Consider the following 144,179-nt stretch of genomic DNA (forward strand, 5'->3'; position numbering starts at 1 on the left):
AGCGACCCGCCAGTGCCGGTCCCCAGCAGCTCTCTGCCACCATGGACTGAATCCAGCAAGTTCAGCCAGACATGACTGAGCAGCATGCCAGAAATATCCTGTGGACAGAAGGGATAAGGGCAAGGTTACTGGCTGCGGGGTTTGGACTCATTCCCATCGGCTGTCGAGGTAAACCATCTCCTAACCTTGCAGGAAGTTGCACATCTCCAGCAGAACCAGTGTGAAGTGAAGGGGTTATGTGCAGTTTAGCAGAAAACTGCATAGTGCATGGAAGAAAAATAGCTTTTAATTTTAAACTCGGTTGTAATTGATCACTTCAGCTGATCTCTCATACGATACCTACCTAATGACGGGTTTAGTCAGGTTTTGTTAATGAAGGGCTGAGCCCTGGGTAAATCTCTTACAAATGTGATTAAGGAAATACAAAAATCAAGATGATCACCTAATGCTGCGCTGCTCAGCTGAGAGCAGGAGAGACAAGAAATGTTAAATGCAATTTAATATGCAACAAATCTCCAGTATACGGCATCCCAATACATCAAGAAATTTTTCTTGCTTCTGGCCAGGAAAATGTCCTGTTTGTGTTGCTTGGAAAAAATAATTACACTGCTTGTGCTTATTTACACATTCACAGCTTGCTGGAGAAAGGCTGATTTTCCACCCTCCTTCACATGGTTCTTTGAAGTATTCCTGCTATTTCAGCAGCAGCAACACTACTTGTACCTGCTGGGGGCTCTGGTAACCACGAGAGCACAGCCTGAATGATGGAGGACCAGAAAAAAACCTCGCAGGAATTTACAAACCAAAGCAGGACTTTACAAGGTATGCGGAATGTCGGTGCTGAGGGAAGGGCTGGGACAGCACACACCAGAGAGGAAACTTGCTCTCGTGCGTGTACCCAGTAGTTCTGCATCGTCTTCTCTATCCTGTTCATTTTCACCCCAAAGTTCTCTCAGCGTGTGGATGTTAGGGATGTCCCTTCATGTCAGCAAGAATTCTTAAAGCCCTGGTGCAATGTAGGGAACTTGGGTCAGGAGGGGCCGACCTGCAGTGGTGAGCGCAGGGCTGAGCTTATGGGCATGGTTCTTACTAGGGACTCATTAGCTGAAGCCACCTGCTGGGAAGGGGAGAGCAGCTGGCGGGAGGAAATGTTCTCTTCCAGCAAAGTCATGAAAATGTTCAGCATGGTTTCCTGGTGCTAAAACAGGGACCCTCCCCCCTGTTCTCATGTTAGGTTTAATGCAGCTTGTCACATTTCACACAGGAATATCAAGAAACCAACCAGCCTGCAGCCCGTGGTCAGCAGTAACCCCAGTGAGGCCTCTGGGAAGGGGTAACCCCCAAACAAAGCTCTCCCCATCTCCCCAGCCAGGCCAGCAGGCAGGCCAGCCTTTCCAGTGCTGTGATTGATTATCACAGCAGCTGCCACAGCAAACTGCCCACAGCCGCTTCCTCCAGGTTTACAGGAACTGCTGCTGGGTGGTCACAGGGTCCCTGTGGTGTGGGGAGTGGGAAGCTATCGATCATACAAACAGCACAGGGGTTTACAGTGCCCTGATAAAGATCTTATGTGTCTTCTAAATAGAGCTTCCTCAGCTACACAGCTGGTTCAGTCAGTGAGGGGCAGGACTCTGGCATTTTGCACAATTGATCTTATGCTCAGGAGGTTTTCAGCCCCTGTCCATGAGGCTATTTAAGATCATAAACCAACATAATGGGCTTTGGTGCATTTCATGTCTCAGTTCTGTTCCCACTAGGGTGGAGCTGGACAAACTACAAATTACCATCTGCATTTGCCTTTCCCAGCGTGCACAGCTCAGGACCATGATAAAACCTTAATCCAATCCCTTCTCTGGGATCCCTCTGCCAGACGTGTCTCCAGTGCACCAAACCCTGTAGGACAAGGACACCCATGACTACCGCTGGTGGTGACAGCAGTGCTCATCTTTTGTGATGTGACCCATACGGAAGTGGAGAGGAGTGCTGCTCAGTGTAACATGGCTGATAAGGTTTACTCAGGGAATTGACTGTTCGTGAGTTTTGCTGACAATTACTGGAGTGAGATAAAAGGGTTCCAGGAGGAGATGAGCAGGAGAAAAAACCACAACCAAATAAGCAGAGGCGTATCTTAGTTTTACAGATACACACAGCATCAATCAAACTGCCACCTGCACACCCTGGCTGGTACCCTGAATTATACAGTTTCCCTGAGCTTATAGGATGCATAAAATATATGTTCAATGAAGCAGTCACTAGTCTGTGGATCCAGGAGGCATAAGAAGTGCAGTACAGGATATGTATGTCCAATGCCTGTTCACAACAGATTACTTCAGAGCATGAGGAGAAGGGATTAGTTTCATCCCAGTAATTATCATTAATTTTTACAACTCAGTAGGTGGCATCCCAAACTGTTCAAAGTAAGTTCCGATGCTATCTGGAGTCTGTTGGGGACATGCAGGTCCTTGTAGCATATTTAGTGAAGCTGGGCATGCTAAGTAAAGGTTAATCACTTAGCAGTGTAAACCAAGGTCCTATCCTGCACAATGATATGTCAGGTGCTGAGCTGAGAAGTCATGGCCCACATCCCTTTTAGGGGTGCCTGCATCTCCTCACTGACTACACAGGAGTCACAGGATGCTGTGCTTTGTGCTTAGATGTCCTGGGCAGGATGAGGCCAGTCCTAAGTCCATCTGTGCAACTCAATATCTGACAGGGGGCCTCACACACCAAAGGGGTAAGATGGGTTAAAAAAATGGAAGTAAAGAATAGGCTTTTTTTGACACTATTTTTATTTTAGTGTGCATCAAATCCTGTTTTTATAACTTATTAATGATAAATTGATCCCAGGAGATACTAACTCTGTATTTACAGAGTGTTCAGACATGCTGGGGGCTGTTTTAAATGTACCAGCTGCTCAGTGCTGATTTAAGTACACAGATGTTATTAGCATAACATTCAAATTTGATGCCCTTCTTATCCACATCCTGCAAATGCACAAACACAACAGCACCAGCAGCACAGCAAATTCTTGCAGGAAAAGCCCTTTCTCCCTCTGGGACCTCCCTGTGGGCTGAACTTGCAGCTAAGAGCAGCTCCATCATCCCATTGTCCCTCTCTGTGTCTCCTCTTGTGCACAGCTCACCCCAGGGACAAGTGTGGTTCTAGCATGGAAAGGTGCCTGATGGGGTGATGAGGCTTCTTGTAGATTATACAGTGAAACTGCATGGGCTCAGGGCTGGATATCCCTTGGATTACATATGTCATGGAATGGTTTGAGTTGGAAGGGAGCATCATCAGTCTCCCCTCTGGCAGGTTAAAGCCATTCCCCTTGTCCTGTCCCTACAGGTCCTTGTCCAAAGCCCCTTCCAGCTTTCTTGTTGCCCTTTTAAGTATTGGAATGCTGCTAACAGCTGACAGTGGAGGTGACCCTCTACTTGGTTTTGTACCTGTGCACTCTGTTGTGTCTGTGTGGTTATTGCTGCTGAGCTTGTTTTTCAAGCTTTGTTCTTGCCCTTGCTTTATATTTTTGAGACATGAGCTGTAATGGCAAATAACGTTAGTGATCTTTGAACCAAAGGAGCTGGAGATAGAAACGGCAAATTGATGGCTGGCTCCAGGAATCGCATGTTACACAAAGGTGCCTGAATCACAGTTCAGGACTGGAGCACAACAGAAATGAAACGATAAAATCCAAACCTGGTGTGCCTCTTTCCTGGCAAGTGTTGGTGTTGCTGGGAGCTCTGGCCACTGCTGGTGACAGCAGCAGAAGCCTCATTGCAGCTTCTCTGAATCCTCCAGGAATTCTCCGAGGCCTTTGCAGTGATGTTCAAAATTAAAAAAGTTCATTTAAGTTTTCTTCCCTTATTGGGTATTTTAAAGGCTTCTTTCTATGGCTAATCTTGATGAAAATTACAGCCATTATGATCCACTTCTAAAGCAAATGCTATAGCAGGGGATATAAAGCCCTTTCACAAAGGGACTGCTCTCCCCAGGCAGCAGAGGCGTGAGAGGGACTTTTAGTTCCTCATTTTCAGTTGTTCCTTTCCAGTCCTAAAAAAATAATATCTTTTTATTATTTCTGTCCTGCCCATGGACAGGAAGTTTATGGAATTTCACCAGGAAATCTCCATTCATTTCAGTTCAGTCTCTAAAGCCACCACACTTCCCATGGCTCAGGAGCACATGAGGAACACAGAAAGGGAGGCTCTTTAGTAGCCCCTTGATATCCCCGTAAGGAACATCCAGCTACACAGTAAAATACAAAGTAATGACAACAACAGAACTGACAATAATTTCGAAGTCAAACTGTTGTCTTGTGCAAGATGAGGGAAATGTCACAAAGAAGATATCAAAGGCTCGAGGAGGATTTTCGGAGGCACATTGTTACAGAAGTCTTTACCACCCCCTGCAGAGGCAATCAAGACTAATGGGGACATTAGTACAGCAGAGGACTACATATCAAAAGAGTCCCTGGAGCAAATAACACCCAGTAACTAGAGCATCACTGGCAGTGTGCTCCAAACCACCCCCCTCTGCCACAGAAATGAGTAAAAGGGTTGTAAACAGCAGAGAGAAAATTTTTGCCTAGTGAACGCAAATAAGCACCCAGCAGAGCTGTTAGAAGTTGGTTGCTGGAGAGAAAAATATGATTCTCCCAGTTTTACGGGCAGTGTTCGGATAGCTCTTACTCCTCTCCCATAAATCCAGTTTTCACATAGATTAAAAGGGAAGCCATCAGGGGCTCTGTTGAATGATGCCCTGGATTGTCCTGCCTCTGGTGTGTGATGCACCGCAGCACCCCGCTGCCATGCTCACATAGGGCTTGGCAGGGCAGTGCGATGCTTGCCACTGTGGACACGCAGCTTTACAGCAGTGTTTGCTGCTCTGGGCATGAGAAATACCCCAAATACCCTCACAGATGTCCATGTGGGGCCTCAGCTCTGTATAAACACTCCCTTGATCATTTATTTAAATATTGTAAGTTAATGACAAAGAAAAGAAAGGTTATTGCATTTAAGCTAAAAAGGGGTGGCTTGGGCAATATCTGATTCCTCCAGGAGAATGCTCAGCTGTAGAAGTGGGTGCAGTCAACGCAGTGTCAAGGGTGAGATTGAAAGCAGGTGACTGCATCTCACCGTGTGGCATTTCCCAACAGTTTTGAGAGTGTGTCTTTGTGCTCTGATGGCAGCAGCTCACCAAAGCTTGAGTTCAGCCGCTGTGGTAGAGCTGGAGCTGATAGCTGCACCTTTGGGAACTGCTGCTTGGCAAAAAGCTTTCTCCAGGTGTAGCATCAAATGCTGGTTCCTTTCTCAAATCTCAAAGTGTCCTGACTGGGCTCTCAAATACTCTGATGTTTGCTGATATTACTGTAAGTGTGAATAACAGAGCTGGAATCTTACTGATTTGCAAGAATTTGGGAATACTATGAATACGAAGCGTGCTGTGCAGGGGAACATGGTGCCACATAAACTGTGCTGTGTGCCATGATTAACGCTAAATGAAAAGAAATGCCACTGACTGTATGTGTTTTGAATAAACAACACAAGTGAGCTGATGCATGAGAGGTTCTAGGGTCACTCCTTGCTGTATTTGGAGCATAGGAAAAGATCAAATCTCTAACCAAATCCTACCAGACGTACACAAGGTATCCCAGCGGATGAGGCAGTGCCTCGGCCCATTGGCTGCTGACATTTGTGTGGCTTTCCTAATTTTTTGGCCCTCAAGTTTTTCTGGGGCTCTGGGAAATGGGGAGGGTTCTCCACGTGTGCTCCACTGCGGGCCAGTGTGAGACACGGCCCTGCAGCCTGCTCCGACAGCACTGCCATCACTGTCATTTAATCCTCCCCTGGCTCAGCAGCAACAGGGTTGGATTCATCTGTCGTTCCGCATTCCTGGCACTGTACGCTGTTGGTCTGCATGCTTTCTGTTAATGATGATTGTGTACCAATTTGTTCTGGCACTGACTGCTGATCCTCTCTCATGTTTTGCTGGGTGCAAGTGCACCAGGGAGAATTTGCCTGTGTGCTTGTTTCGCTATTTAAAATGCTTTATGGGAGAGCTCAAAAGTCATCCCTATTTTTAATATTCACATCTACGTGTTGAAATTGATCTTCTCTTACTAATGTGAAGAACGAAATTCCAGGCATGTTAAAGTCACTGGGTTTGAGGGGTTTCCTATGGCTGCAGCTGAGCCAGGCTTTCACCCTTGTACCCTTGTTCCTAAGCCCTTCCTACAGTCGGTGTCCCTGAGGGACTGGTACCTTCTGCAAATGGAACCGGGCAGCCACAGGGCAAGGCCCCTTCTGCAGGGGAGCTCTGCAGAGGGGCCTGCTGGAGAGCCTGCTGCTCTGTGCCCTCCGGTCCAGAGCTGAATACTAAACATGTTTGCTTAAAGCGGGAGTGAGCTTAAATGCTCTGGACTTGAATCTATGTGAAAATGGGGAGCTAAAAATAAACCTATAGAGATTCCTGGAAGCAGCTCCAGGCTGTGGGCGGGAGAGATGGGCAGGATGTTCTGGAGATGTCAGCCCTGTTCTCACTCGGCTGCGCTGAACAATTCAAACTCAGAATTTTCCTGAAGCAGGAACCAGTGTTATGAACGGGAGTTCTCAATCAGAGCATCCCACTTAGGTTTCATCACACCGTGATTTCTTCTGGGTTTTCCTTGGAGCTGCTTTAAACCAGAAGTGAGCAACAGCTTCTAAAATACCATCACTTCAAATCAGATTTTTTTGTTCCCCCCAGAAACTTAGAGATGAGACAGGCTCCTCACAGCTAAACCTCCTCACACTGCTCCCTGCTCTACTGAGCTGAGTTTGCCCAGTAATAACAGGTTTTTCACAGAAGTGAGTGGTGCACAGAATGCATCAGCAGCTACGCAGTGCTGCACATTTCTCATCATTTGCTATACCCCTAGGGAGCACCTGCATCATGGACTAGAAATCTCTGACATCCCTCTTTGGGATAAAGGTGTGGGCACAAGTGATGGTGTTGATGACACAAGCACCTTGATGAGTCCCTTGTAGGGTCCCTGGCTGGCCTGCACTGGGTTCTCAGTGGCTCTGCTCAGGATGACTTTATCCAGGTAATAATTTCAGTCAGATGCTGACAACTGGAATCAAACCTGTGTGTGGACACTTGCAGAAGGGTGTATTTTATCATGGTGCCATAACAAAGGCACGGTGCATCTATAAATGTTTTATGCTGCCCGGATTGCAGTTCAGTGCAGAGATTAAAAGAGCAGTGCAGAGCTAAATCTGCTGTGGCCATGTTGCCGTTCCCCTCGCCTGCTGCTTCCCTTTCCATCCAGCCCCAGAGCTGTCACCAGCCCCTTTCCCTCCTGAGCAGATTTAACCCTGTTTCTCTCTATCATCTTCTCTCTCTCTTGCTTTTAGGACCTCGGCTGCTTCCCTGCTAATTGCACCACCTTACATGACAAAGGTGTCTCCATAACCCCAGCAAAAGCTGCTTATTACTTGACACAGTGATTTCCAATCTGTTGTCAGAATAGTTCCTGGCATCCTGAGCACAAGGCACTGACAGCTGGATAGCTTCATGCAAGTTTAATGAAGCACAAGGTAAGTGGAAATACAATACAGAGAGGGGGTCAGCAAAACCGGTTAATTAAATAAGATGGAATAACTTAAATTTCCAAATGGAGTGTTATCACTCTGGAAACGCACCCAAATGCCAGTTCAACTGAGAAGTGACACCAGAGCTGGCATTTCAGTGCATCTCCAGGAAGATCAAAGTCTCACCTAGCCTGTGACAGGAAACATTCCATTTCAGATGAGGCAGTCCCTGTGTGCTGGGTGGTGCTAGGATGTGTGGATCACAGATAGAGCTGAGGGGTTTGTAGGAAACACCCTCCAGCCTCCCCTGCCTCCATGTTCTGCTGCTTCGATGAAGGGGTTAATTTGTTTTCACACTGTTGTTCTCATGAGTTATGGGCTGACTCCTGCCAGCTGAGTGAAAAAAGGATTTAATTTTGCAGCTAAAGCATGGCAGATGTGTGTGTGGGAGGGCTGGGAGTGGGGAGCAGGGGGAATGTTGTTGTTTTTGAAGTGACCAAAATCTGGTCCACCGGATTGCAGCTAACCTGATTCCAGCCCATGAGCTGGTGAAGGCTGGCACAGAGCTGTGGTTGTGACAGGGACACAGCCTGATGTGCAGCTGGGTGAGGATGCTGGGATCCCACAGCCTTTGGGCTGTATGGGGCAGAGAATCATGGAATCCCAGCCTCGTTTGAGTTGAAGGGACTTTAAAGCTCCTCCAGCTCCAACCCCTGCCATATGCAGGGACCCCTTCCACTGGAGCAGCTTGCTCCAAGCCCCTGTGTCCAATCTGGCCTTGAACACTGCCAGGGATGGGGCAGCCACAGCTTCTCTGGGCACCCTGTGCCAGCGCCTCAGCACCCTCACAGGGAAGAGCTTCTGCCTAAGAGCTCATCTCAGCCTCCCCTCTGGCAGGTTAAAGCCATTCCCCTTGGCCTGTCCCTACAGGCCCTTGCCCAAAGCCCCTCTCCGGGTTTCTTGTAGGGCCCTATACCGTAGTATCTCATGTTAATCAAAAACCTAGGATAACAGAGCAGTGCCATCTGTTATTCATAATTAGTCCTATCTTGAACTGGGGAGGCTGAAGGTGTCCAGAAGAGCAGCTTTAGCTGTGGATGACTGAGACATCCCAATTCACAGCACAGCAGGATCCAGAGCTGATCACTGAGGGCCAGCTCTGTCCTGCTGCTGCATTTCCTACACAAAGCATTACACCAGGTTAATGTGCACTAGCCCCACCTGCACCCATCAGGTTTTTCAAGCAGCCGGTGCTGTCCTTCTCCTCTGGGAATGGCAGGCAGCAGGGAACTCCAAGGAAATGTGGGTCATAATTTCTCTTTGGGTTTGTAACACTCACCCAGGAACCTACATTTCAGTGTTACTGGTAACAGCTGATTAGCAGAAAGAAGAAACCAGTGATCAAGGCTCTGGCAGTGAAAGAAACGTGACGTACTGTGAATTATTCTGCAGAGAACACAGCCTTCAAAAACATCATTTTCTTTTACACTTGGAAATTACAGTGTCTGCTTTTGAGTTAGTGGATGAGGGAACAAGAAGCAGCATTTGTGTGATGACAGAAAGAGCCGTTTCTCTATAACGTACAAATGAAAATTCATTACAAACATAATGCAAGAACAAGGAATGCAAATGTGCAGACATGGGCAAATGACAAATAAATTCAGCAAAGAGAAAGAAAGAGTGTGTAGTTAGGTTTAATACCTGTTTGTACCTGTGAAGCTTTTCAAAGTCTCCATAAGTTTGTCTGGAGTCATGCACTGCAAATACATGGTACCAACCATGTTACCACCCCATGAGTGAGCTGTACCCTCATGCGTCAGTATGTGCTCTGGGAACATCCTGACCATGATGTTCCACACTGGGGCAGTTCTGGTAGGTCCTTTCCATGTGTCTCAGGAATGCCAGGGTTGGAAAGGTACTTTGGTTTTGGCTTTAAATCAGAACAGGAACTGCTTTTGCACCATTGTGATGTAAAAATTTGCCAGTTAGAGGAGATTTTTCTCTCTGCCCCTTTTACCTTCTCTTGTTTTGCAAATCAAAAGAAATTTTCCCATCAGATTCAATTTCTCCTTCAAATAAATAGCGTTTATGCTGGGGAAAAACTCTCCAAACTGCCCAGAAATTGAGCAGTAAATCAATGGCAGCTTCAGTGATGCTGGGAAACTGAAATGAAGTCATGGGCTGATGGGAAGCTTTTTAGAATGACACAAGCTGAACCTTTTCAGTTCAGTCTCCAGATACCTGTCCTGAGGAGCTGATCCTTCCTGGCTGGCTCAGAGACTCCACACACCTCCACGAGAAGGCAGCTCTGCATTGTACACCCACACTACCCAGCACAAGAGGTGTTTAAGCACACTCCAGGTATAATCCCACTGCCGGCTTGTCTCCGTGCCTGATACCGAGCATGTGCTTACCTGCCTGGGTTGAGCTAGGAGAAACCCCTCTTTCTGCTTGTTCATAGGTACTGTATGTAGAAGCAGAACATGTGGAAAACAGCTCTTAGGTGCTCTGAGAGCCAGCTTCTAGCCCCAGGAAAACTAAATGTTTGGGGCTGAGGATACACAAGGAGATCCACTGCTGGTGATGGGGGTAATGAAGCGTTAGGAAGGCTCCAGCTGCTCAGTGAACAGACCTGCATGGTGCTGGAGGAGCAAGGTGTGCCCAAGGCACAGCAGCTTTGCTCTGGCTCTACCTTGCAGCGCCAGTGGGCAAATGAGAGGGGGGAAGTGACAAAGGGATTTGAGTCTCGGTTTGATGGCTGTGGTGTTACGTGTGGGTTTCCCCGTGGAGAAAGCACTGCAATTTATCTCCTGGATTTTTAGGGTAAAAGGACCATTGAGCAAAGATTAACCATTCTGGAGTGCTAACGCTGCATGAAAAGACATAGGTATCCTTGGCAAGTGCTGTTTGCTGTCAAGAGCAACCTGCTATGTGACCGGTTATTTATTTTGGTTAAATGAGGGGTATATTTCCCTGCCATGCATTTTGTAAGTGTTAACCAGAGGAGTGGGATATTTTTCAGGGGCTGTTACCTGGTTTGTCTGTCTCTTTAATATGTACTGCTCATCACTCCACTTTTTCATGTTGAAGCTTCTTTGGAGTGGCTGGCACCCTGTGAGTGTAGGTCAGGCAGCAACAGAAACACAGGTTCCCTTAAGTACCTCACTTAGGAACAGGATATGGAAATGATCCAATTAATCATCTGCGATTTCTTGCAAGCACATTAGAATAAGATCAGTGCTCATGCTTAAAGTTGTTGAATAGTCTCAGTGCTGTCACAGCCTGACTCTCCTGTACCTGGTGGTTCATGCTCAGGCTTCTTTTGTTCCCAGTCCCATCAGCCAATTAATCCTTCTTCCTCACACTACCCTGAAATGTCATCTTCTGCACGGGTTCAACATGTCTGTTTTGTGATTAATCTGCCTCTTGCCTGAGCTCTGAGCCCATTTAAAAAGCCTCAGCAGCCTGGGACTTCCTACAAGGTTTTCCATTTCCTTTTCTTATTTACTGTAGAAAATTGCTGATGGAAGAGAAAAAAGTTCCCCTTTCACTCATGGAAAATACATCAGAAGCCGAATGCAGCTTCAAGGAATAGCTGAGGTCCATCTGGCTAAAACAGGAAGGCAGAAACAAAGCAGAGAAGATGAGAGTAAGAACATCTGGATTCTGGTCCCAAGATATCCATGTAACAGCCTGCAGTACTGAATTGCCTGATCCACCACGATCAGATTCACCCTGGTGCATGTGGGCCCTTGTGGAAAAAGAGGGATGGAGAAAGGGGGTTATGCAGAACACGAGCTGCTGTCAGGTTATCACCAACATACCCGTTTCCCACTGTATCTTCTCTCCTCCCTTCCTGACTCGGGTTATTCTGACCCGCTCGCACTGGTGCCTCACTGCAAAGCTCCGGCACTTCATGATGAAACAGGGTCCGTTCTTTCTGGGGTCAGTGGGTGCTGGAGCGAGTTTCCATGGAGCTCAGCCTGGCTTTGTGACCTTGGCAAACCCCTTCATGTGTCTCTGACCTTCGCCTGCAAGAACCTGGTCCCACCGAGCTCCCTCCTGCTCTGGCTGCTGGAGCCCTCAAGGTGCAGGTGCTGCAGTGATGTATTACAGAAAAGCACAATGATTTATATAAGAGTTTTCTGCACTGAAGTACTTGGAGGTGACTTCAAAAGCAAATGCCTTAATGTTTGTATGGTTGGGTGTGTTTACTGCTGTATCACAGCAGTATCTCATAGAGTGAGTAATGGCCACAGAACCACTGTGACATGTTTTGTGGCTATTCCCTATTTTTCTCTTGTATTTTCAACTCCTGAGCTGCGTCATACTCATTTAGGAGCACCTGAAGCCCAGCATGGTGGGCAGGCCTGTGCCAGGTCAGAGAGACAGGGCAGTGCTGCCCAGAAGGGCTTGTTTCACATTCCATGGCAGAATTCAGTCTGGATGCCTTGTGGGAAGAAAGGTTTCAGGATCAGGTGAAACACAGCAGCTCGCTTTTGAGCCCTGTGAGTTTTCAGGTGGGCAGAGCTGAATGGATTGCCCTTTACCCAAAAGTGTAATTTCTCCATTACAGAAGAGTAGCATTTGTATGAGCTCTAACTTGGGTAGCCCCGTGTGGGCTCTGACCGGTAACAGAGTGTTGTGGGGTATGAAGGCAGCAATAAATTCTGTATTGACACTGAGCAAAATTCAACTTCTGTCGCATTTTCCTCTGTGTAGGAAGGCACTTACTGCAAGGTAATATGCTGGCAATTCTCAATAATTCAAGTAGCCAACAGCACTTCTAGATCTAGGCACACGTACTCAGACCTGCATCCCTTCCTGAGATCCCCTCTTCAGCTCAGGTACCTCTCTCCTCTTCATGAGGATGTGGTGCACATAGATTATGAAGCTTTACCTTCTCCAGCCTGTGATGGGGTTACCTCTGCTTTTACCCCAGAGTGCCAATTAAAGGAGAAGCCCATGCAAGCCTACAAAAGAGCATGAAAGTAAACACTGGAGACTTGTCAGGAGCAGTCCCTTTCTGTGTCACCCCACTCACCGGGCATGACAGTCCCTGTGTGCTGCAGGCAGTTGAAGCAGGTGCCGTATTAATATTTATAAGCCCTCACTAAAATCCTATGTGATCTGCTCATGAGAGATGCTGCATGTGGAGCGCTTTCTGTGGCCTGGCTCTCCAGTGCCCTCCCTTCTCTGTGCTTCTTGCGCACATTATGCACATTGCCAGTGGAATTTCGCATTATTCATAACTTGCTTTTTATATCTCAAAGAGATGTCAATGTCCCTGTTCCCCCTCATTTGGCCAGGGAGCCTCTCAGAAAAGGGGCCTCTGCTCAAACAGGTTGGAAATTAATAACCAGAGCAGCAGGTCTGTGTGCATCAGCCGGGTCTCACATTGTGCCACAGTGCATGTGGGCATCGACACCTGGGTGCCAGGAGGAAGGAAACGCCATTGCCCCTGTGTGTTTCTACCATTCTTAGGGTTTCCATGAGTGACACCAGTGGGAGTGTTTGTGACCAAATCCAGGCAGGGCAAGACCCTCAGCTTGGCACGGCTGCAGCTCCCGCCTCCATCTAACATTCTGCTGCTGTAGCAGCCTGTAAGCAGGCACCAGATCTTTCCAGCATGTCATTACTGGGCTGTTAGCTGCCTATGAACTGTGTAATTGAGACAGAGCAGATTATGTGTGCACATGAGACATTGCCTCATGTCTTTGCCTTCCGCTGGAGCTGCTGGCACGTGTCCTGCTGGCACATGTCCTGTGGCCATGGCCACCTCATCCCACAGCATTGCTTGGTCATTGGCGCTGGCATCACTCAGTATTATTTCTGCAGCTGGGGACAAATGGGCATAAAGACAGGAGAGTAATGAAAGGTGAATATTGTAACGGCTTTTCACATGAATTCCTACCAAACTTTGTGAGGAATGATGGATAACTTTATGAATAGGTGGCAATAAACCAAACACTCATTTAGTAGGAAACAGCAGAGCCGGGTGAGCCTTAATTCCCTGACTCCTTTTCACTGAAATGCCAATGATCCAAGTATTTTTATTGCGTTTTTTCCACTGGCAGCCTCAGAAAAGGAAACAGAAAGGAACTGCTGTGAAGTCTCAGCTGATCTCTTGGGAGCACAGGGACAAAATACTTCCAAGGCAGCCCTGCAGTGTCTCGCACACTGTGCTGCAGGAGTGGGGGTCTGCTCGGAGGGGAGCTGCCATCCCAGAGTACCCGCTCACACCATGGGGTGGGAGCGTTGTTTTCTCATTGCAGTGTCAGTAAAACAAACTAGAACAGGAATGGGAAGCCTGGGGACAGATGGACGGGAGTATTGAGAAGCATCCATTTCAGAGGCTTAGAGAGTAGCACGGATGTGTGACAGTGTCTTGGATATGTGCTGAGACCTTTTCCAATAAATTATTTTGTGGCAGTAGGATTCAAGTGTCTAAACACAGGTGTGCCTGCAGCTCACCACATGCAATGATGCCTTCTGGTCAGCCGTGGGCCAGAAAATGGAGTTAAAATAACAGTGCTTGCAGAGCAGTGCTTTCCAAATGGTTGCTTGGGCATTTACATAATTGGGTCTAGGAATTCCTGCAGGGAATGGCATGTCAGGGTGCCTGGGAAAAGCTGGTCAAAACATTCTTTATGAAAACAGGAGAACTCCATTGCAGTACAAATGGATGTGGTTAATAACCTCCTTTGACATGTCAGCAATGAAATAAGCAATTCCCGTGGAGGAACACGGAGCATTTCACCAGACGGTTGGGTGGGCAAGTAACGCTGATTTGTTTTGTTGGCTCGCTCGGTTTCTGGCCCTTGTTCCATTCCTGTCACTTTGTGGTGACAGTAAACACCCCTGGAGCTGGCTGCAGGCTGCAGGATGAGGCCCCAGGCCCTCCTCTGCTCCTCAGGGCATCATTACTGCGCTGACCAGAGCCCCAGTCCCCCACGGCTTGGGAAGAACGAAGCTTCCCATAGGAGACTTGGCTCCTTAAAGGCTTCTCACACCAGTAGAAACTGGTGTTGGTGGTGAGACCTCACCAGTTCTACATCCCAGGAAAGTCATCGTACGGGCAAAGGGAAACTCTTTCTTGGACATGCTCAGGGAAGTGAATGCAAAAGGTGCAAATTAAGCTAAACTGGCACTAAAATCTATTTTGAGTCTCCTAAATGAAGGTAAATTGAAGCAAGGTCCCTTTGATTCTGAAACCATTTTAGAGCTGTAATGATTCAGCTAATTGTTTTGCCTGATTGATAATGCATAATTCATTGTGAATTTAAACTCCACAGAGCTCAGGTATTTTTTTTGGTGTGACATTTTAGTTCTTTGCACTCAGGGAGGCATCACACGGCTGCAGGGAGGCAGAGAGCCAGAGGGCGAGCAACCTGCTGCAGGGTTTGCCGCAGACCTCGAATCAAGAGTCTCTTCAAATCCATTTTGATTCATTACATTGCGATGCTCTGAGTTCTGGGGAACACTGCAGGGGTTGGCAGCGGGGGGGTTCTCACATGCTGCTGGTGGTGCCCCCTGCAAGGGAGGTGGGTCGGGTCTGTCCGTGCACAGACCACAGCGCAGGGGGGTCAGACCCAGGCTGCTGCTGATGGGGCCCTGGCACAGCATGGGGCAGCTGTGGTGTGTCCTGCCATGACCCTGCTGCTGGGAAGGGAGATGGTGCTGCCAACCTCCTCCTGCTTAGCAACGGGACTGAGGCAAAGGCTCCTGCTATTAAATAACTCTTTATCATGCTCAAATCCATCACATTTAGAAATACCTGTTCTCTGTCCACTTACTTTACTTTCAAAACCTTGGCGAGTTGTTTGCTTATCACAGAGGAGCGCTGTGCTTACAGGAACAGGAGTTTGTCTGCAATTGGTTTACTCTCATAGGCTTTAGTGTGTTCTTGTCCACCTGGCACTGCACACCGTTACTGGCTTACATCAAATACTCCAGAACAGTCTTTGGGATGTAATTGTGCTTTTCTTTTCTCCCACAGATGCCTACTGGCAGCAACAGTAACAAAGATTTCTCCCTACATAAAACCAAAGGAGAGGTGAGCAGATTTGTTCTGCCAGTGTGGTGATAACCCACAAGAAACAGAGCTCCATCTGCCAGCCCCAGCAAGGCAGATCGCCACCAGCTTTCACATCTGAAGCTGAGACCAGCAGCATTGCTGCACTATGTGGGCAGGGATGAGCTAGGGAGACATTTCCCAGCATGGGGAGAGCAATTCTCTTCCTTTCTCAGGCAGTTTTTTAAGTATTAGCAACCATGGTAACTGGAGCAGAAGTGTAACCAGTCCGTGGTGCTTTCGGCTTGACACAATTATCTTTGCAGAACAGTCATGTTAAAAATAAACAGGACTTGCACCAGATTCCTCAGCACCTCGCTCCGTGCCATATGGGAGACCTGCCGAAAGCTGGGTGTAGTTTGGACCAGTGCGTTGCATGCTGAGGCCCATGCAGTGTGTTGGTGTTGATGGCAAGTCTGCCCATTACCATCATTCCTCATTGACCTGCATCTGGGGAAGAAAAAGATGATCTTGGAAGTGCTTCCATGTCCACTGGTGTGGAGGCTGCCAAAGCAGGAGAGGGCTTCGGCATGGATGTGCCCTTCTTCAGTGAGGAGACAGGATCTGGGGGCAATGGGGCAGCAGAAACCTCCATGTGCCTGTGGGGAGGGAAGAGCTGTGTGTGTGTGTGTGTTTGTGAGGTGGACACCCTCCTTTAGGACTGCTTTGTGGCAGCACAAAGTTGGTCAAAGTTAAACCCAGTGTAATGAAGGCTCTGGGCATGGTTTTGTCCACTTCAGCCCTGCAGCCTTGGCTCTGCAGTCCAGCACACACAGGGTATCTTGCTGGTAAGCTCTGTGCAGACTAAAGTACCTCGTGATCTTTTAATGGTTACTTCAGGGTTTATTTCATTCTTATATTATGTAGAGAATTCATTAACATGCACTGAAGTTATTGGTACACCAACACATTTGCCTGAGCACAGCTGGTTTTCCATTCAGGATAGCTTTTGAAGAACTTAAGTACTGTTTTAGCAGGAATTACTGTATTTCATATGGCTTATGTACTGCCATACTAAAACATTTGGGATCAATGTTTGTTCTTATAACTGCTGCCCTACCTCAGTAATAATTCAGATTTGACTGACGAGAGTGCATCATCCCTTAGCAGTAGAGCAAATCATGAATAAACAAGAGTCTTGCTTTGGAAATCCTAGGTAAGAGTAATTGAGGATGCACAGATTGTAAGTTATGCCTTCAAATAATTGCTATAAAAAGTTTAGGGAAATAAAGTATTTGGATATGTCATTTTGTCAATGAATATATTGTGATTAAAAACTCAGAATAGTTTGGGTTTGATATCTCTGCTTCACATCAGTACATATTGTACAAAGAGATGACAAAAAATAGGAAAAAATCATTATCAAATTGGTCTTGTCTGAAACCCACTATTCTTCTTCAGCTTGTGCATTTCAAGCTGCATTCACACTCAGTGCTGCACATGCAATACAAGCCCAACGTGCTTTTCGCAGTTGTAACATCGTGATCATTTCCTCCTCCACCTTCAACGGATGAGTGGGATTGGAAAGATCCATGTCAAATACTCCCCCAGTTTAGTTCACAAGCCCAGCACATTGGGCTCCTGTGCTTTGTCAGGAACAGGTCACTGAGACGTTCAGAAAACACAAAATAACACAACTCAAATAGCGACCAAGGGGCTGCGCTCCATTCTCAAACACACAGAAGCTCCCTGCATTTGCACAGTGGGTGAGGTCACCCCGAGTGCCTGCAGAGGGATGGAGGGAAGTGTCTCTATGTGCCACATCGCTCCTTGTCCGAGTAGCAACTAAATCATCAAGAAAAAGCATGTGGAAAGGGGGAAGAACGTTTGTCCTGGGTTCTATCCCAGCATTACAGGAAATATGACTTTTTCCCTTGCCTTTATGTGGAAAGCAAAGGGCAGGCAGAGATTGCAGGCTCTTAACCAGTAAAGATTTTTGTAAGAGTCATTTCCACAAATGTCTTACATCCCATATATAGATCTTCAGCCTATGCTTTTAATGGCTTGACAAATGTACAATAACCTCAGATGACTGTTACTTCATTGCTTGGCTATACAGATAAGAGGAATGCTTTCCTTTGATTGAGATCTTAAATCAATTGTTCCTTTACCCAGTGTCTAGTGGTTATTATCCACAGAGAAGATAAAGTTCAGATGGTAAATTGTTAATATTGTAAGAAAAATGTCTGTTGTGTCCTGCTTAAAGTTTCCTGTCTGGATGAAATACTTTCTCCTATAATATTTAAGATTGTGTGTAATCCATCAGAGTGCAGACTTGATCAGCAGCTATGTTCATTTGCTCTGTGCGTGCACTGCCAGGTTTTTACAGGGTGGTTCTGTGGAGCCTGCTCACACCCTGCACTCATCAGGAGCAGAGCCTGGATCCCCATGGCTCCCAGCTCTGCTGTGTTGTGTCTGGGGTGGCTGCTGGACCACCGGACCCATTGCTCTTGATCCACCAGCACTTTGAAAGTGAAGTCCTTAAGATGCTTTCCGGGATTATTCATTGCCTTTTCAAGTGCCATGACTACAGTAATAAATGGAAACCGTTTGGATGTTCTTCCTTTATATCCTTATGTTACCAAAGATACCAGATTTCCTCTCGAGCACTCAAGATACGGAGTCTCGCATTCGCTTCCCAAATGAGCAACAACTGTAATTCCTCACCTACTCATCCCTGATTTAGTTTGGGTCATAATATTTCATACCAATTCGCTGTTGAATTTTCACCTTGTGCCATTGAGAGGAGTAGTTCTGCCATTTTCTGATCGTGACTCATGTCGCACCTTATGAACTTTAACTAGTCTCAGGGTCATTCTCGTAGACAAATCACTTTAGGCTGCTCAGCCTTGGGAAGATGTATATACTTTATGGAATGTATCCTAAGAATAAACCAATCTTGCTATTAAAATGTCTGCTCTGTCACTACAAGATTAAATACTTGTCTTTTGACCAGTTCATTCTAGTCCTTGAGAAGCAGTGACCTAGCAAAAAGTATGGAAATTACTCCATGAAAAGCTACCTGTTAGAAAGGTCCATAATTCATGTGAATGTATCGAACTAATTCTGACACACTTCTATTTTCATTTTATTTTTGTGTTTCAGATCTGACAGTGATCACCAAGGAAACAGAAACGCTGGTGGCTTCTCACATCTCCAATAGTTTGAGTTAGGTGCTCTTGGCTGGGGGCAGTGCGCTTCACTTGGCTCAAGGACAAGAAGCATCAAGTGGTCCCAGGTAATGGCTTTCCTACTTGTCTCCCTCTCTTAGGTTTAAAGCCTCTCAAGCCCCCACTGTGCTCTCGGACCACTGTTGTTGAAAGGTGATCTGTACCTCAACCAGCATGGGACTGACGGAGGCAGACCTGGAACCCCAGTGGCTTTTCCTGGTCAAGAGACAGGCACAGGTACAGACTGTACCAAGCACGTGGGACTCCGGACCAGCTGATAACTTTGGGTGCTGCCACAGCAAATGTTGATGGCTGAACCCTGTTGATTTATTTGTGCTCCTACATGCTAAGTCTGAGCCCATAACAGGTACTGTGTGTCCTCTGCTGTGGTAAGCAGCTAGAGCAAGTGCTACACCCTGATCCTAAAATGTGACAGCTAAGCTAATTAAAGCAAGCCATAGTTTCATCAGAATCAATAGGAGAACTGAAGGAAAGCTCACAAACCAGGGTTTGACCCCAAATTTGGTAAGGAAGCAACAAAGTGAAAAAAAATCTGCCTTAGCAGCCCCTGATTACTGCAGTCACGGAGCCCGGTCCCATGGCAAAATGAGACCCACATGTACAGGCTGGATCCCTACCCTTGAGTGCTGCTGTTGGTTCAGACTCCAGGACTTTGCATAAACGAGAAGCCAGGTTTCCACACTGCCCTCACAAGCCCGTTTCATTTCCCATCTCCTTAACCCAGAATTTGTGGCAGTGTCGGCTGCTGCTGTTGTGACAGATGCTGGAAGAGGCTGGCAATATTTCTGGTGCTAAAAGCAGTGCTGCTTTGTTGACAAACTGTTAAGAAGAAGATTTACTGTTATGGGGCTGTTTCCCCTCAGGGTCACTTTCTAGAGGGAATAACTTCAGCTCTGTCAGTTGAGGCCATGTGGGGGCACCGCACAAGGCAACACACAGATATGGGGGCCCTCGGGCAAGGACAGTGTCCTGCACATCACACAAGAAGGTCAAAGCCATAGCTTGTCCAGAGATGAGTATATCATAGAATCATAGAATAGTTAGGACTGGAAAGGACTTTAAGGTCCTCAATCTCCAACCCCCCCGCCACAGGCAGGGACACCTCACACTAAACCATGTCACCCAAATATGAAATGAGGTCTCCTCATTTGTCCTCCACAGAAGCAAAGGGTGGTTTTCCCCCTGGTCTTCTTGATATGCTCATGATGAATCGTGTGTGTTAAATGTGTGGCCAGGGTAAATGTCTGGGTAAGGGGTACTTCATGGACATCATGATGATCTCCTCTTCCCTGCCCCATTCTCCAAGCAGCCTCTGGCTGTATCACTTGCAAAGCTTACCCTGTGTAGTTTGTGCTTTTCTTGCCTTGGGAATAAATAGATGACGGTGTCAATCCAGGACATTCCACCAGCGTTGACTGCAATGGCTTTGCTTCTCCAAAGACACTTTGGGGATTTTGTATGATGTTTTTGACTGTCATCAAGAATCATGGAGCTATGCAGCTCCATTAAAGCTTTGCAAATATTCAGCTACAATAAGCGTCTCCCGCCTCTGCTGCATTCTGTGGGTGTTTTATGCTATTGACAGGAATCAATAGTAGCATATATGAGGAAACAGATAAATATATATCTAGCTAATGAGAGGTAAATGGCTCTTCGGAGCAAGTTGGCCTTATAAATTTCCCCTTGTTCTGCATTTTCTTATTTTCTGAATAGACATTCAGCTCTGCGCATTATCCCACTCACCTTGAGTGTGCCTGAAGCCTCCAGCCTCTCTTCAGTGTGTTTTCAGTGTTCTGCAATGTCAGATGTTGCTTACAGCTGTAATGGGAATTGTCTTTTGTACTTCTTTAAAGTAAAAGCAATTTAGAGCATTTACATCTGCAAAACAGTAGCTCCGTGTGGAGTCCAACACCCAAGAGGTGCTTGTTTTTATACACTGTTGGGCTACATCAAAGGCAGCATTGTTGAGTAGTTAATGATCACCTCTTATGTCAGTTCTTAAACGGTTTGTGTAGTGTCTTTATTATTCATACCAATCTGTCTTTCAGATCATCTTCCATAGGCACTCCAGATTAAATTTTCTTCATTATCATTATAGAACGAGATGAATAAGTGGCACATCTGTTCATGAAGTGGTTTATTATCTGTTCTGATGAGGTTTTGGATGAATAGTGGAATGACTTAAATATGGAGCAGAGAAACACATACAGGTTCATGCATAATCTTGAATTCATAACCAGTAGTGCTAAGTTGAGGCATCTGATTTTTACACAGAGGATGTAATTATTAATTAATGATCTGGGCCAATTTATCACAAGGACCAACTTAATGAAGGGACAAGACGAGACAGAAAACAAACCTGCATGTGAGACACTGCTAATGAAGACCCACGCATTGTTTAACTGGTTCCTGCTCCATCACTGTGAAGGAAAACTCTATAAATATTTTATAAACACGGCATTTTCACCATGTAAAACCAAATTGCACCAATAAATTTATTTATCCAGAAGTTATTTCCTAATTTCTTACAGCTGCATCCTTTACAAAGGAGGATGTGGATCATTTGTCTGTCAGAGACAAAAAGGCCAGATTTTCCACATCCGGGTGGTGGTGGTTTCCATGGACACTCCCAAATGGCAGCCCCCATTGCTGCACCATCCCCCTCACTGTCAGGTCTCATTGCCCCATGGTGAGATAGAGCCCTTGGAGGCAGCCCAGGCAGCCGAACAGGTCAAGGCTCCCTTTTGCAGGGGCTGTTTTTCTCTGCCATGCCTCACATGTTCCTTGAAGCCCCCAGAAAGGTGCCCCAGTCCCTGCTGGGTGGGATGGGAGCAGAGGGGACACTGGAGCAGAACATTCCTGCTCCACTGGGGTGCACTGAGCACTGCTCGATGCCCAGAATGTTGGATGAGGCACTTTATTGCCCCCCTGCAGATGAGGGAAAATGAAGCATCAGATGCATATATGACCTTGATCTCTTTATTTGGGGGATATGAAATGTAAGTGCATTGTGTGTAGAACGTGAGCCCAGGGCAGGCAGCACCGTTGTATCTTGAGCTCCAAGTGAGAGATCGTGGAGCTGCAGGAGCTGTCATCACATGCAAGGGTGCCAGGAGCAGTCAGTGGAATTCCAGCCTTGTTCTGCATGGCTCTTCAGCTGCTGGTGTGGAACCCAGGTACCATCAGAACTGCTGCAAAAACTGAACACTACAACGTGCCCAATGTAGGCAATGGCAGCAACGGTCAATGCTGTCAGTCTGACAGGTCCTGGTAAAAACATAAATCACAAATTGTGCTGTTGTTGCCTGCATGTGGCTGAAAGGATCACAGTGAATGGTGTTAGTCAGCTCCCAGGGAGAAAGACATTGGGAATACTGTGCAGTGCTTCGGGAAGATGAACTCCCCAGAGCACACAGGTAATGGGAGAGACACAAGGATGCTCATTAGAATGGCTTCATCCAAGTACAAGTGGCCACATTTCCCCTTCCACTGGATGTCAGTGAAAATGGAAACATAACGTGCAGCTAATCCCACTTGAAGGTCTTCTGCTTGTCCTGAGCTGTGTGAAAACATTGAACTTCCATCTGAAAATAGGTAAGGAAAGTTAATTTAATATATCAATTAAAAAGCAGATTTTACACTCAAATCTCTGCTGCTGATAAGGCATTAAGAGCTTAATTTTGGGCTTGAGCTTAGACCTGGGAGCAAAGAGGCATTCTCAAGTTAATACATGTAGTACTTTTATTAAGTAATTAAATAATTGCATAGCAATGCTTCCAGACACTGCAGTTTGCTTCAAGGCTGTGCTAGCTCCACACTCCTGCCTACATTTTTGGGGGGATTCTTTGCTTTTCTTATTTATTTCCCAGATTTTACAAGTCAAAAGGTTCTTTCCTGGAGAGGAGCGAGTTCAACCTCAACTGCTCTTGCAGGAGTTGGAAATGTTGTTTGTGAAACGTTTCACACAGATCAGCTTTGGACATTGTTGTTGTGATCCGTCGTGCTGGCAGATACCACACTGAACGTTTCCATCTGCTTCTGAAGATAGCATCAATCACGTCTGTTCCTGACAAGCCCTAAGGTGAAAAACATTTATCAGTATCTATTAGAACAGTCTATAAAAAATTCCAGAAATGACATTTCATAGAGGGGTATGATCCGGTTGGAAAATAGCAGGAGCTTGATGCTTTCCCTCAGAAATTCTGTGCTGCCTCTCTATATAGCTGCTGTCATCACACCATCCCCACACCTCCCTCCTCTTATTTTAGCAGATCCTTTTTATATATTTCCACGTCATTCCCATGGAGGAAGATTCCAAAATGGGTGAGCAGGAGGCCAGACCCTGCTCCACTGCCTCAAAACCCACCCGCAGCACTGAGCCTGCAGTTTTCCATTGGCTCCTGCTCCTAAATCCCCAAAGCCAAGCACTATGCAGGGTTCCAAGGGGGCTGTGTCCGGGAGGGTGTAGGACCCACTGGCATGCAGTAGTTGCAACTCCTGGTAAGAATGGGGTTGAGGTGTGTGTCTGTGGGACATGTGCTGGTCCCATGGGGCACATGAGTGGATTTTGGGGGTCCTGTTGTCTCACATCCCCTCCTGGAGCTACCCATGTGCTGGGGCAGCAGCCCCAGGTGTAGGTCCTGCCCTGCACAGTAGTACCAGGGGATGTGGGGCTCTGCTGTGGCTTTTATTCCCCAGTAACAGCCAGTAAAAGTCCATGGGATCCTTTCTGCTGTTCCTTTAGCACAGGGTGAGCCCTGAGCCCTGCACCTCATTGCACTGGGTCCAGCCCTGGCACGGTGATGTCCTTCCCTCGGCAGCGACCACAGCTACGCATATGCTTCTTCCCAGCAGACAGAGCATTTGCCCAGGAACTGTCGAGAACTTTATATGCTTAAATTTGACACCACATACATTTACCTGTAACAGTAAAATCAGTTGGACCATTAAAGCAGATTATGCACTAATAATTATGCAAATATTCCTTCAGTGAAACTATAAAAATCTCATGAAGATTTAGCACATGGCTATTACAAGGAGAGAAATATGTGGAAAATGAAAATGAAGATCATCATTAACTTTAAGGAGTTGGGGGAATTTTTTTGCTATCATTTCAATACATGATTTGGGATGCCTTTGCAGGTTTAACCTGGAGGAGGTGATTAGTTATAACAGTGCTAAAATACAGCTGCAGGATGAAAATGTGGTCTGCCTGGAGAAATGATGGCTGGAAAAGGAGGTCTCCTGTTCTGTCCTTTCAGAAAGAGCTGGAACAAGATATTAGGGCATTCATTAAGAGTATCTGTATTCCTAGCAGGTAGCTCTAATGGGAATATCCATTTTCCTGTTTCAGGGCATAGATCACTGGTTGGAAGGAACTGCACAGTGGGTTGACCCCTGCCCCTTACAGTGCCCCTGGTTTGAGCTCTGGCTGGAGGAGCAAGGGACCTGCTGCCCTCTGATGCAGGGCAAGGACAGTCACTGCCTGCCCCACAGCAGCTTGATATGGACCACATGATCCTGAGGTTCCTTCTAACCTGGTATTCTGTGTTTCTATGATATTTCACTGTGGTCCATGTTACAAAATGATATAATATTTTGATGAAGAGACCACCCAAAGAAGCAAATTCAGTTTAATTTATTAAAGCTGGGGTCAGCATCCAGGTCCTGATATAACAATACTTAGTTAATTTTTAATACTGCTGGAAGTGTAGGTACCATAGTGATAAGTAAGAAAGAAAAGCTTTGCTTTTTTGTTATACTTGAGTGTTAGCTTGGGTATGTTGAAGTTAGAAACCTAAAGTGTGGTGTGGTACCCAGCAGGGTCCAGCCCCTGCCTGCCCATGTTGTGCCAGGGTAAGAAGCCACCAGTGCATTCAGAAGAGGTGCCTTGGGGGGGTGTTATAAGCACTGTGCCTCACTGGGATGCTCCGGATGTCCAGGGAGATCAGCAGGAGAGGGGAGGGTGCTGCAGATGGGGCTGAATGCATCACTCAGAGTCTAAAGCTCATGAAGAGCTCCCTCCTCCCCACATAAGGTCTGCAGTGCCAGGTACACAGCTGCAGCAGCGATTACCTGGTACCTCGGGGAAGAGGGGCAGGAAGTGCTCTTGGTCCTGTTTTGTTTGCAGGGGGAGCATCTTGTACAACTGCAATTAAACTGCTGGGTTTTGGTTCTGCAGCGTGAGCTGAATTTATTTCCCAGCCCTAGTACTGGAAACACAAACACCTTTGTGAGTTAGAGATTGGTGCTAACATTGTGATGCTGCGCATGGTGTGAGGCGGGAGCAGGGGTAAAGAGCCAGAGAATGTTTTCTGTCTAGTGCAGCTTGCCCCAGCCTGAAAGGGAGGTATCAACTATGGCACAGAGACATGAGTGATCAAAAAGATATGAAATTATGAGGGACAAATCTTCAGTCTTTGGTGCTGGCTGAAAGCTGCAAACGGTACAAAGAGGCTGGTGGAGGCTGGAGTGATTGCTGTAGATAATTGGATCAATACCCGTGTTTGTAGACAGCTTAAAGAGCTGAATTGGAATGTAGAGGCAAACGTGGCAGGAGCTGTGTGGGAATAATCCAGGTGAGAAGAACAGCCTCAAGCAGGACACAAAGCCGGAGGAAAAGGTGGAGACGTTAGGGCAGGGAGGAAAGTGTGGCTGAAGGTATCCAGGTTCTGTATTTTAGGGGGCTTCATCTTCTTGCTGCTGCAGTCAGGGACCAGGTTTCCCTTGAATAACAATTTTACCATGAAAGAAGAGAGGGAGTTGGGTTTGGTTGGGTTTTTTCTTTTTTTCCTGTTATTCTGTTTTGTTTTATTTGTGGTTTCCTGGTGGTTGGGTTGGGGTTGAGTTGGGTTTGGTTTAGTTTGGATTTGGTTTGGTTTGGGTTTGGTTTGGTTTGGGTTGGTTTAGGTTGGGTTGGGTTTGGTTTGGGTGGGGTTTGGTTTGGGTTTGGTTTGTTTGCTTTGGTTTGGGTTTGGTTTGTTTGCTTTGGTTTGGGTTTGGTTTGGTTGGTTTAGTTCACTTGCTTCACTTCGGTTTGTTTGCTTTGGTTTCCTCCTACAAGTCTGCACAGCAGTGACAACCCTCTGATAACCCCACAGGGGTTGTGGGACCCACCATGAGCTCTAATTGCCCAGAGCAGCAGCAGAAGGATCCCACATCTCTCCTGCAAGAGCTGCCAGTGCTCGGGAGATGCAGATGGGTCCCTGGACACAGGAATGGATTTTGGTCCCTGTTATCTCAGGTGGGAGGTGACCCAGTGCTGGAGGCTGCTCCTCTCCTTTCTGCACATGAAGCTGCTCCGTGCCCATGTCCAGCACTGGGGACCCTCACGGCGGGTATGGGAGCACCCAGAGCCTGATGCCCTGCCCTGTCCTGGAGCTCAGGAATGGGCTCAAGGCCAGGCAGCTGGGTTGAATGGATGGGCGGGCACCTCCGGGCTGATAGTACTGTTAATTGAGGGATTATTAGAGACATATTTTAATCCTTCTGCTACTGCATATGTGGGTATTGACCTTCACTGGCACTGCCTCAGGTTGTGCATCACAGTCTAACAGGGTAATTCCATAGCCAGCAGCCTGGCTGCATTAAGTGCTGGCAAGCACGCTTCCATCATCATCGTCATTGTAACTATTATTACTATTATTATTATTACTATTATTATTATTATTGTTATTGTTGTTATTATCTGCAGCCTTGCCTGCAACCTCTGCAGTCATTATCAGCTCTCTTATAGCCATGCTATTTCAGCCTGCGCTCTCTTCAGCTCTCCCAGGTTTTGGTTGGATTAATTCACTAATGCAGAAGGCCAGGGGGAGATGGGATGGCAATAGGAAAAATGTTTCTGTCTCACATGGCTCTGTTGCATGGGTTTATCCCAGCCACACACCACATGTTGCCCCAGCTCACTCACTCACTCACTCACTGACTCAGTCTATCTATCTATCAAATATATATCTATACATCCTCCACCACCGTGAGCACAACATCAGCAAAACACTGTGGTCATTCACAACTCTTACAGTAAGAGAGAGAGCATTTTATGGCAAAGGAGATAAGAGCTAAGATTAAATGATTCTAATGAATAATTCCAGACAGATCAGGACCTGTTCTTTCGGGCTAATGGTGAAAAGAAAAGCTCATAGCTACATGAGTAGCACCATTTCTTTTAGCGCTGGTAATATCACTAAAGCACACACTATTCCCAATGTATTCTGTTAATATTACACATATTAGATGTCTTTATTGGATTTTAAAAAATAATTAGAATAGCTTAATAACAACTGCAAGTAACGCAGGCACGTTTTAGATGTGTCCACAAGTGCCTGTGTCCTTTCAGGGGCCCTGGAGAGGGACTGAGCCAAGGCAGGCTCCTCATTTCATGTCTGTGGCTAAACACAGGGGAAGGAAATGTGGGTTTATCCTTGGAGGTAGACCCAAGGTGATGGCTGTTGCTTGTACAGGCCATTATGCACTGGAACCCTTTATCTGCTACTGCTCATCCGTTATTGTAGCTTATTGTCATTTAATATTGGCTGATAAAGAGGGAAATGGAATGGGTGCAGCAACACCCAGCGCTCCAGCCTCCAGGATTTCAGGCTTACAGATGAGGTCCAGGATGTTGGGGCAAATGCAGAAATAAAATCACAGAAACAGAACCCCAGCCTGGTTTGGGTTGAAGGGACCTCAAAGATCCTCCAGCTCCAACCCCTGCCACAGGCAGGGACACCTTCCACTGGAGCAGCTTGCTCCAAGCCCCTGTGTCAACCTGGCCTTGAGCACTGCCAGGGATGGGGCAGCCACAGCTTCTCTGGGCACCCTGTGTCTGTGCCTCAGCACCTTCAAAGAGCCCCCTCATGTTCTGCTCAGCAGCTCAGCAAGTCCATTGCTGAAAGACATTTACAGTGAAATGCATTCAATAATTTTTGGCAGCCCAGCACTGTCTGGAGGTCTTTAAATACTTCCCAGGTGGTTCAAGGGGTTAAATCCCGAGCAGTTTCTTCCCGCATCCTCTGCTTGCCCAGCTCTATTTCACAGTAAATGGCCACTCTCAGGAATGCAGGCATCGCCTCCCGGATCCACCAGCACTAAATCTTGAAATCAGGAGCGTTTTGCTTCAATAAAGACTAAATAAAATCTGATAAAGGGTTTTCGATTTGGCAGCCTTGAGCAGCACAGGCACGCCTGACTGTGAGCTTGGTAAGATGAGATGGTTTTAGTACCTCTTGTCTACTGTTTGATGTGATCTCTGGGGCAAAATGATCCTGATAGCTGCACCTTACTTTCTCCTCCCATAAAATGGGCATAATAATAAAAATACATCTGGAAAGATGCAGGTTGATGGCACAGAGAGGTGTTTACAGTATTAATGCTTTTAGTGATTTTTAACAAGTCTCTGATGAACCCATTTTTCTCAAGCTCATCTTTGGGAGGCAGCTAATAATTTACATGCAGTCAAATGGCTTCAGGTTGTGCTTGCCTTGTCGTGCTTTAAAAATCCCAGTATTTTGGTATCATTGTCAGCTATTAGTGATATTTCTGTCATCCCCATCCTGCTCCATGACCCAGGGTTACAGCAGCAGCCCCTCTGCAGAGCAGGACTGTCACCACCAGCACAGGGAAGAGCTTCTGCCTAAGAGCTCATCTCAGTCTCCCCTCTGGCAGGTTAAAGCCATTCCCCTTGGCTTGTCCCTACAGGCCCTTGTCCAAAGCCCCTCTCCAGGTTTCTTGTCACCCCTTCAGGCACTGGGAGCCTTCATATATATATATATATATATACGTATATATATATGATTATTTCTTATGTGACAAAATATTCTGGTTTGTCTTGAAATTCAACTTCTGCATCTTATTTTTAATCTTTGAATGGGATATAGAACAACCCCAGCAGAGATGTGGGCTTTCAGGGATAAAAACGGAATACCCCAGTGCCCTTCTTGGACGAAGAGTCTCCTCCCTCCCTGCAGCTCCCCTGTGCTGGTGGGATCAGGGAAAATGAACTGGGATGATCACAAGACATTTCCTGCTTTCAATGCAGAATTGCTCATTGATTCCACAGGCTTTGGCTGGCCAGGTGACAGGGGTGTGTTCAGCTGCTCAGTGCTGTCTGTCCAATGAAAAGCATTGCAAAGACAGCTCCCAAAACGTTAACCTGGACTGTGTGACCCCGGCTGTGTTCAGCAGCCTGGTGCTGGGCCCAGCACTGACCTGGATGCTGTAAGGATCATCCACACAGTGACCGGCACCCGAGGATGAGGTCACCCCTTGTCAGCCCCCAAACCCACACGCAGGGGGTGATGCTGGGTTGGAGCAGGGGCAGGTACCGTCCAGGTACTGTAAGAGCACGCAATGGCCTTGCTGTAGGTCACACAAATGCCAAACACCTTTTTTGTCTTTGGTTGATTTTTATTTATCAATAAAACAATACTACAAAACATGGGAAACATCTGCATTAAATACAGATCTGCTGTTACTCTGCCAGTTTTTAACCTGCTGTATTTACAGAGCTCTCCCTGCAGACGTGGGGTGATGGAGCCTGGGGCTGGTCTCCGCAATGGGGAGAGCAGTGGAGCAGGGAGTGAGGTTCTGTTGCACTCTGCTCATGTTCCAAGACAACCTCCGTGTCTCAGTTTCCTGTAGAAGGCTCCTCCTTGCCCAGCCCCTTCCCTTGATCAGTGGGGAGAGGCGGGAGGTGCAGGGGCTGTGTCCTGAACACAGTGGTCCCACCAACAGTGGAAGGATCTTCCTTCTCCACTGGATGCCGTATTCCCTCTGCTCTGGGGGCACAGCAGTTATGCATTCCCAATCCTGCCAAGCCTAGGAATGATGCATGATGATGCCTCACCCTGCCTGTGGGAACTGCTCTGCTCAGCGAGCAAGACGGGCAGCAGCGTCACCATCCCAGACCTTCTTCTCCATATGGGAAGTGCTTGGGCAGCTGGTCACTGGGGTGTTAGAGCTGGGGAGAGGTGTCCTCTCCTCTGACAGGGTTTGAACAGTGATGAGGTGGTGCCATTCTACCCGCTACCACTTACCTGTGTGGCACAGAGCTGGTCTGGTGCTGCCTGCCCTAGCCACTGCAACTCCATCAGTGAGGGAAAGAAACACTCATATGTGTGTGTATATATATATATATATATATATATGTCTATTTCTCTCTATATAAGCTCCTTTAATTATATAGTTGTAAGGCAGATTAAAGTTATTTTCTCATATGAACTGGCACCAAAAGGAAGCTCTCCTGCTTCCCATGCTCATTGCACAGTGCTGAGTAGGGAAGGTAATTAAATCCTCAGTAATTATCATACAGGTATTGTAACCTGCATTATCTTACAAGTATTCTAACCTGAACAAGCACTGCTCTCACACCAACCCTGATACTACAAGAGGACCAGGCACTAGTCACAAGTGCCAGGACCAGAAGTGTGCAGGCTCCTGTCCTCCTTCAGAGGCGTGCGGGCAGTGCAGTGCTGAGCCCTGCTTGGGACAGAGGCTAGGAGAAACCTGTGTGGAAGGGGGAGATGCAGAAATGTGTGACAATGGCCATATGGCTGCTCCAAAAGTGAAGGCTTGCACTTTAGTTCTCACTTTTCAGTTCAAACCTGAACTAATTTAAACAAAAAAAAAGAGCAAAAAAAAAGGGTATAAGAAATCATTATTCATTTCTTTGTTGTTTGAAGCATTTCTTTCATTTCAGCTTAGACAAAACAATTCTTGTAGTTTCATATTAAAAAAAATGACTTTGTTATTTGTTTGTTCCAAACTGTCATTAAAAAGCCCTGATCAGCCAGCACAGGCAGGATCCAGCAGTCACAAAGGTCTCAGGCACACACAACCTCATCTCATCGGCTCCAGGCACAGGGATTTCCTCTGGGAGCTGCAACAGCAGCATGGGGCTGGCAGGGCCCCACTGCTGGCCCTGCAGGTCCTGGCATGCAGCTGCCAGTGCAGGAGGCAGATGTCTGGGGTGGGAATCGTGTTCTCATGTGGCTCCGGGGCTTCCAGCGCCATCCATCTCCAGGCTGGAGCAGCATGAGCATCCTGCTCGCCATTTGAGGAACCTGAACCTCCAGCAGTGCTTTGCCTTCCATATGCTTGCACAGACACTGTTAATATCCGAATCCCTGCGATGGTGAAGTCCCATATGGGGAGAGCTCTGCAGCATCAGGATCTTTCACCTTCTCCTGGGCAGGGGCCACTGGAAATGTCTTCTCCTGAAGAACAGCCAAGTGCTATAGATTAAAATGAAATTAGTGTCACTTGGGGCACTCAGCCCCCACATGAGCAGCACCTGGTTTCTGGCTCTTTCAGACCCAGCCTGCAGTGATGCTTCCCAATTCAAGTTGAGGATATTGCATATGGGGCCAGAGGAGTGATGTGAGCCAGAACAGCACTAAGCCCTGATCCCTCCCCAATGGCTCTGCAAAAGGGAAGCAGCTGTGACAATAAACCCAGCTGATGAGCCTGTCATCCCAAGGACAGCACTGCTGGGGGAGAGGATGGCAAATGGCTTCCTCCCACCCTCAGCAGCCATTCCCTCTTTTCATCTTTGTAGCAGCCCTGGAGGAATGTCAAGCCTGTTCACCAGGCATCATCTGTGGATGGATGGCATGGGGACAGCTCTCCATCTTCAGAAGAGATACACCAACTTTCCTTCTGTATCCTTCTCCTGCCATGCCCTGCGCTTTCTCCACCTGCAATGAAGCCAGCCCCTTTAGAACAACACAGGATAAAAGTATTTCAAAATATCCTTGGAAATACCCTGGCAGGTGGCCCCTGATGCAGCGATGGCTTTTCCAGAAATATTGCTGCTGGTGACAGTACTCTGAAACCACAGAATCAGAAAATCTCTCTTCAAGTCAGGAAGGCAGAAGAATCTGACCCTGTGACCATCAGCTGGGTGCCAGCCCAGCCCAGAAACAAATGAGACAAAAACAACCCCATCACCTTCTAGGGAGAGTAACCCCCAGCCTACAGGAACTTTACCAGGAACCAGTGCTAGATCACAGTGGGCAAGAAAGCACGTATGTATGTATGTATCTATGTGTGTGTATATGACAGCTGAAGGATACCAAGTTGTCTGTGCTCTTACAGTGCATATGCACTGATTTATGTGGATGCCTGGACACAAATTAGCTGCAGGTTTCAACACCCCCAAACACTAATGGCTGCACTTCTCACCAGCGCGCTATGTAAGTCCTAACTAGCATATGGGGATGAGGAACACCAAGCAGCTGTCTTCACCCATCAGCACTCTGAACACAAGGTCATCTGCTGCCAGCACCTCCCAGCCTCTAGAAATAGGTCTTTTTTAGCAGCTGAATCACAAGTACCTGGCAGGTGCCATTGCAGAAATGACTCCACACAGGTCACTATGACACGGTTGGGTTTTCCAAGCTGTTGTTCTTTCTTTCATGGTGTTATTTGTACCAAGGAAATACAGCAGGCTAAAAGCTACATGATTATTTTCTTTTTTACATACCACAGTAGAAACAGTTACCAAGTTATATTTGTCAGAGTCACAGTAGTTGATGCATATTTGCTATTCACAGACTGCAGAATATTGCCAATAACCTCACTGGTGGGGACTGACAACACAGAGATACATGCATTCATGTGAGACCATTACCAATGATGTCTATACTGTATTAAGCACATTCATTTCTTTAAACACCTTCCAGTAAAATCGATTCCTTGAAATTTGTAGTTAAAACTTTTTGTTTTCTCCACAATTACGCACAAAATAACCTGTAAACAGTTTGACATTACACGTATGTACAAGTGAACCACGTTGGAAAGTAGAGAGGTAATTCAGTGGGTGCCACTTAATCTACGTCAATGTGCAACAGACTGACTCAGCCTCGACAAAGTCATCGAGTGCTTGTATGAGGTCCGAAATGTAACAGAAGCAAGGCCCCGAGTAGGTGAGGACGTCTCCAGCCCCCCCGCTCCGGTGCCGCGGGCCCTGCCGCCTCCTCCGAACCTTCTGCCTGCTCAGCTCCCAGTTCTGCCTTGTCCCATTTGCTTTCGCATTGCTATAGTTTAAAATCTGTAATATCATCCTTATAAACTGATCCTTAGCTAAGTGGTATCGCTGCCAAGAAAAATAAAGAGTGTCTTTTTATAATATAAATAATTTAAATTTAAAAGTGCTTTTTTTTGTTCTTTTAATCTACAAAACCCCGCTGGGGCATAAACTATCCATAAGACTGGACAATTATCTTGTACCATGATACACATGGGGCCTTATGCATAAAGTACTCTGCAAGTCAAGTCCACATTGTACTCGCAATGGTGGGAAGGGCTTCAGGCCAGGGTGAGAACTTGGGGGGTGTTCTCCAGCCTTCCTGGGGCTTGGAGAGCTGTGTGCGGTACAGCTGAAGGGCTCTGCCATGTTATGGTCATTGCCAAGAAAAACCAACCTTGTTTTCTCCTTCAGCCTGCAACTTTGCAAGTAAAATTAATAAATGGACTCACAAAAGTAGAATTAAACCCTCAAAACATTTCCCAGAGTGCTGTGAGGTCTCTGCATGGTGCGTCCATGTGATTTAGGGAAAAATAAAGCAGTTTGGTCCCCACAGGTCTATGTAAATCCCATGTTCTCCCTTGGTCTCTCCCTGATGCTCTGAGCCCTGCTCAGGTCTCCCCCATAAGGCAGTCGCCGACCGTGTGCTCATAAAGGGGTACATCAGCCTCCCCCACTCCTTCAGCTCTCTGCCTTAAGCAAGACTACGAACATACTGTGGCAATGAAGGACTGGCCACACAAGAGCACCCCTAAACACCAGCCCTCTGCCATACACAGAAGTGGTAAGAAGCATAAGTGGATGTGAACTTTATTAGAGCTTAATGGCTTCCCCTCACCCTCACTGGTGTGCCTGTTTTTCTTGAGAAAAGGTGTTTTAGGGGAGTCTCAGTCCCACTGAAGTCAATGTAAGTTTCAAATTAGTTTCAACAGAACCTGTATTTGGTCTTTGTTGTGTGTAGAAAGAAGCTCGAATCCCATTTTGCTCCCCAGCTATTTTAGAAAGAATAAAGTACTCTGTTAACCGAGTTTTGTTCTGGCTTGCTATTGCTAAGTGACCAAAAATGTCCTAGGGACAGACATGGGTTCTCTCACTGAAAGAAAGTAGAATTGAGCTGAATATTCCCAGAGCTCCAAACCCAGCTACCTTATAGACAACCTGTTATTCCAGCTTCAAATCCCTCCACTGCGCTGCATCTGTCTCCCACCTTTCCCTGATCGCCCAATTTCAGCTATAACATTTCCATACCCACCTAGTACAGGAATTTCTCCCACCCCTTCCAACAGCCAATGGTGCCACATCCTGAGACAAGGGAGAACAACCATGCTAGGAAGGCAGGAGCGTGTGCCCTCCTCCCACGGTGCATGTATGTAACTGTAGGTATGGATATGGATTTGTATGTATGTATGTGTGCACAACACTACTTTGGGGGAGAGGTCTTCCAGAGGTAACACCTTTTCACCCTCCTGTGATAAGAAAATCTCTGTGCCTGGGCAGGGAGGGGACCATCAGCACTGGCACAAGGTCTGGTTGCTCTTTCCTGACCTGCTGCCACCCACATGTGAATTAAGGGTCTCTGGAGAGCAGTATTTTCCACAGCCATCGTGCCTGTCTCTGCCCCTCAGCAGGGTCCAGTGCCCAGCTGATGGTGGCAGAACAAGGTGCCCAGAGCATGGCTCTTTGGTGGGGTGCAGTTCTGGCCATGGGGTACTGGTGGTCCAGAGAAAAGCAGCAAGGAAAGGAGGGGGAGAAGGGGACTCGGAGCAGCAGTAACGGATGCTGTGCAGCATCCAGCGGCTGAGCTCCACTGGAAAGGGGGAGAGGGCCCCCCACCATTGCCCAGGGGCTTCTTGGCAGCAGAGACTCTTCCACCTCGAGCCTGCCAGCACAAAAAGCCTCAAAGCTCAGCCCATAGCTCCTGTGAAACAACTGCAACATGACGCTGGACAAGAATGAGATCCCTGCATAACACAGCAGCACGAGAGCGCATAAACACCCATATATACCCCCATGCCCAGGCACCCACTCTCCTCCGGCCCCATCCTGGTTGTGGTTCCTGGCAGATTAGACCTGCCTGTGATTACTGCAGTTTAAGACCTTTATTTCTGTAGCACTGGAGAGTAATAACCATTTCATCTAAAACTGAAGACATGAAGGCCACATAAATCAAGCCCATTCGGGCACGTTTCATTTGGTCTAATTTTTCTACAGTTATTCATCATGGCGCAATCCTGTGCGCCCTGAATGTCACTGGAACACACACACACACACTCACACACACAGTGCCTGCTCTTCCACTGTCACATATTTTAGAGCCCCAGCATTTATGGTATTAAAAAGAGAAGCGGATGATCTGGTGCGGTGGGAAGGACAAGGTTTTAGCTGCAGCCTGCTGCTGAGGGGTGACCTGTCCCGACCCACACACAGCTGGAAACTGAGGGAGAGCCCTGTCTGTTCCCCAGTTTTCTTTGCTTGCTGCTGGGGAGGGGGGGAGAGAGATGTAGGAAATTATGAGTAGGAAAATAAAAACACTATAAACCAACCAACAAATAACTGAGAGCAGCCAAATCCATGGATCTTGTGCAAAGTGTTGATTTCCATGCAAAAAATGAGCAGGTAAGCAGAGGGCTGCTGCATTTCCAGGCCTGAACTGGTTCTAGAGCCTGATCCCAAGAAGTGCTGCATTTTCTCACTGAGCCCTGCATTTCCCAGGTCAGCCCCTGCTTCACAACCACACTCTGTTACCAGTGCTGCATGCTCACGGCAAGAAACAGCACTCTCCTTGCGTGCTGAGAGATGCATACACCAGAGATGATGCCAAGCTGCCATATCCAAGCCCCATGCTCCAAAGGCTGGAAGATGCACTGCTGGGAGGGTTTTCCTCCTCTCCACAGCCAGCTCATGCCATGGATCCCTCTGGACAAGTATTGCTTCCTTTTCCACTGGTAAAAACTGCATCTCACAATGAGCACATCTGCAGCTGCGCGATGGGTATGAACCTCTGCCCGTGCAGACCCAATACCAGGGTCCCTGTAGTGTCCCAGCCAGGCGTGCAGGCACAATGGAACCCTGCAAGGATGAAGACATCACCTTGCATGAAGAGAACAGAAATCATCTGTGCAGACTTGACTTCACCTCCCATAGCAGCTTCTGAAAGTTAAGAGGGGGAAAGCCCTGGAACCTGCAGGACACTAGAGAAGTTAGAGTCAAAGTGCTTTGTGTTACCAGCACTATCACTTCCCATACTTTTACATATATATATAAAATATCTCCCTCTTCCTATGCCTTCAGAAAACAAATAATTTACCTCAAATACCACAGCTGCTTTGTACTGAGTTATAGACAAAGCAGGTAACTGCAGTAATGCATTTTTCCATCACTCTCGGCAGCCTGAGCTCATGACCAGCCTGTACCTGCATCGGGTACATTCACCAGCCCTGTGTCTCAGACCCCTTGCCCAGGCACTACCTGGCACTGACAGCCTGCTGCACCCCATCGCTCCCATTCCCCAAGCTCTGCACCCCGGGCCTGTGGCTGCGGGATCTGATCCGCGCAGGACCAGCCTTGCCCATGGCTTCCCAGCCAACAGGAGCTCATGGCACGGTTTGCTGGCTACCGCCCTGCCACCAGCTGCAGATGGGACCAGCACAGATGGGGGTGTCTGTGGGGGTGGGAACATAGGTACCTCCTCCTGGGGCTTGTGCTGCCTCCTGAAACGTGCATGACTCCTGTCCTGCAGTGAGGATCCCCTGCCAGTCACTGCACTGCACATGGCTCATGTAATCCCTTGGAATGGCTTCTGTGCAGGAGCTGGGGCCAAGCATGCCTGCAGCACTCCACCATCAGCACCAGCAGAATTCCTACAGCTTTCCAACTGGGATCAGCACGCATCCAACCCACTGCTACCAGAGAGCCTTCAGAAACACGACAAGAGGTGCAGGGAGGACACAGAGGGAACAAGATCGTCAAAAACAAATGGAATATTTTGCTGACAGCAACAAAGCCCCACACACTGCTCCCTGGTCTCCACTGAAATGCATTTACAGTGTCTCAGAGAAGGAGAGGGAAGAGGCAGAGAGGAGAGGGCCCGTGGGATGGGTTTTCTACTGTTCAACCCTCAAAGACCTGAAGAAGAAACAGAACATCCACAGACTGCTAAAAAATGCTCTTTTCTGAGAAAGTGCAGTTATAAGGAGAGAGCCAAAAAATCTTTAAGCGATATATATTGATATATATATACATATATATATACACAGATATATATACACACATATATATATGCACATATATATATATACACATGCTTAAGGTAAACTGTCATGGCATAGCTTGTTTCTGTGAGCAGTGTACATCCCTCCAACCAAACTGTGCACTACGAGGAGACGGGGGGAGGCAGCCGCCCTGGACCAGGACACTGCCTGCCCATGGGCCACATCCACCAGCAGCAGCAGCCTCCCCTCCCCACTGAGCATCCCTCGCCCTCGGCATGGATGTGCCCTTAAGGTATTCAGCTTGTGTAAGACTCAGAGTTTACAAAGAAAAAGCGTTTGTCATTGTGCTTCCACGACTGGAAAAATCTCGTTGCCCTAGGACTAGAAATGTTAAGGTGAAAGAGGCAAATTAGGCAGTACAATAGAGATGAATTCTGTTTCGTTTGTGACCTAACAATTATTATTGGGAATTATCTTCGTATCACTTAAAACCTTGCTCTAACAGTGAGCAGGTCGTGTGCTTCCCCCGCCCTGAGCCTATAGGTGGTACTTCCGCAGCAGTTCGGATTGCCAGGGATGTTTCCTCTCTGGAAACCTGTCTGGAATTTTGATTTTGAGGAAATCCTGGATGCATTTTTCCAGCTCCTCCTCAATGGAGAGCTTCTCCTTCACCGCTTTCTTCTTGCTGGAGTTGGACTCGCGGGAGCCGGAGGTGAGAGTCCGGAGCAGGTCGCTCTTCCTGCGGATCTCGGACTGCTGCAGCAGCTGCACCGGCCCCTTCTTAGCCGGCCGGTCCAGAGTCTGTATGTTGGGCTGGCGGGTGACGGGGCCGCAGATGACGGTCTCCTGCGGGGAGCTGGCCTCAGACTGGCTGTCGCAGCTCGACGTGGACAGCTCGTTGCAGGACGTGCCGCTCTCCCCCTCCTTGTCACCTTTGCCGTTCTTGCAGCAGCAGTCGCAGTGGGACGAGGACCACCTGGAGGGTTCGCCTGCAAGAGGAACAGACCCGGGTTAGCGGCGGCTCTGACACCCCGCTGTGCCCCAGGCAGGCTGCTCACTCCACCTCGCGGGGAACGTTCCTCGATGTCCCCACAAACTGACGCCAAAACCTCCTCAGGTGGGAGCTGATCTCCACCTAACTTGGGAGCTCCTTCATCTGCTTCCCCCCTCGGCTTCCATGAACTCAGAGAATCACAGAATAAATCCCAGACTGGTTTGGGTTGAAGGGACCTTAAAGCACCTCCAGCTCCAACCCCTGCCAGAGGCAGGGACCCCTTTCACTGGAGCAGCTTGCTCCAAGCCCCTGTGTCCAACCTGGCCTTGAGCACTGCCAGGGATGGGGCAGCCACAGCTTCTCTGGGCACCCTGTGCCAGCGCCTCAGCACCCTCATTTTCTGCACACATTTGGGTCACAGGCACCCCACCAGCTATCACTTCACAGCTACAGGGAAGAAGAGGGGGTGCAGCCCCTCATGCCGTGCTGGAGGGCCAGATTCTGCTCAGGGGGTGCTCTATGCGCCAGGGGACACCCCAGCTGCCATCAGGCACATCTAGAATGTATACTTCATTACCACAAAACAAGCCTTTCATAAGTTAATTAAGGCCTAATAGATGCTAATTTCACTTAATGAATATTCAGCAAGGATGGGCATACAGCGGTGAGCCGAGAGGCAGAAATGTATCTATTCATGAGGTGAAACAATGAAAACCAGGCAAGATGTGGGTGCCGGAGACAGTGGTGGGTTTGGGAGGTTCCTGGGGTAACCTCAGTGCCACAGGTGGGAGATTTCATTGAGTTGGGGTCTGAGGCAGGGGAGGACCTTTATTCACCATGGGATGAATGGGAAGCCGTCAGCTCCAATCCCCAAGGACCTGCAGATCGTGGGGATCCTCCCAGTTCCCAGTGCAGGACATGGGTCTCTTCATCCCGGCTCTGGGTGCTGTCAGGGGGACAGACAGTGCCCTGTGTTTTGCAGTGAGGGGAAGCGCCTGCAGCAGCACCAACCCATGCAGCACCCGTAGCTGAGCAGGATGGGTGCTGAGCCCCGGCACCAGCCACCATTCCTGCAGCAAACTGAACATTGCACTGATTTAACCACTGAATTCATTAATTAATGTCTAAATGCTTTGAGATTCTGAGATAAAAGGGGCTAATTAATTCTGGCCTGGCTTTCCTGGCTTTCTCCCTGATCTCAGCACATTCGTCTCCCAGTGCCCTAATTATAATTATTATTATTTGAAGCTTCTGAAGATGCAGCAAAGACTCTGATGTATAATTGACACACAAACCATCAGCCTTCCAGTTTCTCTCTTCTCCTCTCCCTCTTCCACAACAAACCCACTGCAAGCAGGGCACAGGAAATCCCTGTGCAGAGGGGCTGCTGGTGTGCAGAAAACCAGGGAGAGAACCGAGACAGAAAATGCAAGTGGCACAGAACCTCCATGCTGAAATCAGTGAAGTCTCCTTGTTGTGAGAAGAGGCACACAGACCCTCACCCTGGCCATCACAGATAACCAGCTTGCTCCAAGCCCCTGTGTCCAACCTGGCCTTGAACACTGCCAGGGATGGGGCAGCCACAGCTTCTCTGGGCACCCTGTGCCAGCGCCTCAGCACCCTCACAGGGAAGAGCTTCTGCCTAAGAGCTCATCTCAGTCTCCCCTCTGGCAGGTTAAAGCCATTCCCCATGTCCCCTGCAGTTTTCACAGCCCTTTCCCTGAGGCCTGGGGTTGAGTTGGTCTGGGGTTACTTTCGCGTTGTCGTTCCCAGGGGGAAAATTCTGTGTGAGCCAGGCACAGGATAACAAACAGAGGGTTTGTTGCTACAGATACCAGCTAGCAACAAACTGCTCACCAAGAGGCTCTGAGACTTCTTACTCAAAGGGAAGGGACAATGCAGGGCACAGAGGTTTGGCACCAAGTGCTCCTTGAGGCAGTGTCCAGACACACATGGGCTGTACCAGCCTTTGTCTGTGAGCATCCTAATTTGAGCCATTCTGTTTCACTGCTCTCAATCCAGTCTCATCCATTTCTGTTGTCCTTGTACTCTTCTTACTGCTTCTTTTCCTTCAGAGCCATTAAGCTGTTAGCTTTAGGTTTCTATTTCTAGTTCATATTCCCTTTCCTCTTCCTTGTCCCTCCACCTTTAACCTCTCAACTGTCCTCAGGCTCTGCTGATTTCTCCACACTTTATCTCTTTTGCTGGGGCTAATGCAGCAAATGACCCCCACCTGGGCAGTACTAACACCACAGCCAGGACTCCTGGCAGGTGGGAATGGGTAGTTCCTGCTCTGAGCCACCCTTGGCCAGCCCCCATCCCCTCCAGCCCATGGGAACCTATCCATGGAGCACTTGAGAGGCTGATGCTCTTGCCTCCGTGCTTCCTTTGTTTGCAACCTGGTGAAGCAAATATTTTCTCTTCCACACCAAAAAATATTGAAGAGTTGAAGCTTTTAAAAATACTGCACATTATTCATATAGTAAACAAAAAATGGATTGCCTCTAGGTCTGAAGATAAGGTGATGGTGGCGAAGTGACAATTTGATTTAGATCACTCATCCATGCGTGCACAACGCCTCGAACAATTTTGTCATCCATGCATGAATTAAAGGTGTTGTGATTGATGAGAGACCAAGGTCTAATTGGTGTTTTAATAAATATATTCTGACTTGGTAATCGAGCCAGATTTATCAGCAGAAAATGCCCCTGTCTAAATAAAATTACCAAGGTAAAGCTTAGGAACAATGACAAATGCCATGGCTCGGGGACGGGTGCTGGCAGCAGGACGGGCACGCGGCAGGTTTATTTGCATTTGGGATCAAGTATCTTCAGTCAAATTTCAGCAAGCAAACAAAGCCAGGGATGGACTTGACAGCAATGTTATTGCTTTGAACTCTGCCATATGTTCAAAGGAGGCAGCAAGAGGGAAGGAGGGGAACTGATGGAGCCAGGACGTGAGCTGCTCTCCTCACATCCCAGCATCCTTCGTAGCCCACTCTACTCATTTAATTCTTCTATGTTAAAGAGTTTTCCATGTATATTTTCTTAACTTGCCAATCCAGTGTAAAAATCAGAATTATTTGCCCGTGGCCTCTCTGTCTGCAGAGGTCTACACCTTGTGCAAGAGAACTTGTCCCCAGCCAGCACATACACTTCTATCAGGAGGCTCTCTCCCAGCACTGTCATTTTACCAGAGCTCCTGTGATTTTTCCTAAAACACTCAAATCTGGAAATGAACTTAGGTAAGAGTATCAGATCTGTTTGAAAATAAAAATAAGTTCCCCAAATGGTGGAGAAAATATGAGACCTGGTGTTAACATACCAGAAGGCATATGAAATGAGCCAAAATATTTATATGTGGATCTTTCTCAAAGTAACATGTGATGAAGTTAGAATTCAGGGTGGGAAGGGAAGCACAAAGTGTGAGCAGCAGTATGGTAAGAAACAGAAAGCATTTGGAGAAATTGCTCAACCGTGGCCATCAGCGTGGTCAGGCACTCTTGACCATCATGATGTACCCCACAGCATGCTGGCTCCTCCTGCACTGCATAGCAAAAGCCTGTTTATTAGAGGGAAACCACTTCCATGGTCAAGTTGGTTTTTTGGGGGTCACTTTTCTATGTAGCAAACACACCTGAGTTCACATTGAGAACAACCAGCCACTGCAATAATCTCCCCAAGGAAGTGGTGGACACCCCAACACAGGACACTGTTAACATTTGGCTGGACAAGGTGCTAGGACATCTAGTCCAGGCCGTGTTTTGCCTAGAATGATTGGAGTAGATGATCCATAAGGTCCCTTCTCAGCTGGGACTCTATGATTCTATGATACCCAGCAAACCCATCCCAGGAGGACTCTTCAGCTTCAGGCATCTCCCACCACAACAAGCTGTCGGTAAGGGTGGCTGTCCCCACAGCAGGATCAGCCTGGCCTGTCCCATCAGCATCCTTCCTAGGACGGGGTGATAGCTCAGCAAATGTCTCCGTCATTAACTCAGGTCATCTATCAGCTTCTAATTGTTTCTGATTATGGTCTCCTCAAATCAATCCTTTTTTGAAACCTCTTTATCAGCCTAACCATAGCTATCTGCTTCACCAAATCCTCCTCTGGAAGGACTGTGGACATCATTCAGGCTTGTACAACCAGATTTATTTGCCTTTCCACCCTGTAGCTCCCATCCACTAAGGAAAACCTTTGGCTGTACAGAAGCAAGAGCATAGCTGAGCAATACCCTTCCAATTCTCACCTGCATTCTTCATTGACAGATTAACAAGCATTTAGCTCAAAGAAGAGAAGGGAAATGAATAGCCTGGTTTATAGGCTGAAGAGGTCTGACTGTTCAGCATTCCCAGTACAAGAAGTAATTCAAGGATTAATCCAGTGCTGCTGGCCTCCTTGCTTTGTACTCCCCTTTCCAAATACTGTGATTAGAGACAATATTTGGCCATCAGGACCATGGCATTTATCTTCCCCTGGGAAAATGACACTGATATAAAAACAGAAGCAGCAGAAGTGTTCTCCTGCCCACAGTGTTTGCTCTTTCTGTCTCTGTGTCAAACATCTCCAGCTTGTTTAAGCTGGGTGCACAGGGAATTAAGAGCTGCCACTACCAGCATCTTCCTCCTTCAAGTCCAGCCTTGGCCCCTCAAATGTAAGACTTTTCTGTATCTTTTTGAACTTATTATTACTGTATTTACACCATATCTTAATACAATCATTCATTGGACCTTCTGTTACTCTAAATTTACACCCAAGAACTTGGAAGTGGTATGACTGAATTAAGCCAGCCTGGGTTGAAGAGCGAGGGTTTTCCTTGTCTTCCCTGAGCAATCCCCTGGCATTACCATGTGAGGAGCTCAGATCTGCATTACCTTCTCAGCAGAAAAAGACACAAACGCCCCTGGTAGGACATTGAATTGACACAAAAACCGGGGAGCAATGCAGGTGATTGCAATTGACACTCCCCTACCCCCCCTCACCCTCCCGGAGCTGTTCTGCACTAATGTATTCTTGATGTTTATTAGGAAAGAAATTCCAATTGCCCATTAATTACAACACAGGTATAAACCAAATCAGCCGGAATCATCAGAAAACACATCCCCTCCCAGTGCCCTAATTTTAGCATTGCCCTCATGAGCATCCCTGCGGGCTCCTCAGCAGCTAAAGCAGAGCAATGCAGAACTAGATGAATGTCAATGAAGCATCAGTGCCTCAAGGCAAAGCCAGGGCAGCTTCCTCAGCTGGGGCAGAAGCGCCCACTGTGCTTTGGATCCACAACTCCACACAGTTCTGGTCTTGTAGGAAAGACCTCAAGATACACACATCTGTACATATTTGCATACCTATAGGTAAACCCCACGGTTTACGTTCCCATTTGAGCCCTGGTTTGGACACCTCTTGTAGTTAGCCAAGCCAAAGTGTGTACTGCTCCTGCTTTGTGAAGATGCGCTCTGTAATGTGCTGGCAGATGGTTATGGAAATATAGAGCCATCACATTTGAAAATTAGAACTCATGAACTCAGAAATGCTCTGGAGATATGAAGCTATCATGTCAGCCTATGTTGTTCCAATTAATTGCAATCAATTGCTAATTGAGAGCTATTTTTAGACTTACCATTACTCTGAGCATAATCTGCGTGCTCTACTTTGTCCCCACCACAAATGACATTGGTGCAAAGAAATCTCAGGGAAGAGAGTGAAGAAGAAGACCAGGAGCCAGATTCCTGATTCTGTTCTGCCTTTTTGGCAGGTACAATGAAATTAGGAGGTGTAGATTTAAAAAATCTACAGGACAGGAACTGAGATGAGGAACTTCAGTCACCTGTTGGGCTTCACCGCTAAAACCTTCCAAAAAAGCAGCTCCGATATTCCTGAGTACATCCATTTGCTTAATCCCTGGATTTACAAACAGTACTGAAGTCTCCTTTGTTGAAATTAATGTCTTCAAAGAACACTGCACCTCAAATCCAAGCTTGGATACAGGCTGGAAGGGGTTTGGAGCAACCTGGTCTAGCGGAAGGTGTCCCTGCCCATGGCAGGGGTTGGGACTGTGTGAGATTTAAGGTCCCTTCCCACAAACACCAGTCTGGGATTCTATGAATAATGGTGAAAAAGTGTCAAAGGCAGAAGGCAAAGTAGACAGACAGGGACACAGGCAGAAAGATCTACACTCATGCCTTGTGTTAGTATGTTCATGTTTTAAAAACAAGGGCACATCCTTAGGGAAAGGAGGAGCTGGTTGGGATGGGTTCATGGGAACAAAGCAGCCTGGGCTGTGTCTTCCCCTGGACTGGCTTTATAGAAAAGGGCCCTAAATCCCAATAGAGTTATTTTGACATAAAAATCCAGTGCCCTAAATAACTGCACAGCATTCAGCAAGAGGCTGGGTGCTTCCTGCCAAAGCTGGTGGAGCAGGGAAATGCAACCGGGATAGAACTTGGAGGCAAGAGGCATTTACAAGCAAGACCAGTGCACTGAGAGGCAGCAGGTCTGTCACTCAACAACTACACTCAGACACGCACCAGCTTGACAAGCTATTTCATGATGTCAAGCAGAAAAATCCCCAGGCAAGGAGATAACTAATTCTTAAATGAGGAGTTTTTGCTAACGGTGCTGCTTTCAACCAACAAGTGAGATTGTATTTTAACCAACTTGCAGCTCTGCTGTCTTTTCATTGTATTTTACTATGGTTCTAGTTGGAGCAAACTCAGCTCTCCTTTTAAAATACCCAAGTTAAAATTGTTCTTCCTGGTTATTTAATCACCTGTTTTCTTCCCTTTTACTTCCCACCTGGTCCTCATATATAAATACCCATCTCCTTGGATGCTGTCTGTGGACATTTACAGTTGCCATCATCATAGGGATAAATTCACCCCTTTCACCTCACATTTATTCTGTTCTTGCAGTCTCTGTTGCTCCAGTTTCTTCTCTCTCATCTCTTACTCTCAGTATCAAGTGATTTGCTATTCTTGGAGCATCCTCCCATTGTCTCTTTGTCTCTGCTCCAGTGCTGTTCCCAAAAGTCACCCTTCCCATGAATTCTTCTGGGGCTCCTCACTCAGATCTCCCCCTGGACTCTGCTGTCCAGTTCTCCTTTTCCTTTGGGTTACCACTTTCTTGCCTCTTTTCTTCACTAGGCTTTTTCTTTCACTTTACTCACTCACTGCATGGGGGTTTAGGATGCTATGAATTGGTAATTGAGCTGTAACAATAGGCAGTGAACTGTTACAGCTCACAACTGAAATCACTCTGTTGAATAAGAGATGATGATGAACCTAAACCCAAGGTTACTACAGGTTCATTAACACACACAGGCTGCTCATGCTTGCAGAGCTGAACGTCCTCCCTGGGAGAAGGGGAGCAGCCACTGGTTCCTGCCATGCCCCAGGGAAGCTGCAGACTCCGGGCAAGACCCTACACCCATGTGGACACCATGCACAGGGTGGGAGGTGGAAGGAAGCAGCTCCTTCATGCTCCTCAAGCCCCTGCCAGCGCTACTATGTTCCTGGCAGGGAGTCAGTATCATTGGGACAGGCTGAAGGCACCTGTTGAGCACTGCTGAGCATCCCCTGCACATGAGACAGCAGCAGCAGCAGCACAGAGGGACCAACAGACAAACAATTAGCCCTGTGGAGCCCCATTTGCCAGCATTCCCCTGTGCATGGGTGGCACTGGCAGAGCTGAGAAGAGCAGCTGCTGCCTGGGTGGTGAACAGTGACATGATGGATGTCATTATTATGGGGTGAAATGAACCATGGCTTGTGCACCTGGGCCAGAGGCAGTGGGAGGGGAGAGGGACAGCTCACACCAGAAATGGTTCTGCTGAGAGATCCAAGTGAAAAAGTTACTTATTGAAAACAGGTACTTTGGACATCACTTTCTTCTTCAATGCTTAAAGCTACCACTAATCTCCTAATTGCCATGAGATGGCTTTTGTCCTACCTTTGGCTCATTTTAAACACTCTAATATCCTTCACTTACTACTCAGTGTTGTGTAAAATGTCCCTGCACACCCGTCGCAGAGACACCAATGGAGCTGCCCAATGGCCACAGCACCTCCTGACCACAGTGGCTTGGGCACCTTTCCTCCATCCTGAAGCTGCATCCCAAATGAAGCTGCAAATTAAATCCAGAGTTACCAGGAATTAATGTAGTAATTAAGTGTCAGGTGCTGTACCTGACCAGTGGTGTTTGCAGCACAGTCCCTGCCTATTTGCTGCTTAGAACAACAGTGGTATTTCACTCACACTAACAAATAACTCGTGTTCTTTGCTATAGCAGCATTGAACCAAACCTCATTTTCCACAAACAGCTTCTTAAGAAGATCACTGCTTGGTGCTGGCAATCAAAAGCACAGACGGGTTAGGGTCTGAATGCGCAGCCTGGGACATGGATGGTACCAGTGCTCTGCATTTCTGGAAGTATCAGATATCCCTTTCCATAGGGGCAGATGCTTGTTTTTTACCAGCTATTGAAGACACTCTCTCTGGAAGTTTTCTGTTATTATTTTTTTTCCTGTCTGAACTTTATAAAACAGCCTTCTGCTCCATAGAGATAAATTTGATTTACGTGAGAGAAGCATTCCCAGCCACAGTGGGCTTTGCCTTAAATCCCGTATCTCGCTGTTCATTGTTGCTGCGGCTTAGCCTGGTTTATTTTCTATCCTTTAAGTGGTGAATTGAACTTTAAGAAATGAATGGTTTGGTTTATCAATTTTACCTTCTAGACCAAAGTACTTCTGCATCAAATAAATGCAGGCAGTGGAGACCCTCCAGATGCTGCTTTATTGCAAACATTTTTAGCACCAGCTCCAAGACCAATTCTGTTACCCATGTCTGGGCAGTCCTAAATGCTCTGGGATCATGAGCTTTGCTCTTCCATGAAGTTGAAAGCCTCAGCAGTGAGCACAGCAGTGGTGCTTGTCCGCCTGTTCAAGGCAGGTCTGTGTAGGTCACTCTGAAGCTCTCTCACACAGCATTAGCATGTATGAAATACCTGACTACTTCTACTTTGCAGCGTGGGCACTAGTGCAGAGGGGCACTAGTAATTCCAGAAAATGCACCAGTAACACTTGTGAACCTGTTCCGTGGGAGTAAATCCACGTGAAATCTGGAATGAGTGGCACTTAGTGATATAAATTGAGCCCCATGCCTGGATGTGGAGGGATGCGCTGGAAGTCACCAACCAGGCAAAGCTCTGACTGGGAAGTGGAGGGGAGATGGGCACAGAGAGAGGCAGGCAGGGATGTAGCATCCCGAGGTGTCCACAGCCCCCCCCAGAGTCCCCAGGGCAGTGACATCCCCTGGCACCAAACCCAGAGCTACCAGGGTTATTTATCCTGCAGGGAGGGTTCCTGCCACATTCCAAAGGTTTGTCCCTAACTCGTCTGGAGGATGCTTTGACTGTTTCAAGGAGGGCACACACTGGGTTGGGTGGGTTTGGGGAAGAGGCACTGAAGTGGGTTTGGATCCCACAGCTCCACCCTGCATTTGCACAAGAAGAAATGACAGGTTTTGATCCTGCTGGATCTATCAGACTATCAGATATTTCCTTCCATACATTTCTAAAGCAGAATGCAAAAAGTCTTTAGAGATGTTAGCGGTTTCTATTAAACTTCTCCATAACAATGCAGAAAGTCTCAAGGATTCTGAGTCCACTACCTCTGTGGATGAAAACCACATTCACAGGAGATCCCAGAGCATTACACAGGTATCCAAAATAATAGTAACATAAGGATTTTTTACATGCTGCAATGTAGAAATTGGTCAAACACAGAAAAAATTGCACTTTCTGTCCTTTGACTTAGAAGAAATGCTGCAAACGTAAGTAAGCTCTCAGCTGTGGGAAGATGTGCTCCTAATCCCTCTGGAAATAATAATGTATTTCAATTGACTGACAAGGATTTCAAAGGAGCACCCCAGCAGCATCTGTAGCACCGTGGTGCACTTCTGTGTTCTTCACCTTACAGAGTCTTTACTTCTTTGGAAACGCCTCCATCCCACAGCTACCCCAAAGCTAACAGGGCAGGTTGTGAGGGCAGGCTGGGCCCAAAGACAGCTTCAGAGGGACAAAGTAAATACACACACAGAGTGAACTGCAGGATTGGTCAGTCAGGCTTCCCAGCCTGGCTTAGGGATGGCTCCTCAACACAGCACCGAGCAGCCTGGTGAGGGACTGTGGTTCCATGATAACCCATGAACACAGCCCTTGTGGAGGCAGACCCAGCCCAGCTGGTCCTGAGTCTGAGAAAGGCCCCGAGCTGGTTTCACCCACTCACACCCATCATGAAGGAGAAACAGGATCTGCAGCAGAGCTCAGGAAACATCCCACAAGGGGAGAAGCAGCCCTACCTCCTGCAGGTCCTGGAGCCCAGGCTGCTTCTGACCAATAGCAAGAGGGGGGGTTGTTTTTCTAATTAAACCCATGGGCCTGATGTCCTGGAAAGCAGCTCTTTAGAAAAGGGAAAGCAGAGGCATGTGTGAAACTGGGCTGCCAGAACTGAGGCTCAATTGTAGACAGGCTTCCCTGACTCCCTTCTATAATGTCCTAGCACCGCTTCCCAGCAGAATAAAAGTAACTGATACAAATACATTTCTTTAAACACAGAATTTTTGGCTTGTTGAACAAACTTTGCATTGATTTTTTTAATTGCATTTCAAAGAAAACAATCACCATAAAATCCAGTTTGGAGGAAAAACCTGATTTTTCACTTAATGCAGGAGTGCCCATTCAAGGCAGAATTAAGAACTCGCTGTTGGCACTGTGACGGGTGGGGACAGCTCCGAGCTGAGGCATCGCCATGCCCAGGTACATGAGGGCTTTCTGCAGTAGTAAACCTCATGTTCCTGCTCAGCTGAAGGGAGAAACGGGCAGCACAGTTATACCTTCAGCTGCCCTGAGAGCTGAGCTGGCTCAGTTGCAGTTCCTGAAAACACCTTGCATTGCCTTTCTAAATAGTTCAGGTTGGAGGAAAACATAACCCCCATCTGCCAGAAAAACTCAGAATAGAACAGGCACAGGAGGGCTGGGTTTGCATCTTTCTTTTTTGTCATGTATTTACCTCTGGCAGTGTGAAATCATTTCACCTCTAGTCAGAGCCTGGAAATGTCACTCACCACCTCAAGTAGTGCACTTCTGCTTCTCTGCTATAGGTGCCACCCCATTCATCCAGCAAGTTGGCTGGAATAAACGCAGGGTTTATGCACTCTCTGGGGCTTAATATTACATTTCACACTCCTGAAGTTCAACCTATTGCCTTCGAAAAAAACAAAACAAACTTGTATTCAACATGGAAGATTAATCTGTAACCAAAATGTTTAATTACTACAGTGAAATTTCATTTCATGGGTACTTGCATTTCTGCTGTGATAAGCATTAGTTAGAGATCAGTGTGTCACCCAACAGTGCCTAAGACAAAAGGATCATTCGTCTGTATCGCAGTCGAGCATAACAAACAACTAAGCAGTGTTTTGGCACAGCTCTGTAATGTTTGCTGTATTAGTCCTTTATGTGAATAATATACAGCTCAAGGTCTGTCTCGTTGCCACCACCAGATCACAGGACACTCACACTGGTTATGATACCACAGTGACATCCTAGCTGCTCCTCCTCCAGCACCACCAAGCCCTGTAGCACCGCTGATCCTCTGAGGAGCGAGCACTGTCCATCACAGCATGCAGCCATCAGGACACCAGGGAGTCTCTGGTGTCCAACTCTAGGGTATCACCACATCCCAGTACTGCTCAACTCAGTCCCCTTTAGTCTCCTGCCTCCCACTACTAACCAGCACTACTGAGCTCAGAGATTCGAGACTGGGCTGTGCCACCGCTCTGAAACACTCCAAACCACAAGAAGACCCCTGCCTTTAACACAGCACCATTGTGCGGGTGATGTTTGAGATTGTTCTATAGAATGGATGCCTGGTCCTCAGTGAGGGGGAAGAAAGCTGTAGGAGCACAGGCTCAAGAACTGTCAAGCCTCAAAACCATCCCAGAGTTTACTCTTTAAGATGTTTGGTCACTTGGAAAGCTCCACAAATCCACCAGCAGCGCAGTCAGGGTCTCACGTTCACATTAAACCTTTTCCTACCTCTCTTACTGCATATGAAGGCCATAAAACAAGCAGCAATACAATTTCCTCATGCTTCAAGGCCCCTTTACAGAGCCAAAATGATTTATGGGGCCTCTGTGCACATGACCAACAGACCCTTAATATTTAACAGCTGTAGAAATACAGTACAAGCGCTTTCTGCATTACTGAGTCAGTTCTGGCCTACACACACATTAGGATAACTCTGCACACATTGCAACTGGGCAAATATTAATCACTGAATAATTTATCCTGTGAAGTGATTTTATTCTAAAAAAATCATTCAGCAGATGTATTTGTCCACCCTAGTGCAAATACATATTTATGATATGGTTATTGCCCTAATATATGTTTGCTGGCATCCTCATTCCAGGATAAACATAATAACAGTTAAATCCACCCCTAGGAACAGAAAGGAGGGACTGTGAGAAGCTTCACACACAGGGCTGCGCTTGGCGAGCTGCTGCTGCCTGCATCCAGGGAGCTCTGGAAATGAGCGCTTGCAGCCTCTTTGAATCTAGATGGCTTCACTGGAGCTGTTATGAAAGCGCTGGAGAGAGGGCTGGAGATGATGCAAAACCCCAGCACATGGGGCAGTGCCCGCAGGAATCCTGGCATGGCTGCATGACAAGAGGGGCCACCAGCACCCAGGACCCTCCTGCTCTGCACCTCCCTTCACCTCTGCAGCCACAGAACAGGAACTGCCCAGAGAAGCTGTGGCTGCCCCATCCCTGGCAGTGTTCAAGGCCACGTTGGACACAGGGGCTTGGAGCAAGCTGCTCCAGTGGAAGGTGTCCCTGCCTGTGGCAGGGGTTGGAGCTGGAGGAGTTTTAAGGTTCCTTCCAGCACAAACCAGTGAGCACTGCTTTATGGTGACTCCAGCCGTGAGCATCAGCCCCTCTCCAGGAGCAGTGATTGAGAACTGCCTCAAGCTGCTGCAGCTCAGTGAGCCCCTGCTCGGCTGCCCTCAAAACCCCCAGACAGGAGGAGCTGGACATTGAGCTATTGAGAAAGAAGTCTGGTTTCTGGCAAAGTGTGTGAGTTTCTCCAGCTCCCGTCACAGCATCACAGCAACGAGCCTGACAGTTTGTAGGAAACATACTCTGAATTGTAAAACATCTGGGAAATTCCGTTAAGTGATTTATCATGCAACTGATGAAACTGCAATTTAACATCAAAGCCCTAAACAGCATTAAAGAAAGCCTCATGTGCTCAAATTAACAGTAAAATATTTGACAGTGAAAATTATTGTAACAGCAAACCACGTTGTTCTCCAATTAGCCTGATGCAGTGCAGACAAGGCTCCGCAGGTGCCCTGCGATGCACACACCGGGCTTAGAGTACGAGGCCGTTCAGTGCAGGCAGAGGAGTGCTACACGTGGTGCTGGGGCACACATCAGCACCTCTGTTCTGCTCCATCCCAGCCAGCTCCCACCTCTTCACCACATCATCCTCTGAGCAGAGAAGCTGTGGCTGCCCCATCCCTGACAGTGCTCAAGGCCAGGTTGGACACAGGGGCTTGGAGCAAGCTGCTCCAGTGGATGGTGTCCCTGCCTGTGGCAGGGGTTGGAGCTGGAGGAGCTTTAAGGTCCCTTCCAATTCAGACCAGTTTGTATTCTATGATCTGCACAGAGAAATGCAGCACCCAGCCTGCTGCAGCTCATCACCTCTGCACCTCACCTCTGCAACACTGCAGGCAGGAGGGGGGGATTTGCAGGAATTTGGGTTGCAAAGAGGAAGGAGCATCCTGCAGGAACCATTTGCTGCAGCCAACAGCACCCATGGCAATTCCCTGTACTGGGACATGAGGGTCTGGGCAGCATCAGCCCTCAGCCAGTGCCTGCCTCATTGCTTGACACTGTCTCCTCCAGTATGTGCCAGTGAGATCCCATTGTTTGGATTAGCAGCAAGAGAAGAAAAATCTCCTTTTTGTTTCTTTTTCTCAGGGCTGCTGGCAGCTCGGTCATGGCTGAAGAGCTCCTTTAGCTCCACACCAGTGTGTGAGGGCAGCAGGAAGGGCAGGAACCAAGCACCTGCATCCCCATCACCTGGTGCTGGGGGGGGGGGTTCAGCATCACACACCGCAAGGGCACACCTGCATGAGCCAAAATAGGACAGCTCTGAGTGAGGCCCATGGAGCCTGCAAGCTGACTTCTGCAGAAAGTGCCTTAAAAAATGGCCTTGGCCTTAATTCCAGCCTGGAAGTGGGCTGAATGGAGCAAGCAGAGTATTTACGCTTACTCTTGTGTTTCTCCGCATCATCCTCAGACAATGCAGAGGGCAGCTCTAGTTTAGGAAACCTGGAGCAATCCTCAGCAGCAGCCCCAAGTGCAGGGAACAGTGGCAGAAGCTGCTGGAACCATCCCACTGCTCCTTTCCTGTGCTGGAGATGCACTGGCTCTGCCACAGGGATTCACATCTGACAAGGAATGCAGAATGAAGGAAGAAGCCCACTGCCTGGAAATATTTAGTTTGGAAAAGGGATGAATGAAGAGGGGGGAAGGGAGAAGAAATCTATTGGTAGATGGTATTTACTTATCCTCTGAAAGGAAACAAAGACTTCCAAGGCTGAATGGCTCAATTAAGCACTTGCTGGAGTGACAGATTTAGTGCTTGCTCAACAAATACATTTCAAACCAGAAGCAAAACCAGGATGAGAGAACTACCCAAGAGGGAAGGAGAGCCTCAGATAACCCAGGCCAGAGCTGTCACGCTGCACAGCCAGCTCAGGTGATTGGTTTTGCAGCTCTTCATCCCTTGGAGGGAGGAATCACCCTGAGGAGATGATGCTGCTCCCCAGCCACAGCTCAGCTGGGCAACCCCAACAGCCACGGAGGCCCAGAAGAGCACCCCAGCCCTTGAGGCCCCATCACAAGGCACTGCAGTCATGGCTTGCTCTATCTAGTTAAGGAATCATTGATGATAAAGCAATGACTTGATGGCTTTGGTTTTACCGGTTACCTGGGACCGGGGCTGTGATGGAGCAGATGGGGCTGTGAACACATCAAACCACCATGACAAGCAATGGGCTCAGGTCCCTGTTTCTCCAGTCACACATGGGCAGAGCAAAGTCCTGCACAGGTCTGCAGCTACATCTGAATGAGTACTCTGGTAGTTACTTAAACCTCAAAAATGAGATGCGAGTCCTTCAGTGTAATAGGAGGTGCTGGATTCTGTGCCCCTCCAGGGGCAGTGAGGAGCGTGCTTCTTATTTTGGGCACTCTGCTGAAGAACAATCTCTAGCTCCACTCAGGAGGTTTTGATTAAAGCAGAGGATCTCCTGCATTAGTTAAGGTAAAGCTGCTTCCAGCCAAGCTCTCTGGCAGGCACTTTTTATTTCAGCAAACCAGCAGCGATGGCAGGAATTCAAGATTTGCAGGTGCCCAGAGAGAAGCTCAAATCCTCCTATTGCTAAACCTCCGTGCAATTATGGCAGACAAATAACTGTCCTGTCCTCATTGCCCAGGCTTAGAAAGGATTCATGGGTTTTCCATTTCAGGCAGACTTTGAAAGGCACAAAGGACTGATGTGTGTAAAACTCCCAGTGACAATCAATGACAGTTGGGTCCTTATCCATCATTATGTTCTCCAAAATCTTCACTTTTGTGATTAACATATTGTTTCTTTGGCTCTCTTCTTGATTAACAAGAACCACAGAGAAACAATTCTGCATCCTATCATTACTTTCTAAGGGAGTTCCACAATTACATGTTCTAATTAATATCCTTGTGCATTTCATAGAAACCTTGGGATAAGTCTACTTTTTTGGCACTCAAACTGCATCCATATGTGGCTTGAGAGCTTTCCCCCCGCAGCCTGGGAGAGGGTGCGAGTGATGAAGACATCCACGACAACTCTTTTGTCCTTTTTCAAATGAAAATTTGGGATTGAACCCAGCACAAACAGGAATCCATTTCTCACACCCTGACTTGCAAAAAGCTCAGGTTTTGCAGTGTAACAAGCCCACATTTGCAGTTTCTGGGGACGTCACCATGACTTCTACGAGAAGTCATTCTTCAAAGACATTTCCAGTCAAAGCACAGACCCACACCACCACCACCACACCATGGAGCGTGTTTTAAGCTGGTTTTCACTTATGCTGCACATGGGTCAAAGTGGATCCCTGTGGACCTGGTTGGTTCTTGGCCAAATGCTGTGTTGCGTTACCCTGGCTGCAGGTGGGTTTCTCAGAACTGGGATGTGAAGCTGAGCATGGCCAGAATGTGGATGATGCCACAGCTCCCACAGGGGCCACCTTCTTTTTCCCAACTTGGACCATTCCCCTTCCCTCTCATCCTTTCCCTTCATCACTCATTTCCATGGCTGGCTTTTCTCATCAGCCTCTCCTTTTGCCTTCCGATGGGATGCAGGGGGATGCGGCTGGAGCTTTGCCCTCAGCCAGCCCCGTGCCGCAGTAACACTGAGCACAGGATCCTCCTCTGAAACACATTACACAGCTCATCTGTATTGCAATCTGCTGTCATAAATTCTCTGCTCGTTCGACACTCTGATTGTACCAGGAGTCCCATGAAAGGAACAATTGCACAAAGCCTGTCGAGTACCAGAGTGTGAATCAGAAATAGGAATTTTCCCTGCAATTAGAAGCAAAATGGTGCTATGACTTGCCTTGCGAGAGGGCATGCATTCAGAAGCAAGGCAAGGAGGAAATTATTTTAGTTTTAAAATAGGGGAACATTTCTGTAGGGAAATAGAAAATGGTTTCAATTCTGAAATGTCATTTTTTTGCCAAGTCTTTCTATGTGAAAAATTATGGTTATCTCTGTTCTGCCTCCTTGTACCAGCAAAAATGACCTGATGCCTATCGCCAAATTCCAAGCTGAAGGCTGTCAGTGCTTGGATTTAGGATCCAATTTGTCCTCCTGGAAAGTGTGGCTCACGGAACTTGCATTTTGGGCATCCCCAAGATTCAGAGAGAGATTTTCATCCTACTTGAGAAATAAGCCAAGCAACCACTGAAGCTACAAGCTATGTTCCATACAGGCATCCATTTCACCCTCAGCCTGCAGGCGCTGTCCCCTAACCCTGTGCCTTTACCTTGGAAAACCAGGTCAGGGGCTGAGGGAAGCACTGCTGCCCTCCTCTTCCTCGCAGCATCAGGGTGCCCATGTCCCCTCCAAGCCCTGCTCCCAGCCCATGGCACCCATGCTACTGCTGTTCACAACCAGTCGCAACGAGCAGTTGCTGATTGCTTTGATCTGTGCTCTGCCGAGACCCACAGAGTGTAATCATATTCTTGCTTTAAAAAGAGCGCAGAAGAAAGGCAGGCTTTATTTTGATGTTTTAGTGTTTGCTTCTCTGCAATATGTGCTTAAAGGGAACTGGGGTAATTTATCTTTCCAATGCTTGTGTTCTGCATTGGGAGGAAAAAAAAGCAATAGCTGCTGTACATTTGCATTTTTAGCTCGAGCAACTTGACAAGGATTCAGTTAAATGAATCGGCACAGTTTGCAACGAAAGCAGCTGAAGTAAATAAAACCTCCAGGGATGCTGACAAAAACAGGCATTAAAACCAGGACCTGCTCTTTCACAATGAAAGAAATCCAGCAGTTGGGGTATGATCGGATGTTCACTGAGCCTCCCATCAGCTCCAGCAGGCTGGGATGACCACAGCTCCCTGCTGCTGAGGCCACAGTTCTGGGACCAAACCAACGCTGGGATCCACTGCTGGGGATATGGAGATAAGGAGCAAGCGCTGCCGACATTTCAGGGGAGAGCCTGAAGAACCAGAGGAGGGGAGGGAGCCCCGCAGCATCCCCCACCAGTAGATGGGAGGCAAAGGCTGCAGGACCCACTGATGGGTGTCTTGGACCAGCACCGCTCCCACCGAACCCCAGTTTTGTTCAGAGTTTCATCAGAGAGCATGAAAAACACCTTCATTTCCCATTCACTCAGGAAAGAGGGAAAAATATTGGCCAGCTGCACTTTTTATGGGCAAGTTATGAGCTCTGATCTTTGAGGGCTGAGAAATATGGTACTGCTTTTGCATAACAACGTTCTGTGTTTCAAGAGCCTGCTCCCTTGGCTGCCTTCTCACTCCAGGCCATGCTGCTTTCTGCTTTCTCCCTGTCTCCACCTCTGCAGCTCTGCTGCCTCCAGCCACACTCCAGCAATTTCCCCAGTCTGAGGCTTTTCCCCTTTGTTTTAACCCTGTCTTTGTGTGAAGGTCATGGGGCTCGCAGGGAGCGGGTTCAGAAGCATGGTGAATGTGGCTGGTGCTAATCCCTGTCTCCCAGGGAAGCGGATGCTGCATGCTCTCACAAACCCTTCCCGAGTCTGTATTATCTTGAAGTGCAGTGCGTTGGAGAGGCTGAAAGCAGAGGTGGGGCTGATCCGGCTGCCCCTGTGGGAGCTGAGCTGAGCGGTTTCATTAGTGAGGCTGAGCTGAGAGAGAAAGCTTTCATCCTTTGATGCAGCAAAGAGGATGCAGCAGAGCAAATGGTTTAAAGGGTGCCCACTGCCCTGGGCGGGCTTTCACCGGGTACCGTTCCCTTTGTTACTTGGGTCCTTTTGGTCCAGTGAATCCGGTCACTCCAACGGTTTGCTTATTTTGTTTGAAAGAGCAGGAGGAAAATCCACTCTTGCTACAGGCTTGTGGCCGGTTGGATCAGACCCAGCAGCAGCTCCCAGTCTCTCAAAGGCTCTTTCCATCACAGCTGCCCAAGGCTCCCATCTTGCCCAGCACATACGCAAGCAGCAGCCACGGTCAGGTAAAGGCTCACGGGGAAAAGTTGTCACCACTGGGTTTATTCCAGAACAAAACAGCAACAGGCATCACCTCAGACGTGTCCATTTACCCCCTGTGTATCTAGGTCATGGACAGTGTTACTGCAGCTGAGTATCCCCAGAACCCACTGCAGCAGCGCTCGCTGTCCCAGCTGGCTCTCACGGGCTCAGGCTCTAATGTTCATTCCACAAAGTGTACGGGCTCACACAAACTCAGCTGCTTTTGAGCTGTGGGCAGTGAAGCCTGAGCACTCTGAGCACAGGGCTGTCATCTCCGTGGCATTCCCAAGCACCCACTTCTTCCTCAGATCTCATCTGAACCTCTCCTCTGGCAGGTTAAAGCCATTCCCCCTTGTCCTGTCCCTACATGCCCTTGTCCAAAGCCCCTCTCCATTTACATCAAGATTCCATTGCAGTCCCGTTAGACACAGTACAACACAAAATGTAGAGCTCATCTCAGGATGGTGGTTGGTACAGGTCACAATGTGCACAGTTCATCCGGGCACAGCTGTGTGTCAGCATCAACCAGCATTCACACTCCTGGCCACCCAGTGTCAGCATCCTCTGGTCACAATAAACCTTCCATGGCTGCTGGATACTGCACACCTCCACTTTCGGTGCAGCACTCGCGCACATCCACATTAGCAAGAATCTCAGCAAAATGCTGCAATTTTTTGAACAGGAAGAGACAACATCCCAGCATTTTGTTTTACTAAGAAAAGCTTCACACAGGAGGAAGAAAACCCAAACCTATTTTTGCTTGGCAGTTGTTTCCCCAGAGCCAGATGAGGTGACACAAGAAGCTATAAGTACTTTTTCTCAGAGAGCACCTGTATGGACATTTTCATGTGAGACATAAGGAAGTAAAGGCCTTGGACATAGTGTTTGCAGTGAAATATCTCAAGAGTACTTTGAGCTAGAAATGAATACACAAGCTTCCCTCCAGCAACAGATTGCTTTCTAATTCACAGAATGCAAATGCAGATGCTGTTCTTGGCGCTTAACCAAATTATTGCACAACACATTTGTTTCTAGAGTAGTAGCATTTAATACAGCACCAATCAAGGGAAAATAATACCTGGCATGCCCTGTATTTGCCTGTATTACCTGTGTTTTGGTGGGGATGCAGGGGAAGCATCTCCTTCCCCAGGCAGAAGCCTCCACCTCGGGCAGCTGGCTATAACCCTCTTTTTTCACAGGGTAAATAAAGCCTCCTACAGCTCCTTACACTCCAAAGCAGTTAAGTGTAGCAGGTTTTACATGCAAGGATCACCTTAATTAGGCTGCAAGTAACATTTTCCCCCTCAAAACAAGCTCATTTCTCCCTACCAGGTTTCAGCCAACAGCCTCCATCAGTAGAAACATTCCCTCTAAAATGATTTGGGAATGGGAGGAATTACCGACTTGCTATCAGCTCACACAAATTACATCTTATCAAAGAGGCACTGAAGTACATAATGCAATTACTCAAAGAACAATTCGCTGGTGCCAGACAGCATTTTACATGTGCCTCTGAAGGTAGGGTGTAAGATTAAGTACTGTCAATGAGCACCGATCCAATGCACTTCCCTCCTCTGGCTTATTCCTTGCTTCCTCTTACTTCTTGTAGCCCAAGTCACTCGCTCACATACAACTGGAATGACTGACAGGCTCCAGAGAGATAGATTCCCACACAGGAGCTGGTACAGCCCCACTGCCTGTCAAAAGCCATTGGTGCCCCACCAGTGCAGGAGATGGGGCAGCGTGGTCCATACACTGGATCTCATGGTCTTTCCCACTATTGAGCAACTCAGCTGCTCAGTGTACTCCTTGTACAGTTCTACCTATTTATCTGGATTTATACACATACAACAACCTTATTCACCTAGACAGGATGCTCTGTAGCATGTAAGCAAATATTTGATGAGCATTATCCGAACTTTAAATGTTCTTACTAATAAAAATGTCAGCTTGAAAATCAATTAAGTCCCATGGAACCAGATTCTCAACAGAGATGAATCAGTTTGCTTCTGCGGAAGTCAATGGAGTTAAACTAATTTACACAGCTGCTAATGCCATCCAGATTTCTGAACAACAATAAATAGTCTGTTCCTCCCTGCATTTAAACAAAAAAAGTGATGCTTGTTTTAAAAGAAAAAAGCCTTGCTGTGAGAGTTGCTGAGCTTTTCACCCCTAAGAGATTTGCCTTTTCCTTTAAGTCAGAGAGCCAAAACTGTCACCTGGGTTCTTTGCTGTATATAATATCAACTTCACTTGACACAACCTTGATGAAATCAATGTCAGAGGCGAAAATGCATCCTGCTTCGGTCTCAGATGCTTTGTCCTCAGAAGCTCCCACCTATGTCTTTGAGCCTCTTCTGTAAGGACTGCATGGGTTTGCCAGCACAGCCGGGGTTCTGCAAGGCAAGAGCCTCACAAAGACTATTTCATGTCACTAATTAAATGGAACAAAACCTCCCTCATTTTATGGCCCTGTGAGGTACCACACAAGCATTTCATGCCTAGTTTACTAGCTTGAATTATGGACACTGACAACATGATTTAAGTGGACAAACGCTAAGCACTGCCCTGCTTGTGGTGAAGCAGCGCACATTCTGACAGAAGACATTGAATTAAGAGCAACAACTGAATTAAGATCCCTGCTCTGTGCCCTGCCTGCAGCCCCCTTTATGTTCTGGGTTCTTGCAGATGATCCCAGGCTCATGGCTGGTCAGATTCCCCAGTTCAACTGGAAGCCTAGGATGGAACAGAACCCAGCGTTGCCAAGCATCACCCCCATGGGGCAAAACCAACCCCATCCAGTGCTGTGCTGAGCTCTACACCTCTATGAGCCGCGTTCTCTGCTTCCTGAAAACATATTTCCTTTCTGCTGTCAATATTTTATATAAATATCAATGTGCTGTACCATAAATATTTAATTACAGGTAGCTAATGAAAACACTGCAGTTAATAAAAACCTCCAGGTAGCATGCAAATAGCAAGGAACATTTCCACAGATAAGTGAGAAGAGAAGACAGCATATGCTCTGGGTAAAACATGCAATGCCTGCCTAACTGAATTCATTCAGGTTAATTAAATCCTTCTCAAACAGTTGTTTCCTGTTTGTTTCAGAACACAAAGCATGTCCCTCCACTGCTGTGTGCTCAGGTATTACACACAGATTTTGGTAACTGTTTTGTCTTTTATGTCAGATTTTGTTCAGTCTTTCTAAACTCTTGCAAATACAGGAGTGAGAATCTGTTTCCACAAAGACCTTTCAGTAGCAGAGATATGATCTTGGTTTAAAGGAGAGTGCAAATGCAAACCTTTGAGTGTCCCCGCCTGGGGCAGGGGGTTGGAACTGGATGAGCTTTAAGGTTCCTTCCAAGCCAAACCAGTCTGGGGTTCTATGAATTTCAGTGGGCTACAGTACAATTTAATAATGGCTCCTAAGATGAGGTGCTACACATTACTTTGTTCTTTAAACTACTATTGTAACATGAAGCAATTTTCAACACGCATTCAGAGCTAGAATAATTAGCACATTATTACTAATAAAACAGGGTCATCGCATAGCAGATACAAGATGATTGTTTCACAAAGCCATGGAGCTGAAAAGGCCCAGAAAACACTGGAAAATCAGCTAAGACCAAGGAAAGATGAGGCTGACTGGCACCAAGGTGATGTAACAGCAGTGAAACCAAGCAGATGTCACTGTCCTTCCTCGAGGCAGCAGGAAAGTCACTGTCTGTAATTGGACCCTGTGTTAGGGAAGAAGTGGCCTGTGATCTCCACTATCCCTTCCCCGGCAGGACCTGCTGCTCTCAGAGCCTGTCATGAGCAAATGCACACAGAAAACGAAGCCATGAAATTAATAACTGTCAGCAAATTCCCTGAATGTGCAATTATTTCACCCTGAAATGCTCCTGAGAAACCAAAGACAAGATGGAGAACAAAGCAGCTCACAACACTCGTGTAATGCAATAATTATTCAGGCTGTAATTGGCACTCTGAAAAAGCCCCATACGCAGGACTGGCTGGGCAGAGCGATACCTCCAGTGCCACAGAGACCCACAGACTCATGAGCCTGCTACAGCCACACACACCCAGGGCCACTTATCCCTGCTCTTATGCATTTGCTCCTCTACACAGGCTTGTGCCCACATCCCATTTGTTTTGCTCATTAGGGAGCAGCAAAGCAGAGCCAGCAGGAACCGGGCTGATATCAGCTCTGGGCACCGCAGCATGGGGCAGAAAGGATTGCTGCTATCTCAGGATATGCTTCACTGAGGCTTCTTCAGCAAGAAAAATCCAACAAACAAGAAGATAAATCACTCCTGAGCGCAGTGCTGAGCATCAGCATCACCTCCCTTACACTACTTTCTCCTGCTGCCCTACCAACTGCGGGCTTGCAGAGATCGTATGGTTTTGAAGCAGTTTCCAGGCTTATCACCACCATCACCATGAGCCACCCATGAGCTGGTTCCCACACAACCTCCCATTTCCACTTCCATAGCTCCTGGCTCTCAGGGCTCAAGCATTTGGTCTATTTGTAAAGGGACCATCTTAGTTTTGCTCCGAAGAGAACCTGGAGTAAAAGCAGCCCGGGATTCTGGAGGCAATGCTGATGGGAAGTCATGAACCCTGACAGCTGGGAGCATGCTGCTGGCAGCAGCTGATTGCTCAACAGAACCTAAATGCAGTTTTTAAAGTGCTTCTGATTTTACCTGTGTGAGTATAAACCCATAAACACTTACATGGATACAAGTAAACACCTCTCTGCACTAAATGGGTGGGTGGATGGAAGCAAGGAAGGAATGCAGACCACAGATACCATATCTATCCCTGTCTAAAAGGCTGCTTTTATCTGAGTATGGCTGCCTGTAGAGCCACTTACACATCTCCTCTTCCCTGGTGTCCTGACACTGCCCCTGCTCGCTGCATGCTCACAGCAGCACACACCAGCCCCTCTCACACCTTCAGTTTGCACTGAAAAGGGAGATGAAGTGGAGCCAGTAGACACAGACCAGGCAAGTAGTGGTTTTGACTACTGCTGTGGCATGAAATTAGCAGTTCCAACCCTAACCATTATATGATCCTGTGAAATACATTGGGAGAGTTACAAATCCATTGCATGTTACTCAGAAATCCAGATTGGAACTGCAGGGTGGACATCACCAGCTCATGGGGTATCCATGGCCTCCAAATGACAGGGCTGCAAGCAAGGAGCAATTGCACTGGGCCATGGAAATCCTTGCTGCCGCCCACGTTCTCCATCCTTCTTCTTTCCCTAAAACAAGCTTTCTTTTTCCCCCTGTAAGGACCCATAAAAACGGAAACACTAAAAGGCTGGTGGGAATGGGGAGATATACAACTACAGCCATGCTGGGAATGTCTTCATGTGCAGAGCTGCAGCGTTCAAAGTACCTCATCTGGGAGTCAGATAAATCACAGGCTGAAAGATGATCTCAGGGAAGGGACTTTATGGAGGAAAGGCAGGCAGGGAGGATGGGACCATCAGGCTCCTGGTGCAGTGGATGTAATGAGTGCAGGAACAGCAGCATAATAACATAACCCTCACCCCCATCGAGTAGGGAGCCGAGAATCCCATTACGTGCATATACCTACATTATCCTGGGATGAATTACACTTGACAAGGGGCATTTCTACATCCCTTCAGCTTCTTTCATCCCTCACACACACATCCCAGCATTACCATAACCTATAATGCTTCCCACGGGCAATACTTTACATGTATCATTCACGGTTCTCATGTACATAGCACGGATTTCCACAAGCAGGGACAAGAATGAAATCACCCCATTTCAACACAAAATGAGTTTAGGAAAATCTGCTCTCATTTTAGGGCTGGCTCATCACTGCTCTGTGAACAGAGAGCTCCTTTGTGTACTTACGGCAGCCACAGACATCAGTGCAATGACTGCCCATGGTAATGGGCTCATCTGCCCAACAGGGCTTCCCCACAGGGCTGGCGAGACCCTGCCAGGCACCAGGCAGGCATGTGAGCATCACAGCGTGTGCTCCACAGGGTTCACAACACCCTGCTTGGGTCAGAGCCGGCTGCCGGTAGCACAGGTCGGGATATGGAGCCATTCCCCTTGAAGGCATTAATGCAATTTGTCCAGAATCTGCTTCCAGATCTTGAAATGCAATCACTGCCGAGGGACAGTGCAGCCCCACTTCAAGCCTCCAGAGTTGCTGTTTGCTTGGACACAGACTCAGGGCTCAAACTCTTCACTCTGTTGTTCCCCAGATTATCTGTTCCTCTCCCGTTACACCTGAATTTGCACAGGCCTCTTCACTGGCAACATCAGTTATCCCAGATCATCACTTCTCAACTGTACGAACAATAAGTGCTAAAATAACTTACTTTACGCTACCACCACTATCGTGTTTCAGAGGAATGTATTCCTATAGATATTACAGTTATCCAGATTATTTAACTATTCAATTTTAAATCCTTAATCAATAACCCAGGTCTCGGAAGGGATCAGGGGAAGTGAGCGGAGGGCAGCAAACCCTTCCCACCTGCTTGCACCAAGGCAGGATGCTCCATCTGAAACTACCGAAGCCACAGATTCATGGAACCTAGGGAAAGGCAGTGCTCTGTGGTGACACTGGAGGTGGCTGCAGGTATCAAAGTGGTATTTCTGGCTGTGAATGTGCACCACTGCTGTGGTACCAGACTGTGGTTTATGGCAGTAATGGCTGGTGCTGACCCCCAATCTGTGGTCCTGACTTAAGGTCCTGAAAATCACAAGCAAAGGAGGGAGCAGAATGGCTGGATGGCATGTGTGCAAAAAGTGAGCCTGAAATGCAGAGGGTATTATTATAAGTCTCTCAGCATCCTCAATGTCTTTTTAAGCATAAGGTCTCCTGCTCTGCTTGCGGCCTTTCTAGAATAACAGCTAACAGGCATTGATTTTCTTTCTTAGCTCCACTTGTCCTGAACACTTGCTTTGGTTAGAAATGCAAATGAAAACAGGGAGGAAAGGAAGCCAGCTCGGGGTTAGCAAACAGAGGACATACATTGACCTTGGCTGTACTGACCTGGGTGCAGCTGAGCTCTGTTTCGGAGCAAGGCAACAGAACACCCATGGTCTCTCCCTAGGGACACCAGCCGGGCACCATGGACTGTGACCTAAAGCAGTTCAGTGTGGTAGGGATTTAGAGGAGCACAACCCCAGGACAGCCCCTGGGAGTGCACCACGCTGAGGCCCTGCTGTCACCTCCTGCCCTGTCCCTGGGGAAGCAACAGGGCTGAAAGATGAGCACGGAAAGCAGGAGCAGACAGGACGTGTGTGCACCAGCTCTCAGCCACGTCCTGTTTGCAGGCAGAGGGAACAACACTGGTAACGACGACTACAACGGGATGTCTCTTCCTACAAGCCCCAGTTCCACACTTTCCCACAGGCAAGGTGGGATGGAGGTAATTAAAAGCTGTTGACTGATGCTGCAGATGGTGTTTGAGGTGTTCGGCTGCAGCACCCAAGCAGAGGGAAGCACAAACTCTGTAATTGGAAGGTGTGAGGGAGCCGTTGGCACCAGCAACTGCTGCTTGAAATTAATCCTGGTTTTCTATTTTGTTACCCTATTGTTATTCCCTTTTTAATGTCGGAAGGAACAGAACAGGAGATCCCTCGGCACTGTTCACCCACAAGGCAGAACACAGTTGAAATGCAGCACACTCCTGCTTGGCTCAGCCTGGCAGCAAATTTCTGAGCCACCTCTTTGGCTTTCAGCATTTTCCAACATAATTCCACTTTTTCACTGGCACCAGACTGGCCACCTGCAAACCCAGGTCAAGAGGATGCTGTCGTCATCTTGATTGTACAAGTAACTCAGTCTCATAGTTCGGGATCATCCTCAGCTTGGGTCAGTCCATATCCCCATGTCCTGGCTATATCCACATCTTGCCAGTTCTTCATCCTAATGGTTAAAGACGCATTCTGTGCCCTATTTCCATGTAACCAAATCCTCATCCCTGTAACTGCAAACCTCTTCTCTCTGGCTGCTTTACCTTCCTGCCACCAGAAGATCCTGGGAAAGGTCATATCTCCAAGTGTCACTTCATCCGCATCACCCTGCAAACCCTCACTCACAGCCATGAGCTGCTGCTGCTTCTTTACCTGCCCTGAATCAGTGTTCATGATGCCCATGGGAAGGGCAACCTCTCCAAGGCTGTTGGGGAACAGGCTTTCATCCTGACACCCAGCAGCAGCACAGCCCAGTTTAGCCCTGCAAACAACCCCCCCCCCCCCCCTGCAACCTCTAGCAGTTCTGTGCCGGGCACCATCAGCTGAGCTATCCCTGATCCTGGTTGTCACCACTGATAGGAAGCAATGGGGAGAATCATGAGCTCTGTGTGTGTGCTGTGTGTGTGTGTTGCTTTCACCTTTATTGCATGCAAGCAAAAGGAAAAGAGGTTTTGGCACCTCAAGCACTCAGAGACCAGACTCCAAAGGGAAACAAACACAAACCCATGATGTTTTCCTTCCAGCAGGGAAGGCTGACACAGGATGAAAAGAGATGCCACAAAAAGCAGGAGACCATGAGCTGCACTGGATGGCCGAGGAGGCCGGGAAAGGAGATGGAAGAAAGGCTGCAAATATCAGAAAGGAACCAGGGCTGATGCCTGTTCCTTGTAAAAATAAACCCCAAACCCCAGAATCTCTTCCAGCACAGCCTGGTTTTGGAGCCCCTGCTGTAAACAGGCTCATAAACACACCAGATGCCTTTTTCTCTGCTGTCCCTGCTCATTAGGAAGCTGCAGCCCCCTGGGAACAGCACTGCCAGAAGTAAATGATGAGAGAACATATTGCCTGGTGCCAGCGCTCACCTTCCTCCAAGATGGAAACAACCGTGGACATTTTGATTGTTAGGGTGAGAAAACCGCTGATGATGTGTTGATGAACACAAAGTTAATTTTCCAAACATTTCCTACAAAATGTTTCTTTAGGAATTCTCCTTAGAGCCCAAAAAGCAGCTTTAAAGAGCAACTGCTCAATACCGGCGGCTGCTCTGGGATGCCCAGGGAAAGGGATTTGGGCAGTATTTTTCAGGGCAGGTCAGCAGGTGATTTCTGTTTGGAAAAATGCCTTTTCTACCTCATTAAGGAGGAGGGGGAAGTGGGGCAGGCTGAGCTGGTCACTGCTCGTGTGTGGTTGGGTCTTCCCTACCTCAGAAACCTCAGCTAAAGCCTGAGGACAGCAGTTTCCCAAGCAGAGAGTGCAAATTCAATAGCAAAATGGAAATATCCCTCACTGCACCCCAGGGGAGAGCAAGGAGGACTCATCAGGGAGGGGAAACAGACCCATGCAGAGGACTCTGGGACCAAAAAGATACCAGGGAACAAAACCAAGTGAAGGACAGAACGGGGGCTACAACGTGCAGGGTCCCAGGAGAGGAGCCTCTGCTTGGCTGCACAGACCTTTCACAGCAGCAGAGCTCACCATTGTGAGCTGCAGGTTTCCTTGCCATGGTCAATAACTCAATAAATGTTCATAATCAATAATAAATAAACACAAAAGAATCAAAGGCATTAAAAAGATCTGGAAAAGTTGCTGCATGGAGCAGCTGGAGATCTGTGCCGAAAGCTCCCACCACTGCCCAGCTGGGAATGCCGAGTGTGGATCCGTGCTCACCACGCTCCCCTCCACCCCCAGCCAGTGCAACTGGAGCGAATGCACTGACAAATGCTTAAGCAGCACTTAAAAGGGAGCATGAGAAACAGCCTGAGGATGAGAAATTGAATTTTAAGCCCATAAAGCAGTGCTCGAGCGTGGCCGTGCCCGAGCCCTCCTGGCTCACAGTGGTTCATCCATCCCCGAGCTGCAGGAGGTGGTGATGCTTGGGGAGGTGCTGAGCCTGTACCCCAAAAGGGGACTGCTTCTAGGAATTTCTATGAATTCCTGATATCAAAAGACATTTCCAGCATTGATTCAGGATATGGGGGTCTCAGCAGGGATTCCTTTTATACCTAAAGGGGCTACAGGGAACCTGGAGAGGGGCTTGGGACAAGGGCCTGTAGGGACAGGCCAAGGGGAATGGCTTTAACCTGCCAGAGGGGAGACTGAGATGAGCTCTTAGGCAGAAGCTCTTCCCTGTGAGGGTGCTGAGGCGCTGGCACAGGGTGCCCAGAGAAGCTGTGGCTGCCCCATCCCTGGCAGTGTTCAAGGCCAGGTTGGACACAGGGGCTTGGAGCAAGCTGCTCCAGTGGAAGGTGTCCCTGCCTCTGGCAGGGGTTGGAGCTAGAGGAGTTTTAAGGTCCCTTCCAATCAGCCTGCGATTCTATGATCCTATGAAGAACACAGTTAAGCTCTGCACACCCAGTGTACAGCAAATATGCTCCACATGGATCCAAGCACTCACAGCATTGGGTACTTTGCATTTCTCTCATTTTCTGACTAAGAAAGCATCAACTTCACAACAAAACCCATGGACAAATGGCTCAAGAATAATACAGTTTTCCAATATAATTTGTACCATACACTGCAGCTAACATGTATTATGTTGAGGGATTGCCACTTCCCCGATTTTCCAGGCTTCTTAAGCCCATAATACAGAGCACATGTCAGGGATTTCATCGCCTCTAGTCAGTGGCAAGAGTGATTCTTCCTTGCTGCTAAGAAGGTAAGACACACAGTTATGCTCTTCTGCAGTGTATGTCACTGGAAAATACAGATCTCTGCTGTAAATTAAGGCCCATGGAGCAATACATCAGTTCAAAACCCAGCAGCATGGGGAAAATGGCTTGATCCATCTTGTTGTATGCAGTTGTTGTGGTGTCAGTCTCCCTTAACCCTGTGGCAGAGAAAGGAGGTATCCATCCCTGCATCCCCACATCTCCCGCTGGAGGAGATGTACCAGCCTCCCACAAGGGCCAGACCCAGCAGAAACAGGTACCTGGCTCCTCATAAGAGCCACAAAAGCAGCAGTGGACAGTCCTGGCTTGCATTCATCTTGTTATCGGCACAAGTGCCCTTGGTGGAGGCAGCCATGGACCATCACCTGACAGCTACAGTTTATCATCTTTCTTTTCATTTACCCCAACACAGAAATGCTTGCAATAAAGTCTGGGGCAGAGACACATAACCCAGGAGCATGAGACGCTGACAGGCTTCCCGTTCTTTTCCTCCAACACTGACACATACCAGCTGCAGAACATTTTGTCCTTGAATCACTCGGGCATGACATTTACTTTCGTGTATCACAAACTGTATATGGAGGATGGGAAAAAAACAGATTCATTTTGTACTTTGGATTCAGCTGTACTTAGCAGATTATCTGTCCAACGCCCCTATGCTGGTTTGGTTTTGGCTTCTAAATAATCATACTGAAAATACGGAAACCCCCCACTTTTTCCTTTAACATTAAAATTCACTGATGAAACTCACTCAGCAGTAAAATAGTTCAGTTTTGCTCATCATCATCAAGAAGCATTTGAGTGACAGAGTCAAGTTAAAAAGCCCTGATTAGCACATGAAATAACATAAAAGAGCCAAACAAAAGCACAGCTTCAGATCCCTCAAAATACAAATGCCCCAAATAAATGAAACCTGGGTGTTGGCAAAGCTTGTTTGCAGGATATCCAGCTCATGGGAGAAAAGAATCCCCCTTTTCTTCCAGAGAAACCTCAGATAGAAGCACCTTTTTCTCCTCTCCAGTCTTCCTGAAGGAACTTCAGGGGCTGGAGCACCTCCCATATGAAGACAGGCTGAGAAAGTTGGGGCTGTTCAGCCTGGAGAAGGCTGCGTGGAGACCTCATAGCAGCCTTCCAGTGTCTGAAGGGGGCCTACAAGGATGCTGGGGAGGGACTATTCATTAGGGACTGTAGTGATAGGACAAGGGGTAACGGGTTGAAACTTAAACAGCAGAGGTTTAGATTGGATATAAGGAAGAAATTCTTTACTGTTAGGGTGGTGAGGCGCTGGAATGGGTTGCCCAGGGAGGTTGTTAATGCTCCATCCCTGGCAGTGTTCAAGGCCAGGTTGGATGAAGCCTTGAGTGATATGGTTTAGTGTGAGGTGTTCCTGCCCATGGCAGGGGGACTGGAAATGGATGATCTTAAGGTGCTTTCCAACCCGAACTATTCTATGATTCTAACTTCACAAGCACAACAGAGCAAAAGGAAGAAAGGGCCTCATTTAGTCCTGCAGGTATTTAAAGCCTGTTGATCCTAATGAGCTATCATACTTCAAACCAAAGCAGATGAGCTGCATTCAGCTGAGCTGCATCCCTGAACACCAAGAGCTTTCAGAGCTGACCTCAGAGCACACCCATCAGAACTCCATCAGATAATTACCACCAATTTGCCCGGGGCAGACCTTTGACCCCACACTGCATAATCTGGGGGAAAATCAAACCCAGCTGTAGCTTCCTCCTTGTTAAAGGTGTTTTAATAGGCTGTTCTGCTGCTTCACATGCTCCCACTTGTATTTCCTGGGTACTGATGAGTCCAGATCTGCATGAGCTCAAGGGCTCTGCCTTTGCTTCTCACATGTGTATTTTTATGTTGATGACATCCTAACTGGACAGAAAGAGGATCTGATGCCATCAGGTATACTACACTATAGGTGCCAGCTGGCCTTTTACATTCCATCAGTCCAGACCCACACAGGAGCTTTTGTCCCACCAAAGATGAGTCTGGCCCCATGACCTCCAATAGGAGGTGCAATAGGAGCTCCAGGACACAGCACTGAGCCCCATCCCACCCTCCTGCTCCCCAAAAGGCCAGGCCAGCCCCACACAGAGTTGCCTCCTGTTTGCTGCCAACGTGGCACTGATTCTACAGAGACATTTAACCTGGTCCCATTTTAATTTCTGCATGTGGCTCCAGTAATTGTTTGGATTTTCATAGTGAATCCACGTTTCAGTGATTTGCATTTAAATGTGTTGTCAGAGAACTTCCAGAAATCTTTAATAAGCCAGATTTGCATTTTAATGTGCACTTAAAGAATTTCAAGAAATCTTTTCATGTGAAGAGTGTTATCTGAGTGATGTTCACATTTGAGGGGGACGAGAGCGGCCACATCACTAACCACAGCTCTAACAGGACTACCATGGTGACACAGCCCAGCCCTGCTGGACTTGGCGTAGGGAAGAAAAGGTCTTCCTGACGATGTGCTTTACAGGGGGGCTGGAGAGGAGGCAGTGGGACCTGGGCTGGTGCAGGGAAGGCTGAAGAGGAAATCACAGCAGGCTCAGCCTTCACTGTGACCAAGAGCACTTTGGAGAAGCCCGAGCCCATCAAGGGCTCCTCAGAAGTCTCCCCCCCAGGGCCACAGCCCTCTTGCCCAGCCAAGGCTTCCACCACAAAAGGACAGAGATCAGGACATGGACCACATCCTGCAGCCTTCAGAGGAGATCGGGAGCTGCCCATGGGCTCAGGGAGCAGCTGGGGCTGTGCAGATGTTTTGGCATCCCTGGCTGACATTCCTCCCTAAATCCATAGAGTACCGGCACATGTCTCCATTATGGTAATCACTACGAGCAGTGTGGTTTAAGCGCTAGGGAAAGCATCTGTGCTTCTGCTGATCAGCTTTATCCCATACTCATTCCTAAGCAGAGCAAAACTCTAAGCCGACGTGAAAACAAGTTTATTTTTCCATCTGTAATAGCAGCGAAGAAACGGCTCCTCCAGCTTGGGCTGTCTTATGACAGATTTGTACATCCCTGCAGATTATCTTAACAGAAAATTAGGTTTCTACGTTGCTCAGGTTCGTTATGTTCTCACTTAAGCTCCAAATAAATTCAATATGCAGAATCACTCAGCTGATCGTGTACTTAAATCATGCATTGAAGTTTCACTTTTATTGAGTTACCTTGGGTGTTTTCAGATTACCAGAACAGACACAGGACCTTGTCTCTACAGAAAAAAATCTCAGGTCAGGTTTATCTTTAAAATAAACCAGTCTAAAAATCCATTTCTAAGCACTCAAAGCAGCGGAGAAGCCACTGCTCCAGTGCTCTCATGTCCTCACATGTCCCCACAGACCCCCCACCAATGCTCTGCCCTCTGCTACATCCCCAGAGCCCACCCCTGAAGATAGATGAGCTTCACTTCAAACCCATTTATAGCTCTACCAACAGAAGAAGTTGTGTTAGGGACTGTTTCCAATAAGTAACTGACATTGTCGTCACCAGCAACAAGTGGAGGAACTCAGAGACTATCGTAAGATTAAAATCAGCTCTTTGAGGCCCCAGGAGTTACCTGCAGCTCAGGAACGCAGTAGCCATGTCCTGCTGCTAAACCAATGCAAGGCTGAGGCATTTATCAAGACCAAATGACTTCAGGAAACAAAGACCAGGCTGTGCTCAGGTCACGGAACTTCACTGTACCAGTGGCTCAGGCTGTTTCATCACCTCCTGGGTGCTGCTCCTGCCATCACTTGTGGGCTGCATCCCAGTGCTGCGAGAGCGAGCTGAGGAGCCAGAAGAGGAACCGAAGAGCTTGGATCCAGCCTCCTCTGCCCTCCTTTCCCCACTGAGCCTGGCTAAACCACAGAGCATCCCCATGCTGCACTCAGCACAGGTACCAGTGATGGGAACACTGGCGTGCTGCTCCCTGTGCAGAGCTCACAGCTCAACCTCCTCAGCCCTGCCGGATCTTGCAGTGCAGTCAGGACCTTATAAACTGCCATTAGCAAGGCGGAGGCACTTGTAAGGAGCCAGCACAGTAATTAGTGCAAAGCCAACCAGATACTTCGGAGTTGAAATTATACAGTAGATAATTGGGGCATAAGTAAGAATATTTGTTTACTCGCGATGGGGTCACCGACTGCTTCCAGAACAGAGCTGGCATTGATTGGAAACCAAAAGGCTTCTGCTGCTTCAGCCAATTATTTTCTCACCACAGATCAGAGCCTCAATGAGAATGAACAAATACGGCAGGTTTTGATCAGCTGAAACATTGGGTATGTGAGATTTTTATCACATTCTTTATTGCAACAAACATAAACAGAGTGTTGCAATGCACCAGCACTGCCAGCTCCGGTTGGTTTTCTGAGCATCTCCTGACAACTGATGTTCAGCCTCCAGCTTAATGGTGTTCAGCATCTAGAGACAGGGTGCTCAGGGCATGGGGGACCTGGGGGGTCTGTAAGGTAAGTACAAGTGTTACCTGAGGTTTCCAGGCCACCAGTAAGCTTGTGCCTGGGGCAAGGCTACTGGTGGGGGCATTTTAACCCTGTCAGAGGCAATGCAGCTGCCCAAGTCACCAGTTTTACGAGCCAGGTTCTTGTTCCACTCCTGCCTGCCCAGGCAGAACAGCCAGGAGGGGAAGGCTGGCATCCCAGGGGGGACACGGCTTGCTACGAGCAGTAAATCCCACACTGGTACCAGGTGGAATTGATCCTTCTGCATTGTTTTAAAGAGCTGCTGATCCACGTCACACATCCTATTTGGGATGCTGGTGATGCATTCATAGGGAAAGCACACTGGGTGGGCTTTTAATGCCCAGTAATAAGCTGTTAAGGAGAAAGCACAGAGACGAGAGAGGTTTTGCATGATCCTACATGAAAACAGTGGTTCTAAGCACAAGGAAACCTCTCCTTGTTGTAGAAGCTAGCTCTGCATTTCTGATCAATTTGGGAGGGCCCAATAAATACACAGGTTATTTGGCACACTGGAATTGGGCTGTGCATACACACCAAACAAAACTGCAGCTACAAAGCTTGGAAAGAACATAAAGGTCTCACTGAAAACATCTGAACAGTGCTGGTGAAGGGGCACAGCAACCCTGCTCCCACAGCCGCCAAGGCCTTCATGGGTTTTACTCAGGACCTGTGGGTAGCACATGTCAGCTCGAAGGGCTGATGAGCAAGAGCTTGTCAGATGGATCTGGTCTCCTCTGGGGACAGACGTGACGTGTCCCTGTCCTGAAGAAGAGGGTTGGTTTATATAAGGGTATATCCAGGTGGACATGTTCAGAGCAGCTCAGTAAAGCTGTGACTCCTGTACACGCAAACAGCTTTTGGCAAGCCATGTCTCCATGAATCTATCAGACCTGACCTGTCTTCCCAAAGAGGCTGTGTCGCTGTGCACCGAGTTGGTGCGGAAGATGATGGGGCGTATTGTGACAGGCAAAAACACGGATGAGCACTTCACCACATACACAAGCATCCCCTGGTTTGCATTTTCAGATAGGAGCACAAGAAAAGGCTTTAGGTTGAACACGGTGCTGTTGAGGTCCATGGCTCCAGCCTGCCTCCCCTGAGCCCTGGCACCCCACAGTGCCGGGGGCACAGCAGAGGCCAGGGTGCTGCCTTTCAGCACAACCCTCCCACTGCAGGCCCATGGAGAGGACATGGTGGGAACAACCTCTCCTGAGAGGCTCCTGAAACATCCCTGCTTTGGCTCAGGAATGTTTCTGTGTCTGACTTGAGTGTTGCAGTAGGGCACTGATAACCACGCGCTGGCCATGGACAGCAGTGAGAAACACGAACAATCTAATACCTAATAACACCGTTTGAAAGGAAATGTGATTTTCCCTCATGGAACATTCTTTAAGGTTTAAGTTAATCTGTTCCCTTCAGTTACTTCATCCCTTGGGAATAAGCACATTAAAACACCGACGAGCTGTACAAGCAAGAAAAGGTATTACAATGGCATTATCAATACAAACCAACTTAAAATGCTTCCAATATTTAGAGAAGAGACCCAGCATGATTGCAAACAAAATCTCTGATCACTTTTTCAAACAATATTTAATCTGTCCTATAGCTATGGCTCTGAAAAACTGCATCTGCAAACAGAAACACAGCGTGTAACTGAAGTTGTCACTACAGCTGAGCAAACGCATCCTGCCTAATAGTTTACTTGCTGTGCTGTACACTTTACATACCATTACATACTTGCTCGGAAAGAAAAATGACTCCATGCCATGGAGAAACATGGTAGGGTGAGGTGCAGGAAAACTGGGTACAGGAAGATTTCCCTCTCCCCAGGGCAATGGTTTATGACACCAAATGGTCCAGGGGACACTTGGAACATGACACTGGAGTTCAGGTTTGGGTTTATGGCTGTATTAACACAAGCAGCTGTACTGACACTGGTTCTGAGGCCGGGTTTGATTTCAAGCCATCTGGGGTGTGCCACAAGGGGATCAGCGCAATGTGCCTGTCCTTTCCCCTGCAGGTAACCGGGGAGACAAAACCATGCTGTCTAAAGCCAAGCGGCAGCTGCGAGGATGCGATGGAGCTGCTCTCATACACGATGCTGCAATGCTTCCCCATGAAATATTCATCACTCATCCCCACTCACCATGTTCCCATCAGCACTCGAGCAGCCGAGCAGAGGAGAGGCTGAGCAGCAGCCCCAGCGCTGCACACATCCTGCCTGGGACTGCAGGGAAAACCAAACCAGTTCAAACCCCTCTGGCTATGGCACAGCCTTCTTGGTCAATGTCGTCCTATCCACGATAATTATGGAAAACACTAATTATCAGAAACATGTGGAGCACTTTTCTGTGCTCCAGGGGATCCCAAAAGCCCTCTCTGCATCAGCATGGCTGCCCCAGCAGGAGGGGACACATCAGCCCCTGTGTCCCCGTGGCCCCCAGCCAGCCCTGCTGCACCCTCTGGCCCCCCAAAGTCCTTCACATCCTGCATCAGCTGCCCAGGAAGCAGAACTAATTGGAACCGAGGGCCCCATGGAGGGAGTGGGGTCCCTGGGTGCCAGTTCCCTGGGTGAAGAGTCCCTGCTGTGGGAAGGTGTCTCCATCCCGGACCTACTGCAGTTTAAGGATGGGAGCAATGTCTTCTAAACCACCGTGGGCTTGATGAGCAGCAGGGAGATGGGTACATTTGCATGCGAGAGGAATGAGTAATGGCAGCAGGCACGAGGGAGGAATAAATGAACCTGATTATACCTACACCTGCAACTGGAGGCTTTGCCCTTCTGCCATATGTTTGCAGCGTGTTTTGTGGAAACCCTCCCTGCAGCGGCATGGCCAGATGAACATGTGGAATGCATCCAGGACAGGTAACAGACCAAGATTTATCTTTGCTGGTCCACTCACTCGATCACAGTCAGAGCTCAGAAATAAGTTCCCTTATTAGAAGCAAGCTGGGCAGACACTCACTCAATGATCTAACCCTTGGGAAACGTTTTCCCCAGTCTAAAGAGCCCAGATACCTGCAGTGTGCTTCAGAGCAGGAGGCACTGGGACTCTCTGCTCCCTGGGCTGGGCTCCCAGTTAAACCCCAACACCAGAGGCAGGCACGAGATGCCCTGTGCCCAGCTGCCCGCAGCCAACAGCCCAGAGAGGAGGAGCAGCAGCAGCCACGTCAGCCTCACCCCCGGGAAGATGTCCCAGTGCAGCCCCCGCAGGCAGGCAGCCAGAGCAGGATGGAGGCTGGCACACAGGAGGCAGCCTGGAACATATGGTCACAACCTCCCCGAGTGTGGGACATGGGGTGGGAGAAACAGCACAGAGAATGTGTGCAGGGGTTCTATGCAAACACTGGGATCTTTACAGGAAAATCAGTGCCATGCAGTGGGTGTGAGGTGTTCACCTGGACACTGATGATTTGCAGATGCAGAGATCTTCTTTTTCTATTAAATTAATCCAAAAATTTCAGCCTGGAGAAGACTCCTTAAGGGGAGACCTCAGAGCAGCTCCAGTGCCTAAAGGGGCTACAGGAAACCTTGAGAGGGGCTTGGGACAAGGGCCAAGGGGAATGGCTTTAACCTGCCAGAGGGGAGACTGAGATGAGCTCTTAGGCAGAAGCTCTTCCCTGTGAGGGTGCTGAGGCGCTGGCACAGGGTGCTCAGAGAAGCTGTGGCTGCCCCATCCCTGGCAGTGTTCAAGGCCAGGTTGGACACAGGGGCTTGGAGCAAGCTGCTCCAGCGGAAGGTGGCAGGGGTTGGGACTGGAGGAGCTTTAAGGTTCCTCCCAACACAACCCAGGCTGTATTCTATGGTTCTGTGTCACAGCCACAGACATAAATGCACACAAGCACCCAGAGGGAAAGGAAAAGGACAAGTAGCGCAATAACAACAATAGTCAAAAAGTAATTTGTTCTTAACCTGTTTCAAATAAAAATAACAAGTGTGCAAGTTCACTCCTTGGACCATCTGCAGCTCGAGCTGAAATCTTGACACCATCTGTTCAATTGGAACTTTAATACTGTACCAGTATGCCAAAGCACGACCACGCGAGCAGGGACACAGCCGCCTTCTGCACCACACAACTCGCTGCTCTGCTGTAATGATCTGGGGAAGGAAAAGCAGCCAAGCTGGAGCAAACTGCACCAAGGTGTTTGCTGCTCCCCGTGGGGTGCGGGACACAGGCCCAGGACATTTGCGCTCCCAGGGCTGCCTGCACAGCCCTAATGTAAAGAGGCTGTTTGGGCAGGATGTCCAAGGAGTGCCAGAGAGAAGGAATCCTGTGGGTTCCCATGGGATGTTTTGTTCTCAAGCACAGCAGCACGTTCTCCATCCTGCAGAGCTGGCAGCCCCAGCAGAGCCCTTCCAGAGGGGGGATCTACCACTGCTGGGATGAGGTTCAGGTCCCTTGGCACGAGCCTTTGCTGGGCCATGGAGGTGGCTGGGACTTGCTGGTCCTTCTGCACCTCTGCCAGGCCCATGGGGTCACCCCCTGGCTGCCTCTGTGATGGGTGGAGGAGGAGATGCTGAGATCCCAGCAACACCCTGGGTGGTTGGGATTGTGAATTCAGGGATGAGTTTGGACTCAACGGCAAAAAAACATCTTGTGAAGTGTCTAAAAAAACCTACCTTGCTAAATTAGCCTTACAAGATTCATACCCTCTTTTAACTAATTATAGCTGGAGAGGCTGTTGAAAGCCTCTGCTTACTTTTTATTGGTCCTAGTGGGAAAAAAATCCATTTTGAAATGGAAATTAATATAATATCTGCCCAGCCTTCTTTAGTCATTTCTGTTTGGGTTTTTTTGCTTAGCAATACTGTAGAGTGACAACCCATACATCATGTCCTGTGCTGATTAGGATCAATTTCCTCAAGAAAGAAAAACAGAAATGCATTTCCTTGCCACTGTAGGATATTAAGTGAATGTAACTGAGGGAGGGGAGGAAGACAAAACACTGTCAAGCACTTAAATCTTAAAGACAGAGCACACATCCTTTTTTCCCTGATCAATGGAACTACGTAGGCATGTTCACAAAATGTAATTAAGTTTGTTCCCAAGAAATCTATGTGCAATATTTCCCTGCAATTATTTATTTACTACCTGCCAGGTAGCTTTTAGCTTTCATCCAGGAGAAGATTGGGCTGTGCTGCAGAAGATGCACAGCAGAGCCTGCCTCCATGAGGGATCATGCAGAGGTTGGCTCTTCCTTCTCTGTTGGGAGATTGGCCATCTTCTTGCAAAGAGAAGCTATTGATGCCTTTAGACACAGCTCCACTACGATGCTGTTTGTACCAGAGCCACCAGCCAAAGTCGGAACACGAATGTAAAGTGAAGAAGAGCTGGTTCTGCTCAGCAGCAGTGAGTGCTGTGGGAGCCGTGGTTGTGCCCAGATGTGGTGTGATTGTCGGTCCACTGCTGCCGGATTGGGAAGACACAAACTCAAACCTCTGCTCAGGAGCCAGGCTGAGAGAGCTGGGCTGGGGCAGCCTGGACAAGAGAAGGCTCCTGAAGGGGAGACCTTAGAGCAGCTCCAGTGCCTAAAGGGGCTGCAGGAAACCTGGAGAGGGGCTTGGGACAAGGGCCTGTAGAGACAGGGCCAAGGGGAATGGCTTTAACCTGCCCGAGGGGAGACTGAGATGAGCTCTCAGGCAGAAGCTCTTCCCTGTGAGGGTGCTGAGGCGCTGGCACAGGGTGCCCAGAGAAGCTGTGGCTGCCCCATCCCTGGCAGTGTTCATGAAATGCTGTCATTTGACTTCTGCCTTCACTCTCAGGACTCTAAAGCAGCAGATGCTTTAATCAAATCTTTACTGGTGAAAGCATTTTTATCATCATCTTTAATATTGTCTGTGGACTAGAAGTAAGGCAGGCCAGGTTTCTACCTGCACTCTGCATTGAAGGAAGGGAATGATTTAATCCTCAGGTAATACAAGTGCATTGACTTGAGAGAATGGAGGATTTGTTCTCTTGAATGCTCACAAATGAATGGAATCAAGAATAGCTAGAAACTCCTCTGCTCCCAGCTGGGAAACACACACTTTCACATCCTGATAACTGTGGCTTCACCAGGGAAAGTACAGACAGGCTCGGGCTGCCTGTGGCATAGGGGAAACAGCATCCAAGGGAATGACAGAATTCATTCGAGCCATGGGTACATACCCTCTCTAACCTACAAGTCCTGTACTTTAGGAGGTGATGGCAGGATTGAGAATGCTCTTGAGGACCAGCTCCCTGCACCGATCTTGAGATCACCCAAAAACTAGGGAATAAACTAAAGCCAACATACTTGTGAAACAAGCAGCAACTCATCAAACCCCTCATTACTGATCTTTCGTGGTTTAGATCTCATTTTCTTCAGATGTCCCAGTCTCCCTGCTCCTGCCCTGCCTATGCTTGTCTGCCATATGATAACGCACTAAGGCACTGACCCTGCAAGAGAAAATCCTGTCAAGTTTTGCCTGAAAGCATCCACTGTCGATACAGGTGTGATCAGTACCTTATTGATGTAGCTGTAATCAATACATTATTAATATGGGTGTGATCAGTGCATAATTGATACAGGTGTGATCAGTATATTATTGACAGAGGTGTGATTAGTAATCTCGCTGTCCTATGGGCATGCAAGCAGTAAATTTGCAAGAAGCCATTTTCACTTCCCAGTCTCAGGATCAGCCTCTGCAATCCTCCTGGTCCTTTAGGGAACAAAATGTTGGACTTGCTAGCACCACCAAAGAAAACTGTGAGCTGAGGAAGAGTGGTAAAATTCCTTGTGTATGAGCACAGTCCCTTTTCCCCAGCTCTCCAATGACATGCCTTTGCCTTTTGCTCACTCAAGCTTTGCTCTCAGGTTTTGGCTTTGAGAATATTTAAAGTGCAAAATTCAGTCAAAATCAGCATGATCCACTGGGTTCTATTTCAGCCTGATTTAATTCTGGTGTAAAAATACACTGTGATTCAGTTTGATGGAAATTCAAGCTGAAGTCTTCAAATACGTCTCCTCCAAAATATGCAGGGAAAGAATTTTTCCTTTAAATTTGGCTTTCAGGCCCTGGCCACAGCCTAACACCCAGCAGCAGCACAGGGGCTCCATTCCCATCTGCAGCCCCAGCTCGGAGCAAGGACGAGCATCCCCTGGGTTGCTGCTCCCTCAGAGTAATCCTGTTCCTCTAAAAACACACACCAAAGAGTGGGGTCATTTCCCTGTTTGGAATGAGAGGTTTGGGGATGTTGCAGTCTTTTTCCAACAAGCCCCAGAGCCCTACGGCAGAGAGACAGAGGTTTCCACAGGCAGACTTAGAGCAGTTTGTCTGGAAGCTTTCAGGATAGATTGCAAACCGGGGCTCTCTCCACTCTATTTTCCGTAGAGGAATTTTTTAGCTGCCTTAGCAGCTAATCAATGAGCTCCTATAAATCACTGATCACTTGGTGAGTAGATTCAGAAGCAGCACTGGAAAAATCTTAAGTGATTTATGAGCCAGCTTCCTACGTCCAGGGGGTTGCTGGAGCTGCGCAGTGCTCAGCCCAGCACTGGCCCGTAATTCTACACAGCTGATAGTCAATACAAAGTGGTCAATAGGAGTGCACTCTAAGTGAACACCATATATTATGGGTATTTCGGTGAAGCTTATACCCAGCCATTGGAATGTAAAAACTATTCTGACCTCCAGACTTCTCCCTTTCCTTTAAACATTAGAAAACTTATTTGACAGGCTAATTTGGGAAAACTAAGGAAAACAGCCTTTGCAGCACTCTATGCCCAGCGTACTGCTGCTCATTCTCTGTTATTGCCCCAGATGATACCAACAGGGTCAAAACCAAGGGACATTCACTCCTGAAGGAAAGTCCAAGGTTCCTGGGGCAGCCTCAGCGAGGCCATTAGCACAGAAATGAACACAAGCCTCTGAGATGAAACAGCAAAAGGAGACCTCACTTCATGCACTGAGCCTTTATACCATGTGTTAGCCACCAGAGCTGCCTCTGCATGGACTTGAGAGGCATCAGCCCTTCCCAAATCAACAACACATCCTCAGGGTTGGAGCTTGAGCTCCACTGTTCCTTAAGCACTTGGGTCAACATCAGGAGGCAGAATAACAGCAGTGATGTTCTATGTATTCCAGTACTAGCTAGAGCTTGTCTCCTGAAAGTAGCACAGGGAAACCACTCAGGCAGGTTCCTTGGCCAGCTCATTCACCACTACTGAAGCAATCCCACCGAGCTGAACTACTCCCTTCAGTCTGTTTCCCTCCTTTACAAAAAATGTACACATTTGGACAAGTTTCATAACCGGTTCCTCTTTCTCTTTGCAAAGATGTAATTCAGATTTTGCTTCTTGTCTCCATTATTTACCGTGTGTCAGCCTTGAACTTGAGAAGCCGGGAAAAAAAAAAGGAGAAGAAACTGAGAAAATGTTATGGTTACAAATTTAAACCAATGCAGGATGGCTGGACAGAAAAACCAAACCTGCTGCAAGTGTCCGTCTGTCTGCGCAATATGTTGCTGCTATGCATTGAATGGCAAGTATCTGTGTCGTGTTCTCGGAGTTACGCTCCTTTGCCCTTTCTGGGTTTGGTTTCATGAGAACCACAACCACATTTCAGCAAGTTTTACAGCAGGCCAGACCTGCCCACGCTGGAGAGAGCTTCAGGAACAGGCTGGTGGGAGCCCCTCCATGCAGCCAGTACTGCTGTCAGGGCAGCAGACTGGGCATTCCTGCTTCTGCACCTCCCCTGGAGTTGCATGCATCTCACCAGCACACACATACATCACAGCAAACCCCTCCTCTGATCAGCCTACCAGAATGGTGCTCTGGGACCTCATGCGCATGGAAAACATCCAGCTCAAGGCTGCAATTCAAAATATGTTGAGTTTTCACTTCCTCCCTAAGTGCCAGCCCTCCTTGGTTAATCCTAAATCCCCATGGCCTCTCCTGGATCACCGAGCGGCAGCAGTGCTGGTGTTCCCAGGGAGGTTCTGCCTCCAGTGCATGCCAGTCTCTCCCTCAGCAGCAGGAATGGTGGCCAGGCACTGTGAGGATGTGACCGCAGCCCATGTCCAGGGCCAGGTCCTCACATCCCTGAACCCTGCACAAGTATTTCCAGTGCCCAATGACACCTGCAATGCACGAGGCACCCGCAGCCCTCAGCACAGCTTGGAGAGAGAGGGAAAATGCAAGCACCGGATCAAACCCCACTCAGCACCTTCCCTGGGCAGTGCTGGTTTTGCCTCCTGAACTCAGAGCCCCCCTTGCACTGTAGAGACCTCCAGGAATGCGGGGCAGAGGATTAAGGGCTTTCCTTGGCAGGAATCTGCCTGGCTGCTGTGCGGGTGTTGCGCCAGAGGGAGGATCTGCATTGCCAAGTGGTATTTGGGAGCAGCCAGGCAACAGATCTGTGCAATTATGCTAAATATCTATCTCAAATACTCAAGTCAATGAAGATCACACCCAAAGGGCTACAAAACAATCAGCTGTGTCTGAACACCGGGGAGAGACAGAGGCTAGTACCCAAATGCCATCCTTTCCGGCTTCTGAGCATCACTGTTCATACACTGATAGAATACACTCAGAGTCCTACTTTTTAACCAAGTTTTGCTTCAGTTACCCGTTGAGCTGGAGATTCTTAGACTTACCTAACTGTCAGATTTGACACTGCTGTTTTCCACTACATAACAGCACTTTTCATCTATGGAACAGCCCTAATCAAAACCTCTGCAGCCTTTTCAGCCTGCCATGACAAACTGGTTAGAATTCAACTGCCGCTCAAGTCTGAGCAGCAAAGCTGGGAGCAAGGTCCTTCTGACATGAATGTGCTGACAGACTTGGCTGGTTACAGCCTCACAGCCTGCAGATGATCACCCCTGCGAGAGGGAGTTTTGTTTGGCAAGATGGATCAGAGTCACTGATGATGACAATAATTACCTGGAAGCAGAAACATCTCCTGTCCGCAGGGAAGGCAGCTTGCATTATTCGTTGGATTAGACATTATTTTGTTAACTTTTGGGTCATTCTGGTCTCCACTGATTTAAAAACAGACAGAACCAACTACTGGAAAATATGACAGTATCAGTTCAAAGAGAGGGGAAAACAGGCAATGTTCCTTTTCCCCACGTAACCCATTTGACAGCACAGCTGTAGGTGTCACTGTGCAAGAGCATTCAGTTTTGTTAGTCAAATTTCTACCACACAATTAATTTATGAGTCAGTGGTAGGTACATCAGAACGGGATCTTTCAGCTCTGTTCACACATGCAAAGTGACAGGCTGTGGCTGGCTGCATTAATCCCAAGTGGATCATCTTGTCTAGAGAACACCAGGATTATCCCAGACGTACATGTCCAATGGATGGCCATCAGAGCGCATTCACAGAGGGTTTCACATCTCCTTCCTGCTGCACATCCCCACCCAAGAGAATTCTTCTGTTTATGCCAGGATAATCAGAAACCTAATTCAAGAGCCTCTCTGCACATCAGCCTCCTACCAGCAAGAGGAAAGCTCTCCCAGCCAGCACCTCCTTGAAAGAGTACAGTGAGGCAGCCCAGATTTACAACTGTCCCTAGCGCGAGCAGAGGCAGCAGCACATGCCCTTGAGGAGCCAGAGCCTGATCATTCATCTGGGGCTTTCAGAGCTACAGAGCCAGGAACATCTCACAGGAACATCTGCAGGTGCTTCAGCTGCTCCCCATGTGCAGACATGCAAGTGGCTGGCACAGGGCAAGGTTTAAGCAAATCAGACTGGCTGTCCTGATTTCCTCATGCCTGCTCAGACTTCAACGCACGGCCTTAGGAAGGGCAGGAAAAGCTTATCTGAAACCCCTATATTCTTTTCTGCTACTGAACTGGAAGGAGAATTTGTCAACCCTTCTCCTCCTATGGGGAAACATTTAGAAGATATTTCTGTTTCCAGGTAATTATTGTCATCATCAGTGACTGATCTCAGAGAGAGCAGGGACATGGCATCAGGGGCGTGGGGGCAGTAGCACTATGCGGACAGGGATTGCTGTGCTGTTTACCCCACGCTGTCCCACTGCAATGTCACGCGGTTCCTCACTGCTCCACAGACACAAGCACACAGCCTGCCCTGTCCCTGATGTGCTCCCTGAAGCTAAAGTCTTCTCCATTCCCAACCTGCTTGTTTGCTCTTCTGGCAATCACAGCATCCACACGCAGGGCTGTCACCACAGCCTGGCAAGGCTGCAAGACTGGAGCGAGGCAAGAGGAGCTGCTTTGTAGGTTATGGGAGGCGGTAGAAAGGAGTGTGCTGCTGCGACGTCAGGAATGGGGCCAGGCTGCAGAAGGCTGAGCCAGCCCATATGCTTTAACACCCCCCGCCCCCAGCACCACATTTACCAGATGTTCAAGTGCACACTTTTGATTCATCCCATTGCAAAGGTTGGAAACATGTAAAGATGAAGATCCAAGCACAGGCTGTCACCCTCTCCAAAAATGACAGTGTTTGGAGATGAGGTTTTACTTAAAGATCATCAAACCAGCGGAGGGGGCAGCACCCACAAAATGGTTCAAGTCTGAAACGCAGCCTTTGCCAGCATGGAGTTTGAATAAATGCCTTTGACACAGGAGAAAGCAGAGGGAAAGCAGATGCCTGAGCAGACCCTCACCTCCTTTCCTCAACTCACATCCACCCATGAGCAGGACCAGGCTGTGCCTCCTGCCCACCCACCACGCAGGACGTGTGCCTCAAGGCACTGTTTGATTTCAGCTGTACCACACCAGCACTGCCTGGCTCCAAACCCTGTTTGAGGCTGGAGTGGAGCCGAGGGGCGCTCCGAGGATTGTAGTGTCATCCACAGCCCTTCCCAGCAGCCACGCAAAACGGCTGCGAGTTCCCTGCACTGGGCTCCCTTCGTGCCCTGTGCTTCGGGAAAGCCTCCTCCCCAGAGAGCTGGAAGCTCCATTAGTCTTAATAGCACCTAAATTTGAACAAGGGGAGAAGGCGTCATACAGCATCCATAGTGCCGTTCTGTTAACAGCCCACACTTTACCCATGTGAGTCACTGCAGGTTCCAGCCCCTCTGGACCATCTGATCTGCTTTAAGAGGGATTTGTACATGAAAAACGCTCATCTTTGTGCCAGCCACAGGGATTTACCTTCTGAGCAGCTTTTGGAGTGTACAATGTATTTGGTGTATGAGAAATATATTCTTCCCTCTATGATTCCTCCTTCCTCTCTCTCTTCCTCCTCCTCCTCCTTCCTTTCCCATCTCTAAAGACTCCCTCTGGCCACGCATGTCACAGGAGTCATGGCACAGCTCTGCACAGGCCACCTCTGCATCTGCCTAACTACTTGGATAAGACACCTCCCATGCTTAGGCCCATTAACCTGCTCACAACAGCCTGATGAATGAACGCTTCTGTAGAAACAGTTGGCAGGTTGTAATTAAGTAACTATGGCTAAGCAGCTGCAGAGAAGTTGTAATGCCACCAGAAAACCAGATGTCAATTTTATTGGTCCTCAAAGTTTCAAATGAAATGTTTTGGAAAAATTCGGTATGAAATAATATTGGGAAACTTGGGAAGGGAGTTCTTTCCCTCCCGGAGCATTCTGTGCCAGCTCTCAGGCTGCAGCCAGACCCCGGGCACGTGGCTGGAGAACCTCTGCACCCCACCAGCAGCTTCAGAGCCAGCAGCCATGGCACAGAGCGCAACAGAGTGAGGAGCATCGCGCTAAAAGAGAGTGGTTTGGCATCATAGTCGCTGCTTTCTCTTTTACCTGGGGAAGGACCCTTTGGAAAACCCATCTCTGAAACTGCAGCAGTGTCAGAAGTCCACAGAACTGGCATGAGCCAAATGCAAAGCCTGTTGCACTGGGTGAGAGTTTCCAGGAACTTGAATTGGATTGGGCTTCCCCTGCACAGGTGAGAGAAGATTTTGTGACACCTACTCTAGACTTCCGCTCTCCAATGCTCTCAAGGCACCTTTGGGTACCCAGCCCTGGCTGGGGCGATGTGGGAGCAATCCCTGAAGGTAGGAATTTGGGTAACACAACAATGCAGCCTGTGTTTGCTGACTCATGCAAACCCCACTTCCATCCCCCTTCAGCAAGCAAAACCTGGTGCCCACAAGGAACTCATCTTTTTTTCTGATTTTATATACAAATGCTAACACAATTTATCCTAATCCATTCCTTTCACTACAGTAATTCTTCTCCTAAAACTTGTACAAGATACTGTGATTTCAAGCAGAAGAAGCCTAATAAGAGAACTCATCCATCCCTGTTGGAACATAAGCGGATCCATGACCTTAGAACCATTTTGCTAAGAAATCCAGCTAGAAAACTAATTTTAAGTAAATCTATGCACGTCAGAAATACAGATGGCTTCAGGATGCTAACTTAAGCACCATTACATAAGCAGATCAGGGCTGCCTGTTGAGCCCAGACACCAGAGTGCTGACTCCAGTATCACACACAAACTGTTCACTTCCCAATACATCTATCATCCCAAACTTTTGCCATCTCTCCTTGGTACCAGCCTGGTCCTGGTGAGCCCCGCACACAGTGCCCATGGCAGAGCATCACCTTCCCCAGCCCCACTGCCAATACAGCTGCTGTCTGAAGCCCATTTCTACCAACGGGCTGGGATATGCCCCATCCTTCTCCCTCCTGAAATGAAAATGGAGGAAGAGCCACAGGAGCCTCTCAAATATTTAAGCACAGCAGTTGTGGAATGACGTCCTGGTATAGATTTATACAATCAGACCTACCCTGGAGTTACCATTGGTAACGGTGCCTCCACCTGAACAGCAGCTTAGGAAGTTAATGAGCCTGCCAGAGCTATCAGGTGAAATCACCACAACGGTATGTGAGCCGCTGTGACTGCGGGAAGCGGGGCAGGTACTTCCCATTCTGAGGCCAGTTTGGTTCTCACAGGCACGTTGCATAACACGGCCCAGCAATCGCATCCTTCTGCCCCGAGCCCTCATTTCAGAGCACACCGGCTGGCTCCGAGGAGGCTCCCTGTGGAAAAGCAGCCAGGGACGGGATTTTGTTTTCCCTTCCCTGCGGGCAAGCATGTCAGCTTTGCTGACAGATGGCTTGGCTGACTGCGCCTGACTATTACCGAGCAGCCATTCCCTTTGTAAATGGAATCCCATCTGAAGACTTCCGGTAATTAAATCTGCAGTGTCTTCGCAAGGCTCAGACTTCATCCCGCGCGGCCTCGAGTGCGTGCGGGGCACTCAGAGGCGTGATTTACACCGCCGGAGACAGCAGCACCCTCCAGCCGCAGGGCTGGGTGCTTCTGGCAGTCTGTGCTGCCACCTAGCCAGGACCAAGGCACCGGGCTCGGCCTTGCCTTACAGTGCGAAAGCTTAAACTGAAGCATGTCCTCAGATCTCAATAAGGCAGGAGGCAATTTGCACTCTGGGCCTTGAGAATTGCACGGTCAACAGAAGGCAGCAGCTTAAAGCAGGTCGTATTTCCCTCGGAAATATCTTGTACTTACGGTAGAAGACATATTCGGTGTAGCTGGACCAGACCTTGTCATCTGTGTACTGGTTGACAAAGGAAGCTGTCACCGAGGAGTTACAGGCCACCATGTGGAATCCACACTCGGATAACATGTCGAAAGCCCTTTCCAGGTGCTTGAACTTGAGATAGAACCTGGAGGTGTACCTCTCTGGAGCCCTGTCTGGGTCTCTGCTTTCATTCAAACTTTCTCCAAAGACCTCTTTGACCAGAGCAATCCTTCCACAAACCAAAATCCTCGGGACCCTCCTGAATTTGGCATCTGCTTGGCTCTCTCTGCCCACAGTGCAGGACCCTCGGTACCCAATGGTAATGAATCCCCACTTGCGATCAGAAGGTAAAAGTGACGAGGGTGGACATATTCTTGTGTCACTGCCTTGGGAGACCTCTTCATAGTCACTGTGGCAAAAATCATCAGGGCTTTGCTGCTTGTCATCAGGAGTCAGGAGTTTGACCAAGTCTGGGAGCTGGAAGTACTCAGCCTCCCTCTTGAGCCTTCCCTTCTCTGGGAAGTGGTCAGGCAGAACCACTTGCTTGTCCCTGAGATAGTCCAGAATGTAGCGGAAAAGGAAACCATCTCTGTCGATGAAGAATCTTCCCTTGGAGTCCTTGGCCAGATCATTTGCCGTGTCTCTCTTTGGGGTGAACATCTTCCAGAGCAGGGAGTGAGGGGTGCCAACCAAGGTGGAATGGCGAGTGAAGTAAACCTGGCCACCCACATTTAGCTCCACTACCTCTGGGAAGGAGTGCAGCCCCGACCCCTGCTCTCGAGAAGGAAGGTAAGTCCTGCAGTTGCCACTCAGAGCCATTGTACTTCAAAACAGAAATCAGCAGCAGGAAGCAGCAGGACTATCAATCACATTAAAGAGTAGAATAAAGCTTCCAACACTGAGGAGAAACAGGGGGCAAAGGGGAAGTGAGAAAAGAAAAACAGCCAAGAGGTTTGTTTAAAAAAAACCCAAATTGTTCACGAGTGACAGTGAGGCAGAAGTGGCTTCTACCCTAAGCCACAGAGGCTGAAGAGCAATCACTTCACGAAACGCAATCACATCATTACATCTTCCAACAAAACCACCAAAATCAAGGTCAAGCCAAGCCTATGGTCCTTCATGGGTCTGTCAAAAGGGAAAACAAAACAGGACACAAATTACTCTTTTAAGCATCACAGAAGCTGCACCCAGAGAAAAGCAGCTCAGTTTAGAAAGCCAAGCCAGGTCTCCTTGCTAAATAGGTCTGGCTTCTTGCAAGTTCTACACTGCTTTTTCACAAGCACTAATCAAGGGAAGGACCACATATGACTCCACTGATCAAAGCGAAAAACATACTTCATCTTTAAGGAAACATCTCGTTTAGACATGCACGTGAAGGAACAAGAACAGCGAGCCTTACCTTGGTTACAGTCAATGCACAGCTCTTGGAAAGAAAAGCAAAATCTCAAGACACTCAGAACACACAGACAGGCACACAGAGTCCAGCGAGTACGAAATCCGATCCCAGCAAGGGACAGCAAAGGCAGGAAAAGTGCTCTTAGCAACATCCGTGGAGGTCTCAAGAGTTAACCCGAGTCACAAGTTAACCGTGGCAGGTGAGGACAGAGACCAAAGCACACAGCACGATGGGGAGAGCAAGAAAAAACCCCACAACAACCCCAGAATGAATCAGACGGGGCTCGGGGAGCACGGGCCGGGGGGGGCGCGTTCCGGCCGCCTCAGATGACTTGCAGAAACCCCGCAGCCGGCGCTAAGGGCTGCGGGGCTCCGGCGGCTCCGCGGCGGCCGGCACAGCCATCGCCCCGCCGGGGCCACGGCACCCGGGGCCGCTCCGCCGGGGTCCGCTCCCGCTGCCGGCGCTGCGGGGCTCTGCTCGGCTCCGCGCGGCTCCGCTCAGCGGCGCGGGGCCGGGAGCGCGGCGGGTGATGCCGATTGCATCATCTTAAAGGAGTCGGGCCGGGACCGGGCGAGCGCCGGGGGCAGCCCGCGGACGGCGCCAGCACCGAGACAGCGCCGGTCCGCGGCCGCCCCGCTCGACTTCGGGTGAAGTTGGTCCCGCTCCGTCCCCTCCGGCCGGCAGCGCCCGTCCCCCGCCCGCCCGCCGCCCGGACGTGCCTTTCCCGGCTCCGCGCAGCCACCGCCGCGGTCTCAGCCGGCGACGCGGGCGGGCGGGGCGGGGGATCCCGGCGGGAGGGGGCTCCCAGCGCGCCCGCCCGTGGCTGCGGGGCAGGACCGTGGGCTCCCCCCGCTGCTGCCGCTCCGCATGTCCCCGGGGAGGGCCGGAGCCCCCCGAGAGCCGATGCGCGGGGCGCGGCGGGAGCGGTCCCGCACCTCCGTGCGCTCTAACGGGAGGTGCTCAAGGCGGGGGGAGCTGTCGGGGCTCCGCGCGCCCCCCGGCCCTGCGCGCGTCGGCAGCGCCACCTGGCGGCCTTGGGCGGTAGCGCGGAACCGTCCCGGCGGCTGCGAGCGGGAGCGGAGCGGAACCGGGGAGCGCGGGCGGCGGCTGCGGGACCCGGCCGGTAACGGCGCAGCCCCGGGCCGGGAGGCACAGAGCGGCCGCCGGAAGGAAGCCGTGAGGCGCGGTGAGGGGATCCCCGCATCGCGCCCACCTCGGCCCCCCCCAGCCGGTCTCAACCGCACAGCCCAGCGCTGCGGCCACACGCACCGGTTCCGGCAGAACCAGGTTACTCGCGGTGATGGAGATGGAGCTGCTCGAGCAGTTCAGAGGCCACGGAGATGCTGCGAGGGCTGGAGCAGCTCTGCTCTGGAGCCAGGCTGAGAGAGCTGGGCTGGGGCAGCCTGGACAAGAAAAGGCTCCTGAATGGGAGACCTTAGAGCAGCTCCAGTGCCTAAAGGGGCTGCAGGAAACCTGGAGAGGGGCTTGGGACAAGGGCCTGTAGGGACCGGCCAAGGGGAATGGCTTTAACCTGCCAGAGGGGAGACTGAGGTGAGCTCTTAGGCAGAAGCTCTTCCCTGTGAGGGTGCTGAGGCGCTGGCACAGGGTGCCCAGAGAAGCTGTGGCTGCCCCATCCCTGGCAGTGTTCAAGGCCAGGTTGGACACAGGGGCTTGGAGCAAGCTGCTCCAGTGGAAGGTGTCCCTGCCTGTGGCAGGGGTTGGAGCTGGAGGAGCTTTAAGGTCCGTTCAATACAAGCCAGACTGGTATCCTGTGATTCTGTAACAAATTGAAGCATTTCACTCAAACCCCAACCAAGAGCTGGAGGGGCAGCTTCAGAGTGAAATCTGCATGTGAGGAAGCCCCTGTGTGCAGCCTGGCTTGGCTGACTGCTGAAGTCACAGATATTTCTGTGATATTCTTCTGAAAACATGGCCATAACTTAAAAGAGTAGCAGTGAACCCAAGCTGCTGGTGCCAGAAGTACAACTTTTAATGCTAAGGCAGGAAAACGGTAATTTTTATTCTCACAGGCTTTTCAAATTCAAATGTGAGAGCTGAACAGTCAACCACACCCTCCAGTTTGACCTCAGGGGTACGGTCAATGAGGGGCTTTAACACGTACAGTGAGTGGTGGGTGAAACACTGGCGTCCTTTGAGAGCTCAGCCCCCTGGTGCCTCCGTTCAAAGTAAGGAGCATCACAGCAGCTTTTCCAGTTCTGGACGTATTAATGCTAGTTAACATCCTGTGATAATATTTATATCAGTTTTCATGCAGCCAGGGATGCCACAGCTGGCAGGGCTTAAAGGATCTGCTCAGTAAAAACTGATCCTTGTTCAAATACGCCCCTTGTGAACCCACAGAATGGTCATGATCCAAACCACGAGGCAAAGAACAACCTGGCAGAAGGCTTGAGGGCTGCGTGGAGACAACTCGGTACCTCTAATGTGCAGATGGGAGATCATATAAAACCTGTGACTCCTGACAAGCTTGTGTGCAGCATTCTGACACCATGTGAGGAGCTGATGCTGCCAGATTGAAGCTCCGGGTGTTTAAAAATTATAACCCTTTGAAAAGAACAAAACCTGTGGAATTTTGATCACAACAGCATTAGAAATGCACCTGCACTTTTCAAATAATAAATGAAAGGAATTCAACACCTGCTTTTATTTCCTTGCACAGGACGTTCCATCATTTTACTGTAACACGATTTCCTTTGATGGAATTACTTCAGTAGTAAAAGCATCCCATAATGCTTCCCAGCTCAGTACAAGCCATTGGCAAAATCCATCAGTGTGCAGCCACAGGAGAGGGAAACCGAAACACTTTGTGCCCCACAGGGAAGACACATCAGGACCATGCAGCCGCAGCTCCCATGCAGCTCCATTGCAGAGCTCTGCAGCTCTGCTGGGAAAGGGAAGCGGCTCCCGTGGAGGGGAAGGTGAACAGATGCTGCACAACCTCCAGCACAGTGAGGGGGAAATTCAGCCTCAGCTCAAGTGCATGCTCCAAAGTTAGAGCAGAGCTATCCTTAAACCTGGTGCATCAGTGATGTGACATCATTCCCAGGGCTGAGGTCACTCCTGATGTCAAAGTGCTAAATTAGCATCCGTGCTTTCGGGAATCATGGCACAACTGACTTCATCGCATTCTGTGGGTGCTAAAAAAGGTGTCTCAAAAGAGGCAGCGGAGAGTGTTAGAAAGCAAGGGGAGTACCCAGCGAGGTGTGTAGTAGCAACACTGTGTGTGCACCTCCCTTCCATCCTGCGTATGAATGCACAAGCTATAAATACGATCGAGTCGCCCACGTGTCATGAGCAATAGGAAGCTGTTTATCAGCATTTAGCAACTCCATGCAGATGCTGGGGAGCTCCAAGCAGCACCAATTGGAAGTACCAGAAACTGAAGGATAATTCTGGAAAGAAAAAAAAAAAAAAAAAGGAAAGCTAAATTGGATTTTGGACAGAAGATTTCAGCTAAAAAGCCACATGGGAACTTTCATCACTCTGGGTGGATTTTACACACAATAATTCACACAGAAAAGGAAGAAAGAAAGCCTAGACTCCCAGATCTAGGCTCCTGCTTCGGTTCAGAAATGGTTTGAAGGTGCCACCCAAGGGCCACATCTGCTCTAACAGCCAGCTCTCCTCAGCAGCTTCCAAGCTAAACATGGAGCCAACACAACATTTTGCCAGGACAAAACTCCAGCCAGCCAGAGAAGAGCACGCTTCCTGAGCAAGGTGGCATGGCAAAGGGGAGAAGAAATGTCTGACCCCTGTGGATGTGCTGAGACTGATTCGGGGTTATTGTCAGAGCAACGTGAAGGGACAGAGCAGCAGAGCCATATCCTGCAGGCAGGTGCCAGTGTTCCACTCCAGCCTCCATCCACCACAAAGAACAGTAACAGAGCCCTGGCAGGAATAAACACCAGGCTCTTGCAGAGCTATGAGCCTTCCTGGGATGGAGCAGTCTTCCCGTCACTCAGGTACCTCTGGAAACCGCGTTCTCAGAAAAGGAGCCAAGCAGGGAAAAATATGATACTGAGCTAAAATAGCACATTGTCCACTGATCCAGCAGTGTGAACTGCACCCAGTGCAAACCCCGTCTGCTGCAGTCCAGCAGCATGTGTGAGTCAGAAGCCCTAACACATCCTCGCTTTGAAGAAGAGGCATAAAGAAACACTGAATGTGAGAATCTCCCTTGGAAAAGGATCTGCTGGCGAAAGAGCAAGTGCCACAAAGCAGGGTTTATTAACAGGCACATAGTAAAGCATTATCCAGATTTGCCCTTGATCTTTAATTCATAACTCAAGTGGATAATGCATTTCCATCGCAAGAAGGCAAAGGGGCAGCAGAGCTCTCCCAGCTGCTGCGTGCGTGAGCACAGGCACGGCACAAGGAGGGGAATCCAACAGGACACATGCGACAATGTGTTTTCCATCACGCAATGTACAGAGTGTGGGCACAGCTTCTGCCAAGGAAGCTGTCCCCTCCTTCTGCCACACACCAAATCCAGAGCAAATGCAGTGTGCAGCGTTCTAGGCTTTCAGAAACTTACAGCAAGGAAAAACCCACGTTCCACTGATTTAGATCACAATCGCTGGACATCTGCTAATGTTCTGACCCAGAACTGAGCTATCCAATGCTGACAAATCCTTCACAGTTTTGCAGGCACTGTTCAACAAAGCCTCCCGCTGTTCCAACAGTCCAGAGGGGCTCTGGCACTGCAACAGACCCAGCACATACAGGGGGACAGAGACCTGGTGTGCTCACAGCAGTATCCCAGGACTAAACTCAAACAAATAATGGCTGTTTTCAGCCACCCGTCTATAAGGGACTCCCCTTCCCTCTTACACTTCCTGCCATAGCAAAGCCTGCTTCAGCAAACTTCCTCCTCCCTCCTTTCTCCCTTCTCTCACACTTCCAGAGTTGTTTCAATGACACTTTTGCTCACAGTCTGGTTCAAATTATTCTGTTACTAACACTGGTGTAATTTTAATGTTACAGGTAAAGCAAAGTTTGCACCTCCCTGGGTAGCACTATCATGACCTCAGCACTGTGTAACCCATGTTAGGAGCATCTTTACTCTTCCCATCTTGGAGTCATTTTGGCCTTTTGCAAAGCCAGATCCCCTGTGCAGGTAACCACTTAACTGTGACACCATGGAATGGGTGGACTGGTGCCTGTGGAGGTTGTACCTCACCATGCAGGGCTGGGTGATCCAGGCTGTCCCTTCCTGTGGTTGCAGTGTCACAGCTTCCCTTGAACCCACAGGCAGGTATCAGGCTTGTGAAATATGAATTCACTGCTCTAAATGAGATAACAAGGTTTTATTGAGAGACAAAGTCAATAAAGCAAAAGCAACAGCGCTATGCGTGTGACCGTAGCCGGAGGCGCAAGTGATTAGTATTTGTTACAGGTTTCTATACTTTCACTATTGCATTAGCCATACACATATTCATAATTCCTGCATATAGGTGGAGAATATTATAACTAGCTCCAGGAACTTATTATCATCAGTCTCCTCCTCTTGGCATCTGCGCACTGCTCTCTGGTGATTGTGGGCAGGGGTCTTGAGGATGAAGTAAGCAGTCTTCCTCATGTGAATAGGGATCTTCAAGACGAGGTAAGCAGTCTTCCTCGCGGTGTACTTTTCACCTTTGGCACAGTTGGATGCCCCAGGGATCACACAATAGCTGAAACCAACCTTACCTGTAATTCTTCTGCTAGCTGGCAAAGAGTTAAAACAGTGTGACCTTCCTGCAAAATTATTGCAGGATGGGCAGACAAGGAGTATCCCAAGCTAGCAGATGTTTGGGAGCCTCTGTCTCTAACTGAACTGATAAGTTGAAGGATGGTGTGAAATAACTCATTCATGTTGAGTGGGGTCACTAAATCCTGTTATCTCACCATAGACTTACAATGCAAACATTGTTCTTTAAAGCTAAAGATACTTTAGAAGGCTGGTGTGAAACAATTAACTCATGTTTAGTGGGGCCACTAAATTCCACAGGCTTCAACATAAACATTGTTCTCTTTCTATAACCTAAACTAAAAAGTGCTTTAACTCTACGTTTTTCAGGCACTAGCTTTTTTTGTATCAAGGTCCCCCCATTTCTTTTACCTTTACAAATTCTTTTGCTATGTGACTCCTTTTTGCTCAAGAGTTACAGCCCTTCTTTAACATGTTGTCTTATCTTGTGTCTTTAGTGAGCTTTGTTTCTGTTATTGTAAACTCTTACAGTTATATCCACATAACCACACCTATGATTTGCGAAAGCCAATACATTTATGTGTTTATCACAGGCTGCAGCCTGCAACAGGCGGGTATGAATTTGTCCTGTAAAGCTGGAGCAGATGAGGCCCTACAGCAATGCTGCGATGCCCAGCACAGAGAGGACTCAGCCTAAGCTGCCAGTAAAATCTGATCATCTACACCAATCCCCCAGATTTCCAGCCAAAGAGTGTTTCTCCAGCAGATCACAGTTACTGAGCCCACTGCCTGCATCTGGGTCTCATTTTACTGTCCAGTGAACCGCAGCGAAGGCACAGGGTTCAGCAAAGGGCCACCAAGTCATCAGCATCCCTGCACACTCTAAGGGGCTGCAGCACAGGACATGCTCTGCAGGAGAGGCTTGGAACAGGCCCAGGCTGACACACAGTGAGCTCACCAGAAGATGAAATACACGAGAGTTTGTACCCGAATAACTGTCCTGGGCCAGAATGAACCGAAACGGAACAACAGCCATCACCATGCACTTGTTCTGAGGTGTCAGAAGCTGCCCCAGCCTCAGAGCCCAGCAATGCACGCTCCGGGCTTCCTGCACCCACAGCAGCTCAAGTACTCAATAGGCAAATTCTAGCTCACAGTCTGAGCACAGGCTCTGCCCTGGCCATACTTGAGAATACGGGAGCAAAATGATGAAACCAGGGGGATAAATTCGGAGTGACAAGGGACTGTGAAGGAGCAGAGCTGCTTCACGTCAGCATCCTCACAGTCCCAGTCATTCTTCTCCATTCTACGGTTTTCCCAGCAACTACAGTTTATTCATGAGGGACAGGGAATGCCTGGTCTTTAATACTGCCATGTAGGTCCATGGCTATAGCACATTTTCTGCCTGGCCTCAGGAATATGTTATTTATGAGGACATGTGTAAGGATAAGGAGGTCTAACATTGATTGCTCGCTTTTCCCTCCACCTGCTCCGTTTCCTTCAGTTTCACATCAGGGCTCCCATCTGGGCAGTGAACAGCACACATGCCGCCTCTGCATCCCGACAGGCCATGGGGAAATCACTCCCATGGGAAACAACCATGGGAGCAGCGGCCTCGGGATAAAGCCAGAGCACCTGACCATAGATTAGTGTCACTCCTCCTATGTAACCCTGGGGTGTCTCAGCACACGAGGCAAAGCAGGGAATAGAGGCACAGACTAATGCTGCACTGAGATACCGGCACAAGTTTATTCTTTTGTGCATTTTACAGCCACCGTTTTGCTTTTCTTCACATTTCAGGCAGCGCAATAGGAGGCAGCGGTCACGAACGTCACAGCCTCAGCAGTAACAGGATTAACACCGCAGGAACAACGGCAGCTGCAATGCGGGCCTGCCCGCAGCCCGCAGCGGACTGACCGGGCACAAACACAGGCCGGGACGGCACCAAGCCGACCTGCGGAGGGTGCCTGCAGAGCGGTACCGGTACCATCCCCACCGCCGGCACCATCCCCACCACCGCCATGCCCCGCCCCACAGCCATTTTGCCCCACGCTCCGTCCCCGTGCAGCGCAGCGGCGCCACGCAGGCAGGGGTGGGGTCTGCGCATGGCCGGTGCGGGTGCACCGCCCCGCTGACCCCGGAAGCGGTCGTGCCGCGGGTGACACGTCGCAAGGGCCGCGGCGGCGGGAGCGGAGCCGGGCCCGAGGCTGTCGGTGGGTCCGCGGGCCGGGCCTTGGGGGGCGGCGGGGAGGGGAGCGGCCGGGTGGCGGAGCGCTCGGTGTGCCGGGGAGCACCCCTCGGGCCGGGCAGCGCCGCGAGCCCCGCTGCTCTCTTGCAGATCCTCTGCGATGTCCGGGTTTGACAGCTTCAACACCGAGTTCTTACAGACGAGTTACAGCATCGATGAGCAGAGCCAGCCCTACGAGTACGGTGGGAGGCCCTACGGCAGGTAAGGCCTGCTCGCCTTGGAGCTTGTGTGCAGAGCCGGAGCTGGGGGGGGGGGTTGGTCAGGAAAGGGTTAGAATCCGGCCGCCCGCTGTTGTTGTCAGTGCGTTCCTGCTGCTCTGCTCTATGAGCAGCATAGCTTGGACTCTATAAATGGAGGATTAAAGCGGGTGTGTTTTGAGTACTCTGCCTTCTGCGTTTTAAAGCAGAGATAGAAAATGGAAAGAAAGGGTATGTGGGCTGTCTTGGTTGTAAGCGTAAACTTTGGGAAGAGGAATGTCAGTGTTCTGTAGAAGTCCATCTGCAGGCAGTGAAACCAGGAGCTGACAATGTCAGCCCTGGCTCCTGGGCGTCAGAGGGAAGCGTGGGGGATGTTCCTCAGCCAGGGGAGCTCCAAGGAGGCTGCTGGGAATATCCAGCCCCAGGCTGTGGGACTGGGTCAGGTACATGACCCGTGGGATGCCTGCAATAAATGGAGCAGGGTGATGCCCATTGGTGTCCTGAAAGAGATCTCAGTGCTGTGCTGAGCTCTGCTGGAGCAGGGAGAGGAAGGAGAGCGAGTTCTGGATTTTCCTTCTGCATGTTTATATTTTCATAGTTAAATGTTTTGGAAACATTTACCAGAATCTCTGTAGTCTGACTTGGAAATGATTAATGGCGAGGATAACTTAGGAGTTTGTTTAGGATCAGAGGATAGCTTTGATTCAGCTTAAACACACCAACATATATATTTTTATACATACAACATTTACAATAGAAAGTATTCCAAAGGCAGGATAACTTGATTTGGTAGTACTTAATCAAGACTATGTGAAATAGAAACTGAAAATCCTCATTTTATCCTCCCCTGCATCATGTCCTGTAGGTCATCATATGGTTAATGTCCATACCATTCTTCTTGTATGCCTGACACACGTGGTGCTCAAGGGAAGGGGGAAACAGCCTTTTCCTCTATTGATTTATTTTTACTATGTTCCTTTTTTAAATATGGGGGGGGAACAAAAGTGTTGCTGTGAAAAGCTTCCTTCTCTGCCAGTGAGCTTGTAAATAGACTTTCTAAATAGCAAATCCATGCTGGCGTCAGATGTCAGTAGTATTTAATGGCCAATATCTAAATAAGTTTGAGATGTAAAATTTTACTACTCTGTTACAACCTATAGTAGGGATTCAGTCAATGGATAATGCTCGTTTCTCCAGGCCTCTGACTTGAAGCCAGAAAGCAATACTAGTGTGTATAGCAAAAATGATCTCATTTAGCTTAACAGGGAGGATCTGGGATGGATGGATATGATTGTGTACCCAAAAGCCTGGATCCAAGTAGGGGATCATCTAATGTCACTTACAAAACAAAGGAAGGATTGGTTGCTGTGAAAAGAAGCTTTTCTTTTGCAGGAAAGTGTTTAAAATACAGTTCTGTGCCTGTCCGTGATCCGATGTCGTTCCTTGCAGGCAGTATGGAGGCTACGAGTACTCTCAGCAAAGTGGATTTGTCCCTCCCGACATGATGCAGCAGCAGCAGCCTTACACAGGACAGATCTACCAGCCAACACAGACATACAGCTCGACTTCAGCACAGTCTTTTTATGGAAGTAATTTTGAGGATGAGCCTCCTCTATTAGAAGGTATAACTTATGCTTTATGGCTGAAATCCAGAATTCTTCCCAGTTTGGGGATAAGCTGAGTGAAGCAACTGGGGGTGAGAGGAAGGGCAAAACTGAAATAAACATGCATAATTCTTTTCATGTAACTTGTAGAATTGGGTATCAATTTTGAGCACATCTGGCAGAAGACACTAACAGTGCTGCACCCATTGAAAGTAGCAGATGGCAGCATCATGAATGAGACTGATTTGGCTGGACCAGTGGTCTTCTGCCTAGCATTTGGAGCCACGTTATTACTGGTAAGATACTGATTGCCAGTGATTCCTCTGTGTGTTAATATTCTTGGAAACGCTGGGGGAAAAGCCAAATTACCTGGTATGTCAGGGATGACTTTCAGTATCAAGAGTCAGTCTGGTGAAATACTTGTGAAATAAACCTGCTTTCAGTTGTTCATGCCTGTTACTAGGTCAGCAGCTTTTTTTAGTTGAGCTTAATTGAAATAAGATTGTACTTTAATGACTCAGAAATGTCAATTATGAAATGACAGAGCAGCAGCAAGCATCTTCCTTGTCACTGAAGTAGTTATAGTGATAGTTATAACAAGCGCTTTTCTCTGAATATCTTGAGGCACCACATTTAATTTTTGCCAAAAATTTCACATTGCTACGACACTTGAACACAGTGGTTTGGTACCAAGGGGACTTAAAGCCTACTCTAATAAGTAACTCTATTTATGGAAACTAGGCCATAAAGTTAATGAATATGTTTCTAGTAGATACATTGAATGTTCTTTTCCTAAGAGATTATTACTTTCCGTATGTTTCCCATAATGCTTGAGAAAGAAGAGAAGAGGGTTATACATAAACTTGATCTGGAAGTCAGTGGGCAACAGAGCTCGAAGCCACGCATGATGGCAGCTTCAGTGGCTGCCTGGTCCTGTGTCCCTGCAGGTTGCGTGCTGTTGTGTCAGTGCAGTTTGGTGTTAGAAAGGAAGCATCCATCTCATAATTGGAGAAATGGGTGAAGACAGGATAGCTGCATGTTAAATGATGCATGTGTGCTTTCTGCGTACCTGTTAGTAAGCTGAGTTCCCATTCTGACTGTTTAGAATCCCCCTGTGTTAGTTCTGCCAATGGAGTCTGTCATAGTTTAAGACTTCAGCTCTTTTTTTGTTAAGAAGTCCCCAGATTGCAATTTTTTTTTGTCTTTATACCTTGGTTCTGTAGAGATTATTATGTGCAACCCACATGAGAAGTTAGTTGATTGAATCCTGAAGAATTCATAGGCTTTTGGAGCTCAGATCAAAGCATAACAATTCAATCAAACTCTGTTCATCAAGATACATGAAGTGAGGCTAAATGTACCTCCTGATGTCTAGAACATATGGGTGTCCTGGAATTCAGGTGGTGGGAATTCCAAATCTTGAATTTGGATATAGGGGTGGGGGACAAGGGAGAAAATGCAGATGCTCTGTGAACACTCTGCCCTCATCCCTGTGTTGATGGGAGGTGTTACTCGTTCTGGTGACTAACCTGCATTGCTGTGCTTGACTTTCAGGCTGGTAAAATTCAGTTTGGCTACGTGTATGGCATCAGTGTAATAGGATGTGTAGGGATGTTTTGTCTCCTGAACTTAATGAGCGTGACGGGCGTCTCATTTGGCTGTGTTGCCAGTGTCCTCGGATATTGTCTTCTTCCAATGATCCTACTTTCCGGTTGTGCAATTGTGTTTTCCTTGCAGTAAGTACATAAGCTTTATAATTTGGTAGCAGGTTCCTCTCTCGTGAGGTGGGGAAGGAAGTTATCAGAAGGGATTTTCATAGGCAGTGATGAAGCTGCATAGAATTTGAATATGACAGGAACCCTTAATAAGTGTAAAACCATAAATATTGACAGTCTCTAGGTGGATAAAATGTAGGTGAATACTGGCTTTGTCTAGAAGTCAGTTACCAGCTTTTAAACACATGGACTTGAATAACAATATCGAGTTTGCTTTCACAATTCTATATTCAAATCTGTAAAGTCTAAAAGTAATCAGCATGTAAGGTGCAAATTTGGATTTGACAGACAGAAGATTGGTGTGTTTCCTCATAGCCATGTGAAATTAGGGATTAAAAAGAAAGCACTTGCTCCAGTTACTTTACTCACCACTTCTACATTTCATATGCACAGAGTTAATTTGGGGCATTTTTTATGCTGTCATAATTGAATAATATCATTCTGAAGTCTTTAGTGAAGCTATTTCATTTAATGTCAACTATGAAAGTTGAAATTTGTCTTAGGATCTGTAAGAGGTGTTGTGAGATCTGTAAGAGGTGTTGTGAGGAGCCCAGTTACAGCTCCTCTGAGCAGGTATACACAAGACCTACATGAATTGTTTTTATTTCTCTCTGCAGGGGAATGCTGGGGATTATTTTCACGGCTGCAATCATTGGCTGGTGCAGCTTTTCTGCTTCCAAAATCTTTATCTCTGCCTTAGCAATGGAAGGACAACAGCTCCTAGTAGCATACCCCTGTGCACTACTGTACGGGGTCTTTGCTCTTATTTCCGTGTTTTGAACAGACTGTCCAAAATGCTGGACTCCCGTGGGCCAAAATGGAAACATCGACTTGGGACATGCACTTGGACCAGAAGCAGCTGCAAACAACTGTGTAGTGTTGCTGTCATGACACTTGGACCTGGTTTGAATCATCTGGAACAATGAAAACAAATGTCTCGTGTTCACTTTTTTAGGACTCTGAATACTGTTTTCAATTTACCTGAGGTGTCTATAGCTTTAATAAGTGTCCATGCTTCTCAAGTTAATGTAATTTCTTTCCCATTCCTATATCTTTAGACAAGTAACTTTTGGTTATTTGAGGGCTGTGGGGTTCATTTGGGGGGGAGGGAGTGTTTATTTGTTTTGATTTGATTTGTTTCTAGGGGACTGAGGGGGAGGGACAATGGTTGCAGTTATAAATGGGTAGATTTTCATCCAAAAGAGTTACCAGAACTGCAGGTGCTGTAGATCTGGGGTACTCTGAATAAATCTGCAGTAATAAAGAACCTGTTTCCTGTCCCCTCTTACCAAGAGCAAAATGCACAAATGAACAGAAGCAGTTAGACTCTTTTCTATATTTTAACAAATATCCTCTGAAGCTCCTTAGTCTCATTTATTTGTTCATTTGATGTGTTATAGTATTTCAGGATTTAAAATACTAAAATTATTAATTAGAAAACATGGTTAAAAGTTAAAGGGATCTGTAATTCTGTCACACTTGAAAAAAGAATACATTTGGATGTCTGAGTAGCTATATTTTACCTTGGATTTCTGAAGATGACTTCAACTAGAGTTTCTTTTCCTGATGGTGCACATACTAGTAGATGAAGAGTAATCTCTTTTGCAGTACTTCCAAGAAAAACACCATTTTGAAAATGTAATGCTTGTCAGTATTGTAGTTACTGTAAAATAATTTAAGGCATATTGATTAAATTTTCTTTGAATTTTGAAAAAGGTGGTTTGATTTTTCTAATCTTTATTAATGGAGTTCAGTTACTGAAACAGAAACTTCATTACTGAACCAAATATCTATTTAAAACTCTTCAGTTAGTGGATCTGGTCTTTGCTTCAGTCACAAATGAGAATTATAACCTGGTTTGGGATGTTAGTCACAAGAATTCTTGTAAGCGTGGGAAGTGGGAGAGCAAAACCAGTTGTTCTTCACATGAGTGTTTCATCTCATTGACTGTACCGCAGATGTTAGTCTGATGTTCCTCTGTCACATCCATGGAATGATCTGTTCACAGACTCCAGGAGCTGAATGGCCGGTCAGCAGTGTTACTTTAACACCTTCTTTTAAGACTTGAGGTGTGGGTGCTGCTTCAAAGGAGGGCTTTCATGTGTAGTGATATGGGAATGAATGACTTCAATGGCTCAGCACACATTTTTGTTCACCCTTCCCTTCGTCCTGCACCTTCTCCTGAAAGCACTTTCCTGGTGCCACTGGAGGTTACTGCCAAGGTCCAGAGCCAGCTTTTGCCCGTGTCACTGGGAGCTGTGAGGAGTGTCCTGGGTTTAAAGCCTTTAAGAACTAAACAGTGATGCACAGAATGTTTCTGACTTGCACTGTGTACTGTAACTGGTTGTTACCGTGAATTGTACAACTCGCGCACAAGAAACTTCAATTTCCTTCCAGAATGAATTGAAGAGCCCAGGTAATTTTCTACTTCGGTACGTTATTAAAAATTATCATTCTAAATAAGTGAGCAGAATGTGCTTTATCACTTAGCAAAATGACAAATGTGTTACTCCGTACTTGGTAGTTGTATGTGATACGATTTCTCCGCATTAGTGGACCACCTCTGCCCTTGTGCACAAAGTTCTTACTCTTTTTAATGAAGAACATTACCTGCTGATGGAGCAGAGTGTCCTGTGTTTGTGCAAATACATTACAGTGATTACCTTTTCCAATGAGGCCTAATTAAATATAGAATTGTTCTTGTAGATGTAAAAGCTCACATACTTTCTCTAGCACACTGGGTTCTAATACTCATATTCTAGTGAAGCAGGCTCATTAAGCTTACCTTGCATAAACCAGTGTGGTTTGTTTCTTAAAGCCTGCACTGATGCTGTAGGTGGCTTCCACGGTGATTAGTTACAGGTTAAACCACTGTAAAGAACCTTTTCTGTCACCACAGCATGAGCAAACAGTGTGCAGGAAAACTAAAATTGGCTTGTCTCAGTATGGCTCTGGCAATGCAGCTGCTGAGGCTGTCTGAAGAGGTCTTTATTTACCCAGGTACATGCTAACAAAGTCCTTGCTCCGGCAGTAGAGGATGCTGCTCATCCCACACAAGCAGTGAGGTTTGAGCAGTGGGTTTCAGGAGTGGTTTGTGTTCAGCTCTCACTGTGGAGAGTTTAGCAGTGAATTACTGACTGGTCTCGTGGGGCAGAGGAGAAGTGGATGGGAGTAGAAGGGGTCAAGCACTTTAATTCATAGAGGACTTGATAAATCACAGTGTTACGTCTAGACTGGAAGTTGTAAATATCCTGTTTCTGGTACATTAATTAATATTATGCCATTGACTCTGTTTATTGCCTTTTCAAAATCAATTCCATTGATTTTCTGTAATAGTGTTTTGTCCTAGATCTTGGTTCAATTTTAGACCCATTTCAAACAATTTAATCTTGCCATTGCATGGAATGACAGGACTGTGCTGTAATTCTTCACTCCCACATTTGCCTTTCATGCTTCATAGGACATTTTTACTTTCTAAATCTGACCTCTCTGCCACAGTCTCTTAACATAAGTGCTCTTACCCAGTTCTCAGGTGAAATGCTAACATTATTTGATTCCATCCTGCATTCTCTTGACATTTCTTGTTACTCAGTCTGAAGCATTCAAATACAAATGCTGGTGTTGCGTATTTAAAACCACTTCCGACTTCCATTCACAGCAGGTAAAAGGTACCTTTCCCAGTTGTCCATCTTCCGTCCTGGCCTGTGGGTGTTTTGACAGTGACTTTGTTTTTTGGGTCACTAGTTTCCCTCTGAGATAGCTGCTGACTGCAGTTCAATTTGCTTCTGTAGCAATATTTCTGTGGGTACCAACAAATGGCACAACCTTTACTGGAAAGCATGTTTCTTCTGTGCTCTTATGCCTTCACTCTGTGTCTTCACTGAGATGCTCTGGAGTGTCTGCTTTTACTGTTGCACATTGCACCCTAACAAGAAATGAAGGAACGGAGTAACTGGGGCTTGCTGTTTCCTGCTTCTCCACTGGGTGGGCCTGCAGCATATCCCATGTGTACAGCACACCTGATATGCTCCCATCACGGCTGTGCTACATCACTTCCATGTGCTGGAAAGCAGGACCCGGGGCTGGCATGGCTCAGCATCAGGAAGACTTTCCCCTCCTTGCCTGTCTCCCACAGCATCAGTAGCAACCCTGTTCCGAGGTAGTCAAACCTCTCCTGGTGTCAGGTTTCTGTTCCCTGTACTGGGAAGGGGTTTGTTGCAGTCATGGCCTGTCCCATCACAGAGATGCTGTGTGTGCTGGGTAGCCCTCCTGGCAACAGAAAGCCTTGCCATAAAGCTGTGCTATTTCTGACCAGCTGCTTTGGTCACATTACAGGAAGTCTCTTGGTTTCTGTCTGTGCTTGAGGATGATTTTCTCATTCCAGTGTTTTGTCCCAACTAAAAATTGGTGAGAGGATGTTCAGGCTGCAGGGTCTGCACTTAACTAACACCACCAGCAGATGTCATGTTACTTACAGCTCTGCTTTCTTACAGATTCATTTGGCCAAATTCTGCCAAATGGCCATTTGGTTTATTTTAAAGTCCTGAGCTGCACGGTACAGAATTACCTTTAATCGTTTTATATGGGATTTGCGAGACTTCAGCACTCCCTTGAGGAGACAAAGAGAAGGGTTTATCTTTTGGATTTGAGAGTTCCAGGAAAGTCAGATGGGGCTCTCTGCATGGCAGATTCACCATGAAACCACAGGCTTGAGCCCGTCCTGTCACCGTCGTGTAGCACTCGGCAGATGATCAGTCTAGTGGCCACACTCATGGAACTCTATCCAGGTTAGGTTAGATAGGAAGTGAGGGCTCAAAAGTCACATGGATGCCCTGTTTCAACACCTCTTGTGAGCACTTGGTTTCCTGGGGAACTCCTTTCTCCAGGTCCCCCACTGTGGGGCTAGGGTGGGCATATGCAGGTAGGCAGTGATGGAGCTGCACTCTCCACCATGGAAATCAGGCAGGGGCTGCACGAGGAGCCCTCCAGTGCTCCCTCGTTTTCTAATGCTGCCCATTGGATTACCCCCTGTGCCTTGTTCCCATGGCTGCCTCCATGGGCACCTCCTGTGCCTGCTTCCACATCCTTCTCTGCTCTCGGCTGTGGAGGGGACCCAAAGGAGTCATCACCAGATGTAAAGGCAAGATTATCTCATTTCTGCCAAATAGGTCTGACCTGTCCTCTAGAACTCCAGTGGGAGGGAAATGGCACAATTGCTCTTGAACACCTTGTCTGTACTCTGCTAACTTTATGATTAGAAAATGGTTCAGGATGTCAGGCTTATTTCTTCCTTTTTTTCCCTCCCTCTAATGCACTTTGTAATTACAAGTCACAATAGACATGAAAAATGGTTCATTCTCTTCCTTTTGGCAGCAGCCCCTTAGATAATGGTGAGCTCCTCCTGATTTCCCCTGTCATTCTTCTCTTCCCTTGAACAAACCCTGTCTGACTATCCGTCAGCAGCCCTAAACCCTCTCCTACACAAATGCTGCTGAGCCCTTGGTTACCTGTCTTGCTTATAGGCATTGACATTTCTTCTTTAAAATAGCATCGTGTGCTGGACTGTATTCCATCCGAACAACTCACATCATTTCTCCAACTTTGTAGATCAATTTGAACTCTGATCCCATCTCCAAAGCCTTCTGCTTCCCATCTTTATCTTCCACCCCAAAGCTGATCAGAGCAGTCAGTGCTGCAGCCTGAGGGTGGGCTGTATTATCTACACTCAGTAGCGATGCAGTACCAATTGTGCACTCACATAAAAACCTTCACAGTTAATGTTTCTGAGGCATGTTTCTTGTCTCTGTATCACCTTTGCTGCTTCCCTGTCTTTGGTAGGACCAGTTAGGTGTGGAAGATGGTAGTTAGGTTTGCTGAACCAGCTTTCTGAAGTACAATCCCGTATTGGCTGTTCGTTATCACCTCATTTTCTTCTGTATATTTACGGATTCTTTTCACTGTTTTCCAGCCTCCTTGTAGGCATGAATTTGGGTCCTTGGGTTCCTTGGTTCCTCCTCTTATAAAGTGCTTTATTTGTCCCTCCATCACTGCAGCACTCACAGCCCCATCCCCGTGCCTGCTGTGTGTGTCCTCAAGATGCTCCCAGGTGGCTGAGCAGGGTCCCCAAGCACCCTCTGGTACATTTCACAAGCCTCCATGGACACACAATGTACAGAAACAGCATTAACCTCATCGAGGTTTCAGCCTTGGGCCACAGCTGGTGCTCTGGTGGGGGGCACCCGAGGAGGGCACGTTAGCCTGCCTGTCACACAGCACTTGCTGCCCTCCCCTGCTTGTGTTCTTGGCTTTTCCTTTTTGTCCTAGTATATTCACAGGCACTTTTGTCCATCTTGTTTGCAGCTCTGTTCACTGATCTCTTGTTATTTCCCTTCTGCCTCAGCATAGGCTGCCTATTTTTTACTTGTCTTTGCTAGAAGAACATGCATCAAACTTTGACGGCTTCATTTACCACCATCAACCATTGAGATGTTATTTAGAGAAGAAGCTGAAATAATCAGACAAGAGTACCACAAAAATAGCACTCCATCTTTTAACCTTCCCAATGCCTTTCAGACACAATTTCACCACTGAATATTTTGGGTCTACTTCAGTCTTTAAATACACCCAGAGCAGTGTCTGTGAGTGCTGCTGGATTGCACAGCATGGGAGAAAAGGGTCCTTGGTTGCTTTGAGTTGTTTGGAGGGATGTTTGCTCAGTCCCCTGCAAACCAGGTCCCTGATTTTACCAACGAAGAAGTGCACTTTGGTAAAACATTGAAATCATCCAATTACATTTGCTTTGAAGAAAAGCTCGATGCTTGTATTGTTCTTAAAAGCTTAACAATGAGAAAGGATCTGTGAATATAATCTCACATGGAAGAAGAATGCCCTGGGTGTGGATTTCAGATGCTTAGTAACAAGGACATCAGCTTGATGAGCTGCGATTGGCTTTAATGTTTGCTCTGGCCATTTTGTGCTTTCTTGGAATTCTTGTAATCTAGCTCCTTTTATTTAAACTAGACGTATTTAACTATCATGTAATGGTAGGTTTGATCTGGAGATTGAGAATTCACAGTTTTGTGTGTCAGTAACAGCTTTGAGAGACGCAGATGTTTCATGTTAACTTAATTTCAGTGTCTTTTAGACCAAATGTATTTATTTATTCACATGTTTATGCAGCCAAGATAACAATTCTGATGCCATGGGGTGGTTTATTTCTGTTCCTTTATTTAATGTTAAAATAACATTACCTGCTTTGAATACCAAGGTTTGCATGGAGGCTTTTGGCTGTTTTTTTTCCTTGAACAGGCCTCTCTTCCTCATTTCACTTCATCTCTGGCGATTTCACTCAGATCTGAATAAAGCAGAACTAAATGTTACACATGCATAATGTCAAAAGACAAGAAGATCATAATTACAAATGATGGATTGGCCCAAGCCCACATCATGGGATTAATTCTTCACTCCTTCGCACCACTGTTAATTTAGAATGAATTTGCAGCAGTCAAGCGATGCTCGCTCGGGTGGTAAGTGTGAAGATTGTGATGTTCTTCCTGAGCTTTAATTGAGCTTAAAAGGCTTCATTCTGTCTCAATTCTATTCTTGCTTCCTGGGGTGAATATAGGGCTTCAATTAGAAAGTGATCCTCCTGTCTGCCCATTACTGGGGTAATTTCCCACCAGTAGTTGCTTCCATGAAGGGACTCAGCTTTTCCTGCATCCATGTAAGGAGCTGCCAGGGGTTCCCAGCAAATCACCTGAGCATGGAATGGGCTGACGTTTGCCACATGTTGCTCCTATCACTTCTCATGAGAGGGTTCATGAATATACAGTGATTTATTTAGGGAATACCAGGAGGAAATACAGCCACAAAAGGTCTCAGAGCTTCAGAGTGAGCTAAGTAGCAGGCTGCAATACCTCTAACAACTGAAAAACACAGGAAGGGTGAGAGCAAAAATCCATCCTATCTGTGAAGGTGTTTAAGTGTAGGAGGCAGGAGCACTGTTCAGGTGGGAGTGTTCTTGGCTTTTCCCTGCATACGTAAATCATTCCAGTGTGCAGAGTGGATGTGATGGCATGGGGGAAATCCTACCCTTGCCCTGCACTCTCTCTCATGGCACCAAACCCTGCATGCTGCCATGCTGGAGGCAGGCCCCAAGAGGGATGCAGCCCTGGGATGCTTCTGCTGGTATCTGTCTGTATCTGTAAACAGGATGCAGAGGATAAATGATCAAAAATGGTTGTTCTTTGCACTGTTTATGTTCAGTATCTCTCAGACACTTTTACAAGACATCCAAAATTTTACCCTGTAAAAACAGAGATTGGCTTGATGAGGGAATAGGGCAAAGAAAGGGCAGTGGAGCATTTCCTGTTTGCATGCACACAAATGGCAAAGAAAAACCTTTATTTATACTCATTAAAAACATTGAGCTGAAGCTTTGAAACCTCTCTTCAGTTTACACAGGGATTCGGCTGGAAGCATGTTCTATGGGAGTCTTTTCCATGGAAACCTGAAGTGTAATCCCCCAAACAGCTCACTCTAACGTGGATGGGCTTGATGGCTAGATACCGCCTGGCGCTGCTGGTCTGGTTGCTATGGTCTTGTTGTCCATAACCTTTGATGATAGCAGGGGCTTGGGCGGGCATACGGATGCGCCATGGAGCGTGCTGGGCACGGATGTGCTCACTAATGCACAAACACTGCTCCTTTCTTCCAAGAGCCTCCCCCAGTTCAGACAGCCCAGCCTGCACTTGTGCAGTGCCTTGACCGCTCCACACCACTGCCAAGATCTGTCCCACTGTCACCACTCGGTGCCAGAGCCTCTCACAGCCTAGCTGCATCGTTGGGATTTGCAGCACATCCAACTCCTGGCAAACCAGGATCAACATTGCCTTGAGCAGCACACACACAACAGGCTCCAGAAGCTGATGTCGTTACCCAGCTCAGGCCTTTGCAGCTTTGTTCAGCTATCACCATGTTGCTCTTATTTACAGCCTGCAGTAAGCATGCTGGAAAATCTGCAGATGATGGCTCTATGCAAGGGTGACATTCAAGCACAAGAGTAACCTAGGAATGCAACACTTGATGAAGCTTAGAAACCCCAAAAAGCTTCATGGATTAGCATTCTGCTACAGTTTTCTTCTGCTATAAAATTCCTTTTCCTTTTTTGTCCCCATTCTGCAAAGATGTCAGTTAATGATTATCATTTCTATATCACACAGGGAGAAATGGAGACATGGAGAAGGTGAACAATTTGCCTGGAGGTCACCAAGCAGGCAAAGCAGAACCACTGTCCAGATCCCCAGTTCTGCTGGGGAAAACAAACCAGAACAAGAATGTATCTCTATCTTTTGCTCATTAATCTATACCACCACCAGCAACTCATCCCCATCATTCTCTGAACCAGTGAACTGGTTTTAACAGCTATATTTATAATGCTGTGGTTCTCAATACTTCTCACTGCTTTCAGCCTTTATTTCAACTCATCTGCTGTGGGATTTGCCTGATCACATGGATGTCATAGAATCCCAGCCTGGTTTGGGCTGAAAGGACCTTAAAGCTCCTCCAGCTCCAACCCCTGCCATGGACAGGGACACCTTCCACTGGAGCAGCTTGCTCCAAGCCCCTGTGTCCAACCTGGCCTTGAACACTGCCAGGGATGGGGCAGCCACAGCTTCTCTGGGCACCCTGTGCCAGCGCCTCAGCACCCTCACAGGGAAGAGCTTCTGCCTAATGTCTAATATACATATATACATTTATACACATATATATAGAATCATAGAATCATAGAATAGTTAGGATTGGAAAGAACCTCAAGATCATCTAGTTCCAACCCCCCTGCCATGGCCAGGGACATCTCACATTAAACCATATCACCCAAGGCTTCATCCAACCTGGTCTTGAACACTGCCAGGGATGGAGCATAGATATATAAAAATTTCTACATGTATATATACATACTACAATACATCTGTAACGCAGATGTAGTCCTACAAGTAAATCATTCAAAGCTTTACAGTCAGTGGAAAAAGATGAGCTCTATAAGGCACTTATCTTAAAGCAGACTGCCATAATAAGTCAGATGAGTCACACCTTATGACAGGAGATGTGCAGATGCTGGTTACCAAGGCTGGCTCATGTAGAGCACACATCCAGTCTTCCTCCTGGGAGCACCTTCAGCAACTCTCAACAGCTGAGGGTGTGCAGGAGCTCCTGCCCATAGTGAACCCCAGGCTGGGCAGCATTGACCCAGGGCTGCTGCTGGCAAAGGCTGTGTCCTGCAGGTCCACACGTGTTAGGGTCTTGACAGGGCTGCTGAGGTTTCCCTAAACCTGATGTAAGGTGTGAGTATGATCAGAGCATCCCTGACCTCCAATCAGTGTTCCGCAGAGAAGTGACACCAACAGTGATCCTTCTTCCCAAAGGCACTCTTTAGCCTTACTTTCTAGGCAAAGTATCCTGAAAATTTCAAATATAGGTTTAATAAAGGAAGAAAGCAGTGTGGATATTATCTGAGCTCCAGACCTTGGCACTGTCACAGGGCCAGACCATTTCAGAGCAGCTTGTTGCAATAGATCCACTCGCTGAGCATCCCCCACCAACAAAACCTAGAGAATGAAGTTATGAGGCTCATTTTCAGAGGCCACTAGATGGCAATCTGTGTATACCCACTTTTCTGAGCTGCTCTAAGGTTTCGTAGACCATGGGATCTGCTCCTGGGACATGCCGATGCCAGTGTGTGAGGATGGATCGAGGACCGCCTGGTTCAGGTTTAACAGGATGAGGATAATGTTCAGCTGAATCCCAGGCTTGTGTTAGGGCCACACAGGAACACTGCAGGAGGGGACAGGAGCCCGAGCATCCTCTCCAGCAGCACTGGATGACAGCAGGGCCCAGCACACGGGTTCCAAGCCGTGATGCTGGTTTAAGAACACTCGCAGGTACTTCAGAGCAGAAGGGAAGAAGCCCTCGCTTTGACCTGCGAGTTACCCAAAGTTCCTCTGACGCGTGGCTCGCGTGTGGAAGGAGGACTCTGCTCTCCTGCCCGGGAGCCTGGAGGGGTTCCTGGTTTCACCCCTCCTTGCCCATGGAACAGATCCCGGTGAGGTCTCCCGGTGGCACCAGGTCCCACAAGAGCCCACCCATCGCTTGGGTCTGCTTTCAGAGCTCGCAGTGAATTCACTCTCACACCAGGAGCGCAGCCCCGAGCCTGCCTGGGCCCTTCCCTCCTCCCCTCCGGCAGGAGCCGAGCGCCGTGTCAGGATGCGAAGGAAAAGGGGAGGAGGAAGATAACGAGGTTTTGGCCAACAGCCACTGACTCGGCAGGGGAAGGTCGCTGCCTGTTGCAGTGACCGCCGCAGCCGCTCATTTCACCGCTTACCCTTAATGATGCTGAGTAATGCAAAAATTCCGTAAGTTCTGGGAGCAAATTCCTCCCGGCCTATGGAAAACAGCGATCCAGCGGGGGCAGGGAAGCGCCTGTGCCTGACAGCGCTGCCTTACGAGCTATTTTTAACTGCATTTCTCCATCTTCTCTGTAAAGGAATAACACCTCTTCATCGCCTCTGGCCGTAATTAATGTGCCATAACTCAGGTCCAAGAGACATTTAAAAACAGACCTAATGCAGAGCGCCAGCTTCTGAGCAGAGCAAACAGTTTGGGGGAAGATCGGTATTTTCTATACATAAAACTCTTTTCACTGGTTTGAATTAGAGTCCTTCAGTTGCTTGAACATGGAATGTGCCTTCTGCAGCCGCGCACTGTGTGAGCTTGCTCATCTCCACCAGGACTGGGCGCTGGAGCCTGGTTTGCCACAGGAGCTGCCACCAGCAGAGCTTTTGCACAAGGATTCAGAACAGCAGGAGTGTCCAGGAGCATTCACCTGCTGCCACTGCCTCTGTTGTGTTTTGTATGAGATGATACTGCCATTTCTGTTGCAGAAAATGGTAAACATGGGCATAAATATCTGAAAACATGTGAGAACTGCACTTAGCAGCCATTCTGCTTCCTGAACCAGCTCAACATCCCAGCTCCCTGATGACCAGGCAGCTCTTGGGAAGCAGAGCACTGCTCAAGCAGAAGAAATGCATTTCAGATACAACATGCTTTGAAACCATAAAGCAGTTTCTGAACATGAGTAACCCTGTGAGACTCTGCCTGCTGCTGAGGGTCCTGGGGCTGCTGAGTCTGGCAGCAGCAGATCCCATCACAACCACCCTATGCTCACTGGGCCTGGGAGCTGGGCACACAGGGAAGGGGTTACAGCCCCAGGTCTTGGGCAGCAGGACAAGCTTTAACAAGCCCCCTCGGCCCCAGCTGTACACAACCGGCACCAGCACAAGAGGCACTCTTGCATCTCTTCCTCCCTTGCTGATGGTCTAAGGTCATTGTGGTTACAGCAACAACAGCATTTACCAGCAAAAGTAGTCGTTCAAAAGGTCACATTCAATCAGCAGGGAAATAGGGAGACCCACTAAAGCCAGCTCCCAGCCCAGCAGCTAGCCTTGGGCCAGGGCAAGGGGCACCAGCAAACACAGCCCCTCACTCACCTGCAGGCTGGGCAGGGGGTGTTTAAAAGGGGCAGAGCTGCAGGTGCACCCCATCCATGCAGGCAAGGAGCAGAACAAGTTGTATCAGTTGGAGGGGACCAGTAATGATCATCTGCACCTCAGGTGTGCCCATCCACAGGTGTGCCCCATCCTGCAGCCCTGCCTATATGTGCAGCCAGCAGAGGGCCTCTTTCTCTTTGGGGGGTCCCTTTGCTTGCAGATCAGGTGCTGAGTGCAGGTAAGGGCTTCTCTGGGTTAGAGGGAATGGGATGTGTGAGGGGGGCTCCCTGTGGTCTGTGCAATAGTGATTGCTACTCAGGCAACGGTGGTTGGGCTGCTGTACCTGCTTCTCTGGTTGCTTATGCTGTGTGTGTCTGGGTTGCTGCAGGTGCAGTCCTGGCTCTTGAGTTTGTTCTTGCTGGCCATTTGTGGTACATGAATACTTTGCATTGGTGCTGTGGGTGCCCTGGAGCAGGGAGGCATCCCTCCCCTTTGGGGTAGGAGTGCTGCTCAGGTTTCTGCTGTGCACAAAGAGGAGGAACAAACTCATTGCAGCCTATGCTATAGAGTAAAATACTTTATGTTGTTATGGCAACTAAAACTCTAAAAATAAACCAAGGAAAGAGATGTACATCAAAATGACCATGTTTTATTTAAATGCTGAGGCTTTTTAAAGTCCTTTCCTTGTAAAGAGCTGAAGTTTATTTTTCAGTTTTCCTTCTTTGTTGCTTACAACCCAGAAGGAGTTGGGTGCTGCAGAAGCTGCTGAGCAACAGCTCTAGTGTGGCTTTATCTGCAGCAGCTTGGTCATGGTGTAACTGGAATAGGAAGGACAGAAGCTGAGCCTGTCATGGGATCCTGCTCAGAATGGGAATGTATTGAAGTTGTGAATCTTCATTCGAGAGAAAAGAAGTTGGAGCTTCCTCTTCAGGATAGCTTAAAAATAATTCTGCGCAAAAGGCTGCTGTTGGGCTTGGTGTATGGAACGTGGCTTCTGGGCTGGCTGTTGGGTGGGCAAATAGTAACAATTGTCAAGCTCATCCTAATAATCACATCTGGCACTATAGGTAATCTTCATCCTGTTGTGCTGTTCTACATGGGCTGTGTTTGCGCTGAGCTGGGTGCCTGTCCCTTGAGCCCAGGTCAGGAGCTTTTCCACTGATGCTGTCTTGTGAAAGACCACTCTGGAAGGCAAGCCCATTGTTTGCTTTCAATAATAATCACACACTCTTTTTTTGGTGGGCTCCATAAATATAGCTGGCTTACATTGCAAAATCTCATGGCTCTGCTCTATCAGAAAGAGAGCCCAGTGTTCAACTGCTGCCTGGGAGCTGCTGTTGGGATTGCAGAGCAGTGAACTCCAGTCACTCTTGGAACAACTAGAGAAGTGAGTTGTGTTATGTCACAATCCAAACTGCAGCTGCAAACCTTTTGTTAACCATAATTAAGCTTCCATGGGGCTGGTCATGGAGCTGCTGGCAGGGCCAGGCAAGGTGGCTCCTTCTGCTGGAGCATCCCTTGCTGGGAAGGGGGGTGCAGGGAGTTGGGTGCAGTGCTTGACAGAACAGGAAATTCATGCTGAGGAACAGGGATTCCATCCTTATCCATGCAGACTGAGGCAATCCCAATGGGAGCCTTGGGGTTGGTGCTGTTTCTGATGGCTGAGAGCAGCAGCTCCCTGCTGCAGGATATAGCTCAGCCCCTTCCTGTACTCACACATGCTGGGGCTAAGCCATTGAGGTCTCATTGTGTTTGGAGAGGAATACTGATGTGCTATGCCTGCCTTACCTAGAGGTCCCTTATGACTGGGGGCAGCACATGTGGGCTCCCTGGGAACAGTGTCCTGATTTCCCTGGATTTCACACCTGCCCTTTTGGGGGATTTGGTACAGAAAGGAGGGAACGGGTGATCTGCTGCTGGTGTTTCTTGACCTGTAATGCTGTGATCACACATTTCCATGGCCTTGCAGGTGTGGTGAAAGGCAGCTTTCCAATGTGGGGTGTCCCCCTCCAGAGGCAGACTGTGAGCTGCTGATGTGGAAGTCAGGAAAACCTGTGCATTCCTGCTGACAGCAAAGTGTGCATGGGAGATGTCAGGGTCAGGTTCCACTGCAGGAGGAGAGCTCAAGAGGGAGGCTTGCAGGGGTGCAGTGCCCATGGTAGCGGATGGCCAGTGCAGGAGGACCTGCTGTACAGCTCAGGACCGTGCACCCTGTGGGGTGGAGAAGGGCTGGTGTGGGGCATGGTACTGGTTTCTCTGCAGCTGGGTTAATGCTGCCCAGCTGCCAAAAGACAAACATCTGGAGCAGGGGCCACAGAAAGGAGGCTTCCCTTGGTGCAGAGGCAGAGCTGTGAGTGTGAGCTCAGTTGTGTGTGTGTGTATGGAAAGTGGGGTTTAATTAGTGTCAATAGAAATATGCATCCACTTAATGTGTGCCATGGAATGAAGGCTATTCCAGAGAGCAGGGAGGAGTGAGGCCATGCACACAGCTTTACCTCTTGTATCCTGCTTTCCAGCAGGAACAAATTAACTGCCAAAGCCACGCTGCCTCTCTTTATATGTATAGATGTATAAATAGGGCGCATGTGTGTTTACTATGTGCTGTAATTTCTTAGGTGTTATAAATTTTGTGCCTCTTCCAAATATTTGAGCACTACTCTGACCTTCTAACCAAAACACCCAAAGTAAACTGCACGGAATCTATATGTACAGTGGTTGTCGTTGAAAGCTAACATTTACCCATAGTCACTACTGTTTACATTGCAACAGCATGAAAAATTGCAAGTATGGAGGAGAGAGGCTGCTCCTGATTCCCAGCAGTGCTCTGAATCCCAGGAAGGGATGGCTGGGGAAGCGGGTCTGTGCTTGCAGCAGTCGGGCTTTTGCCACCCTCTGGGTGTTCTCCTGTATGTGTTGTCCCACTGAGGAACCCCCCAGATCGGGGCTCTGATTCGTTGTTGTTAATGAGTGTTTGAGCCATTGCTGATGCTGTCTCTGTTTGGTGGCCCTTTGGAGACTGCAGCAAATGACTCCTGTTTGTTGTAGTCGTTTCCTTCACTACTGTGGATGTGGCTTCCTGGGGTAATAGATGGTAAAAATTGTGCTTTCTGCACAAGGTTCTGAAATCTCCTATTGATTATGTCTGTGCAGCTATAGCATTGCTCTGTGTGTCCTTGTCCCTCATCTCCTCTGTTTCTATGACTGTGTTGGGATGGAAGAGCCTCAACAAGCTGATGGCGGCACAGGGGCAGCTCTGCTCCAGGGGTGCTGGCCATGGGGAGATGGGCTCAGCCCTGTGCCAAGGTAGCAGAGGCTCTGCAATGCACCTGGAGTGTTTCCTAATGACCCACGGTCCTTCCTCCTGCATGGGAAGCAGCAGAGGCTCTGGCAAGCCTGTGCAGAGTTGTGGGTGCAGCACCCAGCCCAGGTCACTGGGGCTGGAGCTCAGGGCTGTGGGAGGGGGAAAAGCAGCCCCTGGACTTCTGGGGCTGCTGTTGAATGCGGAGCTCAAGCTCACTGGGAGCTGAGTGTCCTAAGAGAATCCAGCCCGATGGCACCAGATCCCCCATGGTCCCAGTGCTGGTCACTGGGGGCATCCTGTGGAATTCCCTGGGTAATTGTCCTCTGCCTCATGTTGTAGCTACCAGAGCTTGGGTTATCCTGGAGCAACACTTGCACGTTGTCACTTGCTCTGTCAAAGCAGGCATTTGCAGCTTCATTATCACATGAGGGGTCTGTTCAGAAGGCTCTGGCCACCTTTACTGGGTGACAGATAAAATGCATGGCGTGACTTGTAAAGCAACATATTCTCCAACCATGAGGCTGTTGTTCTCTGATGGCTTTACTCAGTTAACAACCTCTGGTAATAAACACCAGCCTTAGCCTATGGAATTGTTGGGAGTTACTTTTAAAAGGAAGTAACTTCAGATATAGGCACTTGGTGCACCAAGGAGAGGTCAATAATGAAGTGGCCTCTGCTTTGCAGTGCTGTGTAGCTACATAAACATCCAAAGAAATGGCGGAGTGCCACAGCTCTAAGCCAGTGTGACACTTCATGCTGCATTGCAATGCTTGCATTTTATGCTGAACCAAGAGGCTGCTTGAACTATTGCCCTATTTACTCCATCAGTCTTTTCTACTGAGAGTGTTTGCTCTCTGGAGCAAGGCTTGTGTCTCCAGATGGTGACCTCCCTGTCCTCAGGTGCCCTTGCTGGGCAGTAATACACATATTGAAATATAGAAAACCAGATGGATTTAAAATGAACATCCAGTAAAATATGGTATTACCTTTAGGACTGTGCTGGGAGCCAACATCCTGATGGATGAAGTGTCACTATTTAGCAAACAAATGGGCTGTTAGAGCTGCCAGGGAAGGCTCTTGATGTGGTACTGAGGAGTTGGTACTTGAATGCAAAGCTGAAGCTATTGAAACACAGGGTGGAGTAGGCTCAGAAGTTGCATATCCACATGTTTCAGCTGGTTGCTGTTCTGATAGCCTGGTACTGTTATTGACACTAATGATGTGGATAGGACTGGGAAAGCGGAGCAGCCCCGTTTGTTACCAGCTGTGGTTGGCATTGGCTATGTTAATACATTCTGTGGTGTGGGGTCTGGTTCTCAAGTTCACTGTATTCATCTGAATAGATTTGCATCTCTCCAGTAAGCTTTAGCTATTCTACAGATGTGCTCAGCTGTTCAGGACAGGCAGGGAGGAATAAAGCTATTGGGATAGTATGGAAGAGCACCATGCAGTTACCAGAATACATGATAGGAGCTATTATGCTTCCAATTACCAAAGTAATCATGGCTTTTCCTTGGTGTGTGGCAGTGTCTGTGAAATCCTTATCACCATCTTCCACTGGAAAATATTAATTTATTAAAAACCATTCACAGGAAAGTTTCTTGTGAGTCTTCTAATTGGAAAAGGACCTTTGTCAAATGGACACGGTCGGTTGGGTGCAGTGTTTTGTTTGAAACCATAAGCTTGTACTGGATAAAAGTTAAAAGTTGGAACTGAAGAGAAACCTTTAAAATGTTGGCAATGAGATGGTTTAGTGACTTAACTCTCAGAGGAAAGGGGTGGCACAGAGATAGCCATGTAGGAGCCCTGGGTTTCTGTTCATATCTTGTGAATCTGTGCTCTTTGTGGTGTGTGCAGACTGCGTTTAATACAGCTTTTTTTCTGCCTAAAATGAAAGAAATTATATCGGATCGAGAACACTTAATAGGCATTAAATTAGATGTTAGATGTGTTAAGAAGACAGGACATCTATGTAGACAGCTGTGGGAGGAAAAGGCTAGCTTTCCTGCCAAGTGGGAATAGCTTCAAGTTAGTCCAGTGTTATCTATAGGCTATACTTAAATCAGTGCTTGGAAGACTATGGGCATTCTGAGCTATACCTTGTTTTCCTTGGCCATTATTTTTTTGGCTAAATCTCTCAACTTTGGAGAAAAACTAGGATTTTCTTGAAGTTGATGGCAACGTGCATGTGCTCACTTGCGCTTTGCTGGTATTCCTGAGCATGTGTTTCTGTACCCTGCAGACCCCAAAGTGCCAGAAACTGGTAAATCAATGTAACATTTTGGGAACTTGTTGCTTCATTGTTCTCCTAACTTCCCCCTCACCACTCTATTCCCAGTTCTTTACCCTGTGTATTGCTAAGCATATTTAAATAAGATCCATGTGTTGAGTGAAGTGAGAAGAGCTTGTGGACTGTAAAGAAAGTGCTCACTCAGTGCTACAACGCAGCTTACTCGAATTAGAGATGATACAGCTGTTTCTCTGCCGTCAAGAATACAGATGTTCTGCTCTCCCAGCTTAAAGATAATGAGAAAGGGATGGATTGCTTTTAAGGAAATTGGGGACCTTTGTTTTCTCTCTTTCATACTATTGGGGATGAAATATCCATGCACCAGGATGAAGTTAGTCTGTAAAGAGCTGCCAGCATGCAAGTGAAGCTGCTCTATTAGTAGTAATTGAAACCATGGTCTGGATGTTTAGCTTTCCCTGACTGCTGGCCCAGAAGGCCCTGTAGTGTTGAGGCTGCAGTTAAAGTGCTGGTTCTGGATGGAGCATCATGGGCCTGGGATGCCTTGCCTGGGAAGGAGGTGCCTCATTGCACAGACCTTGCTTTTCAAGGACCTGAGCAACTTGTTCCAATATGGGGGGGGGGAGGGGAAGGAGGGTTGATTTGAAATGAGCTTTTCTGTGTTGCTGCAAGCACCTGCAGGCTCCATAGGCCCAAGGGAGGGTTCTCTGGCAGGGGTTTAGGAGCTTCTGGACAGGCTGAAGTCAGGCAGCTTGGGGACAGGGGAGCATCAGAGCTACCCAGAGCCTTGTGCCCTGGGGTTGCTCAGGTGAATGGTGCAATAATGTGCAATGATGCTATAACAGTGTAACTTACCTCTCAAGGTACGGGTTGACTTCACACCTAAGCCAACCAAGAAGCAGAGTTCCATCAAAATCACCCTTCTGTCTCCAGCTCTCCCCTCTGGATAGTTCCTTGTTGCCTGCTGCCTCATGCTGCCCTTCTCCTGCAGGTACTATTTACCCTGTGGCAGGGTGAGGTCTTTTTGTGTTAATCTTCAGAAGACTTCTTTACCTTAGGAAGGGGATGCCAGAGGTTTTAAGTGTTCACTGGCTTGTACTTCAATAAGAAAGACTAAGGAATATCAGAAAACTGAGATGTGTATTGATTGTATATTAAACCTGCATTAAATAGACACTGCCCTCCACTTGGTGAAACAAGTGGAGATATAAAACATTAATAGCAGCAGTAAATTGGGCTTCTGTGTGAGTTGTTTTGTTGATAAGATAAAAAAGTGGCTTGGTGATGAGATGTTAAATATAAAGATAATATTCTCATAAGATGCTAAATGAAGCTTTAAAGAAATCCCATTGTGCACCCTCTGATCCAGACCTGTCAGCAAAATGCACAGCTCTTCCTCTCTCCATCTCACCCCTTTCCCAAAGTAGGGAACACTGTCTGCTGCAGGTCGGAAAGTCCTGGGTTAAATGGGAATAGCGGGCAAATAGGTTTGCTTCTTATGGTGGTAACTTTCTGATGAGTCACTCTGAAAATGTGGCGTGTGTTTGTATCCTGGCCTTGGAGAAATGGCAGCCGATAGCCAGGGCTGTGCAGTGCTTGTGGTATTCTTTCAGGACAACATAGGCTTTGTGCAGTAGATAAGACTTTCTTACAGTGAGCTGAGCACAGGATGACTGAAAGCCATCCACAGCCTTGGAAAGAACTGGAGTCACCCAGCACCAGCTGAACAACAGCATAAATTCCATGCAACAGAAACAAGATATTTGGGAGGAAAGTCACTGCAGCCAAGCTATAGAAATAGATCACCGGCAGTCTGAAGTCTCCACCAGTGAGTAAGGAAAGCTTTGGTCCTAGTCCATCAACACATTAAAAATATGAGATGGCAGCATCTACTGAAACAAACACAAACCAGTTGTTGGCATTGGCAAGGGCTGTGTCCTTCAGGAACAGGGATTTCTCCAGCTCCAAATGCGTGGCTTCCAAATAGAACACAGAACAGCAGAGATGTGGTAGCTGCAGACCCTTCTGGAAGAATAGGCTGTAAAGAGAAGATGAGAATGCCCCATCCTTCAGCCAGCCCTGGGTGCACTGAGAGGGGAGCGATGCTGCTGCTGCCTGCCAGCCCCTGCTGGGCTCCAACCTCCAGGCTGATTCCAGGCTGGGGGGGGGGGGGGGAGAAACGTGACTGAGTGAAATGGATTTGACACTTTCCCTCTGAGGTCTGACTCACATCTCTACCTCCTGCTTTACTCGTCTGGCTCCTTGTGCTGTCCCAGTGACTGAGCTCTGCTGGCGCTGGTTCAGAGCGGGCTGTGAAAGCTGCAGCTTGAGAATCTGCTTCAAACCAGCGAGGGAGCAGCGGGGGGTCCCCATGGCCCAAAATGGAGCAACCAGATGGATGCCTCTGCAGAAGCTGCTGCCACTGCAAGCTGATGTCATGCTGTCTGCTGGGAGAGGCCGGAAGGGATGGTGTGCAGGATGGTGCATGTCCCTGCAGCAGCATGACCTGAGCCGCTCAGCAGCTGTGCAGTGCAGGGCCAGCAGCAACTCCTGGTCCTGCTCTCAAACAGGGATCTAATGTGATACAAATACATTAAAACCAGTGCAGTGCTTGTCTCCTGGTGCCAGCTGCTGAAGATTCCCAAGGTCCAGTGGAGCACCCTTGACCTTTAGTCACCACCTTTCCAGCCTGCACATTGGCCTGCAGTTGTTGCATCAAGGGATGGGGCCAGATTTGTCAGAGGGATCAGACCATGTACAGCCAGAAACAACTTGTTAGGACAACAATGTGTCAAAAATGCTCTCTTGGAGCAGTGAGTGCCAGCCCATTTCAAATGCTTTAGTGAGGAACACATGAAATACACTCCATGAACTGGCAAGAGGAGCTATTTCGGCTGGTCCTTGTGTCATCCAGCATGCTGAGCTGCCAACTGGCTCTCAGTGGGCTGAGCGGGGGGATCCAGCTTTCCTCCTGTGCTCCTTTCTAGTTCCTTCCCATTATACTTACAGTGGCTGTGGCCGTGGCCCATTGTTTCAAACTTCTTCCTTGCTTAGCTCCTCCTTGGACTTTGCCTGGTTTTGCCCTGTTTCTAGCATTCCAGAAATGAATTGTTCTTATTCCGTTGCTCTTGTGTCAAACTTCATCCAAGCTACTTCAGCTCTCCCCATTTCTCAGCCATTAATGAAAAATATTAGCTCAAAAGTGTTGCTTATTTCCTCCCACAGCAGATGTTTCTTTCCTGCATGGTGTTATCTCCATTTACTAATCCTCAGGAATCGCCTGCTTCAGTTTAAATCCTATGCCCAGTGCCTGCTGCTCCCCTGACTGCATGAGAAGCAAGGCATCTGCTCTATCTGCTCCTCAACTGCCGAGCCTGTGCTTCCACACATTGCACAGGGTGGATGCCTTGGGTCAGAATTCCATCCTTGCTGTCTGGAAATCCTTGGCGATTGTCCTTTAATGAACATTGTCTTATGGTAAATAAGTCCTTTCCTCTGTAAGGAAAACCATGTAATCCAATTCCTCTTCCCTCCACCCCCCCATCTTTTATCTATGTAGATTTAGCTGCTGCATGCAGAGCTGTTAACTTCCGTATTCTGTACCGTGTCAGAAGAAAGCAAACCTACCTGGGAGATAACACACCTGAGATACTACAGATGTCGTGGTGAGCTGTCAGGAGTGCTGGCCACAGCTGGGTTTCAAATTAGTGACAAATAGGCAGGAGTACATTTTGTGCATGTGGTGTCTGCTGATGACTCAATATTTCAGCTAAACATATTTACCTGAATATTCATAATCACTTAGGAGGTGGCTGCATCTCCTGAGCTCAGTTAATCATTTAAATGCTGTTAACTGCACCACTTTCCTCCAGCCCACAACACTGCCACTTGCAACCTATTTACTGTGTACCCTTTAGCTTCCAAAAACTCAACCCAAAACATCCCAACTCCAGAGGCAGGGTGGTCACTGGTGTAGGAAGAAGGGGCATGCAGCCGCCAGAGGACCAGACTAAACCAGGTAGTGCTGGAGATGGGTAATGAGTGGTGACCCTCAGGAGCTGGTATTGGGACTGATCCTGTTCAACATCTTTGTCAGCAAACATGGACAGAGGGAATGGTGCACCCTCAGCAAGCTTGTGATGACGTGGAGCTGTGCTTGCGCCTCTGCTCTCATGAGACCCCACTTGCAGCACTGGGTGCAGTTCTGGTGTCCTCCACATAAAAAGGACATGGAACTGTTAGAACAAGTCCAGAGGAGGCCACGAGGATGATCAGGGGCTGGAGCACCTCCCATATGGAGACAGGCTGAGAACATTGGGGCTGTTCAGCCTGGAGAAGCAAAGGCTATGTGGAGACCTCAGAGCAGCTTCCAGTGTCTGAAGGAGGCTACAGGGATGCTGGAGAGGGACTCTGCATCAGGGACTGTAGTGATAGGACAAGGGGTAATGGGTTCAAACTGAAACGGGATGTTCAAGTTAGATCTAAGGCAGAAGCTCTTTACTGTGAGGGTGCTGAGGCACCTCAAGAAGTGGTGGATGTTCCATCCTTGGTAGTGTTCAGAGCCTTGGGCAACGTATGCAAGGAGCCCTACCTGTTGTGGAAGATTGGAACTGGCTGATCTTCAGGTCCTTTCCAACCCAAACCATCCTATGATTCTACAAAGACCGAACTGGTTAATGTGCTTTCCCCTTGAGCAGGTTTTTACCAGAGAACAGATGGTGTGAAGGTGCTGTTGAATCTCTATGTCACCTTAGCTAATCCTCTGTGAAGTTTTGAGGTTTCTCTGAACACTGTGGCTGCCAACTTCAGCTGTTACACTGTGTAAGTCCTAGTTTGGCAAGAGGTCCCTTGAAGAAGAAAGCCAGGAGTCATTACAGGGCTTTTACAATAACAAATATAAGGCTTGAGGTCTGGTTGGAATGTATTTGTATTTGAAGGGGGATTGGAGTTCTTCAGGAAACAAGAAGAAAAGCTGGAAATCAAAACCAAAACCAAACAAAAATGCCAAAAGGAAACAGCCCCATGCTGAGCTTTTCCTTGTGCTGGGTTAATTGGCTTTAAGACTACAAAAGAATCAGAGACCTTGCTATGGAGTGTGTGAGGGAACAGCTGCCACCCTCAGCTCTGCATGGCACTGGCTGCTGCGAAGGTTGACCTGTTGTCCCAGCGCCTGAGTGACTTCAGTGCCACACACACCAACTGTGAAACAGCTTTCCATAAATCCCTGCTGACTGCATATCTGCCTGGAGTTAATTGATGTTATGAACACAGGTAATTAGGAAACAGTGCTTGTGTCTGTAGCTGATGTGAAAGGCTGGTGAGGGTTTGCTGCCCAAACCTGCAGGCAGCTCTGGTGATGGTTTTAATCAAAGAGCAAATGGATGGTTTGGGTTTTTATATCAGTGGCTGGTGTTATTGCTTGATGCTCAGCTGTTCCCATCCTGCCACATGATGCTGATCTCATCCAAGACCCATGCAGGGAGTCCCTCCTACCTGTCCCCCTGGAGAACTTGGCCACTGGTGACAGGCAAGCAAGGCCACCAGCCAGGGACTGAGCAGTGACAAAAGGTTGTGCTCCAGAGGCTAATGGTGCTCTGGATAAAGCTGTATTTGAACAGATGCAGAGCAGGATAAAAGTGTGCCACTTATTTCTGCCACTCTGAGCTGTCCTTCCTGATGAAGCACGTTTGACCCAGGACATTATCTGTACCTGCACAGCCTTTGTTTTTCCTGTGGTCAGTGCCAGATCTGGCCCTGGGATGCATTAACAAAAGCACTGATTTGGTAATGGGAAAATGTGGTTAGTAAGTGAAGTCTTCAATCAGAAAACTAATAGCACGCTCAAAACGAATCATGGGAACATTTAGTATGTTTAGCAAGAGGAGGTGAGATGTTGCCTGGAAATGCTGCTGTAAAAACCCTCCTATCCTATAATCAAATGTGGGAAGACTTCAGGATATTTGCTGGGGGGAAATAGGTGACTAAATACTGCCACTGGTGAGGATTTCCTGCCAGTGCCTCATGGCAGTGGGCACTTTACAATCCTATTTGAAGGGTGTTTCACTGTATGTTGGTCTATGTGCCTGCTGTCACCACAACCTGCAGCCCGTGGTTCAAATATGATTGGTTCCACGGCTGCAGTTGCAGTCAGAGGATTGATCCAGGGATATAAGCTCAGGCTTTTACTCTTCCCTGTGAAATCCTCATAAAAAACACTTCAATTTCACAACATGCAGCCAGGGCACAGGGCTGTGTACCCCATGCCTCAGAGCTCAGGACCTGTGAGTGCTCCTCTGTGTTACAGTTCCAACCACTGATCACTGCTATTTTTAACTTGCATTGTACTGCTAGAATAACCCATAACATAAGAAATCTACGGGTATGTGCCAGTTGGGCTTTATTTTGCAATAGCAGATGGGCTTTAACAGAGGGTGCTGTACATGGGGAGAGGGAGGAAAAGGGGAGTTAATTTGATCTCCAGTTGCATTAGTCTCTTGTATACCGGGTATCAGACTCTCCCTGTATAGCCCTCCCTACAAAGACAGGTTTTGCTCAGGAACAGGTCCTTCTATGCATGTGCTGAGACTTTCCTAGAACTCAAAAAGCAAAACTGAGGAGCTGTCAAGATAACCAATAGTAGCAGCATTGTAAACCTGTGTGCACAGTGTGTGACTAGGAGCTGATTTCCGCTGGTGCTGTGGACTCACATCATTCCAGCTGGCCTTCAGGCCCTCTCAAAGCTCAAAATGAAAGGAGATGAGAGTGTGCTCCTACTGATATCTTCCTTTTATAGTTAAAAGCTATGAAAAGCTTTGCAGTTTGTCACTAAAGATTGTTTAACTCTTTGTCTTGTTTCCTTTTTTATTCTTTTCAAATCCCTGCCTTTCCAATAGCTTCACCCAGTAATTGTTAAGGAAAATCATGCTGTAGTCAATATAAAACTGTTTTACAGCAGTGCAGAATTGGAACAAAGTGTCTGTGCCCTGTCTGCTTTGCGTTGATGCTGCTTATGAATCCCCATGAACACCAAATGCATCTAAAATACTGCAAAGTGCCTCTGCCATGTCTACCTTTGGGACAGCATGTGCATATCTGGAAGTATTTTCTCTTTTACATTAGTGAGTGATGTCAAGCATTTGTGTTCATTCTCCATGACTAATCTTGGGCACATACTGTAATAATGTGTATATAATACTATCTATGTGATGTGTGTGTGCTGGGGGAAGAGGGAGCTGGCTGAATGGCAGTGGTAATTATCTGTGAAATGTTAGGACATAAGAAAACAATAGAGACAAAGCAGAAAGAGGGTATGATTCTAGTTAAATTGGCCCACCCCCAGGCAAATGACAAGGAGCTGTGTGGGGCACTGAGATGCAGCTTATAGAACAAGAGAACATTGTGGGCATGTTCTTTTCCTCTCCAGCTCAAGAGCAGCCTCGTGACCCCAGGCAATTCCCTTCAGATACATGCTTTGCCCACTGTTTGGCTCATCTCTTACAAGCTGTTTTTCAGTGTATGCTTAGCCGTGACTTGACACACTGGTTTGCCTTTGCTGAGGTCTGTAAGGGCTGCTAGGATTCAAACTTAACCTTCAGTTCCATCTCCTGTGTAACACCTACCCCCATTTAACTTCAGCAGGGCAGTCTGTACAGCTGAGAAGGTGTCTAGCCAAGCCATGTCTATAAACTAGATAGACTACTCCTGAAGCTGGCTAACTAGATCAGTATTCGTGCTGGTAGAGATAGTGCAATAGTACGATGTCCATAGCAGGTTGTGTAACTGGTGGGGAAGCTTCTGGCAGGAGCCATCCAAGTACCCAATGTACATGGATGTTTCAGGTCTGTGTCTTGGCTTATCAGTTGGTATGATTGATGTTTAGTTTGATATGTTGTGGCATTTAGAGCATGTTTTCATGTTTAACATCACTGCAGTGGCTGGTTGTTCTCTTCTGGGGCCAGGGGATGTGTGTGTACCTGTGGGGTATGATGGCTGTAGGTGAGCTCAACTGGTGGAAGAGGCTTCACTCAGCACTAAGATGGAATAATCATCTCATAGAAAAGCTGGTGGGATTTGTGCATGTGAATTTATTGCCAGTAATTTGCATTTTTACTCATTAAGGGCTGATTATTCGGATAATAAAGAATAAACTTTGCCATCAAGCATCCCAAGTGGCTTAACAGTCCTTAATTAAACATCCTTTTCTCTGAAGCAGGTAAATGCTATTGTGTATCACAGATAGGCAAGTTGGGAATGAAGAGCAAATGAAGCTTGTCCTGTTGAGCAGCTGAGCTTTGCTGAAAACAAACCTTTTAGGATCTGTACTTCCAGCAGACCTGAATCAGGGGGACCTGATTTTTCCAGCTTTTTTTGTGTGCAGTTTGTGATTTCTCAGTGGAAAAGGGGAATATCAAACAGTTCAACTGGCTGCTCGGCCTCAGCATTTGTGGGATTCTTGGAATCCTATGTCAAATATACACATGAGTAAATGCCTTTGTGGCAAAACAGACATTTAAGTTCCTAAACGTAACTGAAAAACTGATCTTGCAGTGATGGCAGGCACGGTGTGGAGCACCCAGACAGCTGCCTTCTGAAAGAGCACTGCTGTACTTGCAGGGGCAGTGCTCAGTGCACAAGGAAGAGGATTACTGCAGTTTTCCAGTAACAGGGGCTGTCTCTAGGAGGGGGTTTCCATGGCTGTGGAGAAATCCTTGCCTCAGAAGGCAGAGGCAAGCTGTTTGGGTGTACGGAGCACTGCTGCTGTCCACTCCTCAGAAAGATGAGAAACAAGTCAAGGGCTCACCTGGGAACTGCATCCAAAACACTCAAAGTTGACCCCAAGCTGCATTTTTCTCTCTGAGCATCAGCAGTGCAGTGTGCTGGGGCATGTAGCAGGGACCCCTTCTCCAGCTGGGATACCTGGGCATGTCCCATCACAGGGATCCATCTCCACCCTGCTGCAGCTCCATGTTTGGAGCCTGCCTCCTGAGTTTAGATCTGCAGTAACGAGTTCCTTTGTTTTCCTGTACTGAAGTTCTTGGCTGAAAGGGATGAAGAATTCACACTGTTACCGGCTATTATGACCTAAGGAAGTCGATACTGAATCTACACAACTGCTATAGCCATTAAGTGTAATAAAATCTAATTTATAGTTAGTGCTAGAACATAAAAGAATTACAAGGACTTTGACTGAAGACTTACTCCTTACAGTAACACATGTTTGCACTTCTTGTCCCTGGAGAGGAACAGCCCTTACCATAGGTATGGGTTTGGCATCCTCCCTGTTACTCTGTTCCAGCAATAAGGACAGATTTCAAGGTTTACTGGGTGATGTTCTGGTCAAAGGAAAGGGTTACAACGGGCTCCTTGTTCTGCTGCCATAAGTAACCTGTGTTTGTAAGACACCAGAGGAAAGAAAACAGAGACACTGAGTCTTTGCAGGAGGGCAGAGCATTCCCATGAAGATCCTCAGAGCTCTAGGAAATAGCATTCAGGAAAGGGTCACTGGCTCTGTACAAGATGCCAGGTACCAAAGTCTCTGGTACTCAAAAAGCCTGGAAAATAAGATTACTCTTTGCCATACCACAGGAAAGCCAGATTAACCCTTCTGGGCTCTGGAGTCAGCACGGATTTACCCACCAGTGGCATTTTTCTGTTCCCTTCCCTGGAAAAGCTGGTCAAGCTGAGGTGAGGGCTTGATCTACACCAGTAGCAGCTTGAGTGTGCCTGCAGGCATGTTGCTATGCTACAAATGCACTGTGAGCTTCATTCTGTGGGAAAGCTGAGGTGCTAATACACCTGGAACTGGCCATTTTAAATATTAAACTTGAGATGGGCTTCAAAAAGCTTCTGTCACAGCAGTAATTTCTTCCTTCCCATTTCAAAAAGTCTCTCTGCTCAGCTGCTGAAAGGGTGTCCTGTGGTCAGAACAATTGGCTCTGCTCAGCTCTGCTGGCTCCCAGCCTTCAGCTCCCCTTCCTGAGCATCCCTGGCTCCAGATGGATGGATCCTTGGTCCCCTGTGCGTGAAGATCCTGTCTACAGGCATGGGACCTGCTTCTTCTCTCAGTTATGTGGCTTAGCCCTGGTGTACCCTCATGGGGATCTGATTTATACCAGTTTTAGCAAGATGAGAACTGGTTCTTACTACCCGTGTACATAAATCACCTTTCCAGGGTCATTGTGATAACAGATTCTGAATAATATACAGAGTCAATTAATTAGAGTGCTGGTACTCTACTGATCTGTGAAAAGGTCACAATTGTATTTACTTTCTGTCCTATTAAAGTGGGCAGTGAAAATCAGCTTTACAGGGCATACATGAGTTTATTTATCAATGACTCCAAGGCCTGTGTACTACTGAGCCGTTAAACCACAGTGATGGGTATCTGAGTGACTGCTGTTGCTGTGGTTATTTGCAAACATGTCACAGCAGCATCATTTGAGAGTCTGGGTTTCGGATATGTCTTTCTCTGGACTGCATCTTGAGGAGCAGTGATGCTGGCTTGCTCAGGAGCAAACACACTTCTGGTGCTGCTCAGTTTGTCTTGGTTTTTCCAGCCAACTCTTACTCCTTACAGCCTGATCAGCTCATAAACAGTTTCTGTTTGAAGCAGTCATGTGAAAACTGGAGGTTAATAAGCACCAGGGAAGTTTGTATATGATGTCAGCAGCCAGTGAGACAAAACAAATACTTCTGATGTAAAATGCCATGATTAAAAGGTTCAGATAGACAAATATTTTTCTTCCATGCCTGTTGAGTGTTTGTGATGAGCTCATGTTAAACTATGCTGATCATCCCAAAGAGGCCCCTGGATTTATTTCCATATAACATTGTATAATCCCTTCCCTAATTCTGCTCTGAATTAGCTTGAGCATTTGGTAAGGTCTTCAACTGCAACGATCTCATTTCTTATTCAATATTCAGATTTCCAAATGAAATAAATGATCTATTTACATGCATCAGTAGACCATCTGGTTCCATAGGAGAATTCAACAAAGCATCTATTAATTGTTGCACATGTTTATTCATCGTCCTCAATTCATAATTCTTGTAAATAATTAAATCAAAGCTTCTTTTGCAAATAAACAAGCCAAATGATTATTTTGAAGCTCCAACTTCCATACCTAAAGAAAATAAAATTAATGGCTCATGTAAATATCCAGGAAAAGGAAAACAGACAATTACACGAATACATAAAGCACTATAATTTTCTGCAACTTGATAAGTCCCTTTCATCTTGCATTTAAAACCATAATTAGCATCAGCAGTAGAACGTGTAGAAAGCAGAGAGAAAACAATGTATAGAAAGAAAGTGTTTAGGTTAGTTATGTGAAGGCATCAAGGCAAGCTCTCTGTGCTACTCTGTACTGTTCCTGCAGTTATCTGTCAGCCCTGGTGGTGTGTCCATGTACTAGGCAAAGCACTAAAAGGAGAATGAGCTGCTTTGGTGTGTAAAGGGAGGCAGCAAGTGACCCTGACGCAGGAGAATGGGTGCTGATGAGCAGCTCCAGAGGGCTGTGCTGCTGGGGATGCTGCTGTGTGAGGCAGGACGCAAACCCAGGAGCTAAGGATGTTTTAGGTGGATGCAAAAGATAAAATAGGTGGAGTTCTTTTTGAATAAAGCCTGGCTAGCAAGAGAGCACAGATGTATGGTGCCATTTCTCAGGTGATTTGGATAGTTCATGGTTGGGAGAAGATGCCTGCGACAGTCTGAGGGGTAACATAGGGGAGCACAAACTCCCTTTTTCAAAGCCTCTGGAAGATAAAAACGATAGAGGGATGATTGTGGTCTCTGGGAGGAGATTCTGAGGTACATCTAAATAACATCTGTGCATCCCTAGAGCCGCTGGAGCCATAGGGGTTTATTTTCTCCCAGCCACTCCAAGTGTTATTTCTGGAAATCAAGAGTACTCGGGCACAAGGTCCTTTCACTGTGAGTGACTTCAAGCTGGAAAATGTGATTCATTGGAGCTAAAATGTAATTTCCAGAATAGTCATCTCTCACAGCTTATCTTCTGGAAAAAAAGAGGCATTTTTTCATGTCAGCAGGTGAAGGTTGGGCTCCTGCTGTGGCTTATGGATAGTGTTTTATTACTTTCACATTTCTTATTTTAACTTCATTGCCTGACATAGTCATTACCTTTTCAAGGACATAGTTTTTAAGAGTATCAGGAGTCTTATACCCAGAGTACACTGAAACTCCTGTAATGTAAGACCTAAATGTACCTAATGCGCCTCTCTTTCTTCATGCTGAGCCTCAGAAATGACATGGCTGTCATTCATTACAGCCTGATGGTTTGGCTCAAGTTCTTCCAGGTTGCTGTAATTTTAGAAACTGGTATCCTTATTCCTATAGCACAGAAGGTACAAAACAGGGAATGATCTATGGGCATCCCCCTTGGATTTGTTAATCCAAATTAGCTCACCTCCATGAGGACAGAGGTTGTTCCTGCTTGGTATGTTGGAGAGTTCTGTATGAGCACATTGGGGTTGTATTTTTCAGAATCCCATTAAATATGAGACCAGTCTAAGCCTCTAACAGACATCAGCTCCAAATGGGAGGTCAGAGCCTGGGCTCTGCAAACTGAATGGCCTTTCCTGAAATCTCACACATCCATCCACCCCGCTGGTATGTTGTCTCCTCATTCCAAGAGTGAGAAATAAGCTTTTTGTCACCTGAAAGCGACAGTTTAACAGCTCTCTGTTACTGTGCTTTAAACCTGTGTGTGATGCCCCTCACAGCCACAGGATCTGCTTTCCATGAGGTTGCATCAAGCAGTACTGATGGGAAGGTCACCAGATTCCTGCCTGGCAGTGAAATTGGTGCTTGATAAGGATGTTCTCTGAGCCTTGTGGTTTGCAAGAGCTGCTTGTGAATGGTCTGGTAGAGGCCATGGAGCTGCATGTCTCTGTTACCAGGTACATAACCAGGAATCTTAATGAGCAAATCACATACCCTGAGTACAAGCTCTCCAACTTGTCAGCAACAGAGGGTTTCCTTTCTTCTGGATGCATATAAGGTGAGAGTTGTGATGTGAGCCGATAGTTCTCCCTGCTATACAACTCTTCTGTCTGTCTGCAGTACCAGAGCAGTGCTGTGGATGGCTTTGGAACAGAAAAATGAATTTCAGGTTCCCAATCTGTGCTTATGTTGAAAATATTCCCCCATGCTCTGTCCACACAAATCCCTTGGAGGAACAATGCAGGCAGTGCTGCATTGCTGTGCCTTCATCAAATGGTTGATGAAAGCAAGGAAAGCTTCTTCTGGAGCATCGTTAGGTGTGTTGGCTTGGCGGGAGCGTCTCTTCTGTAGCAGCCAAGAGAAGCTGTGCCAGTGTTTTGGGCATTAAGGTTAGAGAAAACTTGGAACAGGGTTTATAGGGAGATTTATGCAGCTTCCGAGGACAAGTGTGCACATGCTCATAGATCTTGCTCACCCGTCAGTTCGCTGAAATCCAGCTCAGTCTCCAGAGTGACAAGTATAAACTATGGGGATTGTTTTTCCCTTTTTAATGAACTCAGAGCCTCATTTGTATGGTGAATGAGGAATTGATGCAATCAGACCACAAGAAGTAGATATTCTGTATAGATCAGGCCGTAAGATATTAGCAGCTGAAACGCTACCCTGCATTCCATCCCCGTTTATAGAGGTAATGGAAAATATTGATTTCAAATGCTATTGCCAAAATATGAGAGCATATTTTAAACTTGCTTGCTCTTGGAATTTCATCTCCCCTGTTGAAAACTTTCTGTGGCTGCCTGAATAACGGCTCTGACACACGGGTTTTCTCTTCTAAGCCTGGTTAATGAAGATGTGTCCAAAAAAAACACAAAGATTTTTCTGGCTGCCCCTGATAGAGGAATAGGCAGTGGCAGTGGCATGGCAGGGGCTGATGAAAAGGGAAGTAATTGCAGCTAAGAAATCGATATAAATCAGAAAATTTAATTGCATAGTATAGACCAATATAATGGTTTGTTTTATACCAATTAATCAGAATCTCATTTGTTTAATGATGGTTTTATTTCTGAAGCAGCTCTAATAAAACATACTTGTACATACTATCCTCACAAATAAAAGTAAAAATTAAGGTTTTTGTGATTTGGCTATGGTTATGATGCTTCTTTTCCCATCACGCATGGGGAAGCACATGCTCATGGACTCCCCAGGCATCCAGAACTCTTCCCCAGTAGCTAGAACTGGAAGTGGGAATAGATTCAGGAGTAATTGTTCTACAGATGACACGTAAAAAGTTCTAAAGGGTGTCTCTGTGCACTGTGTAGAGCTGGAGAAGCTGACGAGCAGCTCTGGCACAGTGCAGATCACTGAAATGGAAATGCTGCAGGTAATCATGCCATCATTGCTGAGAACTTCATTTCTAGGAGGGTGAAGGCACTAAGGGAATGACAAATGCAGCTAATGTCAAACATCACATTTTGGCATTTTTGAGTGAAATGTTTCAGTACTCCCTTTCAAAGTGTCTTTCCATTTTTAAAAGACGTTTTTAAGACTCAGTTATCTCTTTTTGCACAAGCATCAGGTCAGAGTCCAGTGCTGTAAAGCTCAGGCCTGCAGAGTCGTAAAATGCGCCTCTCTTGTACCTTGCAAAAATAGTCGGGTTTGAGATTCCAGTGCCGAAGCTGTAATTGTTCTATGACTGCAAAGGGATTATTATGGCTGCAATGATAAGAGAATAGCTGCTCTTCCTTCTGCAGACCCAGTTTTATCCTCTGCCCAGTGAGTTTTGCTAAATTGACTCTTCTCAGGCCCTGAGCAGACTGGCATGAAAGAACAGCTGTGAGTTTGCCACATTCAATATCACAGTCCCAGCTGAAAGGATGCTTCAGATCACAGATGAGCTGCAGACACAGCATGGCTTCTTTCCCTCTCTTCCTTTTCTTTCTTTTTTTCTGCCTACCCCATCTCCAGAAATAGCATTTGCTCTGCTGTGGTTTCTCCATGGACATCCTTGCTGGGGGAGTTTGCTTCTTGAAAGTGTGTTTTGGAGCACATGTTAAAGTGCCACCCACCTGCTCATAGCCTTTCTGCTTGTTCACAGGGACCAGGACTGGTCTCAGCTGGTAGGACAGTCACTGAGCCATAGCTCACATAGCTGTTTGGGTACAAAGCCATCCAGCTCTTCTGATAGACATCAGAGATGTCTGAGTGTTGAGCATCTTTCTCTCCTCAAGCCTATTCAGAGACAGGTGAAAAACAGATTGTGGTCTAACCACTGAGCAGTTTGGGTTCCTGTATTATCTGCTGCCTTCAGGTTGACTCATTCCAGGATTATGTAGGCATTTTATTCACTGCTTTATTACTGGAAAGTTCTTTCTGCAGAGGTTTGGAATATAAAACTGAAAACAGTCTGATTGTAAACTGTCTGAGATGAAATGCAGTGTTGTAAAAGCAGGTCCTGTCTGTACAACACTAATTCTACAACTGCAAAAGCCATAATAAGTGTTAAACTTGTTCCTGCTACCAAGTTGAGTGTTCCTGGGAGCTGGCAGAATTGAGGTTCTCATCACAGAACATTGGTAGTCTGTCTTCTCTTCACATCTATTTTTTGTCTAGTTGAAGAACAGTCTTTTAATGTGAAACTGCTGGATGTTTCGGGTATTTTCTCCAAGATTATGACAATCTAAGAATGGGTGGGTGGTTATAAACTCTTGAAAAGTGCCATAAAGCAGAAAAAGGAGCCAGAATTTGTACAATTTCATTGCTCTGCTACACCTCAAAGGAGCTGTCAAGCAACGGACATGTAGCTCTTGAACTAAAATGAAGCTGAAGAGACTTCAGCAGTACTTGGGAGCTCTTTTTGTGGTTCTTGTCATAATTTGCCTCTTGTATGTGGGTCCCTGTGTTGTGTTTCTGACATGCAAATGTTGGCTGAGCTGTCCATCATTAGATGGCTACACCTTTCGCTATAGAGACCCAGGTGGCTTTTCCTTTAGGAGCAAAACTGATTTACCTAAAGATCAGGCTTCTCTCTCAGGATTTCTAGTGCTCAGTTTAAAAAAACAGGTATGTTTTTGTTCTCCCTGCTTGCTCCTGGCAATGCAAGAGGCTTTAAAACACAAATATTTATGGATGAGGCAGTGTTTGGATTAGGGAATGAGGAGTCTGGATCAGCTGTGTTGTTATCTTTCCAAGAGACTATTACGAGCATGGGTATACTCTTTAGATAACATCTTACAGCTTTGATTCCACAGAACACACTTGATTAAAGACTAGCTCACAGAAAGCAGAGGTTCATTTAACAGCTTCCTGCAAAGACACAGGATTTGGCTTCACTTCTTGGTTCCTTGGCAGCGTGACCATGCCTGCTAGAAAAGTGTTCTGACTATATGTACTTACCAAATAGTCCTTATGACTCCAGCAGCATCTGAGCTATGCAGGGCTGCCCCGTGGAGAGCATCAGTGTGGGGATGGAGCCAAGAGACAAGAGTCCTGCCATGGGGACAGGGAAATGGCTCCTGGTCCCATATCCCATCAAAACCCAGCCAGAAAGTAGCCATGCTTCAGGAAGTGATTTGTATTTGTTTCCCAGGTAAGCAGAGAACTCTTCACCAAGTTCTGCCAGTCCAGCATCTTCCAAGCACAGTTTAACTTGTAGAAAAAAAATAAAACCAAAGGCCAGGCTAATGCATGCCCCAGCAATTCTATAGGCAGCCTTAGGACACCCACATTAATACCTAATGAGTTCATTATGATTAATGTTATTAAAATAAATGCCACGGGAATGAATAATGGCTTGGTCATTATTTTCAAGTGTTGCCCCTGGATCTATAAAAGCCAATGATTCAGTTCTGGGAAAGTAATTCTGCATGTTCTTGTCTGAAACCCAGGGAGAATTCAAACTTCCCTGCGAAAAGCAGCCATGAAAATAACGTGATGATGTGTGTGTGTCCTCTGGAAAACAGACTGTGCCCTGGCTCTGGGAAGGTCCAGGGTTCCTATGCCTGGAAAGTGGGATGAGAACCTTTCTGGCATGGGGGTTTCTTTGTGCCTGGTTCTGATTTTGGGCTTGCTCACACTGATTTGTGTTTAGGCTTCCACTTTCGTCCTCTTGCTTTGTGAGGTTACTCTGTGTTTAATAAAACATTCATGTTTCAAAATGGTTTTAAAGATTAGGAAGTGATATTCACCTCAGTCTTCACACTCTTAGGGGAGCTGGAAGGAGTGAAAATGAAGCCCTTTGGAGGGGGTGTACAACAGGACAGTGTAATTGAGATTCAGGCTGCGTGCCTTTGTAAAGAGCTAGGTAAAGAGGAAACACTGTTACTGTTATTCATTGATTTATATAGTGTTTTCTGGCATGCCCTAAATTGCTTGTAGGTTTAAAACTGAAGCGTGATTATTCAAGGGAATTGGTTCACCAACAAGTAAAAATTCATCCAGTCCTAACACAAAAACATGTTCTGTTCATTCAGAGCAATGTGAATTTAAGCAGAATGGCAGAAATTGGAGTTTTGCTGGGTATCAGAGTTGCTGTGAGACTGATAATGCCATCAATAGTCTGGGCTTTGCTTTTGTTGCATGTTCTCATTTCCGTCTCTTCATTATTCAGCTCTACTTTGATTTTCCTAACAGAGTGCAGCAGCCTTGCACAGATAGCTTTCTCTTTTTGGTGAAAAAGAGACTAAGAATGAAAATATTTACATTATTGACATTTAAAACCTGGTTCTTTTCAGTGCAGTGGTCTTGACCAATGCCAATCATTTTAGCAACTTGTGAAGCCTCAAGAGATATTCTTTAGAAGTTTGATCGAAGTCTCAGCTGGAATAAGGTCTTTAGCTAAAAGATGTTTCCCTGCTCTTTGCTTACTCCTTAATGAATTGTCTTTAAGACTGCTTGGACACATTCTGTTTCATTCAAGGCTGCTTGTAACTTTTCCTTTTTGGGTTAGTATAATATATGTAAACTCATTTCTGGTTGTATAATCCAGTTGTAAAAAAAGAGTAAGAACCTTGGTGCCACTGATAACATTCTGTTTGTAGGGACTGCCATGTGTTGGCCATGGCAGTCAGTGTCTGGGAGGGATGTTACTTCCCTTCACACGCTGCTCCATGTCCCTGTCCTGACAGCCTATGATAAAAAAGATGTAGAACATGAGGAAAAAGATCAATTTTGATTTAAAGTATTGCCAAAGCAGGGCAGTAAAGTTTAAGAGGTATTTCTTATGGTGAAGTTACAATCATGAGGGGGGAAAGAGATGCAATAAGGGATGAAATGGACGTAACTGACACAATTATTTCTAGAGCAATGGTTTGCCCAGTCTCAAACCTGTTTTATCTGTGGTGACGTAAGGGCCAATTAATGAAATGACATTGGGAGAGGAGGCTCAGATCTGCAGAGCTTGCACTCTGCTGCTGCTGATGTCACCATGCTGCAGCCGCAGAGCAGCCACATTAACCCTGGCAGCAGCTCCCAGCACCGTATTCCATGGGTGCGTAGGGCAGGGCTGACCCATAACGGTGGCAGAGTCTGTGATGTGTCTGAGTTAACCAGGTCACTGGGATTAAACCTGGCTGCACATGATGCAGGAAGTGCTCCTAATGCCAGGTGACTGGGTGCTGAAAGGGCAGATGGAATGCAATGTAAATGAATGTGAAGTCACAGAAAGGGTTGGTGTCACCTGCAGTTGGAGCTCTTCTGCCCATACTATAGGAAGTACCAATGCAAATCCTTGAGATGAAGAGTGGCAGCAGATGAGCTTTCCCAAGCCTTTCTTCAAGCTGCCCAAGGTTTAGCCTGGAGGCGCACCAGGTGTCCCAGGTGGGGAGAAATGTGATGCTACTGCACAGACAGGAATTCATCAGTGTTCCTCAGTGTTCCATGAAACCTCAGTCTCTTCTGGCTATAAAATCCAGGGATCCTTTGAACTCAGCTTGAGGGAGAAATGGGATTTAATGCAGGCAAACTGCCTGGAGGAGCAGGGATGTGTTTGCACTCCTGTGACTCACTGCAGCTGGTCTGGCTGCCAGCAGCACCAGTGCTGGTGGCTCCTCCAGTGGAGATGGAGTCCAAAGTGTTCCTTAAATTCAAACATGTGTCGTGTGCTTTGTTGCTGCCAGGGCCTAAATCCGCCTCATTTCTGAGTAGGTGTTTAATTTATTTTCCTCTTAAATTTTTTAGCTTTAAGAGGCATGAATCATTCAGCTCCACTTACCAAAAGGGCTTTGCTCCTGGGTTTTGTTTCTGTGGATACTTGCAGCAGCTACCTACAGTGAGTGGGATGCTGTTACTGCTCTGGGTAAGGGGTGAGATGTTGGTAAGAGAAGCTGAGAAAACTGATTAATTTTGGGTTTGTAAACCACAGAAAGAAGTTGCACATATTGATGAGAGTGATAGTGTATGTACCAGCAGAATGGGAACAGGAGGCTCAAGAAAATGAGGTTTGAAGTTGAGCAGTGTATTGTAAATGGTGCAGCAGTAGCGACGGTTGCCAGAACTTAGTTACAATTTCTCTCCTCCTGGTTTCTTGACTGTGCAGAAATACTAAACATGGCTAAAGGATGTGGCAGCCCCTCTTATCTCCCTATCTTCTTCTTGTGCTTCACCAGGGAGGGCCTCTGTCTGTACCGAGTTAGGCAGCTGTGTGTGTGCTGTGCCCCCTGCTTGGCACTGAGAACTGGAGGAGGAAAAGGATAAGGAACAAATGTTCACGTTTCTGATATCTTGTCGAAAGGAGAGGTTGATAATTTAATCTGCTGCCTAACAGCTTGGTAGCCTACAATCTCCCCCAGTTTTCCACACTCACACGGTAGAGCACACTGCCATGGATGTTGGGAAAGCAGAAGAAATAGAAAGGCTCACTGAAGTTATTGAATACGATGGTTGGTGTTCAAACCTGGGTGAAATATCACATTTTTCTGTTCCAGTCTTGTCATCTCCAGTTATTTCTACAATTTATGCAGCTGTCATAAACACTTCTGTCCATGGAAACATGCAGAAGTTACACTGAGACGTTTACAAACCTTTGAGTAAATCCATAGATATGGTTATTGTTTTAAACTAGAGCTTTTTGATGGAACACAGGATCCCTTTACATGCTTCTGGAAATGTTTTGTCATCTTACACGTCAGCTACCACCATAACATTGCCAGCTCTGCACATGCCCTTGTTAGAGGTGATCAGATTATTTGCTGTGGATAGCATGCCATTGATCCCCCAATGCTCACCAGGGGGCTGCTTCGGGCCAGAGCTATTTGTGCCTGGTGGCTCGGTCACCTCAGTAACAGGTTTCCTAGAGTGGACGTGGAAACAGCTCTTCACACAGAACTGCATCTTGACCAGCAGCAGGAGCAAGTGCAGCCCCTTCTGCATTGCTGCATCCACTGCTGAAATCAGTCTGGGGCGAGCAAAAAAAGTTTTTCCAGGCACAACCTCTTTTCTGCCTTAAACCAGGGTATAAAACCTGTTGCTGATTCTGTGCTCTCAGCACTGCCTGTCTGCCCTGGCAGGGGCTGCTTTACAGTTTCTGGTCACGCAAAGAGCTGCATCATTTGCAGGCAGGATTCACAGGAATGTGGCTCTGCTGCTGAGGAGCAGCTGGAGGACACAAATAAAACAGGAATCCTCCTCACAAGCTGCTTCATGTTATCATGAAGGTTTACAGACAGATAAATCCCTCCTGACCTGTGTGACCCAGCTGGCAAGCAAGAGCAGGTTCCCGCTGAGCTTGGACCCAGCTTCTTTCAGCATTTCTGAAGCTCCTGGAGCATCTCTCCCTCCCCATGTACATGACTAAATACAAAGGGAATTCAATCTTCTCTCACGGCTCCATTCTCCCAGAGTCTGGCTTTCACCATAGTAAAAGGGAGACTTTTCTCCCTGCAAAAGGGAGAATTCTCAGCACACTCAAACTGCTCCTGAATTCACCTGATAATAAATCACTCAAACCTGACTGAGTCAGGAAAATCTCTATAGCTGTCACACAACATGACACAAATCCCTTGCTGTGGATACAGGAGTGTTAATTCTCCTTGGGAGGAGCGTGGGTGTTGAAAAGGGTTATTCTGTGTTGCAACTTCCTGATTTCCAGGTGCTGTTAACAGGGAAATGGTATTTCCAATGGTTCAGCAGCCAGCCTGTGCCAAGCTACTCCTACACCAAGAATAACACCTGAGGAGGTTTTTGGCAGGTTATTTCCCAGGCTCAATGTGTCCTTCCCATTCTTCACAGCTTGCTTTAATACCGTGCTTGTAGGAAACAAAGTCACTTACTCTGCGATTGGTTCTGTGAAGCCTGTACAGGACACATGACATTCCCTACATCCCTTTATGTGCCTGCTCATCCTTAAGAAGAGTCTTATTTAGAAGTAACTTTGTGATTTCATCTCCCTTTCCAGGGCCCCCCAAACTGTATGTGCCTGACCTCATATTTCTGTTATTGAACATTCATGGGAAGCACAAAGACGTTTTACAAGAGACTGAATTAGACAAGATGTTAACACATATATTGCTTGATATTCTCTCAGTTCCAGGTTAAACCACTGAAGCAGCTCTCCCTGCTTTCAGCTCTTAGAGTTACTTTACTGTAAGAAAGTATTAATGAAGAAATCACTGTACTCCAGATGAACGGGATATCCTGGTTTAAGAGTTGGGAATTAAAGATCAAACAAACCCCAAAATGAAGCCATCCAACAGAATTAAAGCAACAACGGGGGGTGAAAATCTGCTCCCACTGCAACAGCATGCTTGTGTTTTAGACTGATTTGAACAAGCCAGAGTTCAGTGGGCTCTTGCAGACTCAGGAATTCAGCACAGGCTGCTGCTATCGCTTGCTAAAAACCTGCAGAGAGCTTGGAAGAATGAGAAAGCCACGGAGGGTGTGGAATAAATCACTGCCTATGTTTTACATATGTATAAGCAGGAAACAGTAGATGGTGAGTGGCGTGGCTGTGAGAGCTCTCTGGAAGACTCAGTTAAGTGGCATCTGCTTGTAAAACTAACCCTCCTTGTGCCATTAGCCCGTGCACAAGTCAGGAAGCAGTTCCAGCATTCCCAGTTGCAGGCGGGTGTGCAAACTGGAGACCCAACCTGTGTGCGTGGTGGTGGAGACCCAGCATGCTTTTAGCTGCAGCCTTCCTAAAACATTTATGTTCGCTGAAAAGCCAGTAACTACCTTTGTGCTTGATCTTTACCAAATTATAATCCAGGGTGGATTTTTGAGTGTTTTGCTGCTTGAAAATGCTTTCACACAACTCTCACTTCAGCATTGCAGGGCTCTTAATGAAGCATAATAACCAAGCGCAAGCTTTTTTTGGGATGGGTTTTGTGGTCCTGCTGCCAACCATAATTGACAGGCATTGAAATGCATGAGCTCAGGCCATGCTGGGATTACAGTTGTGAAGAAACTGTCCAAACAGGCTGTGGCAAAGAGCAGTTTCCTCATACATTGTGTTACCACCGTTCCCCACCTTCATACAACAACCGTGGAGCGCGGAGGCTTTGCTCCGGGTATGGCTCAGTGACAGGCTGTGCACGGAGCTGTTTTGACAGCTTTGCAGCTGCCATCGGGCCCGTTCTGTGGTTAGGCTGCTGATGGGCTGTCTAGACAAGCACGCCTTCTAGAAAGCCATGTTCTTCTGGTTCATATTTGATTAGCAGACAGGCTGTAATGTAAACATGCCCCTGAAACAGGGAAAAAGAAAAACCTGCTGTGGCATTTCTTGTATGAAAGCCCCTTTTCTGCAGGGGTGATTTGATTCAGACAGTGCCATTCCCCACTATGGATATATTTTCAGCTTTCCCATTTGGGTATTAGGTTTCCTGAAGAAAAAAAGGAGAGGTGAAAATGCTGAGCCCTTAAAAAGGGCTCGTATTTAGCGAAGAGCCCCAGCTGTGCAAATAGGAGGCATCGCTGGAACAAGTGAACTGAAATCCACCTGGTTTCATCGCTCCCACTTAACGCATCCAGCCTCAGGCTCTCTCCAGAAGGCAGGAGCGAGGCTCCCTGAATGGACCAGTGCTAGCATGGCCCTGGCATGGTGATGACAACCCAGCTCTTGCCATTGCTGCTGGAGCTTTCACAAGACAATATCTGGGTCTGAAAGGATGATTGCAGCGGGTGGTTCCTCTGACCCACATGAAAACACACATTTACTGCCCATGTAACTGAAGCAATGAATCCCAGTGGTGAGGAGAGGTGACAAGGTTCTGTCCATGGACCTTGCTGCTGCCTCCCTTGCATGCTCAGTGCTTGTGCTTTCCCAGCTCTCTGTGGGCACTGGTGCTTTTCCAGGTAGATGCAAAGGGACATGTCTGCTATAGACAATGGTATCAAATGTGCATTGAGAGGGCACCAAATGGGTCACTTGAGGAGTGGGGAAGTCTCAGAGACTTCACAAGGCATCATAAATGACACTTCCAGTTGGATCTTTGACTTTCCCTTGGTTTCATTGTGTCTAAAGTGGAATTGAACCAGAGGCCAGGCCAAAGCTACTGGTGACATTTTGCGTTGTCCCAGTAATGGAAGCTGAGTCCTCCCATTTCACCTTGTGCCAGGCTCCTGTGAATGACCCCTGCTCCTGAACCTGCAAGAGCACAAGTACACACAACTGCTAGCACAGGCAGCTCTGCTCCCCTCCGCAAACTGAAGGTCCAGGCATTGTGTGCTCCCAGGCTGGCAGCCAGTTCTGGGGAATGTTTTTGCTCACTGAAATGGGATCAGACTCCAGGATAAACTCAGCAGCTTCTCTCCATACAGGGCTGGAAGCAGGATAAGTGGGAGGCATCATCTGGAGTTAAACAAACAAGAGATTTCCATTTCTATAATGGGCTTTCTTCCAAACATGCTTTAGTTTGGGGGAAATCTGTTCTCTATGGCTTTTCTGAAGACTTTATCTGCTCTCCTATTGAACATCCTACTTTTGTTTCTGAAATTAGTATGGCATTGGATTTCATGTGTTACTGAATTGCTTTGAGTGTCTTAGCCCTAAGTGAACATATGGTAATAACTAAGATCAGAGCCAAGGAAAACACAAAATTCCTCTGCATGTCAAGAGAGAGACAATGCTCACCTCATTGTGTTTTAAGGAGATAAAGAGATCTTCAGACTTCTCCACCCCTGTCCAGTGTGATCCAGTCTCTAGATCAGATCAGCTGTACAATATATCACAGACTCCAGTGAGTTTCCCTTTGTCTAGTCTGGAATATACAAACAGCAGTTCTGTGAGATAGCTCTAGACCCCAACACGAACACTGCTGCTGAGCAAGACAGAGAAACAAAGGGTGTTAAAGATTAGAACTGAAAATTAGAAAGCCTTCTGTGTTACTGATGAAGGACAAGAAGCTCTTTTGTTACCTTTGTAACACACAACTCGGCAACGGGTGTGAGGATTGGACTCGCAGCGCAGCCGCTGCAGGTGCTTTGTGTAAAGCAGCACTTGGCTATGGAGCTGTTACAGCTGATTTGGAAAGCCTTTCAAAAGGTTTGCTGTCTGGTGTGACCTGTGAAACCACGTTGTTATTACGTGTGTCTAAATATTTGGTCCTTTAAACTGCCCCTGTTCATGTCAGCAAACAGGACTGAAAATCATTCCTGCCTTGCTGGTTTGATAGCAGCCCTGCTCCCTTGTGATGGGGTGTTTGGCAGGTTTGGATGACCAGTGAGCAGAATGGGCCTGACAGAGCCCAGTGGAAAACCATGGGTTTAGAGTAGCCGTTTCCCTTTTCTTTTTGTAGTGGAAGCATGGATCTCTGTTAGGAGTTTAGGACCACTGAAAATGGTTTTCTTGTCTTCAGTTCCTTTCATGGACCCCTGCAGAGTAGCTCCTGAGCCACAGAATCATCAAATCATGGAACAGTTTGGGTTGGAAAGGTCCTTAAAGCTCCTCCAGCTCCAACCCCTGCCACAGGCAGGGACACCTTTCACTGGAGCAGCTTGCTCCAAGCCCCTGTGTCCAACCTGGCCTTGAACACTGCCAGGGATGGGGCAGCCACAGCTTCTCTGGGCACCCTGTGCCAGCGCCTCAGCACCCTCACAGGGAAGAGATTCTGCCTGAGAGCTCATCTCAGTCTCCTCTCTGGCAGGTTAAAGCCATTCCCCCTTTTCCAATCCCTATGGGTCCTTGTCCAAAGCCCCTCTCTAGGTTTCCTGTAGGGCCCCTTATGGTATTGAAAAGCTCCAGTAAGGTCCACAAATGACAGCTACAAAGCTGTGTAGGTGTCCTGGATGATTTTGAAGAGCGCAATACAAAATTATATCCCTTTGGTCAAATAGTGAACTCAATTAAATGTATATGGCTTTTGAAGAAACTGCTGTGGAAGCCCATTAGTGAAGAGGATTAAATTTTATGACTTTCTTGCAAGAGCTGCCATGTGGAGGGGTCGGCTGCTGGAGCTGGGGTAGCTGGGAGGAGTGGAGAGGATGCCAGGTCACAGTGACTGCTGCAGCATGTCTGCAGCACAAGCCAACGCTTCAGGTGTGGACAGGCTGCACACCTTGCTCTGCTGTTCCAACTCAACCCTTTGAGCAGAGCACAGCAGGCCAGTCTCAGTGCTGATCACTGCCCATGCTTTTAGCTCAACCTCAACTACATCTAGTCCAGGTTATCCGTTCCTGACCATTTACAAGAAAGGATTTAACCCCTAAAATACTACTAATAATACTAGAAACCGAAGTCATTTTGCATATCAGGGCGAGGAAGCGGAGTGTGCCATGTTCTGTCAACAGCAACGATGCTCTCTATAGAGACATTAACTCCCAAAGTGTACTTGCCCTTTGGATCTGATTTTAATTCCACGTATTCCTATCAGTTTTAATAAGTAGATTTATATTGGACACCAAATGTTAAAATTCCCTAAACTTGAAACGCCTGCCTATGAAATGAGTCAGAATAGATTCTCTGTGGAAGTCACTGCAGTGCCAATAAGGATTAATTAAAACTCAAATGTTCTTCATTGTGTGTTAATTGAGGAATTGTTATTCAGTCACCCTTCTTGATTTTTCTCTGTGTTAAATAATCATGGAAGTATTTCACCTTGTCTCACTGTTTGTTTCACCAATTAATGAAGGGAGGGGAGATTCTGCATTTATTAGTATTTTAATTGGAGAATTTTATTCCCGGTGGCCCAAACATCTACATATGTTCAGGTTCTGTATTTAGCTTTTTTATCTTTTAAATGACCAATGTTCCTGATGGTACACACTACAGACTGAAAACAAATACCTCTCAAGTACTCTGTACAATTGAACTTCATTAGAGCCTGAAAAACAGGGGCCAGGTTTTGATCTTAGCTGTGATCATGGAAGTCTAAAGTCATTCTCCACTATAATAAAGTGTTTATTTTGAGTTGATACTGGTATTGAGAATCTGGCCTCTGTGATTTAAATGATTAGAGTGCATGTTGTACACTGGTGTTTAACAGTTGCCAGTTCAAAAATATTATGTTTAATGGTTACGGACTTATAAAAGTTCACTTTGCTAAACTGTGAATATGTTTTAGTTGCCACAAAATTTACATGTCCATAAACGGAGCCCTTTTGTAGGCAAAACAGGAGAAAATCTTCTCTGAGGCACTGGAGGGGTGCTGGAACACAGGCACTGCCCTAAGGAGCACTCCTATGGGATTTTCCTGCTTGTTAGGTGTTATACTTCATTTTTAGACCTGCAAGTAGGAAAGAAAAAAGAGTAAGATGCCACCCTTCTTTCCTCCAACCACAACTGAAAAATA

The 144,179-nt window shown here is 47.5% G+C and overlaps 2 protein-coding genes across 2 annotated transcripts; one reads left to right on the forward strand and one right to left on the reverse strand.

The window, feature by feature from the left end:
• Window positions 1-37,576: 37,576 nt before the first annotated feature.
• On the reverse strand, window positions 37,577-88,049 carry KCTD16 (potassium channel tetramerization domain containing 16). The gene is made up of 3 exons (XM_005147294.3): window positions 87,873-88,049; window positions 86,461-87,598; window positions 37,577-38,059 (listed from the first exon to the last, which is right to left on the reverse strand). The coding sequence occupies exons 2-3, from the start codon at window positions 87,290-87,292 to the stop codon at window positions 37,608-37,610; spliced, it is 1,284 nt and encodes a 427-aa protein (XP_005147351.1). The 5' UTR covers window positions 87,293-87,598; window positions 87,873-88,049; the 3' UTR covers window positions 37,577-37,607.
• A 7,653-nt stretch (window positions 88,050-95,702) lies between these two features.
• YIPF5 (Yip1 domain family member 5) lies at window positions 95,703-101,118 on the forward strand. The gene is made up of 6 exons (XM_005147293.3): window positions 95,703-95,792; window positions 95,918-96,028; window positions 97,474-97,646; window positions 97,779-97,924; window positions 99,183-99,364; window positions 100,021-101,118. The coding sequence occupies exons 2-6, from the start codon at window positions 95,928-95,930 to the stop codon at window positions 100,181-100,183; spliced, it is 765 nt and encodes a 254-aa protein (XP_005147350.1). The 5' UTR covers window positions 95,703-95,792; window positions 95,918-95,927; the 3' UTR covers window positions 100,184-101,118.
• The last annotated feature ends 43,061 nt before the right edge of the window (window positions 101,119-144,179 follow it).

This window comes from Melopsittacus undulatus, chromosome 10 (genome assembly GCF_012275295.1).
Source record: "Melopsittacus undulatus isolate bMelUnd1 chromosome 10, bMelUnd1.mat.Z, whole genome shotgun sequence".
Lineage (NCBI taxonomy): Eukaryota > Metazoa > Chordata > Aves > Psittaciformes > Psittaculidae > Melopsittacus > Melopsittacus undulatus.

Excerpts from the sequence above, each read along its gene's own strand:
- KCTD16 (XM_005147294.3), bottom strand. The coding sequence starts at position 87,292 with ATGGCTCTGAGTGGCAACTGCAGGACTTACCTTCCTTCTCGAGAGCAG. Across the intron at positions 38,060-86,460 it reads CACCGAATATGTCTTCTACC|GCGAACCCTCCAGGTGGTCC; the intron begins GTAAGTACAAGA and ends TTCCTCTTGCAG.
- YIPF5 (XM_005147293.3), top strand. The coding sequence starts at position 95,928 with ATGTCCGGGTTTGACAGCTTCAACACCGAGTTCTTACAGACGAGTTAC. Across the intron at positions 97,925-99,182 it reads TTGGAGCCACGTTATTACTG|GCTGGTAAAATTCAGTTTGG; the intron begins GTAAGATACTGA and ends CTTGACTTTCAG. Across the intron at positions 99,365-100,020 it reads GCAATTGTGTTTTCCTTGCA|GGGAATGCTGGGGATTATTT; the intron begins GTAAGTACATAA and ends TTCTCTCTGCAG.